This window comes from Bufo gargarizans, chromosome 6 (assembly GCF_014858855.1).
Source record: "Bufo gargarizans isolate SCDJY-AF-19 chromosome 6, ASM1485885v1, whole genome shotgun sequence".
Lineage (NCBI taxonomy): Eukaryota > Metazoa > Chordata > Amphibia > Anura > Bufonidae > Bufo > Bufo gargarizans.
The window spans coordinates 290,206,175-290,350,353 of NC_058085.1; the positions used below are offsets into that span (position 1 = coordinate 290,206,175).

Consider the following 144,179-nt stretch of genomic DNA (forward strand, 5'->3'; position numbering starts at 1 on the left):
ACAGAAATCTTCAGCGACCAGTAGAACTAAACAGTGAAGACAGACTCTCCTTTAATGCTCAGAGCTTTGCTAAGAAGACTCTTTACACTCCATTTACTAACACAAACATCTTTCCCTCATAATATATATTACCAAAATGTTTAACATCCCTGTCCCTACAATATATTAAGATAAACTAAAAATAACAGTTATACTTTAATGTTTTCTGCCACTTTAAGTGGTAAAATACACTTGTTGGTTCAGGCTCACAACTGATGGGTTATATTACTATATTCTTGCCCCCCAAGATAGCTTCGGCTGTCACCCAAACCTGCTGTGCTGCTGTCCGTCTCTGTAAGCTACCCTCTTCCGCAGTCCACCACACCTATATGTGGACTTCCCTGCGGCTTCCCATTGACTAAACTATATTCTTGATCTTGACCCATCTATGTAAATCTTGAAGATAAAATCGGGAGTCATGCAAAAAAAGGACTTTCAAAAACAGTTTGCTTCTGCCATTATTAATCTGTCAGACAGCTCAATAAACATTTCTCATATCATAGAGAGAACTGTGCAGTCCCTGCCCTGCATTAGACTATAATATGCAGGAAAGGATAGGCGGACTAATCTGTGTCCCTCTTTTCTGCCTAAGACCACCAGGGATGCAGATATTAACCTCTTTACTCATTTGTTGCAAGGGTATTTTCAAGTTCAGATTGGTTCCATCCCCTTTAATTCTGTCTCTTTTATATTACCTTTAATATGCTGTGTAATGATATTCCTTGTAATGCAGTGGTTTAGGGATAGTTAGATCATACCCATGTGCCATTGTGCTGAGGCCACACTCCTGGTGGTTATCTCAGAGACGTGTGCTGCACACTGGAGGAGGGGCTGAAAGGTATAACTCTGGATTGCACAGACAATTAAGGGGGCATTCCACTTGAATCTTCATTCTAGTTAGGATGAATTGATCTATCTCCATCTATTTTACACCCTGGGGTATGTGTAGGCTAGTGATGATTATTTACTTTTTACTACACTGTATGTGATTTGTCTGTTTTACCTTATATTTAATCACACTTAGTAAATATATTTATTCACTTAGCCTGCACAAGATTATTCATTTTCAAATCTTTTGAACTCCCGTTTTAAAACAACTCCCCCTAGTCCACTATGGATAAACATAAACTCCTTTTCTTCCTAGGTCACCAGGCTTATACACATGATCCTATTAAGCACTCCATACCACTAGGGATACAGTCTTTAACATTCCCTGCTGTAGACGACCAGGGTTGCTGACATTAACCCCATCTCTGCCCTAGATCATTAGCACTGCTGTCATTGATACCTTCACTGCTCTAAACCAGAAATATTACTAAAGACCTCTTCACTACACCAGATTACCAGGGAGGTGGCTACTGATCCTTTCCCTCAGTCACCAAGGATGTTGTACAGACACAATAAATGATCTAGAATAAAATTATTTGTCTGGACTTTACATAGTACTGTGTATCAAGCTGCTCCATGGATACTTATTTGTATTCTATATGGCAAGATTTATTTAATATTATTTTGGATCACTCAAAATAATGAACGGCGCCCAATTTCCTTACTGCCAAAGTCACTTTTTGCATTGCTTTAGAGGGAACATTGGTTCTTAGATCCAGAGTAAATTCCATTTTACACACCATAGAACCCATTATATTTCTGTAAATAGGCCTGCCAGTGCTTTCTGTTATTCGATAAGGTGTCAGATAACACCTTTAAGAACGGATTTTTCATCTTAGCTGCCAGCAGCTTTTCTTCCAGTGGCACTGCTCTCCAAATAAACTCTAGTGCCTCTGGGGAGTGGTAGCAAAACTAAGGTCCAGATTTATCAAATTGATTTTGTCTTTATTTTGGAGTTAATTGTGACTTTTTTGTCATTCTACTTATCAGACAAAATTATGAATAGTTTGCGACAGGCCAAAGATGTTTTTCGCTCATGCTATGTCAATTTCAGAAATGCAGTGTTCCTGTGAAGTACCATATGTTGGTTTTTGCCCTTATTTATCACAGGGAAAGTTCCCAAAAAATTGTCCCTATTGCACTCCACTCCAGATTGGCAGGTAAAAATCAGTTAGGATGCAATAGTTTGCCTGTGCTAAATTTAGTGGTGCGTGCCACTTTCATAAATTTGATGCACAGACTATTATCTGTACACAAATAGACAACTATGAAAACTTCAAGTTGTCTCTTGTTGATAAATGTTCAGACCACTCACATACTGTTACACTCCTTTTGAAAATGCACAATACAAAACCTGTGAACTGCTATACACAAATCCACGCACTAGGCACTAGAGATGGAGACATCCTCCCTTATAAACAGTACCCATATTGGCATACGATATCATACAACACAGCACAATTCATATCGAATCTGACTTCTGAGAAAAAATATTTCTACTGCAGAATGAAATTTCAGACATAGAGATATTTTGGCTTTCTAGAGGTTGTATGGAACCATAATATAGTCATGCACTTAAGCTCTTCAAAGTGAAAGGGTAAAGTGAGCTCCAGTCTAGGTATGCACCGTTAACATGTCTGGTGCCCTCTGATCCTCCCAGGTTACCTCCATTCAGAGGTTTTATAAATACTGGGGCTACTACAAGAGGCATTATAAAAATAGGGGACATGATAACTACTGGGGACACTATAGGTGGTCTTATTACTACTGTGGGCTTTATATGGGTGCTCTATAGAGGGGACTTATTACTGCTGGGGGCACTATAGGTGGGCCTTATTTATAGTGGGGGCACTCTTGCAGAGCGTTATCCCTATTGAGGGTATTGTAAGTGCAGGGGCTGAAAGGGAACTTAACGTGACACTAGAAGAAATACTAAAAGTGACCTCATTTTGTACTTGGGTCCAAATTGATGGACAGCAGGGAAAGCAATACCATATTGTGGCACATTATACCACCCCAACAGAGCCAAATACCACAGCCCATCACAAAATACTTGCCACCAACACAAAATACATCCCCACCAGCACAAAATATATCCCCAAAAACTTCCACTGGCCGGACATGAGGAGTGCCCTGGTGGCCCCCTGGGAAATTTCCCTGTAAGGTCTAAGGCCAATCCGCCCCTGTGTAAGTGGCTCTATTAACATTGAGGGCAATCTGGAAGCACTATTGCTATGGGGACTCTATGTTTGGCACTATTACTTATGCAGTATAGTGTTTGTGGACATTGGGGAGCACAGTGGGCTCAGTATTGGGAGTAGCAGCAGAATGACAATTTTGGGACACCAGGAAGGGAAGTATTATAGAAAGTGAGGAGCCTAAGGTGTCTGCAGAGATCGGATTTGGCTAAAAGAAGTAGTCAAGGCGGTCTGGTTCAAATGGAGAACATGAGGAAAGAGAATGTCTAAATCAGAGAAGACATCCCTAGATGTAAGAGGTATGTGGTGCTATATTACCCTGTATGTTTTGTAGAGCTGTATGTAATGTTTTCCAATATGTATTTAAATGTAGGTCTGGAAGGGAGGGCATGGATTGAGAATTTGGCACAGAAGGGGGCGAGAGGCCCCTGTTTATAATCCTGCACAAACCCATTTATGCAAACAACCTGACAGATGATACAGGCTATTCATTTTCTACACATATTCAACAGATTTGTAACATACAGCAAACATAATGTAGCAGTGCTCAGCAAACAAAGCCCACCAGTCCCTACACAGCACACTTTAGGGGGACTAAATTACTTATTCCAATTTAACAGCTGAATGAACAAATGTAATACACTACTGCCTTGGTATTCAGGGTGGCATTTACTATATGCTGTATGATTACTATTAGATGGTGTTACAGATCCGGTGACAATAGACCTTTCAATTACCTTCTCTGATGAGGATAATGTAACGTGATTCAGATTACTCACAGGAAGAGTGGATACTGGGAAAACTCTTTCTGCCCTCGGACACAAGGCTGGCATCTCCAGTGCAGTGCATTTCTTCATTTGATACCCCATCAGGAAAACACCGATAAAAAAAATCAGGACGGGGCCTAAAAAAGGTCAACAAAATAATATGTGACATCAAGCAGTCTTCCTGAAAACATAGATCCTCACAGTGCCATAAAGCTTGTTCTATAGTACCATGCCTTAACAGTCGGGCAAACTATGCAGAAGATGCAGATGCAAGCAGTACAGACTACATTTACTGCTAGGATGGCACGATGTCCGAAAAAGTTATAGGCTTCCAGTGTTAAATAATTCCTATCTACGTGCCAAGATAGCCTCTCTTGCATAGTACCTGGCCACTTTATACAGGCAACCTTCTTTTTTGTCCCTGTCATTTTGCCATAGGGCAGTTATAATTAATAAATAACAGGTATATGTCGCACAAGAGTGACTACGGAACAACGCAAGGTGCACCCACTAACAGATAACACCCAATCTGAAAGAGGAGAAAATAAATAGTGGGACACTCTCTATGGCAATGAGAACAGTGGATTATAGAGGTATATATAAAATGTATTACTATACTAAAATATAAATAAATAGATAAGTTGTCACAGCTGATTAAATAGTAGCAGCAATAGTGGTGGCATTAAGGCGTACTATAATAAGACAACAATACAAATAAAAATTATAGCAAAAAATGTAAAATATTATTCCATCAGTAGAATCAAAGTTGTGCTGGTGTCTTGCACCAAAAATGTATAAAATGCTCTAGGTATACTCAGATAATTTCCAGTTTTAAATTGTATCAACTGATCTCCGATCTAAAGTGCAAGTCAGCGCTAGTTATATTCAGAGCGGCGTCCCGCTCCTAAACTGAAATCTGTAATCCAATTGTGGGCGTTAACCACTGATGAAGGGGTCAATTTCCTAAACCCCGAAACGCGTTTGCTACGAACCCCCACGATTGGATTACAGACACACAACTTTTGATCGATTTAGGAGGAGCAGGATTTATTATTCTATCGATCTGATAATGCCAGCCGCACGAGGTCTCTGCTGTACAAGGGAAAATCTGCACTTCCAGCGAACCCATGTGGACTTCCGATGTTGGCGTGGGATCTTCTGAAGACCAACAGCCCTCGAGACCGGAGCACCGATACACACAGGAGGTAGGGTAGGCGATTCCACCGGGTAGGCGATTCCATTGAAGTCCTCCGGGTAAGATCGATGTGTCTTGCATCAGTAAGCGATCGCTTTTCTAAAAAAACAGCGGGACGCCGCTCTGAATATAACTAGCGCTGACTTGCACTTTAGATCGGAGATCAGTTGATACAATTTAAAACTGGAAATTATCTGAGTATACCTAGAGCATTTTATACATTTTTGGTGCAAGACACCAGCACAACTTTGATTCTACTGATGGAATAATATTTTACATTTTTTGCTATAATTTTTATTTGTATTGTTGTCTTATTATAGTACGCCTTAATGCCACCACTATTGCTGCTACTATTTAATCAGCTGTGACAACTTAGGCTACTTTCACACTAGCGTTCGGGTGTCCGCTTGTGAGCTCCGTTTGAAGGGGCTCACAAGTGGACCCGAACGCTTCCGTCCAGCACTAATGCATTCTGAGTGGACGCGGATCCGCTCAGAATGCATCAGTCTGGCAGCGTTCAGCCTCCGCTCAGCAGCGTTCAGGTGTCCGCCTGGCCGTGCGGAGGCGTGCGGATCCGTCCAGACTTACAATGTAAGTCAATAGGGACGGACCCGTTTGAAGATGACACACTATGGCTCAACCTTCAAACGGATCCGTCCCCCATTGACTTTACATTGAAAGTCTGGACGGATCCGTCTGAGGCTATTTTCACACTTAGAAATATTTTAACAATATAATGCAGACGGATCTGTACTGAACGGAGCCACCGTCTGCATTATATGAGCGGATCCGTCTGAGACGGATCCGCTCTGAACGCAAGTGTGAAAGTAGCCTTATCTATTTATTTATATTTTAGTATAGTAAAACATTTTATATATACCATTATAATCCACTGTTCTCATTGCTATCGAGAGTGCCCCACTGTTATCCACTATTCAGTTATAATTAATAATTATCAAAATCTAGGTCCACGTCAATAACTGGTCAATAATGCTAGAATGCCGAGATGATTGTGATTTTCATCCATATCGGGACCAGTTGTCATAAGAGAAATGGTGGGATGAGTTGTCAAAGCGGACATTTTTGTAAATGGTGGACAGGAACCTTAGTTGGGCTTTTTAAAACTTCATAGGCTCCATTAGCAGCACTAATCACAGGGGGGTGTAGGCAAGGGAGAGAGCCAGAGCCCCTTTAAAGGGATTAGATAGGGTTTCAAAAACAGGTCTGTTTTAGTAACTACTTACATTCCCCATGTAATAGCAATTCTGGAACATCTATTCTTATGACTATGATTTTCCATTCCTTTATTATTCATGCGAGAAGTTATGAATACAGTACTAGCAGTTTGGTCCAGATGGGTGTTACCAGTTGGGTTTGTGTCCCTGCACAGTCTAACACTGGAAGCACTGATTGGATAATGTCAGACTGTGCAGTGACCCCCCTCCCCCCAACTGGTAACATCCATCTGGATATTCATTGTAGAATTAATTCATAACTTCTAACAGGAATAATAGAGGAATTACACAACAGAGTCACAAAATAAATGCACCAGATTTGTTATTAAATGGGGAATGCAAGTAGTTACTAAAACAGACATGTCAGGAGGGGGGACAGTGTCACCCCTGTCTACAGGTTATGTGTTTTAGAACAGTTCAACCCTATTAAATTTAAAGGGTCACTGTCTTTCAGAAAACTCTTGATATGTTATAGGGACATAGAAAAAGTTTTAATGGGTGGAGGTCTGAGAGCCCCCCATCTCTAGAACAGGGGAGAGAAGCGCTTGGTTAGCACATTCTCTCTCCTTGCTGCAGGACAGGAAGAGAGACCGACTAGAAAGTCTATGGGCCCGCCTCGCTCCCGTTTTCTGTAGTGAAGAGAGGGCACTCTAAGTGAGCGTTTCTCTCTCCTCATTCTAGAGATCGTGGGGGTCTCAGCGCTCAGACCCCCACCAATCAAAATTTTTGATACGTCCCTATAACAGATCCAAAGTTTTCTGAAAGCACCAGTGACCCTTTATAGAAGTGCACAACCCGACACAACCCTTGTACAGAAAGAAGAAAGCCGCCATGTTTTGCACAACCCCTTAAATAAAGGAATACTTCCCAATCAATTCTAAATATAAGGTCCCTGTTGTTACTTTTACTCTTAGTAAACAGAGTTTCATGTGAGTTTCTAAGAAAACCAATATAAAATAATGAAGACATTATGCAGAGATGTGGGAAGCATTTCATATGCACATTCATTACACAGAGATCAGAACACTCTCACTTCCAGAAAATGATTGTTTTATGATCATGCAGGAGCAGGCATTCTCCGGCAAACATCATTTGCATTGGACTGTATGACAAATGGTACCGAATGACAGAGACGTCTCTATTGCAAACATTTATAATCTTTTTCATTGCACCTACCTTCCCACTATGAGTTTGATAGTATTAGTGCAAACTCCATTCAGTGCCAATGCCAGGGAGACAGCTGAATGAGAAATGACAGCAAAGAAGTTACAGACAGAGGTTTAAGGGGTATTCCGGTTACCGTAAATATAACTTATGTTTTAGACTAATTCATCATCAATAATTACCTAATCTAATGTAAATTTCACATATTTACCGTTCAGTAGTTCTAAAAGTAGTTTTCTTTCTCTGCTACCCACTGTGTTTCCGCATAAATTACCATGGCATCGACCTGTAGTTCTGAGCCTTGTTAGGTCGAGCATGCTCAGTGTGCTGCTATCAGTTCTCTAGCTAAATGTCTTATGAAACAAAGGGAGTGTCAGTGTGCTGCTGATTCCCTAGTAGAGGGGGCGTGACCGGACTGTATATCAGGCAGCCAATCAACACTCATGAACAAGCACAAAGTCACAGCAGGAAAGCTAGGGAGTGTGGGAATTGTAGTTCTGTGAGGGAAGATCAGGCACCATGATACTCTGTGTGTTACAGGCTCACATAGGAGCTAGAAAAATGGATTGCAAGGTAAATTGAAGCTCTGGTAACATGTATAGGTATGGGTTCTGGTTGGGTCACAGCTTGCACTCTTAATGCAGTTTTTAAACAAATTATGTTACTCTACCAGAATACCCCTTTAATTCTGCCAAAGATTACTCCAGACATTGCTGGAGCCCTAAACCTAAATCACAGACATACAGAGGGTCTCCAGGAAGAGGTGTTTCAAATTATTTTTTTATCATACAGTCTAGTATTAGTGAACAGGATGTATAAAAATCCCAATTTTTTAAGTTTATATAGTAGTAAACAACATAACCTAATCGTCTTGTTTTAACTTATTTTTTCTTACTGAGATCAATGTGAGAAACACAATTTAAGAGGAAACTTAATAAAAAAAAAAAAAAAAAAAATAAAAAAAACTGTTTCACATTGCTAAAAAAATATATATAGCTGCTAGAAATCTGGATGGCAGTGAATGCAGCTGAAAGTGAAAGTAAAAAAAGGTTTCACTTCTTTCACTCCCGACTCGATTTCTAACAGCTATATCTCCCAACGTAGTGGACATAATGCTGTAATTCTGGTATTGTTTGAAAGTTTGGAGCGGCTATTAATCCCAAGATATGAGCAGCTAAAGCAGCCCTCCCCTCTTCTTAAAGAGGACCTTTCATCACTCCTGACATGCCTGTTTTAATAGCTTTATGCATTCCCCATGTAATAACAATTCTGGAGCATCTATTCTTATGGCTCTATGTTAATTCTACTAGCTAGAAGTTATGAATTAATTGCTAGCAGTCTGCAGTAAGGGTACATAGGGTTGTTAATCAGTTGGGAGTATGTACCTGCACAGTCTGAAAATGGGAGCACTGATTGAATAGAGGGAGGCTGTGCAGGTACCCCCCCCCCCCCCCCAACTGGTTACCACCCCTCTGTACCCTTACTGAAGACTGTTAGGAATTCATTCATAACTTCTAGTAGAAATAATAAAGGAATGGTACAACAGTACAACATAGAGCCATAAGCCTGGTTTGCTTTGGGCACTTGGAACAGCAAATCCCGCCCAGCGGGAGCTGTTTGCCTGCAGAATAAAAGCACTTACAAAGTGCACATCAGTATGTTTGGAATGCATTTGCAATCTTCTGTGGGACAATGCTGTTAGTTATATTGGTGGAAAATGAGGTGAAAGACTCCCTTTAAGAAAGGCTAAAAAGTAGTGTTGATCGAGCACCAAAGTGCTTGGGTGCTCGAGTAGAACAACTCAGGATGCTCGGGTGCTCTACAGACCACCCGAGCACAATGGAAGTCAATGGGAGAACCAGAGTCTTAAACCAGGCACCCTCTGCTCTGAAGAGGGGAAGGTGTCTGGTTTACAGGAAAAGGTCAGAAATTGATGGAAACACCACTGAAATGGTTTGGGAACAGCATGGGGAGGATGTCTGGTTGCATCTTGGACTCCCAGGTTGCTGCTGGGAACGATGTTGTCCGAGTAGTATGCCACTTTTACAGACCGACAATAATAAGCACAAAACCAAATTTAAAATCGATTTTAGAGGTCAAATTGTTTTACTTGTATATCAAGTGAAAGGGCTGCCAAAAATTACAAGGAACGGGCACTCCAATACACCCTGTATTACACATAAAGGAGGGCATCCTGCACACCCGTGAAAAATTATGATTGATGGCCTGCTGGTGACTCTCAAAAACTATTGCAGCAAGGGTCTGCTGATCTGACCATCTAAAACATTAGGGGCGAGGGCCTGCTGCTGATGTGACTATCTTAAACATTAGGGGTTTGGGTCTGCTGCTGAGCTGACCATCTAAAAACATTAGGGGTGAGTGCCTGCTGCTGATCTGACCATCTAAAACATTAGGAGCGAGGGCAGCCTAATAAGCATGTTGATATGATGGAAGAGGACGAGGACGAGAAAAGGAAGGAAATTGAATCATATACCCTTTTTAGTGGTGGAAGGGGTGCATGGGAATACTGTGTATTCAATACATCATAAAAGCCACATTTAGCGTGCCTTTATGTTCATCCGCTTTCCTCTGGTGGAGTACAGAAGTCAGGGGCAATCCAGGCCTTGTTTATTTTTATAAGAGTCAACCGGTCATCATTTTCAGTTGACAGGCGGATGCGCTTATTAGTTATTATGCCCCCAGCAGCACTAAATACCTGCTCTGATAAAACGCAGGCGGGCCAGCGCCTCCAAGGCATAGAGCGCCAGTTCGTGCCACGAGTTCAGCTTGGACACCCAATAGTTGTAAGGCACTGAGGACATGACACGGTCTGCTACGTACTCCTTCACCATCTTCCAAAATGTTTCCCTCCCTGTGACACTAGGCCACGCATCAGGTTGAGGGTGCTGGTAGGGAGTCATAAAACTGTCCCAGGCCTTGTAGAGTGTTGCCCTGCCTCTGTTGGAACTGCTGTGTGTTTCCCTTGTATCCCCTCCTCCCAGAGGAACTTCATACTCTGCAGCCAGCATTGTCAGCTGGAAAATTTTGGAGCAAGTTTTCCACAAGGACCTTTTGGTATTGCACAATTTTGCTAGTCCTCTCCACCACAGGAATGAGAGATGAGAAGTTCTCTTTGTGACGGGGGTAATCGGTGTTGGCCAAAATGCATACAACGCGAGGGTCATGGGAAAGGCAGCATAACATACAGTCAGCCATGTGTGCCAGAGTCCCAACAGACAAGACTTTGCTGTCCTCATCAGGAGGATGACTCTCAATCTCCCCATCCTCTTCCTCCTTCTACCCATCCACGCTTAACAGATGGAATAAAACTTCCATGGGTACTAATATATGAAAAATGCCCAACCAGCGAGGGTAAATAAATAAAGCTCGCTAGCTACCACGGTTATGGATATGTATAGAAGAGGAGGTAGCGTATATTAAGACTTAACGTTTAATAAGTTTACAAGTAAAATAAATGGACAAACACATAAATCAAAAAAGTGTGCACACCAAAAACGTGTCACAAACAACACACACATAAATCGTCACAGTAGGCAACCACAAGACTATGGCTAAACCCATGTGAACAGGGTAACACTGTATTCCACCGCAGGTATAAATTCCACAGAAATATAATATAAACGGGAACAGTCTTACCAGTGGGTGACGCTCATCTGGGTATGGTGGCGCAATCCCCAGAGTCCGTGTTACCTGGTAGAGCAGCGTCCAAGCGAGGATCACTATCCCTACACACCCCTGCCAGGCCTATAGAGCCCTATAGCCCGGCTAAAGGTTGCACGACCGGGGGCTGATCCTACAGTGATGGATTACCAAAATTACCCTAACTAGGGGTACACAGTAAATACATTTATGGTCATGCGCAAGATCCCTACGCGTTTCGTCAATTAATTAGAGTCCCAGACTCATCAGGGGATCAGGGGACAGCATGGGAGGGAGTGTATCCTCATCAGCTGATGTCACATACAGACAATCCCCATGCTAATGGGTAAGATGTTGCAGCAATAACCTAGAACTTAAAAGGGGGACCTAGTGAGGGCTCCTGAGCAGCGTGTCGCTAAAGTGAAACAGGCCCTGTTCCCAGATAATGGGGGTCCCTTGGTCCTGGTCAAAGCAGAAAAAGGGGGGGCAACGTATGGCGCTTCCCTGTGCACGTGTGGCGGCAGTCGGCTTGTATCGCCGTCCACACTTTAAATGTGCGTCCTAATGCGCGCTAGCCCCGCCCCCCTGGGGCGTGGAAACATGTGACATCACCATCACATGATCGGCCTAACCAGGGGGGGGCGTGTAAGGGGGCGCGGCTAGCCCTGACGTGCTGATGATGCCGTGTTGGGAACGGCTACAGGGCACGTCACAGAGAAGGGGCGGTTACTCCAGCAGGAGTGTGCACAGCCCAACGGGCAGAAGAGAGGACTCTAGAGGCTGGATAATACCTACGAGCGGTAGCAAATCCAAAGATAGGTTGAGGTTAGAGGTCTGTTGTACACAGAGTATATATAAGAATAGATGAAAACTGACAGAATCGCCGATCTGACAGCGGTACACAAGTACATCAAGAGTATATAGGCAAAGAGGAGGCATTAGTTTAATTCATCCGCAGAATGAATGATTATGTATAAAGCCAGTATAACAAAAACGTATTGATCAAGTACTGTGTTGTATGGTGAGCATGGAGGGGGGGGGAGAGAAGGAATATATATATATATATATCGATCAGATAAAGCATCCAAAACTCAGCTGTTCATTGAGTCCATTTGGGCTGGGGGTATTTAGTTTGTATATCCACCAGGTCTCCCTCTGCAGGATGCGTTTATCCCAGTCCCCTCCCCTAGGGGGTCTGGTGATTACTTCAATGCCCTTAAATTTAAGGACACTTCTCTGGCCTTGGTGGCACTCGTTTACATGTCTTGCCACTGATGTGTCCCTTTTGTTGCGGATATCGTTCAAGTGTTCCCCAATACGGCGGCGAAACTCTCTCTTTGTTTTGCCGACGTATTGGGTACCACACTCACATATAATTTGGTACACCAATCCAGACGTACGGCAATTGATGAAACCATTTATGTGATGATTGTACCTATTGTCACGATCAGAAAACAGCTTACCAGTTTGTATAGCGTTGCAGAAGCTACAACTGCCACACCTATAGCAGCCCTTCACAGGACCACCCAGCCAAGTCTTCTGGCTAGGAGCCCCTACGAAGTGGCTATGCACCAAGCGGTCTCTCAAGTTCCTACCCCTCCTGTAAGTAATGGATGGGTAGGGCATGAGTACGTCCCCCAAATCCGGGTCCATTAGGAGGGTCTCCCAGTGTTTCGCTATAGTGCTTCGGACCTGACCAGCTGCCGTGTCAAATGTACCAATCACTCTCATGGTGTTAGCGGTTTTTCTCTCTGGGTGATTGGTACCATGGAGCAAGTCAATGCGTTCTCGAGCCCGTGCTTTCTGGAAGGCAATGCGCAGAACCTTATCAGGGTAGCCCCGTTCACGGAACCTACTGCGTAGGTCGCCTGCCTGTTTGATAAATTCTGTATCGTTTGAACAATTACGTCTAAGGCGCAGATATTGCCCAGTGGGGATGCCTCTTTTAAGGGGACCTGGATGGTTGCTCTCCCACTTTAACAAAGAGTTGGTGGATGTCGGCTTACGGTAAACGCAGGTCTCTAGTTGCCCCGACACACCTTTATGGATTGTGATGTCCAAAAATGGCAGATGGTCCCTTTCAATAACTGACGTAAACCGCAGATTTATCTGGTTATCATTAAGGCCAGCCACAAATTCCTTGAATGACCGTTCAGGTCCGCTCCAGATGACAAAAATGTCATCTATGAAGCGTGACCACATTACCACGTTATTGAGGCCGATCATGGGTGGGTCACTGAACACCATGGTTTCCTCCCACCAACCCAGGAGCAGATTTGCGTACGATGGCGCACAGGAACTGCCCATCGCAGTACCCCTGAGCTGGTGGAAGTACGTGCCATTAAAAAGAAAACAGTTGCGTGTTAATACGAACTGAAGGAGTTCAATGATGAGGTCGTTATGCCTCAAGAACTGTTGGCCCCTTGCTCTCAAAAAATGACTGATGGCTCCATGTGTCTCACTATCCTGAAAGATGGGAGTAATTATGAATCTATCCCTCTGGATCCCACTACGCAATATAGATCAGAGCTCTATGAGATTCTGCTGAAAGCAAAACTTGACCATCTTATTAGCCAGAATGAGTTTGATTTTTTATATCCTCTATTTCCGGTGATGGCTACATTTTACTGCCTACCCAAGATACACAAGGGGGGGTCAACCTTGAAAGGGCGCCCCATTGTGTCTGGGGTAGGTAGTTTATCACAAAACTGTGGAATCTATATAGATCAACTGCTAAGACCATTTGTCGAAAGTCTCCCTTCCTACATCAGGGACACCAGTGACCTTCTGACTAAACTTGAGGGTATCTCAATAGAGGACAATTGGTTCCTCGCATCAATTGATGTCGAGGCCCTATACTCCTCAATACCCCATGAAGCAGGCATTTCAGCCATCAGTCATTTTTTGAGAGCAAGGGGCCAACAGTTCTTGAGGCATAACGACCTCATCATTGAACTCCTTCAGTTCGTATTAACACGCAACTGTTTTCTTTTTAATGGCACGTACTTCCACCAGCTCAGGGGTACTGCGATGGGCAGTTCCTGTGCGCCATCGTACGCAAATCTGCTCCTGGGTTGGTGGGAGGAAACCATGGTGTTCAGTGACCCACCCATGATCGGCCTCAATAACGTGGTAATGTGGTCACGCTTCATAGATGACATTTTTGTCATCTGGAGCGGACCTGAACGGTCATTCAAGGAATTTGTGGCTGGCCTTAATGATAACCAGATAAATCTGCGGTTTACGTCAGTTATTGAAAGGGACCATCTGCCATTTTTGGACATCACAATCCATAAAGGTGTGTCGGGGCAACTAGAGACCTGCGTTTACCGTAAGCCGACATCCACCAACTCTTTGTTAAAGTGGGAGAGCAACCATCCAGGTCCCCTTAAAAGAGGCATCCCCACTGGGCAATATCTGCGCCTTAGACGTAATTGTTCAAACGATACAGAATTTATCAAACAGGCAGGCGACCTACGCAGTAGGTTCCGTGAACGGGGCTACCCTGATAAGGTTCTGCGCATTGCCTTCCAGAAAGCACGGGCTCGAGAACGCATTGACTTGCTCCATGGTACCAATCACCCAGAGAGAAAAACCGCTAACACCATGAGAGTGATTGGTACATTTGACACGGCAGCTGGTCAGGTCCGAAGCACTATAGCGAAACACTGGGAGACCCTCCTAATGGACCCGGATTTGGGGGACGTACTCATGCCCTACCCATCCATTACTTACAGGAGGGGTAGGAACTTGAGAGACCGCTTGGTGCATAGCCACTTCGTAGGGGCTCCTAGCCAGAAGACTTGGCTGGGTGGTCCTGTGAAGGGCTGCTATAGGTGTGGCAGTTGTAGCTTCTGCAACGCTATACAAACTGGTAAGCTGTTTTCTGATCGTGACAATAGGTACAATCATCACATAAATGGTTTCATCAATTGCCGTACGTCTGGATTGGTGTACCAAATTATATGTGAGTGTGGTACCCAATACGTCGGCAAAACAAAGAGAGAGTTTCGCCGCCGTATTGGGGAACACTTGAACGATATCCGCAACAAAAGGGACACATCAGTGGCAAGACATGTAAACGAGTGCCACCAAGGCCAGAGAAGTGTCCTTAAATTTAAGGGCATTGAAGTAATCACCAGACCCCCTAGGGGAGGGGACTGGGATAAACGCATCCTGCAGAGGGAGACCTGGTGGATATACAAACTAAATACCCCCAGCCCAAATGGACTCAATGAACAGCTGAGTTTTGGATGCTTTATCTGATCGATATATATATATATATATATATTCCTTCTCTCCCCCCCCCTCCATGCTCACCATACAACACAGTACTTGATCAATACGTTTTTGTTATACTGGCTTTATACATAATCATTCATTCTGCGGATGAATTAAACTAATGCCTCCTCTTTGCCTATATACTCTTGATGTACTTGTGTACCGCTGTCAGATCGGCGATTCTGTCAGTTTTCATCTATTCTTATATATACTCTGTGTACAACAGACCTCTAACCTCAACCTATCTTTGGATTTGCTACCGCTCGTAGGTATTATCCAGCCTCTAGAGTCCTCTCTTCTGCCCGTTGGGCTGTGCACACTCCTGCTGGAGTAACCGCCCCTTCTCTGTGACGTGCCCTGTAGCCGTTCCCAACACGGCATCATCAGCACGTCAGGGCTAGCCGCGCCCCCTTACACGCCCCCCCCTGGTTAGGCCGATCATGTGATGGTGATGTCACATGTTTCCACGCCCCAGGGGGGCGGGGCTAGCGCGCATTAGGACGCACATTTAAAGTGTGGACGGCGATACAAGCCGACTGCCGCCACACGTGCACAGGGAAGCGCCATACGTTGCCCCCCCTTTTTCTGCTTTGACCAGGACCAAGGGACCCCCATTATCTGGGAACAGGGCCTGTTTCACTTTAGCGACACGCTGCTCAGGAGCCCTCACTAGGTCCCCCTTTTAAGTTCTAGGTTATTGCTGCAACATCTTACCCATTAGCATGGGGATTGTCTGTATGTGACATCAGCTGATGAGGATACACTCCCTCCCATGCTGTCCCCTGATCCCCTGATGAGTCTGGGACTCTAATTAATTGACGAAACGCGTAGGGATCTTGCGCATGACCATAAATGTATTTACTGTGTACCCCTAGTTAGGGTAATTTTGGTAATCCATCACTGTAGGATCAGCCCCCGGTCGTGCAACCTTTAGCCGGGCTATAGGGCTCTATAGGCCTGGCAGGGGTGTGTAGGGATAGTGATCCTCGCTTGGACGCTGCTCTACCAGGTAACACGGACTCTGGGGATTGCGCCACCATACCCAGATGAGCGTCACCCACTGGTAAGACTGTTCCCGTTTATATTATATTTCTGTGGAATTTATACCTGCGGTGGAATACAGTGTTACCCTGTTCACATGGGTTTAGCCATAGTCTTGTGGTTGCCTACTGTGACGATTTATGTGTGTGTTGTTTGTGACACGTTTTTGGTGTGCACACTTTTTTGATTTATGTGTTTGTCCATTTATTTTACTTGTAAACTTATTAAACGTTAAGTCTTAATATACGCTACCTCCTCTTCCATGGGTACTACCCTCTGTAGTGGAGGCAACCGTCTCCTTCTCCTCCTCCTCCTCATCATCCAATTTGCGCTGAGAGGATGAACTAAGGGTGGTCTGGCTATCACCCTGTGTACTGTCTTCCCCCGTATCCACCTCTTCCACATGCAAAGCGTCCGCCTTAATTGTGAGCAGCGAGCGTTTCAGTAGACACAGAAGTGGGATGGTTACACTGATAATAGCATTATCGCCACTCACCATCTGTGTTGATTCCTCAACGTTGCGTAAAACCTCACAGAGGTCAGACATCAATGCCCACTTGTCACTTGCGAAGAGGGGAAGCTGACTGGAAAGGTGACGACCATGTTGCAGTTGGTATTCCACTACTGCCCTCTGCTGCTCACAAAGCCTGGTCAACATGTGAAACGTCGAGATCCAGCGCGTGCTCACGTTGCACAACAGTTGGTGAGCTGGCAATTGCAGCGCTGCAAGACCAGCGGAAGCGGTCGATGACTTGCAGAAATGGGCACACAAGCGCCGCACCTTCATCAAGAGTTCAGGCAAATTGGGGTAGGTTTTGAGAAACCCCTGAACCACTAGGTTGAAAAAGTGGGCTTGCCGAGCTCCAAAGCCGCCACCGAGTTACGGACATTATCAGACATGCCTGGTTCTAGGTTGAGTGGTGAGAGCCACAGCTCAGTCTTGTCCCTTTTACCCTGCCACAGCTCTGAGGTGGTGTGCTCTTTGTCACCTAAGCAGATAAGTTTAAGCATGGCCTGTTGCCGCTTCCCCACTGCAGTGCTACATTGCTTCCAGCTACTGAATGATGTCTGACTGGTGCTTTAAGATGACAATTGAGAGGTGGAAGTGGAGGCGGAGGAGGAGAAGGGGTGGTTGCAGCCACTAATGTAAGTGGTGGCGGAAACCCTGATGTAAATCGAGCCTGCAATCCTTGGCGTCGGTAGCACCTGTGCCATCCCAGGGTATGACTCGCTCCCGGCCTCCACAACATTCACCCAGTGTGCAGTCAGGGAAATGTAGCATCCCTGGCAAAAAGCACTTGTCCATGTGTGAGTCGTTAAGTGGACCTTCCCAATAACTGCGTTGGTCAGGGCACGGGTATTGTTATGGGACACATGCTGGAGTAAGACTTGGACTGCACACCGCGAAAAATATTGGCGGCTGGGGACAGAGTAACGCGGGACAGCCACCGCCATCAGGCTGCGGGAAGCCTCTGTCCACAAGCCTAAATGTTACTGTAGGGATTTGAACTTACAACCTTCTACATTAAGGGCAAGAACCTTAACCACTGGGCTATAGAGCTCAATGCTAAAAAAGCCTAAATGGCAACATTTCTAGGGCCAGCAATTTGGAAAGGTGCGCATTTAGTGCTATGGCCTTTGGGTGGGTGGTTGGGTATTTGCGCTTCAGTTCAAAGGCCTGGGGTATAGACATCTGTACGCTGTGCTGGGACACAGAAGTGGATGTGCTAGATGATGATGCTTGCAAAGGTCCAGGTGCAGGGAGGGAGACATCCGGGCCTGTGTCTTGGATAGGGGATTGGCCAGCACGTAAAACAGAGGAAGAGGAGGTAGTGGTATGACCCGCGGACACTGATTGTGGACCCAGGCATTCAGCCTACCTATTAGGGTGCTTTGATGCCATGGGGCAGATCATGCTGGTGGTGGTGAGGTTGCTAGTGTTCACGCCCCTGCTCATTTTGGTACGGCACAGGTTGCAAATGACAATTATTTTATTCTCCGCACTTTCCTACAAAAAAGTGACAGAGTGCGGAACACCTACCCCTTAGCAAGAAAGATTGCCACAAAGGGGTGTATCAGGGAACAGTTGTGGGCCTGCTTGGTGTGGCCTGCCTTCTCCCTTTTGCCACCCCACTGCCTCTTCCAGCTTGTTGTGGTGCTGCGGATCCCTCCCCCTCTGTACTGCTGTCCTCGCTCAGCTTGCCACCTTCCCAGGTTGGGTCAGTGACTTCAGCGTCCAGCACCTCCTCCACTTCCTCACTCTGCTCATCCTCCTGACTTGCTGACCTAACAACAACCTCAGTTATTGACAACTGTGTCTCATCATTATCATGAACCTCTTGAGACACTAATTGCGGTTGACTTATTGGCAACTGTGTCTCATCATCATCATCCACCTCGTGAAACACTAATTGCCGTTCCCCACTGTCATCTTCTTGTGACTGTGGATGCTCAAGAGTTTGGGAATCAGGGCACAATATCTCCTCATGTCCCTCTTCAAGTGGACAGGGTGATGCTTAACTTACTGGAAGCATTATCTGCTGCAATCCAACCGACCACCTGGTCGCACTGGTGTGACTTCGAGAGTGGTGTCCTGCGCCACCCTGCAAACTGGGACATGACCTAGGTATCATGGATGAGTGTGTTTCTTGTGCTCTGGCAGCAGGCACAGTTTCAACGCGGCCAGGGCCACGGCCTCTGTTTGCACTATCAGCTGCACGGCCACTTCCCCATCCCTTACTGCTCGCCTTGCGCATATTAAATGGTATATATGCTTGCAAGTATGTTACACCTACAGTAGTGCAGGTTTTGTAAGTGTATGCGCAAATAAAGTACACAATGTCACAGATATTTTTAGGATGCGCACACGTTAAACAGGAGATGTAGCACAGATAATGTAGCTGTCACCAGTGGATAATAAAAAAATGACACTGAATTAATGTCACTGATATTTAGGATGCGCAAAAGTTATACAGGAGGTATAGCGCAAGTAATGTCGCTGTCACCAGCGGCTAATAAAAAATGACACTAAATTATTGTCACTGATATTTAGGATGAGCAAACATTATACAGAAGATGTAGCTCTGGTAATGTCGCTGTCACCAGCGGCCAAACAATTGCGCTGAATGTCACAGATATTTAGGCTGCGCAAATGTAAAATAAAAGATGTAGCAGAGGTTGTGTCAGAAGCGGCACTAACAATTCCACGCAATTTAGCGCAGGTTGTGCTAATAATTATATTGCTGCCAGATACAACAATAGTCCTTAAAAGAACTTTTGGGTCTCTAACTAGTTTTTTCACTAAAATATTACTATTTCACTCCCTACACTATCTCTCCCTTCTTCAGCACAGCTCTCCCTGACTAAGACTGAGCCGAACACATGTCATTGGGTGCTATATAGCACCCGAAGATGCGTTTCGGCCAGCCAATCACTGTAATGCCAGTAGCCAACATGGCTATGGCATTACAGTGAGTGCCAGTACCTCCGCACAGGTTTATTGGCTGCCGAGCATCGCGATGCTCGAGAAAAATAAGTGTTCGGCAGAGCATGCTCGCCCAACACTATTAAAAAGTTAAATCTATATGTAATGTAATTTAGAGCCCTAGCAATGCACTGAACTCCTGGTTTTCCAACTCTTCAGATGACCCCTGCCGAGACAATTGCACTTATACATGAAATTACATCGGCTTTAAATGTTGCTTACCCAAACAAGCTTCTTTAATCTCGGTTCTGTCCGTTCGCTGGATAATTTTCACCACAAAAATGACAGCCAGTGGTGTCAGGAATGAAATGGCCTGCACAAAGTGGAACAAGTGTAAAGTTCACAGGGCAACAAATAAAAACAATAATTAAATGGGCAAAGATTTATTTAAGCCCCGTTCACACTAGCATCATGACTTCAATTTAAAATGGAACCATGACCTTTATTGCAGATCTGTTTTCTGATGAATCCTATGGGAGCCCACTGACATTAATGATGTCCATTTGGTAGTTTTGATCATTTTAAGGGAAAGTAATTGGGACAGGCTGCACTATTCTTTCCATCTTACATATTGGGAAACTGGTTGAAAACCCTGATAAATCCGCAGAGTATGAACAGAGCCTTACTCATACGGACAAATTAAAACAAAAAACTTTATAAAGGTGGTCCAGGGCTTAATTCATGTTTTTTGGGTGTTGATAAAAAGTTTTGCAGCTTACCAATTAAATGTTAAGGAAAAAACTGAAGACAACCCTTTTATGTTAGTGAACTTCTTTCCCCCAGAGTGATAATGTCCCCTTTTGAGCCTCAAGATAGTAATCTTAAAAAAGCATAAGAAACTTATAGTTACCCCCTAATCCATACACAAATTCAGGGCATTAATGCCCTGCCCCTGGGAATGCCCAAAACCCGACCAAGAATGCCCACTTATGGGTGATGCTAAAATAAGCCCCTCTAATTTTTTTACTCAGGACAGCCCAAATTTACCAGGATTGTCTCTGAAAATTACTGACAATCACTACAAATTTGGTATCATAATAAAACTATGCATACACTATGGTGCTCACCTGTTGCAATGCTCTACTGGAAGCAGCTGCCCACATTCTCATGCTTCTCTGCTCCTCCAAGGACTCTTTCTTGCCTGTTTCACTGTGAGGCAGCTACTCATCCCATTGCTCTGTCCTGTATCCACCTGCCGAACAGGCCTCATGTTCCTAACATCACAGCATCACTCTCTGCTGGCCCCTGACTTATCTTTATGGGGAAGGAGAGCGGTATTGGTTCCTATATCCCTTGTCCTTCTCAACAATACCTATACCATGCAAGTGGGGGTAGGGGACACTCTCCTGAAAATAACCTGGTGTAAGTGCACCATTTGCCCTGCGTTTAAAGCAGTCCTGCTTTCTATAATTCCTCCCCCCTGCCAGGGGGAAGAGGGATCAGGGAACTCCCACGATTTACAGTATAGGATGTGTGTAAATACCCAAGATGGGAAATTATGATGGGCTGAACTCACCACTAGAGGGAGCTGAAGAACAATTTATAGACTTAAATGCAGTCATGTGTAAATCTGTCTTCATTAAAGGGGTTGTGTCACTTCATTTATTATGGAGAAAAAGTCAATACAAGGTACTTACTAATGTATTGTGATTGTCCATATTACTTACTTTGCTGGCCTGATTTATTTTTCCATCACATTATTCACTGCTTGTATCCATGGTTACGACCACCCTGCAATCCATCAGTGATGGCCATGCTTAACCCCTTCCCGACCGCAATCTGTATATATACGTGATAGCTGCACATACCCCGTGCAGCTACCACGTATATATACGTTCTGGCAGCTCTTTAATCCAAGCGCTGCAAAGCGCTTGGATTAAAGCTTCTGCCCCTGCCCTGCTGCTGTCACGGACAGCATACAGTGCAGTAATGCCGGCAAGGGACCAATCAGAGTGGCCCCTTGCCGGCAATCGATCCGATTGGTTAGTCTGTGCAGACTAACCAATCGGATCGCGGCAGTGTTAAAATGCCGGTTTCAGGCTCTGATCTGCGCTCTGCAGATCAGAGCCTGAAATCAGTGTCCTTGCAGCACCCCATCTGTGCAGCCCCCCGCCCCCGATCTGTGCCTGCAGACACTTACCCCCCTGCCCCGATCTGTGCAGGCCCATCTGTGCCCCCTCCGTCTGTTCCTAGTGCTGCGGCACTGCCCCCTCCTTGAGTCCGCCCCCTGCTGCCTTGTCATACCTCCCTCCCCCCCCTCCCCCTTCCAGCGCTGACCCCCGTCTGCCCCCCTGCTGTTTGATGGCGGCGGCTCCATTCCTGAGCCGCCGCCATCATCAGAGTGTCAGCTCTATGCTGACACTCTGCTGTAAATTCTGTGACCCCATAGATGCTGCGGCAGCGGCATCTATGGGGTTAATAGAGGGAGGGGGCTCCCTCTCTCCACCATCGGGGCTGCTGCGCTGCGATGGCAGCCCCGATGGTTGCCCTGGCAACCGGACGCTTTGCAAAAGCGTCCGCTGTTGCCACCTACAGGGCATCTGAATGTATTACACTTTGCAATGCAAGAGCATTGCAAAGTATAGTACAGCCATCAGCCCCACTGGATCTTCATGATCCAAGAGGGACTTGATAAAAAAATGTGAAAAAAAAATAAAAGTAAAAATTATTAAATAAAAATGTAAAATTAAAAAAAATAACATTTTCCTATAAAAAATTAAAAATGAAAAAACTACACATATTAGGTATCACCGCGTCCGTAACGACCGTCTCTATAAAGATATCACATGATAGACCCCGTCCGATTAACACCATAAAAAATAAAAAATAAAAACTGTGTAAAAAAAATGCAATTTTTGTCACCTTACATCACAAAAGTGCAACAGCAAGCGATCAAAAAGGCGTTTGACCGCCAAAATAGTATCAATCAAACAGTCACCTCGTCCCGCAAAAAATGATACCCTATTTAAGACAATCGCCCAAAAAATAAAAAAGCTATGGCTCTCAGACTATAGAGACACTAAAACATCATTTTTTTGGTTTCAGAAATGCTATTATTGTGTAAAACTTAAATAAATAAGAAAAAGTATACATATTAGGTATTGCCACGTCCGTAACGATCTTCTCTATAAAACTATCACATGACCTAACTCCTCAGATGAACGCTGTAAAAATAAATAAATGAAAACTGTTCCAAAACAGCCAATTTTTGGGTCACCTTGCCCCATAAAGTGTAATAATGAATGATCAAAAAATCCTATGTACCCAAAAATGATACCAATATAAACCTCCACACTTTCTGCAAAAAACGAGCCCCTGCACAAGACGATGGGCAGAAAAATAAAAAACATATGGCGTTCAGAAAACCAATCCAGCACAATCTGCCTTCCAAAAACTGTATGGCATTCCTTTCCTTCTGCGCCCTGCCGTTTGCCCGTACAGCAGTTTACGACCACATGTGGGGTGTTTATGTAAACCGCGGAATCAGGGTAATAAATATTGAGTTTTGTTTGGCTGTTAACTCTAAATGTATTAAAGAAAAAAAAATGATAAAATGGAAAATCTGCCCAAAAAGTGCAATTTAGAAATTTCATCTCCATTTTCCTTTAATTCTTGTGGAACGCCTAAAGGGTTAACAAAGTTTGTAAAATCAGTTTTGCGTAACATGAGGGGTGCAGTTTCTACAATGGGGTCATTTATGGGGGGTTTCCACTATGTAAGCCCTACAAAGTGACTTCAGACCTGAACTGGTCCTTAAAAAGTGGGTTTTGGAAATTTTCTTAAAAATTGTAAGAATTGCTTCTAAACTTCTAAGCCTTGTAACGTCCTAAAATAATAAAATTACATTTCAAAAATGATGCCAACATAAAGTAGACATATGGGGAATGTTAAGTAATGAATATTTTATTAGGTATCACTTTCTGTTTTAGAAGCAGAGAAATTGAAATTTGGAAAATTGTGAATTTTTCCAAATTTTTGGTAAATTTGGGATTTTTTCATAAATAAAGGTGAAATATATTGACTCAAATATATGACTATCATGAAGTACAATGTGTCACGAGAAAACAATCTCAGAATGGTGTGGATAAGTAAAAGTGTTCCAAAGCTATTACCACATAAAGTGACGCATGTCAGATTTGTAAATTTTGACCTGGACACTGGGGCATCAATGACCCTTGGTCATGAAAGGGTTAAACACTATAAAAAAAAGCACCAGCCTATGTGCGCACCCATGTTTCTGGCTACCAGAGAGGCTGGCACTTTTTCCTACTTTGTGCAAGCATGACCACTGCTGCTGGATTGCAGAGTGGTCGTAACTATGAAAACAAGCAGTGTATAATTTGAGGGAAAAAATGAATCCAGCCAGCAAAGGAAGAAATATGGACAATCACATTACATTAGTAAGTGCCTTGTATTAACTTTCTCTACATGATGAATACCACTTGCCGAAGTGAGACACCCCTTTAACTTCCCCTAAAGTGGATGCAGACAGAAAGAATATAACAAAACAAAACCGAAATTTGTACAAAAACTTTTAAGATTCTTTAATTTTATTAGTGTCTAACTTACAAACATCAGCCGTGTAGGTATGTTGTCTGATTGTACCAGGGGATTTTTATACAGCCAGATCTCTTCTGGTTGGATAACACGCTGGAAAGGATCCAAAAACTCTGTAAACCTAATAAGAAGAACACTGGTTTAGTTTACAATTACCAAAAATGTCATAGTTAACACATATACACATTAGAAATTAGTCTACATTGTCACTCATATTATTTGGTTCATTGTTTAAACTGTTGAGTGCACATATTTTACATTGTACTCTATCTTTGTTTTGTCATAAATCTTTTTATTACGAGTCAAAGGTTTTACAGCAGAATAGCAGTAAACAAGCAAGTACCGCCATACAATCAGATGTATTTTACAGTTAAGAATATTCATTGTAGCCTTTGAATTTTTTTTTGTAGACAACTGCCATGAGGTCAGGTGAACATCATGCAAATGACTCAAACAAAAAGTAAAGGTTGTTAAGTCAGGGAAAGATGAGAAAGGGTATAAGAGGGTAAGAGAGGGAGGGCAGGGGGAACTAGCTAAATCAACCAAACACTCATTGAGTCAGTAAGATATATTCAAACTGTCAATATATAGATGCCAGGCCGAACTGGATGGACAAATGTCTTTTTTCGGCCTTATGTACTATGTTACTATGTTACTAATAGCTGGATACCATGCACATCCACTGTAAATGTGATAAAAGAAAAACATTAAGAAGAAAGGACAATAAACAAGCATTCCGAGAAACACAGGTCATATCTTGCTGAGATTCTGCAGGGTTCCCATAATACACGAAAGGCAGAGTGTTTCCTGTTAGCCCAACTAGCCAGTTCCTCAAGTCTATAAACCTTATCAACTCTACCATGTAAACAGATACAAACATGTAAATAGATAGAGTGGAGGGGTCTAACCATTTAAGAGGCACTAGAAGCTTAGCAGTTTGAATTAGCTGAGGGATCAAGTTCGTCCATGATGGTTGCCACTTTGTATCTGACAGCCATTGGAGAACAGATTCCAGGGTGAAGGTAACCTTGGTGTTATAGATCTTCTGGATAGCATTTTCAATCCCCCTCCAAAAATCCCTAATTTTGGGACAGAAACAAAATATATGGCCCATAGATCCTCTCTCTACTTTACATCTCCAGCAGACATCTTCAGTGGTTACACCCAATTTCTTAAGGACTATTGGAGTTTTCTACCACCACGTTATTATTTTATAAGAATTCTCCTGAATTCAAATACATCTTGAAAATCCACGAGAATGTTAATGGATGGTCTCAATTTCAGGTTCTGAAAAATATCGTAACAGATCAGATTCCTACCCTCTAATATTTGCTGGTGTGGCACTAACGTTGTCTGAAATAAAATGTTCATAAAACAATGATATTAATTTAGATGGGACCTGAGGCCCTGTGAGTCGTGGTTCAAACCAGGTAGGGCCAGGGGGGATCAGGGTACCTTTTGTAAAACACTTCAAACAAGTAGCAGAGATTGGCCTTTTGTATGAAATCTGAGGAGGATGAATCACTGGGATATATAAAAGGAAAAATCTTGGCGAGAATAAACCCGTTTCCAAAAATATCCTACTTTTAGGGTCCATTCACACGTCCGTTGTTTCTCTTGAGTTTTTGTCTTTATGTGTATGGAATGTGCCACTTCATTGTGTTGGTAACATTCTTTGGCACCTGGTGGCTTCTGTGTCACATGGTCTGTTGTGGGTGCGGCTCACAGCTTTATCCTACCTCACAGTGCATTGGTGATACCACTATGGAGGCATGGGAGAGCCTGGCTGTGAGTTGGTTTCTAGCACTGTTCAGACTCTGTTCACACACCATGGATAGTTGAGTGGTAGGACCCCATGCTTGCTGAGACACCGTGACGTGGTGCATGAGGGGCTCCGATATGTTCCTGACTGGAAGATATTGGCAAAGTTCTCAGCTTTTAACATCGGCTTGAGGAATTGGCTAGTATTGTCAGTTGCGTATCATTTTGGTGCATTTTTTGTAGTGATTTGTGTATCTCATATATTAGTTTCACCTTTTAACCACCTCCGGACCGCCTAACGCAGATCTGCTATCCGGAGGTGGCAGCTGAGCGCTCAGCGACGCATATACGCGTCATCTCGCGAGACGCGAGATTTCCTGTGAACGCGCGCACACAGGCGCGCTCGCTCACAGGAACGGAAGGTAAGCGAGTGGATCTCCAGCCTGCCAGCGGCGATCGCTCGCTGGCAGGCTGGAGATGTGATTTTTTTTAACCCCTAACAGGTATATTAGACGCTGTTTTGATAACAGCGTCTAAAATACCTGCTACCTGGTCCTCTGGTGGTCCCTTTTGTTTGGATCGACCACCAGAGGACACAGGTAGCTGTGCAAAGTAGCACCAAACACCACTACACTACACTACACCCCCACCTGTCACTTATTAACCCCTTATGAACCCCTGATCACTTCATATACACTCCCTGATCACCCCCCCGTCATTGATCACCCCCCTATCATTGATCACCCCCCTGTAAAGCTCCATTCAGACGTCCGTATGATTTTTACGGATCCACGGATACATGGATCGGATCCGCAAAACAGATACGGATGTCTGAATGGAGCCTTACAGGGGGGTGATCAATGACAAGGGGGTGATCACCCATATAGACTTCCTTATCACTCCCCTGTCATTGATCACCCCCCTGTCATTGATCACCCCCCTGTAAGGCTCCATTCAGACGTCCGTATGATTTTTACGGATCCACGGATACATGGATCGGATCCGCAAAACGCATACGGACGTCTGAATGGAGCCTTACAGGGGGGTGATCACCCATATAGACACCCTGATCACCCCCTGTCATTGATCACCCCCCTGTAAGGCTCCATTCAGACGTCCGTATGATTTTTACGGATCCACGGATACATGGATCGGATCCGCAAAACACATACGGACGTCTGAATGGAGCCTTACAGGGGGGTGATCAATGACAGAGGGGTGATCACCCATATAGACTCCCTGATCACCCCAGTCATTGATCACCCCCCTGTAAGGCTCCATTCAGACGTCCGTATGATTTTTACGGATCCACGGATACATGGATCGGATCCGCAAAACGCATACGGACGTCTGAATGGAGCCTTACAGGGGGGTGATCACCCATATAGACACCCTGATCACCCCCTGTCATTGATCACCCCCCTGTAAGGCTCCATTCAGACGTCTGTATGATTTTTACGGATCCACGGATACATGGATCGGATCCGCAAAACACATACGGACGTCTGAATGGAGCCTTACTGGGGGGTGATCAATGACAGGGAGGTGATCACCCATATAGATTCCCTGATCAGCCCCCTGTCATTGATCACCCCCCTGTCATTGATCATCCCCCTGTAAGGCTCCATTCAGACGTCCGTATGTGTTTTGCGGATCCGATCCATGTATCCGTGGATCCGTAAAAATCATACGGACGTTTGAATGGAGCCTGACAGGGGGGTGATCAATGACAGGGGGGGTGATCAGGGAGTCTATATGGGTGATCACCCCCCTGTAAGGCTCCATTCACACATTTATTTGGCCCAAGTTAGCGGAATTTTTATTTTTTCTTACAAAATCTCATATTCCACTAACTTGTGTCAAAAAATAAAATCTCACATGAACTCACCATACCCCTCACGGAATCCAAATGCGTAAAAATTTTTAGACATTTATATTCCAGACTTCTCACGCTTTAGGGCCCCTAAAATGCCAGGGCAGTATAAATACCCCACAAATGACCCCATTTTGGAAAGAAGACACCCCAAGGTATTCGCTGAGGGGAATATTGAGTCCATGAAAGATTTAAATTTTTGTCCCAAGTTAGTGGAAAGGGAGACTTTGTGTAATGCAAGGCACCAACAAACAGACCAGTGATGAAAGCAAAAAGGTGTTTATTCACCAGAAACATAAACGTCCAGGACACTTGCTGGTAACAAGGAATAATAACAAAAAACCAGGCAAGGAGATTCCAGGAATAGTCCCAACCAGTGCTGAATGATGCTGTGCACTTGGCAGTCGAGTCACTCCAGATCTTGGGTCCGCTGTAAAGGACAAAGTTCCTGGCAGTCTTCAGTCACTAGAAGTTGTGACCTATACCTGGTTGAGGGAAAATAACAGTGGGCACTGATCACCCTGAGAGACCTCCTTTTAAATGCCTGCTGACCAATCCCAGGGTGCCAAGTGTCCACTACCATAGGTGAACAAATTGCCCTGCACCTGAGTACAAGGCCTAAGGCAATCACAAGTTGATTAACCCATGGCTGGCTCCCTAATCCACTTTGCTCTTGTGAGTCAGTATAATATGCGCCACTGGTCGACGAAGTGCATAAGAAGCGCGTACTCGCGACCGTGTATCCCTTTGCGAACCTGCCCTCGTGCGTACGCACGGACGCATGATTGACTCAGCGCGAGTATGCGAGCGCGTGGACCCAGATGCGGAAACGGAAGTCGCAGGAGACACGGGAGACAACCCTGGCCGCGGCGTCTTGTCACTCGCCTGGCCACTCTGTCCCCGGGACTCCGACGGTCCTCCCCTCCGATGTCCACGCGAACGCATCTCCGCACTGGCTCGCAAAGGGGTCAGCGCTGGTGCATCAGAGACACGCATAACCTGTCCCGCAACTCCACGAGGACCCCTCTTGGTTCCCCTGGAGTGCAAAGCAGGTGAGGATCTTACATTACCCCCCCTCGAGGAGGCGGCTCTGAAGACTCCAAGCAAGCTTTCCCCGGATTATCCCGGTGAAAGGCTGCCACCAACTCATCCGCATGCACCTGGCGAGCAGGTATCCAACATCTCTCCTCCGGACCAAAACCCTTCCAGTCCACCAAGTATTGAAGAGACCTTTGGACAAAACGAGAGTCCAAAATTCTGTTCACTTCGAACTCCGGTACCCCTTGGACCTCCAGCGGGGATGGGGTCTAAATGAAGGGAGCGGAGTCGGCTGCCGATTTGAGAAGTGAAACATGAAAGGTGTTCACTCCTCGGATCGACGGTGGAAGAGCAACCTTGTACGTAACTCGGTTGATCTTTTGTGTCACTGGGTATGGGCCAATGAATCGAGGACCCAACTTGGAAGATGGCTGACGCAGCGGAATGTTCCGGGTGGAGACCCACACCTGATCTCCCACCTTAAACTTTTGCTCTACGGTGCGATGACGATCAGCAAATGTCTTCTGTTGCGCCACCGCACTGCGGAGATTCCGCTGGGCCGACGACCAAATGGGACGTCTATCCTTGAACCACTGATCCACCACCGGTGAGTCAGTGGAGGGTCCGGCCAAAGAAGAGAGTCTTGGATCCCTGCCCCCCACACACCTGAACGGAGACATCTTAGTGGAAGCATGCTCAGAGTTATTATAAGCCACCTCCGCAAAGGGTAGATACGCTGCCCATTCCTCCTGGCAGTCTGACACGAAGCACCGGAGATATTGCTCCAGGGTCTGGTTAGTCCTTTCCGTCTGACCGTTGGTCTCTGGGTGAAAACCAGAAGAAAAAGACAAATTAATACCCAATCGGGAGCAGAAAGAACGCCAGAAGCGGGAGATGAATTGCACTCCTCTGTCTGAAACAATGTCATCCGGCGCTCCGTGTAATCGAAAGACATGATTCAAGAACAGATCTGCCAATTCTCTGGCCGAGGGCAATCCAGGGAGTGGGATAAAATGGGCCATTTTACTAAAACGGTCCACCACTACCCAGATTACCGTACTTCCAGAGGACCTTGGCAAATCTGTGATGAAATCCATGGAAATGTGAGTCCATGGAGCCAGGGGAATAGGCAGTGGGAGTAAAGTCTCAGAAGGGGCAGACCGGGACGGTTTACATCTGGCGCAAACAGTACATGCCTGGATATAGGCCTTAACATCCACGGACATGTTGGGCCACCACACGTGACGTTTAACAAGGGCAAGTGTTTTTTTAACACCCAAATGCCCGGCAGACTTTGAGTCATGAAGCTGTCGGATGACCTCCAATCGAAGGTTAATGGGTACGAACCATCGACCCTCGGGTTTGTCAGGTGGACTCTCTGCCTGTGAGGGCTCAAGAAGAGAGGACAAGTCCTCCATTACTTCTGCGGTCCCCAGGGCAGCAAGAAAACATTTAGTTGGGAGAATGGTTTCTGGCTCAGAGTCCAGGACGAAAGCAGCCTCAGGGAAGCAGCGGGACAGGGCATCTGCCTTCACGTTTTTAGAACCTGGTTTATAAGTGAGGCGGAAATTGAAGCGGGTAAAAAAAACAATGCCCACCTGGCTTGTCGGGAGTTGAGTCTTTTGGCACTCTCTAGATACTCCAAATTTTTGTGGTCAGTGTAAACCGTGATGGGATGTTCTGCACCCTCTAGCCAATGTCTCCACTCTTGAAAAGCCAATCTTACTCCCAGAAGCTCTCTATTGCCGATATCATAATTACACTCGGCTGGAGAGAGCTTCCGAGAGAAGAAGGCACAGGGATGTAACCTCTCGGGGTCCCCAGAATACTGTGAGAGAACTGCCCCTACACCGACCTCTGAGGCATCGACCTCGAGAACAAAAGGTCTGGAGGTGTCTGGATGAGTAAGAATTGGTGCCGTGCAAAAGGCCTGTTTCAGCGTCTCAAAGGCTCTGACTGCCTCTCTCGTCCACTTAGAAGGATTAGCTCCCTTCTTAGTGAGGTTGGTGAGAGGTACTACTATCGCAGAAAAATTCTTAATAAACTTGCGGTAGAAGTTGGCAAAGCCTAAGAAACGCTGCAACCCCTTAAGATCCTTAGGTTGAGGCCAATCCAAGACAGCAGAAAGCTTGGATGGGTCCATAGCCAATCCCTTTTCTGAGATAATGTACCCCAGGAAAGGCAACTCCTTCACCTCAAACAGACACTTCTCAAGTTTGGCATAGAGGCGGTTCTCCCTCAGCTTCTGGAAAACCTGACACACGTGTCTCCGATGAGAGACCAGATCCGAAGAATAGATTAGTATGTCATCTAAATAGACAACAACACATCTATCCAAGAAATCTCTGAGAACATCGTTGATGAACTCCTGGAAGACCGCGGGAGCATTACAGAGACCGAAAGGCATCTCTAATGCGAACTAAATTATAAGCACCCCTTAAATCGAGTTTGGTGAAGACTCGGGCCCCTGCCACCTGAGAAAACAGATCATTAATCAGAGGCAGTGGATACCGATTCTTCACTGTAATCCGATTAAGGGCACGATAATCGATGCAAGGTCTCAAGCCTCCATCCTTCTTCTCCACAAAGAAGAATCCAGCTCCAGCAGGGGAAGTGGATGGACGAATGAAATTCTTCTCAAGGTTCTCTTTAATATACTCCCGCTGAGTCTGAACCTCAGGCCCAGTGAGATTATAAAGATGCCCTCGTGGTGGCATGGTGCCTGGCAACAGGTCTATAGGACAATCATATGACCTGTGGGGAGGTAATACATCAGCCCCCTGAGGACTGAACACATCTCGGAAATTATGATACTGCTGTGGTAAAGTACTTAATACTTCCATGGAGGCTAGTGACAGGTCGGGACGAATGCACTTAGTAAGGCATTCCGTACTCCACTGACAGATAAGACCCGAGCGCCAGTCCACTACTGGATTATGGAGCCTTAACCAAGGGAGACCCAAAATCACGGGAGTGGATGGCATGTCAAGGACAAAAAGGCTTAAGGTCTCCCGATGATCAGCCCCCACCGTTACCTGTATTCCCGGAGTCATCCACACTGCACGACCATCTTGAAGAGGGGAACCATCAATCGCGGTCACTGACATGGTGGTTTTCGGCTGGATCAACGGGATGCCAAGTCGACGAACCAAGGTTGAGTCCACAAAATTCCCAGCGGCCCCAGAATCGATTAGTGCTGAAAACTCATGGACCTTGTCTTGCCACCGTAAGGATATGGATACCATCACCCGGCTTGGAGGAGGGATAATAGCACCTAGGGGGTTCTCCTCTATGCCCCCTAGGTTCATTCGTTTCCCGCCGGCAGGAGGGGACAGGTTTTAACGAGGTGTCCAGACTTTCCGCAAAATAGGCACAGGCCTTTCTGTTGGCGACGAGCTCGTTCTGCCTGTGTGAGATGGGAGGATCCAACCTCCATTGGCTCTTCGGCCGATTTTAGAGGCCCTGGATGTGGTCGAGAGGATGAAAACCGAGACGACCGTTCCACTCGCCTCTCATGGATTCGCCTGTCGGCATCGATTGCCTGAGAGATAGCCATTTCCAACGAGAAGGGGGTAGGCAAGGCCAAAAGAAGATCCCGGACCGCATCCGAAAGTCCCAAACGGAAGCGATGGCGTAGGGCTGCGTCGCCCCAGGTGGTGAAAGCTGCCCATCGCCTGAATTCTGCAGCGTATTCTTCAGCTGGGCGGCGGCCTTGTTGAATATGCTCAAGATTGGTCTCTCCGGGTCATCGTAAATCACAGCCATAGCCTCGAAGAAGGCATCCACTGACGAAAAAGCTGTATGGTCTTGAGGCAAGTTAAATGCCCAACGTTGGGGGTCTCCACGTAGCAGTGACATTACAATCCCAATTCTCTGCCTGAGAGTGCCAGAAGCCATCGGTCGTAACTGGAAATAAAGGAGACAGGAGTCCCTGAAGTTTAAGAACTCCTGTCGCTCTCCTGTGAAGGGGTCAGGCAGAGGGATCTTAGGTTCTGTTTGATGCCTTGCGATAGTGACGGGTAGTGCTGAGGCTCCCTGGATAAGCTGCTGAACCTCCTCCATCACAGTTGTCAGTTGCTCTTGGATTTGCGCTGCAGCGGCTGCTGGTATATTTGGGCGTCGTTGGAACAGCAGGTTAACGGCTCCCGTTAATTCATTCAGCTGCTGCTGGATCTTGTCCATGGCAACTGTTAGTTGGGTCCACTGTTCTGTAATGCAAGGCACCAACAAACAGACCAGTGATGAAAGCAAAAAGGTGTTTATTCACCAGAAACATAAACGTCCAGGACACTTGCTGGTAACAAGGAATAATAACAAAAAACCAGGCAAGGAGATTCCAGGAATAGTCCCAACCAGTGCTGAATGATGCTGTGCACTTGGCAGTCGAGTCACTCCAGATCTTGGGTCCGCTGTAAAGGACAAAGTTCCTGGCAGTCTTCAGTCACTAGAAGTTGTGATCTATACCTGGTTGAGGGAAAATAACAGTGGGCACTGATCACCCTGAGAGACCTCCTTTTAAATGCCTGCTGACCAATCCCAGGGTGCCAAGTGTCCACTACCATAGGTGAACAAATTGCCCTGCACCTGAGTACAAGGCCTAAGGCAATCACAAGTTGATTAACCCATGGCTGGCTCCCTAATCCACTTTGCTCTTGTGAGTCAGTATAATATGCGCCACTGGTCGACGAAGTGCATAAGAAGCGCGTACTCGCGACCGTGTATCCCTTTGCGAACCTGCCCTCGTGCGTACGCACGGACGCATGATTGACTCAGCGCGAGTATGCGAGCGCGTGGACCCAGATGCGGAAACGGAAGTCGCAGGAGACACGGGAGACAACCCTGGCCGCGGCGTCTTGTCACTCGCCTGGCCACTCTGTCCCCGGGACTCCGACGGTCCTCCCCTCCGATGTCCACGCGAACGCATCTCCGCACTGGCTCGCAAAGGGGTCAGCGCTGGTGCATCAGAGACACGCATAACCTGTCCCGCAACTCCACGAGGACCCCTCTTGGTTCCCCTGGAGTGCAAAGCAGGTGAGGATCTTACACTTTGTGAGAAAAAACAAAAAAAATATCAATTTCCGCTAACTTATGCCAAAAAAGAAAATTCTATGAACTCGCCAGGCCCCTCATTGAATACCTTGGGGTGTCTTCTTTCCAAAGTGGGGTCACATGTGGGGTATTTATACTGCCCTGGCTTTTTAGGGGCCCTAAAGCATGAGAAGAAGTCTGGGATCCAAATGTCTAAAAATGCCCTCCTAAAAGGAATTTGGGCCCCTTTGCGCATCTAGGCTGCAAAAAAGTGTCACACATCTGGTATCACCGTACTCAGGAGAAGTTGGGGAATGTGTTTTGGGGTGTAATTTTACATATACCCATGCTGGGTGAGATAAATATCTTGGTCAAATGCCAACTTTGTATAAAAAAATGGGAAAAGTTGTCTTTTGCCAAGATATTTCTCTCACCCAGCATGGGTATATGTAAAATGACACCCCAAAACACATTCCCCAACTTCTCCTGAGTACGGCGATACCACATGTCTGACACTTTTCTGCAGCCTAGGTGGGCAAAGGGGCACACATTCGAAAGTGCACCTTTTGGATTTCACCGGTAATTTTTTACAGATTTTGATTGCAAACTTCTTCTCACACATCTGGGCCCCTAGAATGCCAGAGCAGTATAACTACCCCACAAGTGACCCCATTTTGGAAAGAAGACACCCCAAGGTATTTTGTCATGGGCATAGTGAGTTCATGGAAGTTTTTATTTTTTGTCACAAGTTAGTGGAATATGAGACTTTGTAAGAAAAAAATAAAAATAAAATAAATAATCATTTTCTGCTAACTTGTGACAACAAAAAATAAAAAGTTCTATGAACTCACTATGCCCAACAGTGAATACCTTAGGGTGTCTACTTTCCGAAATGGGGTCATTTGTGGGGTGTTTGTACTGTCTGGGCATTGTAGAACCTCAGGAAACATGACAGGTGCTCAGAAAGTCAGAGCTGCTTCAAAAAGCGGAAATTCACATTTTTGTACCATAGTTTGTAAATGCTTTTACCCAAACCATTTTTTTTTATCAAAGACATGTAGAACAATAAATTTAGTGAAAAATTTATATATGGATGTCGTTTTTTTTGCAAAATTTTACAACTGAAAGCGAAAAATTTCATTTTTTTGCAAAAAAATCATTAAATTTCGATTAATCACAAAAAAAGTAAAAATGTCAGCAGCAATGAAATACCACCAAATGAAAGCTCTATTAGTGAGAAGAAAAGGAGGTAAAATTCATTTGGGTGGTAAGTTGCATGACCGAGCAATAAACGGTTAAAGTAGTGTAGTGCAGAAGTGCAAAAAGTGGCCTGGTCATTAAGGGGGTTTCAGCTAGCGGGGTTGAAGTGGTTAAGTTGCATTAGGCCTAGTTCACACAAACGTTTTTTTTTGCAAGTGTACGGGCCTTTTTTTGTGTTCCGTATACGGAACCATTCATTTCAATGGTTCCGCAAAAAAAACGGAATGTACTCCTAATGCATTCCGTTTCCGCATTTCCGTTTTCCGTTCTGTTGAAAGATAGAACATGTCCTATTATTGACCGCAAATCACGTTCCGTGGCTCCATTCAAGTCAATGGGAAATGCATCCGTATGTCTTCAGTATCCGTTCCGTTTTTTCTGAACCATCTATTGAAAATGTTATGCCCAGCCCAATTTTTTCTATGTAATTACTGTATACTGTACATGGCATACGGAAAAACGGAACGGAAAAACGGAATGGAAACGGAAACACAACAGAAATCAAAAATGGAACAACGGATCCGTGAAAAATGGACCGCAAAAAAATATAAAAGCCATACATTCATGTGAACTAGGCCTTACTGAAATAAATGAACTTTTGCACAATATTCTAATTTTTTGAGTTTCACCTGTATAAGGAATACAAGCATACATACAGAATGGTGCAAATTAACCTACAATGTGTAACAATCTCTCCCAAGCCATTGTCCTCATTTTATAAACAGCCAAATGGGAAACACAACAAGCTTTACACAAAAGGAATCAGCAGAAATTAGAACAATGTTCTGGTCTGATACAAATCCTGTTTACATCCCAAAACAAATACTTCTTGCCTTGTCTCATGGTAACAGGATATATACAGGTTGAGTGGCAGCAGTGGAAGACAGAATAGAACCAAAGTGCAAAAGGAAATGTGCTAATGAGATAATACAGGAGTGTTGCCCTGTCTGTAATAAGATGTGACATACCAGTAGAAAATCTGAGATGGTAGTAGCAGATACATCTGGCCCCTCTGACAGAGGCTGAAACCATTACAGTGATATCTTTGAACACTGGCTCCAAAACTGTTTTGCTGCATTGTGTTCTGTAAAGAATTGTTACAGTAGATCTATATTTTGTTATAATGCAGTGCAATATGTATCCATTTCATATACTATAAGGCAGTGGTGTTAATAGAGAAGTAAGGGCCCCATAGCAAGGATCAAACCAGGCCCCCCACACAGGACAGAAGGGTTTCTGCCTCACGCGTTTGCTAAAAGTTGTTCCTTTAGAGGGTAGAGTCCTGACCAAGTTTTCACCTCCAATAGAAGAGGAGATAATCCCAACTAAGACTGGGCCCCCTCTTGCCCTAGGCCCCATAGCAGTTGCCTGGTCTGCCGCTATGGTAGTTACGCCCCTGCTATAAGGGCATGGTCATATTTGCATTTGAGGACTTAGGACTTTAGGACTCCATTGCAGATTCCACCAAAAAGAGTGGACAAAAAAGTCCTTCATGCAGTGCCTTTTTTTCCCCGGCCAAAAGCGGACAACCAAATGGATACTAAACGGACCCCATTATTGTCAATGTGGTCTGTTCGGATATGTTGGTTTCAATTATGCTCTGGATCAGGTAATTCTGTTATTTTCATTGTTCTGCTCTTCTGAAGGAGCAGAAAAATGTAAATACCTAGCAGTGATGTGAAAGTAGCCTTATAAAAATGCACACGTATTCATAAAATATGCAGAGCCTAATGTGGGATCTAAATACAAATTGGCTTATTGAGAAAAAACGACATCCAACAGATGTGTAATGTGTATGGAGGCTGCTCTGCAAAATCATTACATTTCACTTTTTAATTTATCAGAGTTTGTGAACAATTCTTTTTGCCTCTATCACAGCAGGAAGTCACAGCAAGATCTAATTAGCCAATGAACCACTCAACTGTATCAATTGTATGTAAGCAGTAGATTTTCTCTGTCTGTCTCTACCGCTAAGGTAAATAACTTTGGTTATTATTTTGTATGCTACACAACCATTCCCTACAGATTGAAGTTACTGATGTTGATGTTTTGATTTTGTAGGAGGTGGGAAAGTTCCAACTTTCTATGAAAATTCACATAGTCCTCTACATACTAATGCTGCATTCTATGATGTTATTTTTAATAAACCTCTTCAACCCCAAAAAATTATTAGGAGATTAAATGTTCAACATTATATACTTTGTTTACTGTGAAAGGGGACATGAAAGGAGTATACAGATTACATAGCACCCCATAACAAAACCTAGGTATTAGCCATTGAAAGAGATTTTTTTAGTTATTGATCAAAGTATCTTATAGGGTAGTATCTTTACAGTGTGATCGAGGTGCCAGTATCCCGCTGACTATGCAGCATATAGCAGATTTATCAACAGGGCGCATCTCCTGCTGATTAACCTCTTTCATCACAATTCTAACTTACAGCTGGTGGCTGCTAAAAAAAACGGGAACAAGTACTTTATAAACATGGCACTCATTCTGAACACCATATTTCTTAATGTGCACTACTGGCTCAAAACATTGATAAATATGTCCTAAACCACTGTAAGATTTTTTGGGGATTCCATTATAGATGATAAAGCTGGCTCCCTGCAGCCACCAGCAGAGGGAGCTCTGTGTGTATAAAGTTATACAGTCATCATTGAGTTCAAGAGAAGTTGTAAAAATGCCTTGCATTTAGCTCACCCTAGTGGTGGTGACAGGGAATGCCATAAATCTATGTCTGGAAGAAAAAGAAAAAGTACCTTCACACCAATGGCCCCATAGCAGTGATGTGGTCTTCTTTGATCGCGAATATGCCAGTGTGTGAAATTATTTAAAATATGACTCCTATTGTATTATACTATATCCTGAGCCAGATTAGAGGGAGGGGGAGCACCTAAGGCCCACGCCAATGGGCCTCCACCACTGGCAGGAAAGAAGAAGCCTCCATCAAAATGGCTATGCTCCTTTTCAAAGATGGAAGACAACCTGGTGCTTATGTCGTTGTCAGGGTGCAGTAGGGCACTCTTACAGAAGGTCTTGCCACTATGGCGTTTATCGGTATTCTCTCATAGGACACTTCAGGCTTGCAGCCTACAAGAGGCCCAAAACAGCACAGGCTGGTATGATACACTGATGTCATACCGCTAGACTGCACCATTCCACCCAACATGCAGAGTAGAGGAAGAAGAGCACTGGGCAATCTATGAAGCCGCATTTAAAAACCTGAAATGAACAAAGCAGTGGAGCATAGAAAGAAAAAGAGACCCCAGCTCTCCAGCCTGAAATTATATACATTGAGGAGAAACTGGGAGAAGGGGTGACTAACACCATACACGCAGGCTGCATATTATGTAATAAGTCACTTTGTGTTGCCCTTACAGTAGTTATGTCACCTTAGTGTCCCCTTCATAGTAGAATGCCACTTAGTGCCCTGACACAATAGTTAGGCCTTGATTAGTACTGTCCCCTTAGTGCCCCCATCACAATCATGTTGCCCCCTTAGTGTTATTACAATAAAATAAAGTAATTTTCACCTAGCCCTGTTCCTCCAATGAACAGAGCACCTAAGGCTCTCCCCTTCAGTAGGCACAATGTGGTGACATCATTGTACTTGCTGAACAGGTAAGGGGGATGATCCCTGTTCTGTGCACTCTCCTGAACATCTCCGCAGGCGCAATGACATCACTACATCACACCTGCTGGGGAGAACACAGGCTAGAGAACGGTGAAGCGGGGAACTGACGGCTGCATTACCATTGCATTTAACTATATCTGCGTTATCAGAACGCAGATACAGTTGAAATCAGGACATGCCAAAACCCTCCTGGAACTGTAGGACAGCTACAAAAATCAGAGACTATTTCGGTTGAGCCGTATTTGTAATTATAATGTTTCAGGGACCCTTTGGACCCGGGATATTCAAATAATATAATTCAAATAGCCTAGTTTCCTAGACTAATAGACTCCCGTTTTTAGGTCAATTTAAAACGTAACATTTATTTTATTTATTAGGAATAATATAGAAAGCGGGAGAACAAGGAAAATGTTTAAAATTCCTAGGTGCGGCGGGACTCTAGTGGCAGAGATAGGGGTTACTTCACCCATATATTCTGCCTCCTAACATTCGTCCATCCTTCCTTTTACTTTTTCATTTGGCGGCACACTTTGTACACCTAGATGGATCAGTGCTAGAGGCAGGGGCGTAGCTATAGGGGGTGCAGAGGTAGCAGTCGCTACCGGGCCCAAGAGCCTGAGGGGGCCCAAAGACCCTTGTGCCACATAAGAAGACACCAGTATTATAGAAAGTGCATGCTGGCCAAGTTACACCTCTGACTGGAGGGAAGGGGTTAGGTCAAGAATTTGGCATGGGGGGGTGGCATTTAAATTTTTTCCTCAGGCAGCACGAAGCCTATGTGCTCCCCTGCCCCTTGCCACAAAGCACTGAGGGAAGGGGGGCCCAAGCTGAAATCTTGCACCAGGGCCCATCAGCCTTTAGCTACGCCCCTGCCTAGAGGATCACCTATTCTGTCGCATTAGGTCAATTGCTTTCCATATCTCTATTTCTTTAGCGCGACTCTCCGCCACTTTTTGTCAGGGCGCAGATGAGTCTGCAGTCACTCTTTGCCATGACACTTGGTCCTGCCTGCACCTAAACTAAAAACTAAGACGAGAGCTCCCCCTATTTGTAATTATCACCTGACATCTATGTCTTTGCAGGCATACTTAAAGAGGACCTTTCACCAGAATTAAACTTCTAAACTAACTATACAGGCATGTAGAGCGGCGCCCAGGGACCCCCCTGCACTTACTGTTATACCTGGGCGCCGCTCCGTTCTCCCGTAATTGCCTCCGGTATCTTTACAGTTAGGCTCCACCCAGGGGAACCTGCCGGCGCCTCCTTCTCCCATGCTGTAGCGCTGGCCAATCACAGCGCTCAGCTCATAGCCTGAGAGAGAAAAAAGTTTAATTCTGGTGAAAGGTCCTCTTTAAAGAGGACCTTTTTACTTTTTTTTTTAAATTCAAGATAAATACTGATGCTGCCCGTTTTGTTTTTTTAAATATTGCTCCTGTGCCCCGCTGTGTCCCCCCCCCCCCCCCCGCAGTTTTCACGCTCAGTATGCTAATACTGAGCATCGGTACAGGGAGGAGGCGACACCAGGGTTTCTCAATGGGCATCTCCTTCTCCTTGGCTGTGCCACGATGAAATCACTGCGGAGAGCGTTACAGCCAAGGGGAAAAGAAAACGCCTGGCTGGGATGGGGGGGTACAGCGGGGCGCAGGTGCGATATAAAAAAAAAAAAAAAAGGCAGAATGGCAGCATCAGCAGGCAAAGGTATTTATCTTGAATTAAAAAAAGAAAACGTGAAAGGTCCTCTTTAAAGACCCTTTTACACGGGCTGAGAATTTGGACAATTATCAGGGATGAGTGTTCGTACTAATGCTCCTAGCCAATTTTGCCAGGTGATCTGCTTGTTTATGTGGCACATAAAATAGTAGTTTGCAGCACATTGCCCTGTCTAAACCGGGATATGCTGTCAAACAGTGAATCTGTATGGGGATAAATTGTTACAAAAATGATTTATTGTCCCCATTCAGTGGTGATAATCACATCTGCTCAATGATTAGGCAATTATCAGGAGAGACTGATTTGTTCCCCATAATTGCCTTGTGTTGCCTTGCGTGCATTGGCCCATGTAAAATTTGTATGCAGATTAACCTATAGATTTTGTGCTATGATAAAAAAAGAAGGGGATGCGGGGCATCAGATTGTTTGTTCAAGGTCTCCACAACCCTTAATGTGGCCCTGATTATATCACAAAGAGTCTGATCTCCATTAACCATCATGAATTGTCCATAGACATGTTTAATGTTTTCCATTTTGATTATCCGCATAATGTCCCTTATTCTGCAATGTGGATCCAAATAATATGGGTATTATGTCATGAGGATACAATACTTTACTAAGTATACAAGGAAATGGATAACACAGACACACAAATAAATATATAGAGGTCATTGTGTGGCATTGTGAATGGTGCAATCTATATACAGTCAGGTCCAAAAATATGGGGACATTGACACAATTCTAACATTTTTGGCTCTATACACCACCACAATGGATGTGAAATAAAACGAACAAGATGTGCTTTAACTGCAGACTGTCAGCTTTAATTTGAGGGTAATTACATCCAAATCAAGTAAACGGTGTAGGAATTACAACAGTTTGCATATGTGCCTCCCACTTGTTAAGGGACCGAAAGTAATGGGACAATTGGCTTTTCAGCTGTTCCATGGCCAGGTGTGTGTTATTCCCTCATTATCCCAATTACAATGAGCAGATAAAAGGTCCAGAGTTCATTTCAAGTGTGCTGTTTGCATTTGGAATCTGTTGCTGTCAACTCTAGATGACACCCAAAGAGCTGTCACTATCAGTGAAGCAAGCCATCATTAGGCTGAAAAAACAAAACAAACCCATCAGAGAGATAGCAAAAACATTAGGCTTGGCCAAAACAACAGTTTGAAACACTCGGACTGGCGAGCTCAGCAACACCAAAAGACCACAGAAAACAACTATAGTAGATGACCGAAGAATGCTTTCCCTGGTGAAGAAAACACCCTTCACAACAGTTGGCCAGATCAAGAACACTCTCCAGGAGAGAGGTGTATGTGTGTCAAAGTCAACAATGAAGAGAAGACTTCACCAGAGTGAATACAGAGGGTTCACCACAAGATGTAAACCAATCGGTGAGCCTCAAAAACAGGAAGGCCAGATTAGATTTTGCCAAACGACATCTAAAAAAGCCTTCACAGTTCTGGAACAACATCCTATGGACAGGTGAGACCAAGATCAACTTGTACCAGAGTGATGGGAAGAGAAGAGTATGGAGAAGGAAAGGTACTGCTCATGATCCTAAGCATATCACCTCATCAGTGAAGCATGGTGGTGGTAGTGTCATGGCGTGGGCATGTATGGCTGCCAATGGAACTGGTTCTCTTGTATTTATTGATGATGTGACTGCTGACAAAAGCAGCAGGATGAATTCTGAACTTTTTCAGGCAATATTATCTGCTCATATTCAGCCAAATGCTTCAGAACTCATTGGACGGCGCTTCACAGTGCAGATGGACAATGACCCGAACCATACTGCAAAAGCAACCAAATAGTTTTTTAAGGGAAATAAGTGGAATGTTATGCAATGGCCAAGTCAATCACCTGACCTGAATCCGATTGAGCATGCATTTCACTTGCTGAAGACAAAACTAAAGGGAAAATGCCCCAAGAACAAGCAGGAACTGAAGACAGTAGCAGTAGAGGCCTGGCAGAGCATCACCAGAGATGAAACCCAGCGTCTCGTGATGTCTATGCGTTCCAGACTTCAGGCTGTAATTGACTGCAAAGGATTTGCAACCAAGTATTAAAAAGTGAAAGTTTAATTTATGATTATTATTCTGTCCCATTACTTTTGGTCCTTTAACAAGTGGGAGGCACATATGCGAACTGTTGTAATTCCTACACCGTTCACCTGATTTGGATGTAAATACCATCACATTAAAGCTGCCAGTCTGCAGTTAAAGCACATATTGTTCGTTTCATTTCAAATCCATTGTGGTGGTGTATAGAACCAAAAATGTTAGAATTGTGTTGATGTCCTAATATTTATGGACCTGGCTGTATCTATGGTCAGTGTTACCTTTCAATTGTAATCCTGCCTGTAATGGCAATTAGTTGACTACTGAAAAATGATCTTTACAGAAAGGAAGTGTCTACAGTAAAGCTTAGTTCCCAGTGTGAAAAATGTAACATTTTTTTTTTTTTTTATATGTCTAACATAAAAACCTGATTTAAACAGTAGATCCCTTTCTGATGACAAGTTCTGTTTAATATTCTTTGAATAACGCTTTGTGGCCTTTAAATTATTATCTAGTGTAATAGCCATTAAGATCTGACATTTAGAACACATTAATGAGGAATATTTGCTTGTACGGAGAATACTCTTAAGTTTAATCAGTATCTAGTGGACATACTGCAGGAATCAAAATGACATTCACCTGGAAAATAACAGAAAGGTTACAATGAGGTAATAAAAAGGTAAATATTCCCTGTACCAATACTGTGTATTACTTAGAGGTTACTTATTTTTTCTCTGTTGATACAAATACTGTTCACTCTTCCAGACCTAAGAGATGTGTAGATTAAATTAAAAAAATGAACACCTGTCAGACCAGCCAGTTTCAGTAATATCAGTGCCAATCAATATGCCTCTATGTAATGGCTGACACCCTGCTGCAATGGCCGGGATCAAAGATAACTCAGATCCCAGCCATTTAACCCCTTAGGGTGGGTTCGCATTGGCGTTACTGAATTCCGTTACAGGATTTCTTATAACAGCGTTATAACAGAATATAACGGAATTCTAGGATGGAATGCAAAACGGAAGCCTTTAACCCCTTAAGGACCAGGCTCATTTTCACCTTAAGGACCAGGCCATTTTTTACAAATCTGACCAGTGTCACTTTAAGTGCTGATAACTTTAAAACGCTTTTACTTATACAGGCCATTCTGAGATTGTTTTTTCGTCACATATTGTACTTCATGACACTGGTAAAATAAAGTCATAAAAATTAATTTTTTTGCATAATAAAATACCTAATTTACCAAAAATTTGGAAAAATAAGCAAATTTCAAAGTTTCAGTTTCTCTACTTCTGTAATACATAGTAATACCCCCAAAAATTGTGATGACTTAACATTCCCCATATGTCTACTTCATGTTTGAATTATTTTGGGAATGATATTTTATTTTTTGGGGATGTTACAAGGCTTAGAAGTTTAGAAGCAAATCTTGAAATTTTTCAGAAATGTACAAAAACCCAATTTTTAGGGACCACTACAGCTCTGAAGTCACTTTGCGAGGCTTACATAATAGAAACCGCCCAAAAATGACCCCATTCTATAAACTACACCCCTCAAGGTATTCAAAACTGATTTTACAAACTTCGTTAACCCTTTAGGTGTTGCACAAGAGTTATTGGCAATTGGGGATGAAATTTGAGAATTTCATTTTTTTGCCTAATTTTCCATTTAAACCCATTTTTTCCACTAACAAAGCAAGGGTTAACAGCCAAACAAGACTGTATCTTTATTGCCCTGACTCTGCTGTTTACAGAAACACCCCATATGTGGCCATAAACTACTGTACGGCCACACAGCGGGGCGTAGAGTGAAAGGTACGCCGTATGGTTTTTGGAAGCCAGATTTTGCTGGACAGTTTTTTTGACACCATGTCCCATTTGAAGCCCCCTGATGCACCCCTAGAGTAGAAACTCCATAAAAGTGACCCCCATCTAAGAAACTACACCCCTCAAGGTATTCAAAACTGATTTTACAAACTTCGTCAACCCTTTAGGTGTTGCACAAGAGTTATTGGCAATTGGGGATGAAATTTGAGAATTTCATTTTTTTGCCTAATTTTCCATTTTAACCCATTTTTTCCACTAACAAAGCAAGGGTTAACAGCCAAACAAGACTGTATCTTTATTGCCCTGACTCTGCCGTTTACAGAAGCACCCCATATGTGGCCGTAAACGGCCACACAGCGGGGCGTAGAGTGAAAGGTACGCCGTATGGTTTTTGGAAGCCAGATTTTGCTGGACAGTTTTTTTGACACCATGTCCCATTTGAAGCCCCCCTGATGCGCCCCTAGAGTAGAAACTCCATAAAAGTGACTCCATCTAAGAAACTACACCCCTCAAGGTATTCAAAACTGATTTTACAAACTTTGTTAACCCTTTAGGTGTTGCACAAGATTTAATGGAAAATAGAGATACAATTCACTTTTTTGGCAGATTTTCCATTTTAATATTTTTTTTCCAGTTACAAAGCAAGGGTTAACAGCCAAACATTATTTATGGGCCTGATTCTGTAGTTTACAGAAACACCCCATATGTGGTTGTAAACCGCTGTACGGGCACACGGCAGGGCGCAGAAGGAAAGGAATGCCATACGGTTTTTGGAAGGCAGATTTTGCTGGACTGGTTTTTTGACACAATGTCCCATTTGAAGCCCCCCTGATGCACCCCTAGAGTAGACACTCCAAAAAAGTGACCCCTTTTTAGAAAGTACGGAATAGGGTGGCAGTTTTGTTGGTACTTGTTCAGGGTATATATGATTTTTGGTTGCTCTATATTACACTTTTTGTGCGGCAAGGTAACAAGAAATATCTTTTTTGGCACGTTTTTTTTTTTTTATTTACAACATTTATCTGACAGGTTAGATCACATGGTAATTTTATAGAGCAGGTTGTCACGGATGCAGCGATACCTAATATGTATACAATTTTTTTTATTTATGTACGTTTTATACAATAACTTCATTTTTAAAACCAAAAAATTGTTTAGTGTCTCCATAGTCTGAGAGCCATAGTTTTTTCAGTTTTTGGGCGATTATCTTGAGTAGGGTCTAATTTTTTGCGGGATGAGATGACAGCTTGATTGGCACTATTTTGGGGTGCATATGACTTTTTGATCGCTTGCTATTACACTTTTTGTGACGTAAGATGGCAAAAAATTGCATTTTTTTTTTTTTTTTACGGTGGTCACCTGAGGGGTTAGGTCATGTGATATTTATATAGAGCCGGTCGATACGGACGCGGCAATACCTAATATGTATACTTTATTTTTATTTATGTAAGTTTTACACAATGATTTTATTTTTGAAACAAAAAAATGATGTTTTAGTGTTTCCATAGTCTAAGAGCCATAGTGTTTTCAGTTTTTGGGCAATTATCTTGAGTAGGGTCTCATTTTTTGCGGGATGAGATGACGGTTTGATTGGTACTATTTTGGCGTACATGCGACTTTTTTGATCACTTTTATTAGCTTTTTTGGGAAGTAAGGTGGGCAAAATTTCAATTTTCTCATAGTTTTTATTTTTTTATTTTTATGGCGTTCACTGTGCGGGGAAAGTAACATGACCGTTTTATAGATCAGGTCGTTACAGACGCGGCAATACCTAATATGTGTAGTTTATTTTATTTTTTTAATTTTTATTCAGTGATAAATGTTTTTTTTTTATCTTAACCTTTTTCACTTATTTTTTAAATTTTTTGACCCAGACCCACTTGGTTCTTGAAGATCCAGTGGGTCTGATGTCTGTAAAATACAGTACAGAACCTATATAGGTTTCTGTACTGTATTTTACTTACACTAAACAGATCTATGCTTTCAGCACAGATCTGTTCAGCACCATGGACAGCAGGACGCCTGAGCAGGTGTCCTGTTGCCATGGGAACCTTTCCCGTCTGCCACAACTTCGCAGACGGGGAAGGGTGAGGACGGGGCTGTCGGGGGGCTGTCTGGGGGCTCTCTCCCTCTCCCATCGGGGGGCTGCAAAGGCACAGCAGCCCCCCGATCGGAGAGGGAGGGAGCTCCCTCTTACTGTTAACCTTTTCGATACAGCGGTTCGTACGGACCGCTGTATGGAAAGGGTTAAACGGCTGACATCGCATCAACAATGTCAGCCGTTTATACCAGGGTGCCAGCAATATACCCACTGTACACCAACGATTACGCAATGGGAGGCGGGGCGCCTGCGACACCCCCCCTGCACCACCCGCCGCCATCAAATCGTGCAGGGGTACAGGGGGGTGCACAATATTGATTTTAGGCACTCTAAAGTTTCTGATCCCCGCGGTCAGGGACCGCGGGGATCAGAAACTGCAAAAAGCGCAGCAAACCGCAGGTCTGAATTGACCTGCGGTTTGCTGCGATCGCCGACACGGGGGGGTCACATGACCCCCCCTGGCGTTTTAACAGGATGCCAGCTGAATGATTTCAGCCGGCATCCTGGTCAAATTAACCCCTGCGGCGCCGGAATGCCGATTTTAAAGTTAGGACGTACCGGTACGTCCTTGGTCCTTAAGGACTCGGGAAATAGGGCGTACTGGTACGTCCTATGTCCTTAAGGGGTTAAGATCCATTCCATTTTGCTCCATCCTAATACATGTCTATGGGGACACACAACGGTTCCATTCGGTTCCATTACACATGACGGAAAATATAGACCTCTTAAAAGAACCTATAACGGAATTCAATAATGCCAATGCGAACCCGCCCTCAAATATCATGGTCATTGGTCCCCACAATGCAATTGCAGGCCGACAGTGAGTCATCATTGGAACCAGGGGATTGATGAAGGACCATGAGTCGGCCCTGTTGGTACACCTTTTAAGTCCTATTCGAGGTAGGGCCTAATAAAGTGGCTGTCAGCATCATGTTCTAGTTCATTACTGCAGTTAAAAAAAATATATATTTAATTCAATAAAACATTTAAAAATATAAAAAAAACAAATCCACAAAAAAAAGGTAAAAATCAATGCCAGAGTGGCAGTTCTTTGGTCATCACAAGTCATACGTTCTCCAGAACAGCACCATTGAAAACTACAGTTCATCCTGCAAAAAATAAGCCCTTAAACTGTTGCAATAATGGAAAAATTATTGCTTCCAGAATACAGTGACACCAACACAAATTATCTTTTGTAAGAAAGTGTCTACTGTGCAAAAGTAGCACAAAAAACTATATAAATGTGGTATTGTTGGAATCATAAAAGCCTGCAGAATAAAGATAGCATGGTATTCATACCACTAGATAAACAGGACAATATTTAAATAATTATAATAATAATAAAAACACTGACAATTATGTATTTTCTTCTTCTAAGAATGCATTAATAAAATTTAGTCAATCAGTTATATGCAACCAAAAATGAGTCTTCACACAAAAAACAAGCTGCATCATAGGAAAAAAAAAATAAGTATGCGACAATGAAAAGGCTAAAGGCTAAAACAGCTTGCATTTTTCTTAGGTCCCTTGCAGACGAGCGAGTATTCCGCAGGTGCAAAGTGTGATGCGACCGCATTGCGCCCGCTCGGAATCCGGACCCATTCATTTTAATGGGTCAGTGTACTTGAGCGTTGGTTGTCACGCATCACTTGTGTGTTGTGTGAAAATTGCAGCACGTTCTATATTCTGCGATTGGCCCCATAGAAGTGAATGGGGCTGCGTGAAAATTGCATCGCATCCGCAAGCAAGTGTGGATGCGATGCGTTTTTCACTGATGGTTGCTAAGATGTTGTTTGTAAACCTTGAGTTTTTTATCACACGTGTGTAAAATGCATTAAATCGCATTGCACCCGCGTGATAAAAACTTTACATCTGAACGCAATCGCAGACAAAACTGAGTAAACTTGCTTGCGAAATCGCGCATTTTTCACTGAACGCATTCGCAGCGCATCCGGACCTAATCCGCTCACGCTCGTCTGCAAGGGGCCTCAGGGTTCGTGCACACAAACATATATTTTGCCCGTGTCCTTTCCATAATTTTTTTTTGCACCCGTATGCGGAAGCATTCACCTCAATAGGGCCGCAAAAATATAAATAATTCTGTGTGCATTCCGTGTCCGTATGTCTGTTCCACAAAAAAGATAGAACATGTCGTATCATTGTCCACATTATGGACAAGTATAGGACTAATATTATCAGCCGGCTGTTCCATTCCTTCAAAATGTGGAATGCACATGGCCAGTATCAGTTTGCGGACCACAAAAAAATAACAGTCTAGTGCATGAGCCCTTAGGGAGAGTTCACATCACCATTTCATTTTTCATTCTTCTGATCTGTCAGAAGAACAGAAAAAAACAAAAACAAACAGGATACTGTGAAAAATGGCTCCTGTGCATCAGTTATGCACCTTTTGCATTGTTTAAGTCGTTTCCATCTGAGATCTGCTTTTTTAGACGAAAAAAAAATGTACTGCATGCAGGACTTTTTCTTCCATCTAAAAAAATATGTTCTTCAGATGGATCAGAAGAACAGAAAATGAAATGGTGATGTGAACTCTCCCTTAAGGGTCTGGCCACATGTGTCTGGCTAAGTGCAACATGTGTCGTGTGACTTTATTGATATTATGAATGGATGACGTATATCTGGACTTCTCCAAAGCATTTGACACTGTACCGCATAAAAGGTTAGTATATAAAATGAGAATGCTCGGACTGGGAGAAAACGTCTGTATGTGGGTAAGTAACTGGCTCAATGATAGAAAACAGAGGGTGGTTATTAACGGTACACACTCAGATTGGGTCACTGTCACTAGTGAGGTACCTCAGGGGTCAGTATTGGGCCCTAGTCTCTTCAATATATTTATTAAAGTCAGGCCGGACAGGAGTGCAGCGGTGGGGGAGGACGCGCATGAAGTGGCTTGGCGGCGAGGGACAGGTGAGGAAAGGGTTAAAATGTGTGGGGGGCGGTATCGGGTGGAGGCGCGAGTAGCCGGGGCAGCGGGGGGTGCGGCCGGAGCGGAGAAGGAGGAAGTGGGCGGAGCGGAGCGCAGTGTGGCCAGGGGACTGAAACGGACGGCATGATGTCGGCGCCTGTCCTGTCTGTAGAGGAGATGCTGGAGCGGTTGCGGCGTGAAGCGGAGGTGCGGGGGACTGGCTGGCTGCAGGAGCAGGTTGGTGCCTGTATAGTTTCACCTGCTCCTGATGCTAGCCCCATTGTTCGGGCTGCCCGGCCACGGCGGAGCGTTCCACCGGCGCGCCTAAGCCCTGAAATCACCCCCCGGGCCCAGCGCCGAGTAGGGAGCCCCCCTGTGGACCCTCAGCGGCGGAGAGCGGCCGCTCAGCCTTCCGTGAGTCGCTCTCGCCGCGGGAGGAATCCCGTTACGCGGCGGGGCCCTGAGAGGAGCGGGACGCCCCTTCCCCCGATCCCTGCGGCAGTGCTGATGGATTCCGGACCGGGAACGGCGGACCGGCCCAGTCCCTCCTTCAGCGGGCGGCCCGCTCGGCTTCTGGATGACATCCGGGTTCCTCGGGCTGTGCTGGGTGGAGACGGATGCCAGCGCAGGTCCAGAGAAGATGTGAGCAGCGTGGAAGAGGATCCCCTTGCCGTGGTGGCGCCGTGGTCTCGTCCCGGGGTCCGTCCAGCGTGGTGCAGAGGATTTCAACCATCTGCTTGTCAGACGGCAGAAGTAGTGGAGTGAGAGCCTATTTGCATGTGGACTGACAAAAAGGTGAATCAGATGAAAATCAGGGCTGCCAGTAAATAATAATCCATTTTCCTCACAGTGTTTATGCTATGTTCACATGTCAGATTTGACACTTTTTGGCACAGATTCAAGGCGTAAAGCAACATCTAATCCAACATTCTTTTTACAATGGAACTCTATGGTGACGGATGCCACTGTATGGCATCCGTTAACGTATATGGTTTCTTGTGTATGTTAAAGGGGTTATCCCACCTTCTGCTTTACATGTTGTGGCTACTCTGTCCTCTTCAAGAAACTGCTCAGTCATGGGGCATTGTCCTTTCTATTGATTGACAGCGGGATCAGCGCTCTGCTGATCTACTGACTCTGCCTCTGTCACGGCCTATGGTGTGCTTAGTGACATTTTCCTCCACTTGGTTGCACGTGACTACATTTGGTGTTGTGTGCATGTGGTGGCAGTGTCTCGGCCTTCTGGCTGATCCCCAGGACATGGTTGCCACGCATGCCGTTGCCCGCGGTAACAGGTGGAGTGTGATCTTTATGTGTGGAATTCTCCTTTAAGTGGCCGTCTTCTCTTGCCTTGTGTTTGGAAGGGTTAACTCCCTTCCTAGTATGACCACAAGGGTGGCCCTCACTGGCAGGTGTCCCCTTGTATGTAATTCCCCTTTAAGTGGTTTTCCTTCCCTGGTGTGAGAAGGGTTAATTCCCTAGTGTGTGAGCACTGGGTGTGTCTGTGTGGGTGTGGCTACATGGGTTATTTAGCCTCAGTTGAGACCTGATGTCTGAGGGGTACTCCAGGCATGCTGCTGGAGTCATCCTCCTGGTCTTTTACCACCTGCCAGTGAGGGCCACCCTTGTGGTCATACTAGGAAGGGAGTTAACTCTTCCAAACACAAGGCAAAGGAAAACGGTCACTTAAAGGGAAATTACACACATAAAGATCACACTCCACCTGTTACCGTGGGCAACAGCATGCGTGGTAACCATGTCCTGGGGATCAGCCAGAAGGCCGAGACACTGCCACCACATGCACACAACACCAAACGTAGTCACGGGCAACCAAGTGGAGGAAAATGTCACTAAGCACACCATAGGCCGTGACAGCCTCCTTTCTTTGCGTGCGCGCTCCCGTGTGAGCCGGAATTCATTCCAGCAGCCGCAGCCGCCTCTGCGCTCCTACTCTCCTATCCGTTCTTTGCAAAAAAAAACAGGACGGAGGAGAGGAATTGATCGCTCATGCGTGAAAATGCGCAAGCCAGTGAGTCAGGTCTGACTGCGTACAATAAAAAAACAGGAGGATAGCGTGCAAGCGCAGCCACTGCGCTGGCATCACTGGGGTTGGCGTAACAAATAACAATCATAAGTAAATAAGGCTGGAAAAGAAGGTCAAATATAGAGGCAAGGTGGAGGAATCGCTAACAACATGTATTTGGTAAGTTGCTGGTGGCGGCATAAACAACACAATTAAGCATACTTCAAAACATGGGATAACCCCTTTAAAAGGTATGACAAAAACGAGATGTGAACACAGCCTTTGTATAATAGGTAGCTACTTATTTCGGGCAGATTTTGCACAGAAAAGTCCCTTGTGTGGATTTGTAGCAATGCAAACTGCAAAGCAGCAGCAAATCCCCTTAAAAAATCCAGGGATCAGCTGTTTCAAACCATCCAACTAATTTTAATATAGAGTAAAGACTAGAAGAGTGAACATAAAATGCAGCTTTTAAATGATCCTTCCATTTATCAAAGATAAAGGTTGATTCAAAACCTATATTACCCATATGAATAAGTAATTGCCCCACTAAACCTAATAACTGGTTGTCACCCCTGGCAGTAGCAACTGCGATCGAACATTTGTAATAACGTGTCTAGTCTTTTACATCGTGGAGGAATTTTGACCCCTCTTTTTTGAATTGTTGCAATTTGGCTATATAGGAGAGTTTTCGAGCATGATCTACATGTTTAAATGGAATTCAAGTCAGGACTACAAAACCTTAAAGGGAACTTGCCACCATGAAAGTGCAGTGTAATCTGCAGGCAGCATGTTATAGAGCAGGAGGAGCTGAGCAGACTGATATATAGTTTTATGGGGAAAGATTCAGTAAAACTTGTATTTTATACATTTATATTCCTGTTCATTCCTGGCTGCGAAGTCCAGGAGGCGGTCCTATCAGTGATGGACAGCTCTCTTTGTATACACAGTCATAGAGGGCAGGCTGTCAATCACTGATAGGACCGCCTCCTGGACAGCCCAGAATGAGCAGGAATATAAATGTATAAAATACAAGTTTTAATGAATATTTTCCCATAAAACTATATATGAATCTGCTCAGCTCCTTCTGCTCTATAATATGCCGCCTGCAGCTCACACACCATGCTCAACGTGGCAGGTTTCCCTTAAAGATGTTGTCCAGGATTTTTTTTTTAAATGGCGGCTTTCTTCAAAAAACAGCACCACCCCCATCCACAAGTTGTGTGTGGCATTGCAGCTCTGCCCTATTGACTCCAATGGAGCGGAGATGCAATATCAGGAACGACCCATGGACAGAGTCATGCTGTTTGTAGTAGAAAACAGCCATGTTCTTCTAATCCTGGACAATAATGGCGGCGCATCTGATGCTAGCTAACACCAATGAAAAATATTCTACATTTTTGAAACCAGCACCTGGATCTGAATACTTGTGTAATTACAAATAATAAAAAAACTTTGTATAGTCACAGATTTATTCACTGAAATCTATCTGCATAGCGCCACCTGCTGTTTGCTCTTTTTCTAATTTCTCTGTCCTGCTCACCGAGATGGAAGCACATGCTCAGTTCTATCCTTCAACTGCGACCAGCTACAGCAGAAAGGACATGCCCTCTGTGGAAGTGTACGACCCCCTAAGCTGCCAGCTTGCAATAAATCTAGCAGAGCAATTGAAGCAATGAATGGGGAGATCTCTGGATCCATGTGAGGTACAATGAAATGCTATTCTTGTCATCAAAATGAGGGAAACTAGGGCACAACCTCAACAGGGGGTCAATTGAGCATCGTTGATATCCATCCTATGATGGAACGGGCACTGCGCCGCGCTTCTGTAAAAAACCCTTAATGCATATGTGAATAGAGCCCAAAAATTATTAATAAAATAAAAAACACAGTCAACCTCTAATTTATACAGGCTGCCCTGAGAGCATATGTGATTTGGCCCAGGACTGTAAGAGGTCAGCAATTTCACTCTAATCCCCTATGCACAAATTTACCTGTGGCCATGTCTTGATCGCGTATTGCGGTGTAATATAAATCATCTTATTACAGCCTTGTCAGATTTCCTCTATCCAGCTTCAGCCTTCAGTCTCCGTTTTTTACAAAACCCTTTAGAAACACATGTTAGTCTTGTTACAAGTGAAGCGTAGACTGGAACATGGCTTGGTGTGATACAAGCACTGAAAGGGAATTATAAATAGCTGGGAATATTCAGATGACAGGTCCAGAATGAAATATATCTCCGACTAAAGGCTTAAGAAGGTAATAAATGACAGTTCCTTGAAATTGTCACTATGGACATATTCATCCGTGATGTAATTAATGGACTTTAAATAAGGGAGGCAACGTAAAACCCATTAATACTGCATGTCACGGTAATTATAATTAAAGCTGGCAAGGGATTTTTATTGTATATTCATTCTATAAAAAGGGAGGAACAATACTAATGCAGCTATATACCGGAAGTCCAGGTGTAGCTTGCGTTATTTTGACACCAGTGGCACAAGGAGGGTCACTTTAATGCGATTTGTATTACTGTTTCCAGTAATAAAATACAAGCACTGCTTCCATGTGCTTTCCACATCCTTATGTCCATTCCGCAAAAGATGGAACATGTCCTATACCAGCGATGGCGAACCTTTTAGAGACCAAGTGCCCAAAGTGTAACCCAAAACCCACATATTTATCGCAAAGTGCCAACACGGTAGTTTAACCTGAATACTACAGTCCAGTATAGTATTATATCTTCCATGTACTTTATCATTAGCTATAATAACCTGCCTACAGTCAATGCGCTGCCTGCGCTGAATAATGGCAGGAAAAGTCCAAGGCATATTGGTACACCATAGACTTTTTCCAGGGTGCGGGTCTACAGATAGGGCTCTGAGTGCCGCCTTTGGCACCCGTGCCATAGATTCGCCACCACTTTCCTATACTTTTACGCATTGAAGTCTATGGGTCCACAAAACAATGCGGATGGCACACAAACCGCTTCTGTATTTTGCAGAGCTGTGGTTTTTGGATCGCAAAATCATTACAGACATGTACGTGAGGCGTAAGCCTGTCAAAATAACAGTGTCTACAGTACATCCGTAGTATGCCTTCAAGTTCAAGCAAACCATCAAATATCTGTTAGATATCACAACTATTGTTGAGCGAACTTCTGTTTTCAAGTTCAGCATACATAAGTTATGGTCCGTGGTAGCGGAATCCATAACGTAATTCTTAGATAACCCGAACCTTGTACGCCGAACCTGCTCCTGGTTCACCTTTGCCCTCCATATCCTCTGCTGGTATGCATGGCCAGAAACATACACAATATTTAAAAATACATAAAAATAAATTCATTTCAATGGGAGATTCGGCACTGATTCTGCCCCAGGATAGGGCATGTTGCTTCTTTTTTTAGATGTGTAAAGAAGAAGCCAGTGCTGCTTCCCATTGAAATGAATGGGAGGCTGTTTTGATCAGTGCCAAAAAACTCAGTGTGAACTGGTCCTTACATTGCTGGAGTTCATAGGTGTTCATTAAATGGTACTGCTATAGAATGTAACATAAAATCTGAGATTTATATCACATGCTGGGTCTGTGGACAATCCCTATAGAAATTGTAATATAACTCAAACTAGTGAAACATTCAGAGGCTTATATTTCTTGTTAATATTTAGATTTTAGTGGGAAATGGACATATTTTTCTTCTTCTATATCAGTAAACTATTGCAGCTTTCAAAATTGTATTGATATATACAGACTATGCTTTACTAGATCTAGAAAAGAGCTCAATGGCAGACTGCCAAAATAATGCAAAGAGAAAGGAGCTTCCCTATCTACAACACTATTCGTATGATTCATGTTTTCAGAAGGTTAAGAGAAGCCTTGTCTATACACAGGCCTTTTGAATAACAAGAACAATTAATAGTGAAGCATTCAGAATTGGAAAATATCAGAAAAGTCACTGTATTCTAACTTTTCTTTAAATGGGTTTTCCAGGCTCCTGACATTGATGACGATGTGGAATATAGAGCAGCATTTGCAGAAAAAGCCTATGCCGACAGGTAACCAGCATGGAACTCAATCCCTTTGGCTTTTCCTGCTCAGTTACTGGAAAGTTCCCGATTGTAAAAGAGAACAACTCTAATATTGCTGATAATGCAATCCCATTATATTTCAGTATAGATTCACCAAAAGTAAACCTGCTGTGACAAATTAGATCTTGATAAAAGTGGCTATACTTACACCAAGAGGCTGTAAAAGTGTGTCAGAAAATGACAGCTTACGCTAAGCATCACTTATTTATGAGAACCGGGCCACTAAAACATTGAAATTTATTCAGATTCGGCAGTTTTCAGTAGTCCCTTCTTACTAGTCATACAAAGTAAAAGAGCAGACATATGGATTTTTTCTCTTCGACTAAAATGCATTTTTGACATTAAGGGTACAAAAGAATTCTGAAAATATAGTGGGGAAATAAATCCTTAAAGAGTCACTGTACTTTTACACAATTGAATTTAATTTAAAGATAATGGTGTAACTAGCAAATTTCTAAATCACTTCATTTAGGAAATCTGCCTGTATCCACCTGGAAAAAAAAAAGGGTCCACGTAATTTGCAGTCCACTGCCTGTTGTCAGACAAGATCCATCCCTAGCAACAGAGAGAAGACGGCTCACAGGAAATGGGGGCATGTCCGATCTAGAGATCCTGAGCCTGATAAAACTGCTTCTACATTGTTTCTGAACATCACAAGAACCTCCTGCCTTTCTGTAAATGTTATCTCTCCCTCCTTATCTGTTCTGTGAGCTCCAGAGTTGAAAATAAACATAATGGTAGGGAAGGAAAGGATGTCACAGCAGTACAGTGCTGGCAAATTCCATAGAAGGGACGCCCTCTGCTTGTGAGAGAAATGTATCTAGATGTGCAGCTGAAACAGGGAATGATATGGCTGAAAAAGACATTATGGAACCCAAAATAAGACCTATTCCTTCACAGTTATGATTGTACAAAGAAACACAGCCATTATGCAATTTTTTTTATTTTTTTTATCAGGTATACTTTAAATGTCCATTTTTTTTTTATGCTTTAGGGAAACTAGTTGTTTGGCCATATGACTCATATTGTTCACTTTACATTCACGTTCTTACCACAGATAAAAGTGAACTTCTTTAATCTGCTGGGATCTGCCTCGTTTACTAAGGCTGGGTTTGTAAATTTTGACCCAAAGCAGATGCATATCAGAATGTCAATTTGGACCAACCATAGAAATGACAGCAGTTTTACAGGAAAAAAAATATTCTGATCATAGCAAAAATAGAACATGGTGTGGGGCAACTACTCCACTCCTGGAGGCCACATTCAGCACAAAACTTCATGATCTCTCCATCTTTTATGTCACCAATGATTTGCTTTGACCTTTGGCATAAAATGAACTATGATATTCAACTTAATAGAACAAGACCAAAAATAACCAGAATAATGTACAATGGACCACCCAGCACACATGCAACACAATCCCATTATCTGTTCATAAATCAATAGGACAAGTATCAACCAATATATTGGGAGACAAGGAAAGGGAGAGTTACCATGTACTTACCCCGACCATTAAAAGACCAATCAATGCAAACAGCAAGGGAAAGGAAAGTGGGGTTGTTGGTGCACCAACATTCCTGGAAGTGTCACTTTCCTTGTTTCTTGCAGCTTCCTCTTCCCACAAAACTTAGAGTAAGTAAAATCTGCCATCCACACAGATTACATTTTTTTTAAGTTTCTTTTTTTACTTTGAAGTATAAACTTAAAAAATTGAACAAAACCAATTAAAATTGTTTCCAGAATTGTTGGAAAACTGACCGAAAGCCAGGGGTTTAGGGAGGGGAGGGGGGGGGTCTGTATTAAGAAAACACTCACATCTTAAATGCCCCAGTCCTCCCTCGCTGTCACTCCAATTCCTACCATTCATTGTTCAAGTGACCATCTGAGCTAATCACTGGCTTCAGTGTTTACATGAACAATGGCTGGTACATGACCAATAAAGGCCCAGCAGGGATCATAGCTGTGGTTCAGGAATGATGGAACATTTAAAAAAAGGTGATTTTTTTTTTTGCTTTGCTTCATTTAATATAACCCTTTTCTCTCTGGCATTTTTTCTAAATTCTTGGAAGAGCCCTCTTTTTTGTAAAGGATCAATGACCTTTTAGAAAACTTTAGCTATGTCATAGAAACTTATCAAAAGTTTTGATCAGTAGGGGTCTAAGTTGCGAGGCCCCCACGGTTTGCTATAGCAAAAAAAGAAAGCACTTACATGTTACGCTAGTTCTTGCATATCACCCTCTCCCCCATTGCCACAGGAGAGGAAGCGAGACAGACTCAATAGAAAGTCTATGGACCCATCTTGATTCTTTCCCCTGCCATGCGGAGAGAGAATACAATATACAAACTCTCTTCTTGCTCTGGTGATCGATTAGGATCTTAGCACTCACCAATCAAAAGTTTTGATGTGTCTATGGCACATTAAATGATTTCCAAAAACTCTGTGACGATATCTACCAAAAAAGTTAAAAACTTTGAGAAAATCTGAGGAATTGAGGTGGAAAAATCCGTGCAACTAATCTGTTAAAGCTAGACAGGATCCATGTGGACAGTTTTATGGTAGTTTTATACATGCTGGTAGATTTTCCTTCACATCAATGACTGCGATGTAACATTCAGGCAAGGCTTCTACTTATGAATTAAATAGACCTGATTTTCTTTTGGAGAACCAAGTGTGCTGTGCGGAGACCTTAGCTGCACTAAGACATTTTATCAATCACATCCTCTCGATATCAAACTGTCATCGTGGCCAGATTTACAGCTTATACAGTTGTCAGGCCACTCCCAGGAGAAGTCGATGAAGGACCTTGAAAATTGCAAGGAAAGTCAGGATACTGGAACAAACAGATGAGATGAAAAAAGCTCCAGCAGTAATGAGCTTCTAAAGCCACGATGATTGGTGGCAAATGTGGATGTAAAATCCCAATGTTCTTTTTATTAATACACAATTGCTTGTAATATCTTTTAAAGTCCTCTCATGCTTCTTTGAAATTGCCAAGAAGTTTTGAAATGTGTCACCTAATTTGCGGAATACAGGCTGCATATTAATTATGTTTCCCTGTTGTTTACACTCTTGATTGCTCGTGGATTTAAGGAATAATACTAATTAGCAGAGAAGACTTGATTATGTTATTGACCAGATTTTTATTCGACAAGACATTCCTTAAATAATTCTTTCAGTACTGTAGTATTAAGACTTTTTTTATGCTGTACACTAGGTGACTGCTTTATTAGTTAATGTGCACCTGTTCACTCATATTAAAATCAAAAAAATCATGGTAGCAACACAATATCCTACATAACAGCATGATCAAGAGGTTTATGAGCGAATCTATGGCCGGGAAATTTGCTGGCTTTTCTCCAAATTGTCTTATAGACAGAAAACAGTCTCCAAACCTTCAAAGTTTAGCCTCTCATTCAGGCCCAACATCAAAATTGTGAAGCTATGTGGTGTGACTGACAGACCACTGAATGATTGCAGGTGCCAAATGAGTGGTTCAGCATGTTTTCAAAAACGGTACATAAAAATTATCTAACGATCACCAGTTCTTCTGACAAGAACACCTTAAATGGGTTGTGCAAGAATCGGGGAGTTTTTAGCAAACTTCCCCCACTTTACTGGACCTGTAAAGGGAAGATTCTTGGTGCTGGCTCCCAGCTCCTTCTCCTGGCCTGCGATGCTCCGCTGGTGTCCCTAGTAAGACATCACCGGAGCCAATCACTGGCTGCAGCGGAGATCATATCCCCTTGCATCATGCGACCAGTTGTCATGATATAAGGGGAGCTGGTCATTGCCATGGCAGCAGCAATGTCAAACCAGATGTTTACTTCGAGGGAGCCCAGTGGAGCATCACAGGCTCGGAGGAGAAGGAGCAGGGAGCCAGGGTAATGAAGCAGTTAAGTAATCTTCCATTAACAGGTCAGGTAAAGTGGTTGGGTTGCCTGTAAAGTTGAGTGTTTGTATGGTTGCAAGGCAGGTCATGTAGAGTGCAATGGCGTATGGTGTTGGAGTCAGAAAACCTGGCCAGATCTACCAGAACAAACATCTCTTTTACTTAGGCTACAGTCACACGACCGTATGTGTTTTGCGGTCTGCAAATTGCGTATCCGCGAAAAAAAAAAAACATATGACATCCGTTTGGCATCTGTATTATTTTTTTTGGGCGGATTGTAAGAAGAAAGTGGGTTACTTTTAATACAAACCGGATTCCCAAAAAGTTGGGACACTAAACAAATTGTGAATAAAAACTAAATGCAATGATGTGGAGATGGCAAATGTCAATATTTTATTTGTAATAGAACGTAGATGACAGATCAAACGTTTAATCTGAGTAAATGTATCATTTTAAAGGAAAAATACGTTGATTCAATTTTTCACGGTGTCAACAAATCCCCAAAAAGTTGGGACAATTAGCAATAAGAGGCTGGAAAAAATAAATTTAAGCATAACGAAGAGCTGGAAGACCAATTAACACTAATTAGGTCAATTGGCAACATGATTGGATATAAAAAGAGCTTCTCAGAGTGGCAGTGTCTCTCAGAAGCCAAGATGGGTAGAGGATCACTAATTCCCACAATGCTGCGCAGAAAGATAGTGGAGCAATATCAGAAAGGTGTTACCCTGCGAAAAATTGCAAAGACTTTGCATCTATCATCATCAACTGTGCATAACATCATCCGAAGATTCCGAGAATCTGGAACAATCTCTGTGCGTAAGGGTCAAGGCCGTAAAACCATACTAGATGCCCGTGATCTCCGGGCCCTTAAACGACACTGCACCACAAACAGGAATGCTACTGTAAAGGAAATCACAGAATGGGCTCAGGAATACTTCCAGAAACCATTGTCAGTGAACACAATCCACCGTGCCATCCGCCGTTGCCAGCTGAAACTCTACAGTGCAAAGAAGAAGCCATTTCTAAGCAAGATCCACAAGCTCAGGCGTTTTCACTGGGCCAGGGATCATTTAAAATGGAGTGTGGCAAAATGGAAGACTGTTCTGTGGTCAGACGAGTCACGATTCAAAGTTCTTTTTGGAAATCTGGGACGCCATGTCATCCGGACCAAAGAGGACAAGGACAACCCAAGGACAACGCTCAGTTCAGAAGCCTGCATCTCTGATGGTATGGGGTTGCATGAGTGCGTGTGGCATGGGCAGCTTGCATGTCTGGAAAGGCACCATCAATGCAGAAAAATATATTCAGGTTCTAGAACAACATATGCTCCCATCCAGACGTCATCTCTTTCAGGGAAGACCCTGCATTTTTCAACAAGATAATGCCAGACCACATTCTGCATCAATCACAACATCATGGCTGCGTAGGAGAAAGATCCAGGTACTGAAATGGCCAGTCTGCAGTCCAGATCTTTCACCTATAGAGAACATTTGGTGCATCATAAAGAGAAAGGTGCAACAAAGAAGGCCCAAGACGATTGAACAGTTAGAGGCCTGTATTAGACAAGAATGGGAGAGCATTCCTATTTCTAAACTTGAGAAACTGGTCTCCTCGGTCCCCAGACGTCTGTTGAGTATTGTAAGAAGAAGGGGAGATGCCACACAGTGGTGAAAATGGCCTTGTCCGAACTTTTTGGTATTTGTTGACACCATGAAATTCTGATTAAACATATTATTTTTCCCTTAAAATGGTACATTTTCTCAGTTTAAACTTTTGTTCCGTGATTTATGTTCTATTCTGAATAAGATATTAGAAGTTGGCACCTCCACATCATTGCATTCAGTTTTTATTCACGATTTGTATAGTGTCCCAACTTTTTTGGAAACCGGTTTGTAATACATAAAACGCCCTGCATCCTAGCCACAAAAAAAAAAAAAGAAACAGATACGGAAACAAAATACATTTGTGTGAATGTAGCCTTAAGTGCAAAATGGGAGTTGTAGTACATCCAATTATAGCATAAACTGTGCAGTTCTCTGCCAGATAATGATGTATGGATTTAAAGGGGATGTCGGGGTTCAGGGCTGAACCTGGACAGAAGATCCCCTTCACTCCTTTAGCCTGTAGGATAGGAACATAGGAGCATTTCCTTGCTCCAATGCTCCCCTTGCCCTGCATCGCAAAGGCCACGCCTGCTTGTTATGAGCTGGTGACACATCGGGCTTCACAACACTATGCTAGGTGGAGCCAGGGTTTTGAAGACACTTCTGGCTGACAGGATGTGCCTAGTTGTGAAAGGGACCCTAACAAAGTCCCTCACAGCATTAAAGTTTTAGCAGCTTTGGGTAATAGGTTACCTTACTAACTCCCTTCCTCAACCATGCAAATTTTAGTTCTCCAATTCTCTCCCTTATCTTTCTCCTTCTTTTGGTCATGCAGAGATCGGTGAGTCTATATCTTTCTGGGCCTACAAAGAGGGAACATGAGGCAACAGCTCTCCATGGAACCAGCCATCACCTAGCCTCCTACAAGGGCTGAGCCAGGATTGTTAACCCTGGCTGTGACATCCATACATGTCTACACTGGGTACAAGTGTACACTGGGTTCAGATATCCCCTGCTCTGAGAGGAACTGCATAAGCCACTAGGAATGTGCTGATTAACTGAGATAAAAATCATAAAAAATAAAAAAATAAAAAAATGTATCATTTATCCATCTATTTCAAAGAAAGCATCATGCCTGAAACATAGCCATGCCTTTTTGTAAAAATCCAGTCCTCTAATCCTGTGAAAGGCCTTTCTTATTTTTATGTTTTTGGTGCCCCATGGGCAGGACCACTCTGTGTGGTGCACCATCATTCCACCAGTAACAGTGCCAGCGCCTCCCTCTCTTGTTTGATTGGCAGTCCATTTCAGTAGCAATGATGCAGGGGAGGTAAATACACCAAACTTACCAGCCCTGCCCATGCTGCACTAGTCACATCATTTATATAACTGTACTGGCCTTTATAGAATTTGTACGGTTAGATACATTTTGCTGCATTATTTTACAAATGTTGTCCTAGATTAGACAAAAATGTTTTGTTTTTGTATTTTAAAAACAGCATCACTCTTCTTCATGGGCAAGTCTGGTATTGCAGCTAAGGCTGTGTTCACACTTCAGTTATTCGGTCAATTATTTCCATCAGTTATTGTGATCCAAAACTAGGTGCCGGTCAAAAACACAGAACAGGTGCAGATCTTTACATTATATCTTATCCCTGAGTAGGCTTTGGCAGTACCAAACACATCCTATAGACAAATAGCACTTTTTAGGAGTAAAAAGCAGTCCATTTTCCAGTGGCGTGCCTAAGGGTGTTTGGCACCCGGGGCGGGTCCTTTCTCTGGCACCCCCCCCCCCCCCCCAATACTTGACCACATACCTCTTACATCCAGGGACATCTCCTGTCATGTAGACCTTCTCTTTCCTCTTCTCCTCCGTTAGACCACCATGACAAATTCTTTCAGCCGCATCTCGTCTCTACAGAGTTTGAAATACAGACAGTAGATTTCTCAATTTTTCCATCAACCTCCCCAATGCCCCAGGTACTATACTGCTGAAAAAATAGTGACATAATTGGGGTAAGTTATCAAACTGGTGGAAAGTAGAACTGAATTTCCAAAAGAGCGGTCAAATATGAAAGGTGGACTCTGATTGGCTGCTATGGGCAACTAAGCCAGTTCTACTTTACACCAGTTTGATAAATTACCCTAAATGTCCCTATAGTGTCCACAGCAGTTCTAATGTCCCCTAGAGTGCCCCCAGTAATAATACTACCCTATACTGTGCTCCAGGTAATAATCCCTGTATAGTGTCCCCATAAATAATAGAATTGCCCCTACAGTGCCTCCCCAATAGCAATTTCCCCCACACAGTAGTTTCCCCTACACTGCTCCCATACAGTAATTTCCACCACACTGCCCCAGTACAGTAGTATCCCCCAAAACTGCCCCCACACAGTATTATCCCCCACACTGCCCCCATACAGTAGTGTCCCCTACACTGCAGTGTCCCCCACACTGCCCCCATACAGTAGTTTCCCCCACACTGCCCCCCACAGGAATTTCCCCCATATAGTAGTATCCCCCACACTGCCCCCATACAGTAGTATCCCTCACACTGCCCCCACACAGTAGTGTCCCCCACACTGCCCCCATACAGTAGTGTACCCCATGCAGTAGTTTCCCCCACATTGCCCATATTGTAATTTCCCCCACATAGTAATCCCTCCCATAATTATTGCCCCCACATAGTAATCCCTCCCATAATAATTTGCCCCCACACAGTATCCCACGGTCCCACCATATTCCCCCCCCCACATGTCCTCCTGTGTGCAGCCCCTTCATGTCCCACAAAGTTGGCACATAAAATAAATAAAGAAAAAAACTAAGAAAAAAAACCTAAAAGCTAAATACTTACCTGCGCTTGCTCGCAGAGTCCTGGTACTGTGCTGCTGAGTCCCAGAACAGGCGTGCGCGATGACGTCATCACACGTGCCTGTGCAGAGATTTCACTACCGCATAGGCCTCAGGCCTACTAGGCCTGAAGCCTATGGCGGTGATCGGCGGCAGGGCAGGGAACTGTGTGCCCCGCCGCAGTATGTGGGTGTCAGCGCTTCAGCAATGAGCGCTTCCTTATATATTGATGGAAGCGCTCATTGCTTCTGGGCCTGGCAGTGACACCCCCGTGAGAACCTTTTACAACAAAATTGGCCACAGCACTCTGTTCATAGAATGGCAGGGGTGGGTGCACGTCCGGGTAGCGTTCTAAGGCCCCCGTGAGAACCGGCACCCCCCCCCCCCCCCAGGCACGCCACTGCCATTTTCTAATCCCTGACAACCCCTTTTTTATCAAGAACTCTAGGTCTACAAAAAACTACCACCCCCATTGCACCAATTACCGCAAAAAGTTTTGACTATGGGCTTGGCACAATGTGTTTTCAATGGAGTCGCAAAAGATGCGGACAGCACACACAGGTGCCTGTGCTCACCAGACCGCCGCAACCATTTCAAACATCTGATTGGGTAGTGCTGGGAGTTGGACCCCCACCAATCTGATAAGGAGGGCAGGTAAATCGGCATTACACACTCGAAAACCCCTTTAAGATAATAAAAGATTTGTTCCCACTTGGCGGGATTAAACCCTACAGTGCCACCAGTGCAGTGAGGTGTCTGACAATAGGGAGGTAAAACATGCTGCATCATATACAGTGTTTCACAGCCCCCTTACTTTAAGGCTGAAATACTTTAATTCGGTAAAATAATAATATTTTAGAACTAGCTGAATTATTGCCAGATTCGTTTTTCATATGTATACTTGGGAACAAGAGAAATTGCTTTGCAGAAGTTTTATCTTTTTATTTTTTTTGCTTGGGGAAAAAAAATGGTGATTTATTCAGTGTTTAATTTTTCAAAGCACTAAAGCATTGTTGGAAATGTGTGTTTTTCCAAGGAAATATGGCATGTTAATGACATTAATGCAAGCATACATTATTTCAAGACTATAAACTTCATTGGAAAAAGGAAGAGCAGATTACATTTACATGCAGTTTGGAGTACACACTGCGCTGTATTTATGGGTTATTATAATGAGGTGCATGGCAGAGACTTAAAAAGGTGATAATCACAGAGAGAGGTGCGGGTGACAGGGACATAAACCACGGGAATGAAGCACCCGCAGTTTATGGACCATTCTCACATTCTCTATACTAATTTCATTTTTCTTTCCCATGGCTGGGTGATCTTATGTCCTAAAGTGTCAGATTGTCATCACTGTCGTTCTTAAAGAGGTCCTGCAGCCCTTCCTGACATATCTGTTTTAGCAACCACTTGCATTTCCTAAGTAATAATAATTCTTAATAATAATTCCTTTATTATTCCTGCTAGAAGTTATGAATGAATTGCAAACAGTTTGCAATGAAGGTCTAGATGGGTGTTACCAGTTGGATGTGTGTTCATGCACAGTCTGATATTATCAAATCAGTGCTGCCTGTGTTAGACTCTCACAACCCCAACCAGTTACACCCATCTGGACCTTTATTGAAAACTGATTAATTGAGTAATTAATAAGGTCTAGCAAAAACAATAAAGGCATGGCATAACGTCATAAGAATCGATGTTCTAGAATTGTTATTACATGGGGAATGCAGGAAGTTATTAAACAGACATGTCAGGACACTGAAAACTAAGTAACCAATAATGGGGAGAAGAGTTGTAGTACCCCAGAGCATACACTACCATTCCTACCACCTGCTACTGTCTCTTATGCCTAACTAATGTGTAACACCATTATGCCTTTTGTTTCCAGGTCTATTCAGAAAGTGCTATGTAACTGTTATGTATTGTATTTCATGCACTGTGCCTGGTTTACCAGCAGGTGGCAGTGTGTCTGGCAGCAAGTTATAGGTAGAATGGAACTAACCATTCCATTCTCTCCCCCTCCTTGGAGGAGTGGGCTTCAAGGGGAGGGGTGTCTTGCCTGTTGAGAGTTAGTTGAGTTTGAGTTTTAGTCCTAGCCAGAGGCTAGAGAAGTAGTGCAGCGCAGTCCTGGCCTAGAAGCCCGACAGGGAGCACAGAAGGCAATCTGCAGCCAGAGTCAAGTCGGCCGTAATCCAGGGGTTGTAGATAGTGGAGAAAAGTAGACGAAACCCACAAGTCGGCGCTGCCAGCGGTATAGATGCAGAAGCAGTGCTGTTAGGAAGTTCTTCTTTATTGTAATAATAAAAATAATAATAGACATTTTCCATTACAATAAAGAAGAACTTCCTAAGAACACTGTTTCTGCATCTACACTGCTGGCAGCGCCGACTTGTGGGTTTCGTCTACTTTTCCCCACTATCTACAGACCACCCTGATACTCGCCCGTTCGAGCCAGGAAGAGTCCCGGCCAAAAGCACAGCAGCATCTATTGCTGGTCAGGATTTAAAACCAACTTTCACACTAGTGGTTTAGTTTTTCAGTATTGAGTTCAGTCATAGGGGCTTGACACCGGAAATAAAAAAGATTCCGTTTTGTCCCCATTCATTGTCAATGGGGACAAAACTGAACTGAACAGAACGGAGTGCTCCAAAATGCATTCTGTTACATTTAGTTGCGTTCCCAGATCGAAGAGCAAACCGCAACATGTTGTAATTTGCTTTCCATCCTGGGATGCGGCGCAAGACGGATCGGCATGACCCTCAATGCAAGTAAATGTGGACGGATCCGTTTTCTCTGCCACAATCTGCCACAATAGAAAACGGAACCGTCTGAATCCAGACCCATTCATTTCAAAGGGTCTGTGTACATGAGCGTTGGTTTTCACGCATCACTTGTGCGTTGCGTGAAAATCTCAGCATGTTCTACATTCTGCGATTTTCATGCAACGTTGGCCCCATAGAAGTGAATGGTGCTGTGAGAAAATTGCATCCGCAAGCAAGTGCGGATGCAATGCGCTTTTCACGGATGGCTGCTAAGAGATGTTGTTTGTATACCTTCAGTTTTTTATCACAAACGTGAAAAACGCATTAAATCGCATTGCACCCGCGCGATAAAAACTGAACGCAAATCGCATACAAAACTGAATGAACTTGATTGCATAATTTTTAACTGAACGCATCCGCAACGCATCCGGACCTAAACCGCTCGTCTGCAAGGGGGCTAAGAGTTGCAACTGAGACCTGACAATCTATCAAAGTGTGGTCAGAAGCCCGCTTAGCATTAAGCCTACTATCAGTGGCATGTAGCCTAGATGGAAGAGGCCCCCTACAAGATACCAGACAAGATGAAAAGTTCAGCACAGCGGTAATAGAGAAAATAACCCAGTTCACCTGCCAGTGTACCCTAAAACCTGCTGGAGCCAAGAGCTGCTGTGGTTCTATATGAGCGGCTACCCGTTTATGTCAGTATTGAGTAAATCAACTCAACTTGCAACAGTGTCTGGACCTTACTCATTTCAGTACCTATTAATTATGAACTTTCTGTGTAGCCGCTACGTGGCCTGACCTTGGAGGGCCAGATCCAGGTAGGAGCACCATGACACCCCTCATAGCCATTTCACCGCTCGGCATCCTAACCCTGGAACTAGTGGAGCCCCTGGTGACTGGCTCACTGCGCGCCGCAAAGTCATCTTGGAGGATCCCTACCTGGCTCAGCTTGACCGATAAGTTGTCCCCTTATTTCTGTAAAGGAGTAAACAGTCAATCAAGCAGAGTAGGATGGGTAGAATCTGATTTGGGGGGGCTGCCCAGACAACTTTTCACCGCATTTCCATCTGGTTTCTAAAGACGTGCTACAATTTAGGAAAAATATAGCTGTCTATAGTGAGGGAGCCTGTCAGGATTTTACATGAATAGGGCTAAGCTGAAATACACTTCACAGCTACCTCTAAATAAATTATGAACAGTCCAAGCGTTCCTAAAAGCTGCACCCCCTCTAACCAGCTAATCAGCTGAGGTGTCAAGAGTCGGACCCCCAGCAATCTGATATTGATGATCTATCCTTCTATATACACTACATTTATAAGCATCTTTTTTTTTTAATATTTTTTTTTTTTTTATTTTAGCGGCTTCTCACATGCACAGTTTACTTTTTGTGATTTCTGTATTGACAATTTTTTTTAAAAAAATTATTGAACAGCTTATCTAGAAAATCATGGACAGCCTACAATTTTTACATAAAACCATATTGAATCAAATTGTAAATGATACTTATTTACAGCCCTGAATACACCAGGATTTACTGTGACCGTAAAATGATGATAGTTTACTATGAAGATAAACTGGAAAAGCTTCTCCGGCAAATGCATCATTTTTTGTTTTGTTTTTCTTTGACAGCTGAAGAGCCCTATTTTTTTGGACTGCCAGGATTTATGGATGGTTGGTAACACTGATGATACAGAAAAAAGGTTAAATGTTTAGTCCACAACTAAATAGAAAATAGAGCCATCATTCCAATTTTTCATCCCTGCTGATCCCAAAGAACTCTTATACTATGCATTTTTTATAAGCGTCTTCTAATAGAGTTGGACTGTGAATAACGCAATGCGGAAACTATACCCCCTGTGGGGCACATTAAAAATGTATGCTGTAGGGCACATAAAACATTGTCCAGAATAATCCAGTGTTACACTTAAAGTGCTACTAACCACATACAATATAAGGTGTCCTATAATACAGCAAATCATTGACATTGTACTGCAGATTCATGTGAAACAGCACTAATTGTTGCATGAAGAGCAATAAAAAACAAAACATAATAAAACGTCATATCCTTTAGCTTACACATAGAAAACTCTGCAGGTTCCAATCACTTTTGATGCTAAAAGCGCTTTATAATGTGATGAAAAAATAATGAATCAAGCCCACAAAGGAGGCAATATGGACAATCACAATACATTAGTAACTGGCTTGCATTAACTTTCTGTACATGATTAATGCCATTTACTGAAGTGAGACAACCCCTTTAGAAAGGACCTGTAATATTCCTAGGTCCCTTTCCATGTCAGTGTTACCCAGTGTTTTACCATTTAGTATGTACAGGTGACTTGCATTATTCCTTCCCAGTGTTAAACCTCATCTGCCACTTATCTGCCCAAGTCTCCAATCTATCCAGATCCATCTGTAGCTGTATATTGTCCTCTTCAGTGTTAATTCCTTTACACAGTTTAGTGTTATCTGCAAAAATTTATATTTTACTGTGCAAGCCTTCTACAAGATCATTAATAAATATATTGAAGAGAATAGGGCCCAATACTGACCCATGCGGTACTCCACTAGTGACAGTGACCTAATCTGAGTGTGTACCATTAATAACCACCCTCTGTTTTCTATTACTGAGCCAGTTACTTACCCACATACAGACATTTTCTCCCAGTCCAAGCATTCTCATTTTATATACTAACCTTTCATGTGGTACAGTGTCAAATGCTTTGGAGAAGTCCAGGTACGGTATATGACATCTATTGATTCGCCGCTGTCAAGTTTGACATGACTGATTCCTCATGAAGCCATCCTGATATGGCGTTATTTGCTTATTTTCATTGAGGTGCTCCAAGATAGCATCTCTTAGAAAACCTTCAAACAGTTTACCCACGACAAATGTTAAAGTTACTGGTCTATAGTTTTTCAGGCTCTGTCTTTTGCACCACATTTGCTATGCGCCAATCCTGTGGAACACTCCCTGTCAGTATAGAGTCTTTAAATATCAGAAATAAGGGTCTGGCTATGACATTACTTAATTCTCTTAGGATACGGGGGTGTATGCCATCTGGTCCTGGCGATTTGTCAATTTTAATCTTTTTAAAACGCTGGGTCTTCCTGGGTCAGACAGGGCACTTTTAATGGGGAATTAACTTACATTCTGCATTTCATCTGACAGTTTCTTTTCCTCAGTGAATACAGTGGAGAAAAAAAATATTTAATAGCTTTGCTTTCTCCTCATCGCTCTCTGCAACTCCCCCCTCATTACTCTGTAGATGGCTAACACCTTCATATTTATACATTTTACCATTTATATAATTGTATAACATTTTAGAGTTAGTTTTTGATCTCTTTGGCAATTAATCTCTCGGTCTCTAGTTTGGCTGCTTTCATTCGTTTTTTTTACTAATTAAATTTTTTTCCTTATAGTTTTTCAGTGCTTCCTCGCTACCCTCCTGTTTTAGTGATTTAAATGCTTTCTTTTTGTCATTTATTGCTCTTTACAGTTCTATTTATCCACATTGTTTTTTTCTTGTTTTGTTGTTTAAGAATTATGGAGGCCACTGTTCTCTTTGGAATTTGCAGTGAAGCAGAAATTATTTTTGCACCCTTCTATAGATCTGTGCCTCCACACAATCCTGTCTCTGAGCTCTATAGGCATTTTTTCCTCCTCATGGCTTGGTTTTTGCTCTGAGTCAATATCTTGGTGACAGACTCCCCTTAAGAGCTTACTGCATACAGTTTACACATTGATCTCAATAAAAGAAGTGTGAAGTATGCTCCCTCTAGTGGTGTCTGCGGAAAGCCAACATTATATCCTTTAATTGTGTCTCTGAAGTTGATTTGATGCATTCAGTTTACAGTAAACCACTGGCTCCGAAATGGTTAAGTGACTCTGAAATGGATGAGCCTGGCTTGCATATGTCTATTTCATCTTATAGTAGCTCTCAAATGGCAAACCAATGCATCTGAATCAATCAAAAGCAATAACTATATGGTTTTTGGACAGCAGATATTCTAAAATGCACCAAGTATCACCCATCCTCAATGCACTTGCTTGTCATTCCAAATGCCACCGCGACAAATCACATTTTTGGGCTCAGCATTTCAAGTGAGGAGAAAGCGTCTTCTCTCAACTCTTGTCATAAAAGATGTATGCTTCAGAGTTCTGCTGTACCAGTTTATGAATTGCAGCTTTTATGGATTTACTCAACAGAAATTCCAGGTGGGATATCTACATTAAATGAGGGACATTGAACTTGGGAAAAATGTCTTTTACCTCTGGACTGGTATGGTAATAAAAAGGAAATCAATCTAAACGAGAGTGATATTTTTCTCCAAAGAAAAGAAACTATAAAACAAACATCTAATTGGTGTCTCTAAATGAGTGCGAGAATTCTCCACTGATTCCCCTAATGTGAGAAGAAACTGACACACATCGTACTTTTTCTAAAGGAAAGAAAAAGAATAGTGGTAGGCAATAAGATTACTCAATACCTACTAAGCACTTCAGGGCTTAATAATAAAAGGGCGAATATGAAACTAGGTGGCTTAACCCTTCCTAGCTCAGCCTATAAAGCAGCTCTAATGATAAGTAGGCCTCATGCATTTGGCGGTATTAGATGTACCTGGGGTCTCCCAGTATACCTCTAATTTCATTCAAAGCAATTTGCACTTAGGTATTCTCCGGTAAGAGTATGGCTTCTAGAGGAGAATGTCTGTACACACAGGGGCAAATTTATTATGCAAATTTTGCTAGTTTTCTGGTGCAAATTTGGGCACATGCTGGTTTTGCACAGAATTTGGGACTTTTTTCAGTTTTGCACCTCTGTTACCACTAGTGTTAAGCGCGAATATTCGTATCGTAAATTTTAACGAATTCACGAATATGCTAATTGCAAATTTATTGTGAATATCGGCACTTAGCAACATTCCGAGCAACCAATAGGAAGTGTTGATCGCGAATATTCTAAATCGCTAATTTTTATTGCGAATATATTACATTGACGATTTTCACAACCAAGTAAATAATAAATAGAGATCACGAATTCTGTATTTTGCGAATTTATGGCGAATATACGGCCAAAAATTCACAAAATATCGCAAATTCGAATACTGCCTATGCCGCTCATCACTAGTTACCACTTTTCAAAAAAATAAAAAATAGACAGAGCTTATTGAGAGGAGGGAGGGGGTCTCCCAAAGGGGTCCGTCCATCTCAAACATTGATGGCATATCGCTATGATATGACATCGACATGAGATAGGTGCGGGCGCTTTCCATTCCTCTCTATGAGAGTTCCAAAAATAGCAGAGCAGACAGGCATTTTTCCCAGGGGTGAGACCCTCACCTATCTCCAGAACAGGCTCCTTAAAGTGAAAGAGAGCACACAGCACAAGCGTGGCCACCCTCCCTTCACCACTATGGGAGTTTTAAAACTAGCTGAGCACTGGCTCTGCTATTTCCAGCAGTCCCATAGTAGCGAATGAAGAGCGCACCATGCACGCATGGCCACCTCTCTATTCACCGCTATGGGACTGCTGGAAATGGCTGATAAATGGAGAGTGGCCGTGCTTATGCGGTGCACTCTCCTTTACTTCGGGGGGCCTTTCTGGAGATAAGATTGGATCCAACTTATTTGACATTCATAGCATATCCTAGCCATATGTCATCGAAGTATGAAATGAGAATACCCCTTTAAGCAAGAAGCTACAATCTGCACAAGCTCATAGGTTGTATAGGTTTACTCCTCTTTATACATGCTTCTGAAGGTTGGCCTCTGGCAGGCCATGCTGAAATATTTTCTTGCGTTGCAACAATCCTTTTTCAAGCCCCACATCTGTTCTTGCAGTGCTCTGTCTCCTTTTGAGTGGCGCCCCATCCCCTCAAGGTCCTTTAAACAGGGACTGCATCTAATGATGTATAGAGGGCTGCTTTTTCGGAGTAGCCAGCCCTCCATACAGTGTCTAGAAGATCTAGCAAATCTTCGAGGAGTCATAGGGGTCTCTCCTTTTTCCAGGAGACTGCTGGAGAGGGATGCACACCCCCAACTGATAACATCCATCTGGACCTTCATTGCAAACAGGGAGAGTTAAAGGGGGTTTCTCACTTCAGTAAATGGCATTTATAATGTAGAGAAAGTTAATACAAGGCACTTTCTAATGTATTATTATCCATATTGCCTCCTTTCCTGGCTTGAAGTGAGACAAACCCTTTAACAACTATGCTTTTATGACACATAGTGTCACGCTTCGGTGTGGGAGGGAAACACCATACCGAGAATAAGAGGGGGGGGGGGGTAGGTAATCAGGCCTTAAAACTAAGGAAGTAAGATGGACACCTCCTAGTAAAACCCTAACCAAAATCCTGACTGGCTACCAGTATGACCAGACCCCAGAGGTAGGTGTGTTCATACACAGGAATACCTAGAGTCCTATCTAGCCCTATAAGACCCTGTTATTAATGGCAGGGACAAGACTACCTGTTCCTTCAAAAGGAAGGACGAACAGGAGTCTCCTTCAGGCCTAATACAAACAACTGGGAAATGCAACACACAGAACCCAAACAAAATACAAAAAGGGAAAGGAAAGACTTAACATCAAAGGAGCAATGGAAGCACCAGGAACTCTGACGGGATCTACACACCAGCTATCCACAACTGAAACTGAAGATATAAACCACACAGCATAGTGGGAGAAGCAACAATAAATAAGGAAGGTTAAATGACCACATTAGCAATACCTGAGGCAAGGGATGTGGCCATTACCAGAAATAACACAGATGCCTATTGATCCACAAGGAAAACTTATCAGATCAAACCACGTGTTGCCAGTATTACCGATCTCCTGCCATCTGTCGCGGGAACGTCCGTGACACATAGGCTGTGAGAAGATGTGGCAGATTTATTAGGAAACCTATGCTTATTCAATTTGGAACATCTTACTCCATTGCACTTCTGATTAATACATTTCCAATGGATTCTGTATGGCATAAAACTTATGTGGTTCTATACTAGGTAGCCTTATGGTCTCTGTATACACAATTCTTCTTTATTCAAGTCCTTAGGCCACGATGGAAATATATCATTTGTGAACATTATTGACCCAGCAGTCATCAAAAGAATCATAGCCCAGGTTTCTTCTCAAAAATAAATCATGTTGACTTATGAAATACATCTCTTGAAGGAAAGAAAACATTACATATTTGTGTTAAAAAAGGCACAAGTCGAAGAAAAAGTTAAAAATACAAGTTGCATTTAATGCTTCATGTAGTAAAACGTATTTGTATTTCTGTAGTTATTGAAGTTTTAAAAATTAGGACGGTCAGGCCAATTAGGCTATGGTCATTTTTCAAAGATGAAAAATGCAACAAAATGTACATGCATTGCATTGGTTGAAGTCTGCAAGATCAAGGGCATATTGGGGATTTTAAAATGTGTGGTAAACTGCCGTTTTGCTTATTATCAATCTGCTTTCAGCTACAGTCAATTTGCAAACCATGCAGGTCTGTATGTTGACACGGTTTCGGTCTTCCCATGGCAGGGGTGCACCTAGCCTTTCTGCTGCCTGAGGCGAAAACTGAAACGCTGCCCCTCCTTCCCCAGTGCCAATTTCTTACCCTAACCCCTTCTCTTCAGCCCATGGCCCTTCGGCTGCCCGTTACTTGCCCCTACCTGGTGCTGCCTGAGGCAATCGCCTCCCCTGGCCTCGTTGGTGGTGCACCCCTGTACCATGGTTGTGACTCAGCCACAACATGAAAACCCAGCCTTATGCCCCTGGCACCTGTGTAGTGTACAGCCGCAGAGGATGTGGATGCAGCTGTGTACTGTCTGTATACCATAATACGCCATATTCAGACCCCAAAGTCATACTTTGCCCTTCTTGTGCACAGGAAATATGGAAAAAGCTGAGTACCATATTTTTCGCCCCATAAGACGCACTTCCCCCCCACCCTCAAAAGTGGGGGAAAAATGCCCCTGCATCTTATGGGGCGATGTATTAGTGAGGAGGGAGGAGAGACTGTAGTCGTCGGGGAGAGCGGCGGGGCCGTGCAGGCACTGTACTCTGGCCCCGCAGCTCAGTATGTACGTATTATACGTAGTGTTAATCATCAGATCTAAACTGAATAATGATGCGCTCCCCCTGCTCCCCATGTACTTACCGGTACACGTCACGCTCCTGTAGTAAGCACTAGCAGCTAGCAAGCATGCCCGGGCGGCCATAACTCACGGAGGTCACTTGCCTGCTCCGCCTACTTTATGAATGAAGCAGGCGGAGCAGGCATGTGACCTCAGTGAATTACGGCCGCCCGGCCTGCCTGCTAGTGCTTATTACAGGAGCGTGACATGTACCGGTAAGTACGGTACACATGGGGAGCAGGGGGAGCGCATCATTATTCAGTTTAGATCTGATGATTAACACTACGTATAATAAGTACATACTGAGCGGCGGAGCCAGAGTACAGTGCCTGCACGGCCCCGCCGCTCTCCCCGCCTACTACAGTCCCTCCCTAGGAATCTGTGAATGGGATAATGATGGTGAGGGGGGGGGGTCTGTAGATGGCATTATGATGGAGGGGGGGGATCTGTGGATGGGACTGTTATGGGGGGGGATCTGTGGATGACACATATAGCAGTGTCATCCACAGATCCACCACCCCATAACAGTGCCATCCACAGATCCCCCCACCATCATAATGCCATCCACAGACCCCCCCCCCATCATAATGCCATCCACAGATCCCCCCACCATCATAATGCCATCCACAGACCCCCCCATCATAATGCCATCCACAGCTCCCCCCATAACAGTGTCATCCACAAATCCCCACCCCATAACAGTGCCATTTACAAATCCCCCACCCCATAACAGTGCATCATCCACAGATCCCCCATAATAGTGTCATGCACAGACCGCCATTAGTTCAAACCCACCAAAAGCTCACCTTTTGGTTAAAAATATTATTTTTCTTATTTTCCTCCTCAAAAACCTAAGTGCGTCTTATGGGCTGGTGAGTCTTATAGGGCGAAAAATACGGTATGTTCACCTGGGGACTGACCATATGTGTAAACTGGAGAAAGACGGTCACTCCATGAAGCATGTAGCCCTAGGATAAAGTCCGGAGTGCATGTTGGGCCACATAATATGTCGGATAGAACATCGCCGCCTCTGCCTTTTAATTGGATATTTGGTTTCTGTAACATAATGTTCTACTTCAATGAAAACTTAAAAATGAAAATGAATTTGGTGATATTAGTAATGACTTTCATGGGGAATGAAATCACAAATTAAATTACCTCATTGAAGGCTGAATGAAGATTGCTAGAATTAAATACCGTATAATATAATCAGTTTCAAACAAAGGCACATAAAATACTTCATAGCAGTGACCAACCACACTGTACCGATATAGCTAATGGAAATCTAGTCTACAGTTGTTACGGCAGTCGGTGTGGAACCACAGTTGTGACACAAGTCGGGCTGCAGGGGAGGCGCGGTAGCTTGCTTGAGACCAGGAGGGGACAGGAGTGGTGGCAGATGAGGGTGGTTGTAGTCTTTCACGATGGCTAAACACTCTCCTTTTAGCGCTCTCTGGGTCGTGCATGCAGTGAAAGGAAGCGCACTCTTTCTTCCCTCAGCGCACACCCTGGTATTAGGGCTCCTGTCTGATAGTGGCTGGGGTGCGCTCGAGGTTAAATGTGTGTGCTGAATCAATGCAAGGCAGGAGGCCAGGTGTAGGGCCAGTGGAAAATAGAGTCCATGACCGTGCCGTTTGGTTGCAATAGATAAAGTATCTCTTAACTGAATAGATAATAGGAGTAGAAGTTCATATGGCAGCAATAGGCACAGTTCTGCAGTAAGCTACAGAGCATAGGCTTCTCCCAATAGTTAATACACCTAGAAAAAGGGTCAAGATTGTTCCTCACCAGCAGGTGGAGTTAAATGATAAACACCGAAAAATAAATATCAAGCACACTGCATACACAGGTTTATATGAAAATGGATTTTCCCATGAGGATGCTGACGCGAAACACGTGTTGGGGTGTTTTTGGAGGAGCACACTGTATACTATTGTGTATTATTTGCAGTGCCATATTTTGGTTTATACTTCTATTCACTGCTGCTACATGCTTAGGCTACATGGACAGTAATATAAGTTGTGGCTCCTCCATGTGGCTGATCTGTCCATATCATATACAGTATGTTTGTACATTTTTACTTATATTTAATAAAATGTTGATTGATTTTCATATAAAACCTGTGTATGCAGTGTGCTTGATTTTTATTTTTCGGTGTTTATTATTTTGCTCCCAATAGTTGTGTATAGGCAGTAGCAATGATGCTAGCAATTCTTTCTGAGTCTCACTTTAAGTTCACTCTGCAATCTTCCGAAATAACCACAGGCAGGCTCGGACTGGTCCACAGGGGTACAGGAGAATTCCCCTAGTCTCCCACCCCCTGCACAAGTGTCACATAACACAGTAGACTTGCTGCACTACATACATATATTCAATGTACAGCACCTCAACCAGCCTGTGTTCATATAAAACACTTGATAGATTATTATAGAAACTCCCCAGTGTATTATTATAGACACTGATCAGAGCTGAGATGACTTCTAGGTATAGAGAAAAGCTGCTAGTGTCCTCTTCTCCCCAGGACCTACCTTCTCAAAGTTACTGCAGGGACCCCCATATTCCATCATTTGGTAGCATCCTGCTGCTGTGTGAGCAGGTAATATTAGAATGTATTCGTACGATGGGCCACCAAAATACATTTTACTGGTGGGCCCTAGGCCCACAGGCAAGCAATTATATTCTTATTAACTCTTTCTGCAGTTCCCAGTTACAGGGTGCAGATCTTAGATCTGGATGGCCAGTCCATCGAAGCAACATACCTTTTCCACAAACGGTAAAGTGTTATTGTTGGTTCTAGACTATCTGTCAATGTCTGTTCTCTTTTCCTCAGGAGTATTTCAGTTAAGTTGTTCCATTGTACCTTTTGAGTCTCAGGAATGGTGTTTACTGGATGAGCACATTTATTATAATTTATGTCAGGAGACTGGCGTAGATTTCACCAGAAATCTACATCAGCATCCTTGCTGGCATAGATTCCCATTTTGTTGCACAGACCTAAACAGATGAGCCACAATTACTAAGAGGCATGTGATCTTAAAGGATTTTTCCGAGATTATGATATTGATGACCTACGTATTCTCAGGATAGGTCATCAATATCAGATCAATGGGGGTCTCGGATGTCGGACCCCACCTCCTCTGTTTGAGGAGGCAGCAGCACGTCGGTGAGCACCGTGGCCATCTCTTAGCTTACCAAGCACAGTGTTAACCATTGTATGGCAGCTGTGCTTGGTATTGCAGCTCAGCCCCATTCACTTGAACAGGACTGGGCTGCACCGAGGCCATGTGACTGATAAATGATGTCAGATGCCTAGAAAGAGGCCATGGGCTAACTGGAGCACTGAGGCCCTTCAAACAGCTGATCAGTGCTAGGAGTCAGACTCTCACCAATGTGATATTGATAACCAATCCTGAGAAACGGTGATCAATATGAAGATCTCAGAGAATCCCTTTAATAATTATGATGCATCTGACACTAGTGGGAGATAGATTAAGAACAGTGTGTAACATGTTGGTTTTAATAAATGTCCACAGAATGTCTGGCACCTTAGCCCAAAATGTTGTAGGTGTAATAAAAAAGGGTTATGGGTTTTTGATAAATATGATGTTTGTGCTCAATGTCTTTGTAAGTGAAAACTACCATACAACTGGTGGCAGTACCATCTAGCACCCTCTACAGCCTTTAACTTGTCCATTCCTAGGTTTCCAATTTTTACTTGTTCTACAAATTATGGCATAACGCTTAGGTATTCTTCCCTCAGGTACCAAAACCTCAATGATAAAGACTTATATGCACCCTACTCTAGAATGCATGTATAACCCATAATATACAGATAATACATAAAATTGAGATAGGGAGAGAATGGGGAGGGAGGAAAAGAAGGAGGAAACCACCTGGAAGACCAAACAGGGGACCGTATACAAGGCTCAAGTAGAAATGTGGGTAATTTGTACTAGAGGGGATCAGATTGGTCCTATATTACATCTATCCCACTCTTATCATCAGATATAAATTCAGAATGGGTGTTTTCCGACCCTATAAAAGGTAATCCCAAATTAGCTCCAATTAAATAAATAAAGATGTCAAAATAATAATCACTTACGTAAAGAATAGATTTAAATAAAGCAACCAAATGATAAATTGTTATTAAGACCCTGTGGACCCACTGTCCTCAACCTGTAGATGCACTGGGTCTCTTTATGGAGAATCCCTTTATCCCAGTCTCCACCCCTAGGTGATGGACGTACTGAAACTTTATTAAATCTAGAGTCCCCATTATAGAACTCTAGGACATGGCGTGCAATAGGAGTGTCCCGCCTATGCAGTACGTCTCCCAGGTGATCCCCAATCCTCCGTCTGAACTCTCGTTTTGTTTTTCCGATGTAGTTCAGAAGGACAGTTGCATGTGCATAAATACACTATTCCACGCGTCCTACAGTTTGCAAAGTCTCTCATCCTGTATTCATGACCCATGGAAATACTCACAAATGTTTTAGAGCACAAGATGTAGAGACACGCTATGCATCCACTACTCCTGTAGGTGCCCACAGGTCTCCAGTCTAACCATGTCCCTTTTGTTTCTGGTCTCTGATAAGGACTATGGACTAGTCGATCATGTAATGATCTTTCTTCCCTTTCTAAACGTAATTGAGGGGGGGGGGGGGCAGGGCATCTCTCAAATCAACATCAGTTAGGAGGATACCCCAATATTTCCTCAAAACCGTGTGGACTTTCCTAGCTTGATTATCATATGTATCTATGATCCTGATTGATTTTTGTCTTTCACTAGTTCTATCCCTAGGTTTTAAAAGGGCAGTCCTGTCCATTTCAATGGAGTGCCTAAAAGCCGACCTCAGAACCTCATTTGGATACCCCCTATTCAAAACCGTCTCCCTCAGGTCCAAATCCAGACTTCTAAAGGTCTCTGTGTCTGTACAATTCCTACGCAGTCTTAGGTATTGGCCCTTAGGAATACCTCTCTTCAGGGGTAAAGGGTGATGGCTTTCCCACCTTAATAAACAGTTTGTTGCCGTGAGTTTCCTATAAACCTCAGCGTGTAATCTCCCCTTCTGTTTGTAAATCATCACATCTAAAAATGGAAGTTTCTGTTCGTCCCCCTCCCATGTGAACGAGAGTCCTATCGGGTTGTCATTCAAATGTGCAACAAAGGTCTTAAAATCCTCCCTTTCCCCATCCCACAAAACGAAGACATCATCGATAAACCTATACCAAAATAGGATTTTTGCCCAAATTGAGCCATCTTAGTCTACTTTCACACTCTGTTCAGGGCTCTCACAAGCGGTCCAAAATGGATCAGTTTGCATTCTGAGTGGAAAAGGATACGCTCAGAATGCATCAGTTTGCATTAGTTCAGTCTCCATTCCGCTTTGGAGACGGACACAAAAACGCTTGCAGCGTTTTGGTGTCTGTCTGATGAAACTGAGCCAAACTGATCCGTCCTGGCACACAATGTAAGTCAACGGGGATGGATTCGTTTTCACTGACACAATCTGGCACAATCGAAAACGGATCTGTCCTCCATTGACTTTCAGTGGTGTTCAAGACGGATCAGTTTTGGCTATGTTAATGATAATACAAACGGATCCGTTCTGAACGGATGCAGAGGGTTGTATTATCTGAACGTCCATGATGGATCAGCACAAAACGCGAGTGTGAAAGTAGCCTTAGCCTGTTTATAGTGCGTTCCCTGCTGGAATGCAACTGAGCAGGAAATGGGAGACCGGAAGTTAGGGATAGTGCATAAAAAAGGCGGTAGATTCGAACCAGTGGCGCTTCTACCTAGTGACATCCTCTGCATGTTTTGGTCCCCTGAGGAACCGACCATTTTGACGGGGAAACACGTCGGGACACGGTAGGAAAGAGTGAGGGTTTAGCCACCGAGAGAAGAGGTTGCCCCTTCCGAGGTTGGTGCTCTGCCTGTAGGCAGGGAGAGTATCAGGAACATTAGAGGCTGAGCTGGTGTCCATCTCCTGAGGCAACATTATATCCTATGACTGCCGCATCATCTGCACCTGAGACTGACCCCTTCTTCTCTATTACTGGAAGGTCGTAAGTAAGAGTGGCCTACATCATACAGTGTGGTGGCCCCAACTACTATGTTATATCCTGAAATGTGGATTTTTGGGAATTTTTTTATTTTACTTTGGTTTGTGACTTTAAGTTTTTTTTTAGTGTTTTTTTTTATAATAGTTAGTAAAAGTTACGTTTTAGGAGGGATTGGCTTTATGTTGGTGAATTTATTTTTAAATGTGCCTTCACAGTGGTGTAGCTACTGTATAAGATGGACAGGGGAACCAGTTTCAGGCTACTTTCACACCTGCGGCAGAGATTCCAGCAGGCTGTTCCTGCAAAGAGCAGCCTGCCAGAATTCTCCGGATCCGGCACTGCCAGATGCAACCGCAATGCCTGCCAGCCCCATTTGGTCCAGACGGAAATTGGCTGGACACAAACAGCTGCATGCTGAGGTTTGTGTCTGGCCGATTCTCACTGTTTTTGCTGGATCAGGCAGCTGGATCTCCTTGCCGCAGATGTGAAAGTAGCTTCACACAGTTCTGGTTCCTTAGGGATCCAAAGGCCTCTCTATAACACAAGACACCATGGTACATGGATGGTGGGGGTCCGATTACAGATTCTGCATTGGGACCCATGAGTTACTAATTACCTCTCTCTGTTTCTACAATCAGGTTATATTTTAAAGATCTAAATCAAGCCCACCAGACTATGTCATCTACAAACACATGATAAAGTGTTATCTCCTGTGACAATTCTCATATATCTCTACCAGGTCACCACAATTGCAATCTTTAACTTAAATCCATCTCTTATACTACACTGCACTTCTGCTCAGAGCAGAACATATTTGTTTTGGTTACAGGATAACTAGATGGATTTCAGGAAAAGTATGATCAATCTGTGGAGGCGAGTTTGTCATGCACAAGAAACGGATCGCTAGCAGCTCCTAATAAAACGGAACAAAAGGCTAAAATGAATGTGTCACATTTCTTCTCTTACCGACAAGGGAAACGCAATTAAATATGAATATCAATTCACCTCCAAGATAAGGTAGCCGGCAATGCTCCAGGCTCTGCGAGGAATCAGAATCAACTCATGACTAAGAGCAGATTTTGGTAATCTACATAATGAACAACAATGTCTGTGTATTTCCAGTTATATATGGATCTTGCCTGTAGTATCCCAATCATAAAGTGTCACCACCAGACATCTGAGAAGCTCTGTCAGACGTTCTTTAGAACCTCCTGCTTGAGGTTCCTTTTGTTTTGCTTTCGTTTTCTCATCTCGTTAGCCTCTCTCAGCTGTCATGTAGTTGCACTGATTGCATCCCTTTAAATCCCTTTCCATACTGCATCACCTTGCGGTTTATACAACTTCCTGGAGTGTGTGCATGCTGGATGCTACTACTGAGTCTTCTACAGATAAGTTTTGTTCATTCATTTGTGTTTTCCTGTTTGCTGGATCCCAGGTGACCCTGACTCCCTCTGTATCAAGTGTAGGGAGCCGGTGGTCGTGTCCCCTCACTATTATAGGGTGTTCAGGTGTTATACAGTCGAGGAACGAGGATATGCGATCATCTACCATTGAGATTTTTGGATAGGCTGAGCAGTTAGGGAGAGAGCCAGGTCTGTTGCAGGGCTTTCCCTTTGGTTCCTTAGTTTTGGATCCAGTCAGTCGGGTCTTCATTTTGTGTCTTCTAGTTTTCTGTACACCTTCCGTGACATAAAGGTCTCCAATAAAAAGGACATTTGTCTTTGTTACAGTAAAGTTCTAAAAAAAATACATTGACTGGCACTTGCTCATTTTTATATACTCTGCCTTGGGGACTGGTAAAGAACTATTTCTGGAAGGGCTAAAGGACTAAGTTGGGACAGTTGCATATGCAGCATTGCTCATCCTGGTCATTTTGGCTCATAAGTATAATGTTAGTACTTCACTGCAAAAGCCTGAAACGGTTGCATTATGGCTCAGTTTTGTACAGAGCCATAATAAAGCAACTACAGATATCTGTAGGCCCATACTGTACCTCTGTATGCCCTTTGATCTCATATGGGGTGTGAGACATTGACAGGAAAATGTGATCTTCTCATATGTGTCCAGGAAGTATACATCTCTTCCAGGGAAAGCTGGATGAGATATAAGGAATCCAGGACAGCTGAGTATCCCTAGCAAAGAGTAGTTTGCTAAGGGCTTTGGTAGGTCCTGTTTTCCGGGCCTGGATTTTTATGGAATGATGGTCAGGTTGGTAGTGAGGCCTATCATTCCTTTTCTGGTCAGTACAAATTTTCTTTCTTACACACTCCAACTAATTACTGAGCTATTATTGTGTAAGGTGTGCACTTGAGAAGATACTCTCAAAGTGGACATTTACTCATGGTGTGAGGCACCACATGTTAATTTTGTTTGAGTGGCTGGTAATAAGCCACTTCTATAGTCAGGTAAACTTATAGGTTTAGTTAGTGCTCAGCTCAGCAGCGGTTAAGTTGGGTTTTGTGCCAAAATGTAAAGGATATAGGTTTATTTTGTGCAACAAAATATAGAACTGGCTAAGCCCTGTTTGAAATAGACTTCTGTGTCACTGTCTCTGACTGAATTTGACCCCATTTTGCCTACTGCTACAGAGCTAATTCCCACAAAGAGTTTTTTCTGTTGAATTTCATACAGCACACACGCCCTTTGCAGCTCCATGTGCCAATGTAAAGCCTTCGTGCTATGTGCTTGAGTCCTCAATTCTGAGTGACAACTGTTTGGGGCATTATAGGTGGCAGTCTTCACTGCGGATTTCATTTTTTGGGGGGAGTTTAAGGGTACAGCCACATGGTCAGGTTTTTGCACGCAGTTTTGGAAGCCAAAAAAAAAGAACTCATATTTGCTCTTTGTACTTTATCTTTTGTGATCCACTCCTAATTTTGGCTTCCAAAACTGTATTAAAAAAACAGACCATGTGATCATACCCCAATATTAATGCAGGGTTGGACTGGCCTACCAGAGTACCAGAGGATCCTCCAATGGGTCCAGTCTCTAGAACCATAGTGGGCCCCAAAGGTCCAGGAGACAAAGCCCACTTGGAGCTACCATTGAAGCGAATCTCTTACCTCTAGGGTCTATTTCTTTGATTCAAAACTTTTTAGACTTTATTAATAATATAGGGGTCTGGCCTGCTGTTTGAAGAGGCCATGGCACTCACTAAGCTGCAATACCAAGCACTGCCATTAAACAATGTACGGTGTCGTGCTTGGTAACCTGTGAGGAGGCAGCAGTGCTCACTGAAATGCCCCACAGATCTGATATTGATGATCTATCCTGAGGATAGGCCATCAATGTCAACCCATTCATGACATCTGCCATACATGCTCAGAGGATGTCTGCACTTTAAAGATGGTGCCCACTGTTTTACACAGCAGACACCTGAGGCTAATGTCTGTGATCAGTAATAATTATGGATGAGCGAATCGACTTCGGATGAAATATCCGAAGTCGATACGCTTAAAACTTCGTTCTAATACTGTACGGAGCAGGAGCTCTGTACAGTATTAGAATGTATTGGCTCAGATGAGCCGAAGTTACTTCATAAATTAATTTGTACTGTTTAAAAAACATTTCATGAACTCGGGTTCGGTTCTAAGTGGTACCTTTTTTTTTACAGTACAAATTTATGAAGTTATTTTGCGATGTTTCATCTGAAGCCGATTCGCTCATCCCTAGTAATAATGCATATCGCAGACATTTAAACCCTCAGATGTCGTCTATTGTGACTACAACATCTTAGGTGGCTTTCCCATGAAGCGCTGTGATCCTGGGGCCCCTGCTGAGATCGGGGAAGCCGTTTATTGGTGGTACTAGGCTGGAGACTGTGTGAGGCTACCAGGCCTATCACAAGTATATTCCTATGTAGGCCTGCAGGTGGCAGTACTCAATAGGAATTTACTGAATTTCCTTTTATACTACTGTATTAGCCTACTTTCACACTCGCGTTTGGTGCAGATCCGCCATGGATCTGCACAGATGGATCCGTTCAGATAATACAACTGTCTGCATCCGTTCAGAACGGATCAGTTTGTATTATCTTTAACATAGCTAAGACGGATCCGTCTTGAACACCATTAAAGTCAATAGAGGACGGATCAGTTTTCTTTTGTGCCAGATTGTCATAGAAAACAGATCCGTCCCCATTGACTTACATTGTGTTCAGAACGGATCCGTTTGGCTCAGTTTCGTCAGACGGACACCAGAACGCTGCAAGCAGCGTTTTGGTGTCCGCCTCCAAAGCGGAATAGAGACGGAACTGAGGCAAACTGATGCATTCTGAGCAGATCCTTTTCAATTCAGAATGCTTTAGGGAAAAACTGATCCGTTTTGGACCGCTTGTCAGAGCACATGACGAATCTCACAAACGAAAAGCCAAAACGCCAGTGTGAAAGTAGCCTTAAATTACAGTAGTATATGCGAGAAGCAATGTAATGATTGTTCACTCAGGTCCTTTAGGGGAGCTTAAAAACAGTAAAAAAGTTAAAAAAATATATAAATAATCATTTGCACTGCAACATCCCAAAAGGCCTGAAATATTAAAATATAAATGTATTTATCCAGTACCTTGAAAGGTGAAAAAAAAATGGAATAAAAAGTGATCAAAAAGACATACACACCCCAAAATGGCATCTCTGAAAAGACAGAATGCCCTGCAAAAATTGAACCCTCATATAGCTCAGTTGGATTAACAAAAAAAAAAAAAAAAAAAAAAAGCTATGGGAGGTCAGAATATGGTAAAAAAAAGAAAAAATATTTTTCCAACTTTTTTTTTTTTTAAGATTTAAAAGAAAAGCTTTACAAATGTTGTACTGCTATAATCATACTGACCTATAAAATGAAGGTAACTAATCAGTTTTACCGCAAAGGGTATGCTGTAAAAATGAAACCCATAAACCTATGGCGGAAATGCGTTTTTTTTCCAAATCTACTCCATTTATAATTTTTTTTCCAGCTTCTCAGTACATTATATGCTATATTAAATCATGCTATTACAAAGTACAACTTGTCCTGCAAAAAACAAGCCCTCATACAGCTATGTGAATTGTAAAAAAAAAAAAAAGTTATTGCTGTGGAAAGACAGGGAGTGAAAAACAAAATTGCATGAAGGGGTTCAACTATTGGAAAATCCCTTAATTCATTATCCCAAAAAATCTGAAAAGTCATAAGAATATGAACAGTGTTACAAGTCACTTCTAGATAGGTAGGGTTTAAGAAAACTAAAAAGATAGAACTATTTAAATTAAGTTCTCATCAGCAAGCAATACTGCATGTATGGCTGCAGTCTATGGGGAGCCCTTATAATAGCTATTTAAACCTGGCAACATAAAATGTGAAATACTCCAATGTATAAAAAAAAAAAAAAAATTAAATGGAGACACTAAATATATAATTGAACATTTGATCTCCCAACATCAAGCAACTAGTATTACGGATTTAAAATTCTGATTCCTTGCATCCAGGGGGAACTGTCCTATGTCACACAAACCTAATTACACATTCGCTGGATTTGTGTATTAGGCTACAGCAGAGCACATTATGCATAGTCAAAGGATTATCTGACCCACTCTCATCCTTCAACCCAGAGAAATGATTTACTGAAAGCCATAGCAGCCCAGGCGACCACAATATCCTTACAAAACCCTTGATTTTAAAACAAGATGCTTGAATATCTTCAAGGAAAACAGTGGCACATTAAAGCAGTCTGTAAAGCAACCACTTCTGCCCACAGATACAGTGCCTTGAAAAAGTATTTATACCCCTTGAACTTTTCCACATTTTTTTTACATTAGACCCACAGACAAATGGATTTTATGTGATAGACCAACACAAAGTAGCAAGTATGTGTGAAGTGAAAAGAAAATGATACGTTTTTATTTTTTTTATTTTCATAAATGAAAATCTAGAAAGTGTGGGGTGCATTTATATTCAGCGCCCCTCAGTCAATACTTTGTAGGACCACCTTTTTCTGTAATTATAGCTATAATTCTTTTGGGGTATGTCTCTACCAGCTTTGCACATCTAGAAGCTGAAATGTTTACCTATTCTTCTTTGCAAAATAGCTTGCGCTGTGTCAAATTGGATGGAGAGCGTTTGTGAAAGCAAGTTTTGCCACAGATTCTCAGTGGGATTTAGGTCTGGACTTTGACAGGGCCATTCTAACACATTAATATACACTGACACCTGGATTTAACTAAGCAAATGGGTATGAGCCTCCTATTGGATAATTACTGCATGGGCCATTATCGTTCAGCTGGCAACAAGTTATTTAACCCAAAACTGGTGCAATGAGTTGCTTCTTATTTCTTAAACAACCATGTCAAAAGACACATCTTGTGGTCATGGAAAAGATGTTAGTCTGTTTGAGAAGGGTCAAATCATTGGCATGCTTCAAGCAGAGAAAACATCTAAGGAGATTGCAGAAACTACTAAAAATTGGGTTAAGAACTGTCCAACAATTATTAAAAACTGGAAGGATAGTGGGGACCCATCGTATTCGAGGAAGAAATATGGCGGGCAAAAAAATCCTGAATGACCGTGATCGGCAATCACTTAAACGTTTGGTGAATTAAATCAAAGAAAATCAACAGTAGAACTCAGGGCTATGTTTAATAGTGAAAGTAAGAGCATTTCCACACGCAGAATGTGAAGGTAACTCAAGGAATTGGGACTGAACAGCTGTGTAGCCGTAAGAAAACCAGTAATCAGTGAGGCTAACCAGAAAAGAAGGCTTTAATTTGCTAGGGAGCATAAAGATTGGACTCTGGAGCAATGGGAGAAGGTCATGTGGTCTGATGAGTCCAGATTTACCCTGTTCCAGAGTGATGGGCGCATCAGGGTAAAAAGAGAGGCAGATGAAGTGATTCACCCATCATGCCTAGTGCCTACTGTAAAAGCCTGTGGGGGCAGTACTATGATCTGGGGTTGCCGCAGTTGGTCAGGTCTAGGTTCAGCAACAGTATGTGCTCCAAGAATGAGGTCAGCTGACTACCTGAACATACTGAATGACCAGGTTATTCCATCAATGGATTTTTTTTCTTCCCTGATGGCACGGGCTTATTCCAAGATGACAATGCCAGGATTCATCGGGCTCAAATTGTGAAAGAGTGGTTCAGGGAGCATGATACATCATTTTCACACATGGATTGGCCACCACAGTGTCAAGACCTTAACCCCATAGAGAATCTTTGGGATGTGCTGGAGAAGGCTTTGTGCAGCGGTCAGACTTTACTATCATCAATGCAAGATCTTGGTGAAAAATGAATGCAAAACTGGATGGAAATAAATCTTGTGACATTGCAGAAGCTTATCGAAACAATGCCACAGCGAATGTGTGCCATAATCAAAGCTAAAGGCGGTCCAACTAAATATTTTTGGTGTCAACTTTTTTTTTGGGACGGGCAGGGTACTTTAATCTATTCTAAACCATTCCATCGTAGCTCTGACTGTATGTTTAGGGTCATTGTGAACCTCCTCCCCAGTCTCAAGTCTTTTGCAGCCTCTAACAGGTTTTCCTCCAGGATTGCCCTGTATTTAGCTCCATACATCTTCCTATTAACTCTGACCAGCTTCCCTATCCCTGCTGAATAAAAGCATCCCCACAGTAGGATGCTGCCACCACCATGATTCACAGTGGGCATGGTGTGTTCAGGTTTTCCACCACATAGCATTTCGCATTTTGGCCAAAAAGTTTAACTTTTGTCTCATCTGACCAGAGCAACATCTTCCACATGTTTGCTGTGTCTTCTACATGGCTTGTGGAAAATTCATACCCTATAGGCAGGATGGAGAGGCCTGGAAGACAGATAGTAGGCGGTGGCCTGCAGAGGAGCCAAGGATCCCAGTGGCCTGCTTCAAGAAGGCAGAGGAGGAGCAGCAGTTTCAGACCACTGAAACAACCGCATACTGGTTAGTGCAGCGGTGCTTGTGCCCACCCGGATGAGCAGGCCACCAACATAATGGCTGCCTGGTTAATTCCAGGTCCTCCTGATCGTAAGACGCTCTTTGTAGCTGTGGCTAATAGTTGAAAGTCCTGAACAGAGGGTTCTCTATTAACTAAAATTTCTCTAATTAGGGATTTAAAATTGGGGTTTCTAGATACATATACTAAAGTACTCTTGAGGGTTTAACTTCTCTAAACCCATACGTGTACTTTTTGCTGTACATTGGTAACAATGGTTGAGTTGAAATCACAATATTCTGTATCATAATGTCTTATTTTGTCTAAGAAGATCTGAAAACTATTTCAGATCTTTCAATGTATATTATGAACGTTTCTAGTCAAGGCTTGGCAAGCCGGGAATGAAGAACAATACGATTCCACTATCAGTTGCTGCATATGCTACAGTTTCTGCCTTTATTGATTGGATCCATAGAATACAGCGATGTCCATTTCGTCCAATGAGTCTACCTTCCAGAAATCAATGGCAAAAATCACATAAGGAATGATCGAACCTACTGAAACAATGAGCCGTGAATTCGGACATTAATCTAAGGGACAAGAAGCACTTCAATTCCAAATAACCTGATTATGTGAAACTAGGTGAGGAAGCCCGTTATAAAGTGTGCACTATTAAACCAAAATGCTGCAATATCTGAAATAATAAAAAAAAAATAATACTATAATGACATCCTAAATTACTTTAGGCGGTGATGAAATGGAATTTTTCTGAATAACAATATTAATTTGACTCTGAATTGCCCTAAACCATGGCACTGTGAATGCATATAACACGAATTAAGACTCATAATGCTGTAAAAAGAAACAGAAGGGGCCATAGCCGGATAGTAGATTCCTGTCCATTGCTTCATGCATGGTCTCCTCCACTGTTCTAAACGATAATGCCCAGTTTGTTGTGCCCAGCTGGCATTTATCTTGCTTTGTTCCATGTACTCAAATATCTGTTGTTTTCCAAACTCCAATTATGTATCAGCACTCAGCAATCCTAACCATATCCATTAAAGGGAATCTGTCGCTACAATCTTAGACTATTACCTGCAGTAATACAATACTACTCATGTATGTCCAGATCACAATTTTTTTGTTTCCTACTGCCCCCATTCCCCTGCTGTCAGTGCTCATAGATGCACTGAAATACATTGTCGGGACTGCTGTGTCATGTAGACAACCCCTGTGCATAAACCTTTTAACTTTTTAATAAAAAATGTCCTCCACTTAAAAAATAATGTAATCTGTTACTTAAGACATTGGGTAGGACAGCATACTAAGCGATGTGTACGCCCATGTCTTTCGCTTGTTCAAAGATGCATGACTTGAGGTTGAGAAAACATTCAATATCTCAGAGCCTAATCATGTTTTGTCTCTGCTCTCACACTGACTGTCAAAAAGTGTAAAACACATTTATTACAGAAGACCTCCCACAAACATTTTTATTCTCTGACCTGTTAGAACGGTACATGATGTAAACTGGAGGGAAGGTAATCTTCTTACCTGGCACTGTATTTGTGAGTTATAACCTTCCTTCTGGTCCTCAGCTGTGTCATGTGACCAGCCAGGTGTAGATTTGCACCAAACCAATAGGCTTTTTTTTTGTCAACTGAATAAGGCTACATTAACACAACAGTGAAAGAAAATGGCCATAAAACACGGACACACTGTCAGTTTTTCATGGCCATTTTTCAACCAGTTTTGCATCACTTTTTAAGGATTTAAAAGGATTTTCCACATGGAATTTTGCTGCATTTTTTCACCAAATCTGCACCAAATATGCACGTGTTACTTGCACATTTTGTCACAGATTTTGGGATGAATTTTCCCAAGATCGTATTCTTTGCATTGCAAAGGTTGAAATATGTGAGTTATAACCTTCCTTCTGATCCTCAGCTGTGTCATGTGACCAGCCAGGTGTAGATTTGCACCAAACCAATAGGCTTTTTTTCTGTCAACTGAATAAGGGTCTATTCACACGTCCGTTTTTTCGTTCCTGATCTGTTCCGTTTTTTGCTGAACAGATCTGGACCAGATCTGGACCCAGTCATTTTCAATGGGTCCTGAAAAAAATCAGACATTGTGCTGTCCGTTTTTTTTCAGGACCCATTGAAAATGAATGGGTCCAGATCTGGTCCAGATCTGTTCAGCAAAAAACGGAACAGATCAGGAAAGAAAAAACGGACGTGTGAATAGACCCTAAGGCTACATTCACACAACAGTGAAAGAAAATGGCAATAAAAAACAGACACACTGTCAGTTTTTCATGGCCATTTTTCAACCATTTTTAAGGATTTATACGGATTTTCCACATCGATTTTTTCACCAAATATGCACCAAAATAGGTATGTGTTACTTGCATATTTTGTCACAGATTTTGAGATGGATTTGCCACAGATCTTATGATTTGCATTGCAAAGGGTATAATCTGCACTTATAATAACCACAAAGAATCAGCAGGTTTGAAAAAGATTATTAATTTTGCTAAGACTGTATTAGGCCTCATGCAAAATACAGTATTTTTGGTCTGCATCTGATCAGCATTTTTTGCAAGACGGATGTGGACACATTTACTTCAAAGGAGCTACAGAAGATGTGGATATCCCATTTGCCCATTTCGCGGCCGTGCCAAAAAAAAAAAAAAAAAAAAAAAAAAGAACATGTCCTATTTAGAGTTGAGCGAACACCTGGATGTTCGGGTTCGAGAAGTTCGGCCGAACTTCCCGGAAATGTTCGGGTTCGGGATCCGAACCCGATCCGAACTTCGTCCCGAACCCGAACCCCATTGAAGTCAATGGGGACCCGAACTTTTCGGTACTAAATAGGCTGTAAAACAGCCCAGGAAAGGGCTAGAGGGCTGCAAAAGGCAGCAACATGTAGGTAAATCCCCTACAAACAAATGTGGATAGGGAAATGAATTAAAATAAAAATTAAATAAATAAAAATTAACCAAAATCAATTGGAGAGAGGTCCCATAGCAGAGAATCTGGCTTCACGTCACCCACCACTGTAAGAGTCCATTTTCATAAATTTAGGCCCAGCACCCAGGCAGAGGAGAGAGGTCCCGTAACAGACAATCTGGCTTCATGTCAGCAGAGAATCAGTCTTCATATCATAGCAGAGAATCAGGCTTCACGTCAGCCACCAATGCAACAGTCCATTGTCAGATATTTAGGCCCAGCACCCAGGAAGGAGGAGAGAGGTCCCGTAACAGACAATCAGGCTTCACGTCAGCCACCAGTGCAACAGTCCATTGGCATATATTTAGGCCCAGCACCCAGGCAGAGGAGAGAGGTCCCGTAACAGAGAATCTGGCTTCATGTCAGCAGAGAATCAGTCTGCATGTCATAGCAGAGAATCAGGCTTCACGTCAGCTACCACTGCAACAGTCCATTGTCATAAATTTAGGCCAAGCACCCAGGCAGAGGAGAGAGGTCCCGTAACAGACAATCTGGCTTCATGTCAGCAGAGAATCAGTCTTCATATCATAGCAGAGAATCAGGCTTCACGTCAGCCACCAATGCAACAGTCCATTGTCAGATATTTAGGCCCAGCACCCAGGCAGAGGAGAGAGGTCCCGTAACAGACAATCAGGCTTCACGTCAGCCACCAGTGCAACAGTCCATTGGCATATATTTAGGCCCAGCACCCAGGCAGAGGAGAGAGGTCCCGTAACAGAGAATGTGGCTTCATGTCAGCAGAGAATTAGTCTGCATGTCATAGCAGAGAATCAGGCTTCACGTCACCCAACATTGGAACAGTCCATTGGCATATATTTAGGCCCCGGCACCCAGACAGAGGAGAGGTTCATTCAAATTTGGGTAGCCTCGCAATATAATGGTAAAATGAAAATAAAAATAGGATTGAATGAGGAAGTGCCCTGGAGTACAATAATATATGGTTAAGGGGAGGTAGTTAATGTCTAATCTGGACAAGGGACGGACAGGTCCTGTGGGATCCATGCCTGGTTCATTTTTATGAACGTCAGCTTGTCCACATTGGCTGTAGACAGGCGGCTGCGTTTGTCTGTAATGACACCCCCTGCCGTGCTGAATACACGTTCAGACAAAACGCTGGCCGCCAGGCAGGCCAGCACCTCCAAGGCATAAAAGGCTAGCTCTGGCCACGTGGACAATTTAGAGACCCAGTAGTTGAATGGGGCCGAACCATCAGTCAGTACGTGGAGGGGTGTGCACACGTACTATTCCACCATGTTAGTGAAATGTTGCCTCCTGCTAACACGTTGAGTATCAGGTGGTGGTGCAGTTAGCTGTGGCGTGTTGACAAAACTTTTCCACATCTCTGCCATGCTAACCCTGCCCTCAGAGGAGCTGGCCGTGACACAGCTGCCTTGGCGACCTCTTGCTCGTCCTCTGCCTTGGCCTTGGGCTTCCACTTGTTCCCCTGTGACATTTGGGAATTCTCTCAGTAGCGCGTCTACCAACGTGCGCTTGTACTCGCGCATCTTCCTATCACGCTCCAGTGCAGGAAGTAAGGTGGGCACATTGTCTTTGTAGCGTGGATCCAGCAGGGTGGCAACCCAGTAGTCCGCACACGTTAAAATGTGGGCAACTCTGCTGTCGTTGCGCAGGAACTGCAGCATGTAGTCGCTCATGTGTGCCAGGCTGCCCAGGGGTAAGGACAAGCTGTCCTCTGTGGGAGGCGTATCGTCATCGTCCTGCCTTTCCCCCCAGCCACGCACCAGTAATGGACCTGAGCTGCGTTGGGTGCCACCCCGCTGTGACCATGCTTCATCCTCATCCTCCTCCACCTCCTCCTCATCCTCGTCCTCCTCGTCCTCCAGTAGTGGGCCCTGGCTGGCCACATTTGTACCTGGCCTCTGCTGTTGCCAAAAACCTCCCTCTGAGTCACTTCGAAGAGACTGGCCTGAAAGTGCTAAAAATTACCCCTCTTCCTCCTCCTCCTCCTGGGCCACCTCCTCTTCCATCATCGCCCTAAGTGTTTTCTCAAGGAGACATAGAAGTGGTATTGTAACGCTGATAATGGCGTCATCGCCACTGGCCATGTTGGTGGAGTACTCGAAACAGCGCAACAGGGCACACAGGTCTTGCATGGAGGCCCAGTCATTGGTGGTGAAGTGGTGCTGTTCTGTAGTGCGACTGACCCGTGCGTGCTGCAGCTGAAACTCCACTATGGCCTGCTGCTGCTCGCACAGTCTGTCCAGCATGTGCAAGGTGGAGTTCCACCTGGTGGGCACGTCGCATATGAGGCGGTGAGCGGGAAGGCCGAAGTTACGCTGTAGCGCAGACAGGCGAGCAGCAGCAGGATGTGAACGCCGGAAGCGCGAACAGACGGCCCGCACTTTATGCAGCAGCTCTGACATGTCGGGGTAGTCGTGAATGAACTTCTGCACCACCAAATTCAGCACATGCGCCAAGCAAGGGATGTGCGTCAAACTGGCTAGTCCCAGAGCTGCAACGAGATTTCGCCCATTATCACACACCACCAGGCCGGGCTTGAGGCTCACCGGCAGCAACCACTCGTCGGTCTGTTGTTCTATACCCTGCCACAACTCCTGTGCGGTGTGGGGCCTGTCCCCCAAACATATGAGTTTCAGAATGGCCTGCTGACGTGTACCCCGGGCTGTGCTGAAGTTGGTGGTGAAGGTGTGTGGCTGACTAGATGAGCAGGTGGAAGAAGAGGAGGAGGAAGTCGAGTAGGAGGAGGTGGCAACAGGAGGCAAAGAATGTTGCCCTGTGATCCTTGGCGGCGGAAGGACGTGCGCCAAACAGTTCTCCGCCTGGGGCCCAGCTGCCACTACATTTACCCAGTGTGCAGTTAGGGAGATATAGCGTCCCTGGCCGTGCTTACTGGTCCACGTATCTGTGGTTAGGTGGACCTTGCCACAGATGGCGTTGCGCAGTGCACACTTGATTTTATCGGATATTTGGTTGTGCAGGGAAGGCACGGCTCTCTTGGAGAAGTAGTGCCGGCTGGGAACAACATACTGTGGGACAGTAAGCGACATGAGCTGTTTGAAGCTGTCTGTGTCCACCAGCCTAAATGACAGCATTTCATAGGCCAGTAGTTTAGAAATGCTGGCATTCAGGGCCAGGGATCGAGGGTGGCTAGGTGGGAATTTACGCTTTCTCTCAAATGTTTGTGAGATGGAGAGCTGAACGCTGCCGTGTGACATGGTTGAGATGCTTGGTGACGGAGGTGGTGGTGGTGTTGGTGGTACATCCCCTGTTTGCTGGGCGGCAGGTGCCAACGTTCCTCCAGAGGCGGAGGAAGAGGCCGAGGCGGCAGCAGCAGAAGAGGCCGAGGCGGCAGCAGCAGAAGAGGTAGCAGGGGGAGCCTGAGTGACTTCCTTGGTTTTAAGGTGTTTACTCCACTGCAGTTCATGCTTTGCATGCAGGTGCCTGGTCATGCAGGTTGTGCTCAGGTTCAGAACGTTAATGCCTCGCTTCAGGCTCTGATGGCATAGCGTGCAAACCACTCGGGTCTTGTCGTCAGCACATTGTTTGAAGAAGTGCCATGCCAGGGAACTCCTTGAAGCTGCCTTTGGGGTGCTCGGTCCCAGATGGCGGCGGTCAGTAGCAGGCGGAGTCTCTTGGCGGCGGGTGTTCTGCTTTTGCCCACTGCTCCCTCTTTTGCTACGCTGTTGGCTCGGTCTCACCACTGCCTCTTCCTCCGAACTGTGAAAGTCAGTGGCACGACCTTCATTCCATGTGGGGTCTAGGACCTCATCGTCCCCTGCATCGTCTTCCACCCAGTCTTGATCCCTGACCTCCTGTTCAGTCTGCACACTGCAAAAAGACGCAGCAGTTGGCACCTGTGTTTCGTCATCATCAGAGACATGCTGAGGTGGTATTCCCATGTCCTCATCATCAGGAAACATAAGTGGTTGTGCGTCAGTGCATTCTATGTCTTTCACCGCTGGGGAAGGGCTAGGTGGATGCCCTTGGGAAACCCTGCCAGCAGAGTCTTCAAACAGCATAAGAGACTGCTGCATAACTTGAGGCTGAGACAGTTTCCCTGGTATGCATGGGGGTGATGTGACAGACTGATGGGGTTGGTTTTCAGGTGCCATCTGTGCACTTTCTGCAGAAGACTGGGTGGGAGATAATGTGAACGTGCTGGATCCACTGTCGGCCACCCAATTGACTAATGCCTGTACCTGCTCAGGCCTTACCATCCTTAGAACGGCATTGGGCCCCACCATATATCGCTGTAAATTCTGGCGGCTACTGGGACCTGAGGTAGTTGGTACACTAGGACGTGTGGATGTGGCAGAACGGCCACGTCCTCTCCCAGCACCAGAGGGTCCACTAACACCACCACGACCATGTCCACGTCCGCGTCCCCTACTAGATGTTTTCCTCATTGTTATCGTTCACCACAACAACAAAAATATTATTTGGCCCAATGTATTGTATTCAAATTCAGCTGAATATAAATTTGAGGCCTAGTATTTAGGCGCTGGGTGACCGGTATGGATTTACTGACAGAATTAGACTTGGAAATGCACAGTAGCGTGTGTGTGAAGTTATTCTGAATGACCCTATGTGCACCTTGAATATTATATACCCTTTTAGGGATAGATTTCAAATAGCTCTGATATAGCAGAAACCACTAAATTATGAAATTGCTAAATTGGGAATTGTATTTCAACCCAGAACAAAAAATGTGCTTTGACGGACACTAAATAACTTGCCCAGCCAGAACAGTACAGCGGTAACGACAGATTTAGCAGGATATAAATTTGAGGCCTAGTATTTAGGCGCTGGGTGACCGGTATGGATTTACTGACAGAATTAGACTGGGATATGGCCAAAAAATAACCACACTATTGCTGGTTAAATGCACTTGGTGTGACAGCTTGACCAACCACACTACTGAGGGTTAAATGCACTTGGTGACGGGCGCAGCTTGCCCCTGATGTAGTATATGGCCAAAAAATGAACAGACTATTGCTGGTTAAATGGACTTGGTGTGACAGCTTGACCAACCACACTACTGAGGGTTAAATGCACTTGGTATCGGGCGCAGCTTGCCCCTGATGTAGTATATGGCCAAAAAATAAACAGACTATTGCTGGTTAAATGCACTTGGTGTGACAGCTTCACCCTGATGTAGGCTTTAGCCAAAAAACAACCACACCATTGAGGGTTAAATGCACTTGGTGACAGGCGCAGCTTGCCCCTGATGTAGTATATGGCCAAAAAATGAACAGACTATTGCTGGTTAAATGCACTTGGTGTGACAGCTTCACCCTGATGTAGGCTTTAGCCAAAAAACAACCACACCACACAACCACATGAGGGTTAAATGCACTTGGTCGCAGCTTGTGCTGGCGCACCACAAGACACAAAATGGCCGCCGATCACCCCAGAAAAAAAACTGACAAACGGTCTGGGCAGCCTAAAAACAGTGAGCAATTGAATTTCAGCAGCTCAATGATGCACAGCTGCAGATCGATCGATTAATCAAGTCCTTTGGAGGAGTTAATCTGCCTAATCTCGCCCTACTGTCGCAGCCGCAACCTCTCCCTACGCTAATCAGAGCAGAGTGACGGGCGGCGCTATGTGACTCCAGCTTAAATAGAGGCTGGGTCACATGGTGCTCTGGCCAATCACAGCCATGCCAATAGTAGGCATGGCTGTGACGGCCTCTTGGGGCAAGTAGTATGACGCTTGTTGATTGGCTGCTTTGCAGCCTTTCAAAAAGCGCCAAGAAAGCGTCACAAAAGCGCCAAGAAAGCAACGAACACCGAACCCGAACCCGGACCCGGACTTTTACGAAAATGTCCGGGTTCGGGTCCGTGTCACGGACACCCCAAAATTCGGTACGAACCCGAACTATACAGTTCGAGTTCGCTCATCCCTAGTCCTATTCTTATCCGCATTACGGACAAGAATAGGCATTTCTAACATAGGGCGGGACATGCAGAAGGGGCAAGCATGGAATGCACATAACCAGTATCTTTGTTTTGCGGATCCGCGATTTGCGGAACAGAAAATGGCTGTGTGCATGCGGCTTTAAGCTGTGGATTTTCTGCATAATAATCTTCGCTGAAAAAACAGGCATAATATGCATCATGTGTCTACGCTATTAGGCTATGTAAATGTAAGAACTCTAGATATTGTCCCTGAACACCAGGTAAGTATGTTTCAAGGGCTCATGCACAAAACCGTGCACAAGACCTAAGGGCTCAAGACCGTTGCCTGTTTTACGGTCTACTGTGTGTATTCCGCGGAACGAAACGTCCGGCCCATAATAGAATTGTCCCATCCTTGTCCATAATGCGGACAAGAATGGGACACGTTCTATATTTTTGCGAATGTCATGCAGCGGACATAAGGAGATGAACAGCAAACACTGTGCTGTCCGCATCTTTTGTGGTCCCTTTGAAGTGAATGGGTCCGCATCCGAGCCGCAAAAAATGCAGATCTGATGCGGACAAAAAATATGTTTGTGTGCATGAGGCCTTACCCAAATGGATCTTGAAGCGAGTTCCAGAGCTAAAACTTACCTTAAGGCTCATGCACACGAACAGGTGCTGGCCGGGCCCTTATTGCGGCCTGCAAACAGCGGGTCCACAATATACAGGCACCGGACGTTTGTGCACTGCATCACAGATGCGGACCCATTCACTTGAATGCATCTGCAATCCGGAAGAACTTGTTCTATATTTTTGCGGTGCGGACGGATCATGGGCCCATTCAAGTTGAATGGATCTGCATCCGTCTGCGCCAGCCACATGGATGATGCCCGTGCATTGGGGGGGCGGCACACGCTGTGTGCACGAGCCCTTATTCTATGACAACTTCCATAGCCTGAAAAGTAATAGCAGTTGTCAAAGATCTTGGAGCCAAAAGCAAATGAAAGTTGCATACAGCAACACCGCAATGACTCAGCGCCGCCTTCACAACTTAATGCAGATTTTATTATACTCAGAGACAGAATGCATTAAAAGCTACAAAACAATATCCTACCAAAAAGGCGCTGATACAGGCTTATCTGCCTCCACATCAGCAGCAGCCACAGTAGAAAGGAGAGCACATACTTGTCCTGTGCTTTTAACACAATGGGGGTCATTTACTAAGATCCCTACACCAGTTTTTGGCATAAAAAAAGTCAAAAGACCCATTTTGCTATTATTTTAAATGCCTGTCCAACTTTATTTTACCACACAAGCATTTTTACACTCTCCTCGCCCATTGGAAGTAGCGAGAGAGTGGCGGGGGCTGGGACTTTGGGACTGGAAATAGGTGCAAAAGAGAAGTGGACACTACTCACGTCAGGGACTGAAGTAGTCTTTACTCCAGGAGCACGGACATCTGGTGGTGAAACCAATTTATGATGAGGCCTATACCCCCTCATAAATTAGGTGCTTCCTCTGGCAGCGCAGGTGCTTGCTATCAAAGACTGGCGTAAAAAGCTGGTCTTTAATAAGTGACCCCCCCCCCCCCCCCCTCCGATCTGTGAGCACCAGTTGGACAGTGTCAGACCGTGTAGGGACACTCTCCAGTGACAAGTAATGCTCAGCTGTTAATTTAATCTAACATTTCCAGGTGTAATAACAGAGGAATAGTACACATATTCTATAACCAGAGCCGACACGTCCTCTTTTAGGACTTTTCCTGTCACTTCTATGGCATAGCAAATTGCAGAATTGTCATAACAGCTCTGATTTATTATACAGAACCAGTGCCATATAAAAATCCCTCATTTTGGGCAAGGTTTAGCTGTCACTTCCTTTTCATCAGTGCAGTGTAGCTATATATTTTTAATGAGACTATGATGCAGCTTGAAATCAATCCCGTCTCATCAAAAGCTCTGCCACTATCTCTATGCTGTACACTGCAGCTCTGCCTCTATCTCTATGCTGTACACTGCAGCTCTGCCTCTATCTCTATGCTGTACACTGCAGCTCTGCCTCTCCCTATGCACTCAGCTCTGCTTGTTCAGATTGCCTGCTCTGTGCACAAAGTCAACTGGAGCCCTGCAGAAGGTCATAACGTTCGAAGCTGATTTCCATTTTAGTAAGGGTTATTTAAAACTACCACAAAACAACCACATGAAAATATCCTGAGGCAAAAAAGCTTCAAGAAGCAGGAGCCTGGAGCTGCACTATAAAGATAAAGGTAAAAAAGTAACACAATCACGTGCAGCTACTTTTCGCAAACTGCAAATTTAAAGGGAACCTGTCACCTGGATTTTGTGTATAGAGCTGAGGACATGGGGTGCTAGATGGCCGCTAGCCCATCCGCAATACCCAGTCCCCATAGCTCTGTGTGCTTTTATTGTGTAAAAAAAAAAGGATTTGATACATATGCAAATTAACCAGAGATGAGTCCTGTCCCAGACTCATCTCTAGTACAGGACACATCTCAGGGACAGGACACATCTCAGGTTAATTTGCATATGTATCAAATCGTTTTTTTAATCCAATAAAAGCACACAGAGCTATGGGGACTGGGTATTGCGGATGTGCTAGCGGCCATCTAGCACCCCATGACCTCAGCTCTGTACACAAAATCCAGGTGACAGGTTCCCTTTAAAGCAGATGTCATACGCTGGGGTAGAGCACAATGCTGCAAGAAGGGATAAAATATCAGTGGATTAATTATTACAATATTATGAAAAATAAACAGGAGAAGCGATAAATCTGGCATAGGATCTGCAATTATAGGAAAGCTTGGCTGCTTTCTTTTTTGCATGTGGTCTTGCAGCTCAACTCTACATTACCAGACACAACCATACGCAGGCGAGTTGCTGATTCTGGAGAAAGAGCCATGTTTTTATAAGGGCTATTTTAGACAATCGCATGAATGAGTCTGCAGCCGTTCTGCAATTTTACGGAACGGGTGCAGACGTTCTGCAATTTTACGGAACGGGTGCAGACCCATTCATTTCAATGGGGCTGCAAAAGATGCGGACAAGACATCCTATGCTGTCCACATCCTTTGCTCCATTCTGCGACCCCGCAAAAATATAGAGCATGTCCTATTCTTTGCCTCAATTGCGTACAACAATAGGCATTTTCTATTATAGTGCTGGCCATGTGCGGTATGCAAAATGCGGAACGCACACGGGCCAGTATTTGTAATTTGCGGACTGCAAAACACTACGGCCGTCTAAATAAGCCCTAACCCTGACACCTTAAAGGGGTCGGTCACTTTCTGGCTACTGTTGATCAATGAGTTTGTAGGATAACTATATGGATATGCTAATATAGTCTTTGGTGATATTCAGTGTGTTATTATGCAGACATATCTGTAAGGAATAAATCAAGGCAACTGGACTTACTGTAGATTTCTTGAAAACGTTTCACTCGTTCTTCCTATGAGATTTCTCAATTCTGAGCGACTGTACAAGAATTCTCTGGGAATAAATATGTAACTGAATCAACATCTGGTAATTATACCCAGCATGGGGTCAGAGGTCATTATACCCAGCATGGGGTCAGAGGTCATTATACTCAGTATAATTACCAGATGTTGATTCAGTTACATATTTATTCCCAGAGAATTCTTGTACAGTCGCTCAGAATTGAGAAATCTCGTAGGAAGAACGAGTGAAACGTTTTCAAGAAATCTACAGTACGTCCAGTTGCCTTGATTTATTCCTTACAGATATACCATGACCTGGATAAATGAGAACCTTCACAGACCTATTATGCAGACAGTACAGAAGATTTGCCCAAGAAGGGGACATGGCTTATGAAATATCGCAAACAGTACAGAATATCAACAAAGGCTATATTTGTCACGGACGTTCCCGAAACAAGTGGCAGGAGATCGGTGAGACTGGCAACACGTGGCTTGATCTGACATGTTTTCCATTTGGATCAAATGACGTCTGTGTTATTTCTGGTGCTTGCCAGACCTTCTTTCCCCAGGTGTGGCTATTGGGGTCATTTAACCTTCTCTAGTTATAGTTGCTTCTCCCACAATGCTGTGTGGTTTATAGCTTCTGTTTGGACCTTTGGATAAATTGTGGTTGGATCTCGGCTGAGTTCCTGGTGCTTCCATTGTTCCTTTGAAGTTAAAGGGAACCTGTCACCTCCCAAAACCATCCCAAGCCGCCAGCAGTACCTGCGTGTAGCCAGCAGCGTGTTTCTGATGATGCCTTTCTTCCTAAAGGCAAATGCAGCAAAAGTACTGAAAACGTTGTTTTATTTCCTGCCCGGCGCGCTTCTCCACACATGCTTGAAGTAACAGAGGCAGCGGCCTCCTTGTTATAAGTCACGGTAACCGCGCTCCTTCCCTGCCCCTTCGCTGTGACTGACAGCGCTTATGCAGAGAGTTAGGCTGCCTTTGCCAAATAGCCGGCTGTCAGTCACAGCGAAGGGGCAGGGAACCGTGACTTTAAGCATGTGTGGAGAAGCGCGCCGGTAGGGGATAAAACAACGTTTTCAGTACTTTTGCTGCATCTGCCTTTAGGAAGAAAGGCATCATCAGAAACACGCTGCTGGCTACATGCAGGTAGTGCTGGCGGCTTGGGATGGTTTTGGGAGGTGACAGGTTCCCTTTAACTTTAAAGGAACAATGGAAGCACCAGGAACTCAGCCGAGATCCAACCACAATTAATCCAAAGGTCCAAACAGAAGCTATAAACCACACAGCATTGTGGCGGCTTGGGATGGTTTTGGGAGGTGACAGGTTCCCTTTAAGTCTTGTTATTTGTATTTGGCCTGAAGAATACTCCTGCCATTAGTACCAGGGTCCTATAGGGCTAGATAGGACTCTAGTCTAGGTATTCCTGCTTATGAACTCACCTACCTTTGGGGTCTGTTCATACTGGAAGTCAGTCAGCATTTTGGTTAGGGTTTTCACTAGGAGGTGTCCATTTTCCTTCCCTAGTTCTCAGGCATGATTCCCTGTGTTCCCCCTTCCCTCGGTGTGGTGTTTCCCTCCTACACAGAAGCATGACAATATTATTATGCCATATAGTCATCTTACATATACACTGGTAAACAGTAGCCAGAAAGTGGCCAACCCCTAACCCTTAGGCCTCTTTCACATGGGCGTTACGGATTAGCTCAGAATGCGTTGCGTGTGCATTACGGGAAAACCACGCGAGTAGGCACAGAATGTCTGAAAAAAATGAATGTGGTACCCAGACCCGAACCCGGACTTCTTCACTAGGTGTTCTATTCATTTTATTATTTTCCCTTATAGCATGGTTATAAGGGAAAATAATAGCATTCTTAATACAGAATGCATAGTAAAATGTGGATTGAGGGGTTAAAAAAAATTAAAAATTAACTCACCTGTTCCAATTGATCGCGCAGCCGGCATGCCTTCTTTCTTCTTCTTTCAGGAAGAGGAAAAGGACCTTTGATGACGTAATAGAAATCTTCTATCTTCATTCAGCAGGACCTGCGCTGATGTCACTGAGCTCACCACGTAGTGAGAACAATTACGTCATCAAAGGTCCTTTTGCAGGTCCTGAAAGAAGAAAGAAGACGATGCCAGCTGCACGAACAAGAGGATGAGCTGAGTTAATTTTTTATAACCCCTCAAGCAACATTTTACTAAGCATTTTGTATTCAGAATGCTATTATTTTCCCTTATAACCATGTTATAAGGGAAAATAATAAAATGAATAGAACACCGATCCCAAACCCGAACTTCAGTGAAAAAGTCTGGGTTCAGGTCTGGGTACCACATTCAGTTTTCCATTGCGTGCAAAACGCATTGCACTCGCGCGGAAAAAACTTAACATCGGAACGCAATCGCAGTCAAAACTGACTGCAATTGCTCGCCTACTCGCGCGGGTTTCCGGGATGCACGTGTGAAAGAGGCCTTAGGCCTCTTTGAAACTAGCGTGGCGGATTAGGTCCAGATGTGTTCAGTGAAACTCGCACCATTTTGCAAGCAAGTTCAGTCAGTTTTGTCTGTGATTGCGTTCAGTTATTCAGTTTTTTCCACGCGGGTGCAATGCGTTTTGATGTGTTTTTCACGCGGGTGATAAAAAACTGAAAGTCTACAAACATCTCCTAGCAACCATCAGTAAAAAACACATCACACCCGCACTTGCTTCCAGATCACAATGCGTTTTCACTGAAGTCCCATTCACTTCTATGGGGCCAGGGCTGCGCCCAAAACGCAGAATATAGAGCATGCTGCGTTTTTCACACAACGCAGAACTAATGCGTGAAAAAAACCTCATGTATACAGACCCATTGAAATGAATGGGTCAAGGTTTAGTGCGGGTGCTATGTGTTCATGTCACCCATTGCGGAAAACTCGCTCGTGTGAAAGGGGCCTTAGACTCCCAGCACTGTACATGTACGGCGCTGGGAGGGTCTTTGAATATGGCGTCTACTCGCAAGCGCAGCTGGCACCATCGCTGACAGGTCTCGGATGTTTCAAACAGCAGAGGCCTACGGCTAAGGCTACTTTCACACGAGCGTTTGGTTATCTGCAACCAACAATAATGCCGATTGATGGCATTTAACCCTCTAAATAGGGAAAAACCCAGAAGTGTATGCTTCCAGGTGAGGACCGGCTCCCTTGTGCAGCGGAAGAGGAAGCCTGTCCTTTGTTCTAATACGCTGAATCTCTCTGAAAAACTGCAGTTCCTATGGAGGCCTGCAGGTGGCGGGCCAACATAGGATAACTGCAAATTGAGCTTTTACTGTAGTTAGATGAAACTAGAGTATAAGCTAAAATAAATGTAACTACTGACAAATGTAGCCTTCTAGAGGGTCTTAAAAAAAAAAAAAAAAAAATTTAAAATATATAAAAATGTTAATCACCTCTCCCCATTCCCTAGATTTAAAAAAATAGATACATAACAAAAAAAATAATAATCATGGCAATCGCCGTGTCTGAAAATGCTCATACTATTAAAATATAAACATATTTATTCCATACAGTGAATGGCATAACAGAAAAAGTTAAAATGGCCGATTCGCCATTTTTTCATCGCTTTAATTACCCCAAAAAATTTAATTAAATATTATCAAAAAGTTACACACACTCCAAAAATCAATAAAAACTTCAGATCGTCCTGCAAAAAATGAGCCCCCACAGAGCTTGGTTAACATACAGTAACTTTAAAAATGTGATGGGGTCAGAATATTATTTTTTTCAAAGTTTATAATTTTTTGTTGTTGTATAAAAACACATCAAACCCTATACATATGTGATATTGTTATAATCGTACTTACCCAGATTATAAAGGGCACTAATCAGTTTTGCCACATAGAGAACACCGTAGGGAGAAAACCCGTAAAACTGTTGTAGAATTGCAGTTTTTTTTCTAATTCCACCTGCTTCCCACTACATTATATGCCCCATATTAAATGGTGGCAATAGAAAGTACAACTTGCCCTGTAAAAAAAAAACAAGCCCTCATACAGCTATATGGATGGAAAAGTGGGAAGGAAAATGAAACCATAAAAACTAAAAAAAACTCCAGTATCCAAGGGGTGAAAGCCTCAACCCCCTTTAATAGTGTGTGCCAGCTATAGAACTCCCATCATTGTCTCCGCCACAGTTGATTGCTACATTGTTGCACACATCTTTAATCATAAAAGTAGTCATATTTTTATATATATATATATATATATATATATATATATAGAGAAAGTCCAATGGGAGCACCAACCTGAGAATGGGTGCAAAGTCCAAAAAGGGGGTGACGGCAATCCCCAATAGTATAAAAGAGAAAAAAGAGGACTGCACTCCAAATTGTGATGAAAATCCAAGCTGTTTTATTCACCCATAGTATGGCAAATCTTGCGACGTTTCAGCTCATACAAGCGTTCCTCGAGGAACACACGCATTAAATTAGCAATATGGTCGCATAAAAAGGATGGAGTTGTTAGGCCCAAGTTGAGTGAGTTCACCATGGGGTCTCTCAACCTATTCCATAAGAGCAACTTTGTACCAATTATCAATGAACCGGCAGTGGATGCCTATATCGCTGCGGTCAGACGGGGTATCTCTGAACTCAGGTCATCCTCACAAGGTGACGTGGACTTCAGACATCCCAATCTGACCACCACTGAGGCTGAGGCTCTTAGGTCCCTCAGATCCGATCCCACTCTCACTTTGAAGCCTGCCGATAAGGGGGGTGCGATCGTATTGATGGACACTGAGAAGTATGTAGGTGAGATCATGCGACAGTTGGGAGACTCGCATGTATACAGGGTCCTCGACTCGGATCCCAAATTTATGGTCATTGACATTATAGGTAGATGCCTGAGGGAAGCCTTGGCTGCAGGCATTATCGATGGGGGTCTTTGTGACTATATTGAGGTAGCGCATCCGGTCACTCCGGTGATCTATGTGCTGCCCAAGATTCACAAGACCCTCATTGATCCCCCGGGACGCCCGATTGTCTCGGGGAGTGATTCTATTTTCAGTGGCATTGCCATTTTTCTGGACAAAGTCCTACGAGATTTTTCGACTGGTGGGTCTTCCTACATACAAGACACATCAGATTTTCTCGTTAAGCTTCATGACATTGATTTGACACAGGTGCCCTCAGTATTACTGGCATCGTTCGATGTCACGTCTTTATACACCTCGATAGTGCACGAGAGGGGCATCCAGGCAGTTGAAAAAATGCTAAGGACATCTACATATACCCCACAGGCCTGTGAATTCATTGTGGATTTGCTCAAGATTGTATTGCAGTATAATTATTTCTTGTTTAGAGATACATTTTATTTGCAACAGCGTGGTGTGGCAATGGGGTCCCACGTGGCCCCCACCTACGCGAATATTTTTATGCGGTGCTATGAGGAGGATGTCGTCTATCTATCCCACCACTTCAGACATGTGCTGAGGTGGTGACGATACATTGACGACATCTTCCTCATATGGACAGGTTCTGAGGCGGAATTGGTCGATTTTCATGGCTTTCTTAACAGCCATGATCTGGATCTGCAATTTACCCTTATTCACTCCATGACTGAGATCCAGTTTTTAGACACCAAAGTGGTGCTTAAGGAAGGAGTGTTACATACCGAATTGTACACGAAACCCACTGATGTAAATACATTGCTTTGTTTTAATAGTTCCCATCCGAGGAAAATGATACAATCATTGCCCTTCTCCCAGTTCCTCAGGGCCAAGCGTATAGTGTCTGATGAGACCAAATTAGAAGAGACCTTGGGCTCTATGGCCCTGCAATTTCAGGATAGGGGTTATCCCAAGCGGTTGCTAAAGGAGCATATTAACAGAGTGCACAATTTGGAAAGGGCTGACCTATTAACACCACGAAAAGCTATCCGCAAGGCGGCCAGGATTCCATTTATCTCTGTGTATGGTGATCATAGTCCTTCTGTTAATAGGATCCTGAAAAAACATTGGGGCCTATTAGGCACTTGTTTTAGTGACATCTCTGAATTCCAACATCCACCTCTTCTCTCCTACCGTAGATCCAGGAATCTGAAGGATCAGTTAGTGAAGGCGGATATTGGCTCGAAGGGATCCTTGAAACAGACCACGTTGGCGCAATTGGGTTTGGGTTGCTATCCCTGCCTCAATTGCGTCAACTGCAAGTATATTCGTAAGGGGAAGAGTTTTATACATCCTGGGACTGGTGAATCTTTTCAAATTTCATTTCACCTAATCTGTGACTCCAGCTACGTTGTCTATATACTATCGTGTCCATGCAATTTATTATATGTAGGGGAGACGACAACAGAGCTTTAGACTCGCCTTAATAACCATCACTTGAGCATTAGAAAAAAAAGGATAGACTTACCGGTATCCAAACATTTCACGGAAGCCAAACATAGGGAAGGCGACCTGAGATGCTGGATAGTGGATCATATTCCCCAACCCAGGCGAGGTGGGGATAGATCTAGGATCTTGAGATATAGAGAGCTTAGCTGGATTCACAGGTTGGGCAGCCTGAAACCCTATGGCTTAAATGTAGATTACAATTTTGGGGATGTTCTGTAGGGTGGTTTGCCGCTTATGTCAGGTCGAGTGTCATTAGGCCCCTCATGTATACACTAAGAGAGTTAAATAACTCAAAAAAATATATTTTTCTTGCTTTAGTAATTGATTCTTTTTTTTCTCCACACAGATCATCCACACTTTACTATTGGAGGATTGGCAGATGCGGTCGGGGTGATCGCAGCATACCACATAGGAGAGGGCTATGTTGGACGTTTTTTGTCCTTTATGGTTATTTTTTTATTATTCTTCAAATGCCTGTATTACATTTTTTTGAATTGCCGCATATTTACTTTAGCACCATGGGAAGCCTGAGCGACAAGACACCTAGCTGCTGTCCGCACTCTGTGACATCCGTATGCCCAGAAGAGGAGATCCCTCTTGGGTATGAGGGCACTCAGTAACCATAGTGTTGTTCTTGCAGGGACTGCGGATACCGATGGGAGACATACTGGTTTCCAGATTGTCCCTTTCTTTCTGAGTTGCCCATACCCTTCAATAAGTGGTTGGGATGTGATACACTGAGTGTGTTGACGTAGCGGTCTGTTTCCATCAAGCAAGATGGCGCTGGTAATAGACTCTGCTCACTGAGCATGCGCATGGGGTAAGACTCAGGAAGATGACGCTGCGGCCCGACCTGATGACATCGGAAGTCTCCGGCCTGCATATCCCAGACTGGTGCTGCGCTACGTCTGCGCACTGAATGGCAAGCAACGCCGAACAGCGGCATGACAGGCTCTACCTCGCCTCTCTGGTATGCTTTTCTGATCGCCCGCCCTCTCTGCTATTCTCTCCTGCTAAACACACTACACTATAGTGCACTGATCGGTTAGATCGATTTTGTAATTGACTGATATGGTTATGTGGCCATAGGCACACTGTCTATACACATGTATGTCACATGTATTTTTCACATGTACGTTTCATTGCATTTATATTTTGTTTATTTTCCTTTTCTTGATGTACACACTGTTTTTATTGGATGATCAAGATTTGTAACACACCCACTGCTTGAAAAAGGTTCTAGTGCAGAGCCGAAACGTTGCACCACCTGGGTGAATAAAGGTTCACTTGTACTTTTCTCTGGAGTGCCGCCCATTTTTCTGGACTAATATTATATATATATATATATATATATATATATATATATATATATATATATAGAGAGAGAGATAGAGAGAGAGAGAGAGAGAGAGAGAAAAGAAAAAAGGCAGCACTCCAATTTGTGATGAAAAATGTGGACGGTTTATTCACCCATCTAGCAGCAACGTTTCAGCTCTCTCTTTGGAGCCTTTGTCCAGCTGAATAACATGTGCATATCCGCATACATAATTAGTGCAAGTAATTAACAAAGTTCCAAATTAATCTAGAACAATAAAGTGCAAGTGCATAAATAATATAGCCATGTAGAGAGTATAATTCATCTATCTTCATAATTCAAACCCACATAGCTGTGAACATGATCATATAAATTCCATAACGTGATCGATAGAGCTGAAACGTTGCTGCTAGATGGGTGAAAAAACCATCCACATTTTTCATCACAAATTGGAGTGCTGCCTTTTTTCTTTGCTCTATACACTTGGGATCTTGGTCTCAGGTCCCTAGGAGGATTTGCACCCGCACTTATTGTGTGCTGCTTTATATATATATATATATATATATATATATATACACACATATATAAACACACACATACACACACTACATTTCGAGTTTAGATTTTGCCAAGACAAAAAGTGACAGTTGTCTGTGGGGGCCTCCACTTGCCGCACCAACAGTTCTGTTCCTTGTGTCTCATGCTTTATTGCCTTGAGGACCAGTCAAACACCTTCTTTCAAGCAAGCAACTTTTAGTACACTTAAAGGGAACCTGTCACCAGTTTTATGGTGTCCTAACTAAGGGGAACATAAATAAGTGACTGATTCGCTTAGCAAAACGCTGGGTCACTTTCTTTAATTGACCCAGTCAATCTGCCAACATCTTGTATTGAAAAGCTCCAGCTGATAATGATGAGTCATGAATATTCATGAGCTCCTGACTCTCCCCACCCACCTGCTGCTGATTGACAGTTATTTTCCATAGGAATCAGTAGCAGGTAGGCAGGGGAGTGGCTATAGCTCTGAATTAAATATACGCTGGACTCGATGACATCACGCTGGAGTAGAATCAGCTCATTAGCATGTGGCATCTTTGTGTGTATATTATGAGGTAACCATCGGTCACACCAGTAAGTGAATACGTCTAAGGCACTTTTTAGTAGTTAATGATTGTATATAATTAGTTAGATTATAATCAAATATCCACATGACAGGTTCCCTTTAACTAGGGATGAGCGAACTTCAGTTTTTGAAGTATATGGTGAATTGCATTATGGATTCTGTTACCATGGAACATAAAGCAATTCAATGACGGATTGCCTTTAGAGGCATTCTGTCATAACAGAAGTCTATGGCCACCATTACGGATCTGTTTGGTTTCCCTTATGAAGACACTCCAGCTGTTCTGAAACCTCAACTCCCAGAATCCTCCTTTCATTTCTTTGGGAGTTGCAAGTACAGCTGAGTAAATGTGCATGCTGGGAGCTGTAGTTTGACTGGCAGCTGGAGTGATGGAGATTGCTGATGCCTGATTTATGTAGCGCAGTTTCAGGGAGGTCAGAACTGCTGACAGGCCTCTATTAGGTACAATCATCCATGTCCTAACTGCCTCTATTTCAAACAGTTAGATTCAGGCCATTGATATGGGTGTACATTTTGGCTGTTTTAAGGTAATGCTTGTTCCCTGTTATTTGAGCACCATATGTAGGAAATGAATTGACAAGGGGCTACCAAAAAGCTTGGTCTTTCCCTGCATTCATTGTCCCAATTAAAGGGGTTGTCCGGGTTCAGAGCTGAACCAGGACATACCCTTATTTTCACCCCGGCAGCCCCCCTGAGGCTAGTATCAGAGCATCTCATGCTCCTATGCGCTGGGCATGGGATCTTTTATCATAACACACTGCCGGGAGGAAACTTCCGCCCAGCAGTGTGTTCGGTGACGTCACCGGCTCTGATGGGCGAGCTTTTGCGCTGCCCTAGCCGTTTTACTGGCTAGGGCAGCGCTAAATCCCGCCCATCAGTGACGGTGACGTCACCAGGCTTCCTGGCAGTCCCATGGAGAGCCCGGGTACATCACTGGATCTCCAAAAAATGCCTTTGCCCTGCGCGATTTAGCACAGGGCAAAGGAGAGCATCAGAGCATGAACTGCTCCGATGCTCAAGTCAGGGGGGCTGCCGGGGTGAAAATGGAGGCGGTTCAGCTCTGGACCCGGACAACCCCTTTAACATACAGAAAAATGCTATTTACTACTAGCAGGTGGTAAGTCAATGCTTCAATCTGCCACTAGTCACTTGGCATGGCACATCATTTCCTTAGGAGCAAGGTAACTCAATTAACTCAAGGGCTCATGCACACAAACTTAATTTTTTCTCCAAGTCCGTTCCATTTTTTTTTTTTGCAACCTGTATACGGAACCATTCACTTCAATGGGGCCGCAAACAAATGGAAATGAGCCTGTGTACCTTTTGTGTTCGTATGGCCGTTGCGCAAAAAATAAATAAAAAAATGTTCTATTATTGTCCGCATTACGGACAAGGGCCAGCTGTTCCGTTCCGCAAAATGCGGATTGCACACGGCCGGTATTCATTTTGGACCGCAAAACAACAACAGTCGTGGGCATGAGCCCTGAAAGTGAAGGGAGATTTTCAATCTAGGCAGACATATAGTAAAGAATATACAACATTCCTACTGTAACAAAGCACAAGTAGAAGATGAGGCTTATCACGTCATCATGCCAGGCTGACACACACAAGAGGTAAGAGGTTTATGGAAGGCTTAACATGTAGCACCTAGAGCTTGAAGCAAGTTGCAGACAGCCCTGCCATCCATATTCCCCAGACAGAAAACTGTAAAGGGTAATTTAACTCATTAGATGTTGTGGATCTATAGTGGCTTTCATCATAGGTATTATACATCTTCTATTACCCGATCAGATCAGATGCACTGATCTGAGGGTATAGGTATAGCACAAGTCATTTGCTAAAGTGTCTGGCTTTAATCATAGATACTATACATCTTGCATTACCCATTCACATCAGATGCAAATATCTGAGCCTGTATGCTAAAACAAATTGAGAACATAAATCAAAGGGTTGACAAAAATCACACATTTATTGCAAGCAATGAGGAAGTTCAGGACTCAAGCGACCATCAATGAACCCTCATACCCACAATCATTGCATGGATGGTAATGCACTAAAATATTTGGATGTAATCAATGGAAATCCTAGGAGTCATTAGGAGAACTTCTTGGACATGTTTCAAAATTGTGACAATCTGGTGAAGCACTGATGAGGCAGCAAACATATTGTGGTTTTCAAAAAGGGATAGATAAGCTGTCACTAGGTTTCCATTCATGAAGGAGTTAATATAAAACGATATCCTGCATGGTCTATTACTGTAAATCGTTACATATCTGTATCCAACAGAATATGATCAATTGTAAATATTTATGAAATGTGCAACAACTCCATTCAGAAGATGAGATACAATGAACTTGTTGACAAGCTGCCATACAATACCGATATCCACAGTGCAACACTACAGGCAGAAGAAGGCTGCAAGCCCAGTACTTACACAAAGACCCCGAACAGCAATGCCCGGACCCCCAGCTCTTCCAGCAGTGCCCTCATCATCCACCGGCATCAGAGGCACTGGCAGCAGAACCCTGCACAGGCACAAGGCTCACCCAGGGGGTCTGCACAGAACTGGCAGAGTTGAAGTGAAGGATCCAGGATATATGTGACTGCAGAGCTGCTAGGAGCTCAACCTGCACAGGTCTCCTCTGATGTTTCCAGGTCTGATCAGGGAGCAGGAGGAGACAGCTGGGATATCCGGGGAGATGACTCCAGAGAGAGTTGTGAAGAGGAGGTCAGCTCTGAGAGATCCTACATCTTCTGAGACAGAGCTGCAGTGTGATCCAGACTGTGCCCCATCATCTGCAACCACCTATCACCACCAGGTCTGTGTGTGACTCTTCTACTACCCAGGTTGTTCCAGGCACACACATGCTAGGAATCCCCCACTGCACAGGATCACCTCAAGTATACCATGACTTCAGCAGAGCCTCCTCTGCACACAGCCACTGCCTCCCACAATGCTGAGAAGATGGCTTTGATGACTACAGTGAGGTTTCATTCCTAACTGTTGTGTGTCTTTAACAGCTACTTAAACACCCAGCTCAGATGAAAGGTACAGCAGATGTAAAGCAAGACATGCAGCATATATTCCTCCGATAATATTTTGCAGGCACAGATACCTTGCTGGGCAAATTAGGTTCAGATGGTCATAAAATGAGATGTGTTCTTGCATTTTGCTCTTTACATTTTTTTGTTGCAGGGTGAAGCTGCCAGTATCTCCTAGTATAAGATGGAACTCATTAAAATGGTATACCTTTTGCAAAAACAGTAAACTATTCTTTTCATGGGCTAAGGACATAGATATTAAAGCTAAAAATAACTGAGGGGGTGACTAATGAAGGTTTCAGATGGTGTGCGGTCCACGTGATGGATGCGTTTCCCACGACTGCGGCCAGTGTTGCCAACCTGAATTTATCTCTTCTCTGGGAAACTTATCCAAAAATCAGGAAGAGCTAATGTTGTGTAAGGCCAAACTGGAAAATGCATAATGCATAATGCATGATAAAGATCACAAGTGATACATGTCTCTAGCTCAGTATACTGATATAAGGGCTCGTTCACACGAATGTGTGAAGCCCGTGCCCGTGCTGTGGACCGCAAATTGCGGTCCGCAATGCACGGGCACCATCCGTGGGGCAGGCGCATGGGGATCGCAGACCCATTCACTTGAATGGGTCTGTGATCCTTCCGTTCTGCAAAAAGATAGAGCAGGTTCTAACTTTTTGCGGTGCGGAAGCACGGAACAGAACCCCAGAAAGCTTTCCGTAGTGTTCCGGTCCGGTCCGCATCCGTGATGCGGAACGGCTACAGAACGGTGCCAGTGTTTTGCGGATCTGCAAATGCGGTCCGCAATATGGCAACGGGCTTCACACGTTCGTGGCTCATGAACACGAACGTGTGCTGGCCGTGCCACACAAACAGCAGGTCCGCAATATATAGGCACCGGTCGTTTCACAGATGCGGAATCCAGAAGATACGGTGCGTGGCTAGCACCGCAAAAAAAAATTATATAACATGCTCTATTTTTTGCGGTGCAGACAGATTGCGGACCCATTCAAGTTGAATAGGTCTTAATCTGTCAGTGCGGTCCACATGGACAGTGCAAGTGCATTGGGGATCCAGTGGATACATTCGTGTGCATGAGCCCAGAGTGTAACCTCATTTGCAGCTTTTACTGTGAAATAATAATAATTACATTCACAATGACCTGCTCAAGTACGAGAGGTAGGACACACACCTATCTCGAGTATGTGCCCCCAAAAGAGAAGGAAAGCACACTATGCATGTGTGGCATATTCTCTATACATTTCTATGGGAGTTCCGAAAATAGCTGAGCAAGAGTGCTCAGCTATTTTCGGAGGTCCCATAGAACTGAATCGAGAGCGTAAACATTTTTTTAACTTGCCTTAATCCACTTGCTCGCGCAGCCGGCATCTCTTCTGTCTCTTTCTTTGCTGATTGCAGTCAAAGGACCTGTGGTGACGTCACTCCGGTCATCACATGATCCATCACCATGGTAAAAGATCATGTGATGGATCATGTGATGACCGGAGTGACGTCACCACAGGTCCTTTGACGGCAATCAGCAAAGAAAGAGACAGAAGAGATGCCGGCTGCGCGAGCAAGTGGATTAAGGTGAGTTAAATTTTTTTTATTTTTTTTTAACCCCTCCAGCGCTATTGTACTATGCATTCTGTATTCAGAATGCTATTATTTTCCCTTATAACCATGTTATAAGGGAAAATAATACAATCTACAGAACACCGATCCCAAGCCCGAACTTCTGTGAAGAAGTTCGGGTTTGGGTACCAAACATGCAGATTTTTCTCACGGGCGTGCAAAACATGTTCCTGTGTGAAACCAGCCTAAGGGTATAGTATCTTAACAGATTTTAACATTTCCACACCAAAACTGCACCAAAAATGGTATGGCACGATTCTTGGTGCTGCAGATCCCACCATTGAATTGAAAAGGCAGAAATCTGCACAGAAGTTCTGCACCAGAATTGATATGCTGCAGATTAAAAAATCGGCAGGGCAGGTCAATTTCCACACAGAACGATACAACAAAGAGTACATGAGATTTGTGAAATCTCATACACTTTGTTTGTACTCTATGACGCTGTGGTTTTTCTGCATGAGGATCTGCACAGAAATGTAATCTATGTAATCAGCCTTAGGCTAGGGCTACATGGCGACATGTGTTGCATGACAAAAAGGGTACAACTACATTGTGACATGTGTCGCACAATAGTTTTTGTAATAATAGTCAATGGTGTCGCACTGCGACATGCGACATACTGCGACAGTCGCACAGGAATCCAACTTGGATGGATTTTTGCGACTGTCATGTCACAGTGCGTCACCATTGACTATCTTTATAAAAAATATCACACGAGTTCTAGTGACACATGTTGCCGTGTAGTCCTAACCTTAAAGTGACAGAATGCAATGCCATATTAGCAGGCATTAATTGGGAGAGGGACCCATTCTAAAATTTGCTATTGTTTGCATCTGACACAATTTCTGTGTATGACCCTGGGCAGTGGGGCTGCTGGTGATTAAATTCCTGAAAAGTGTTGGTACTCAATAAAAGATAACTTTATTTGGTGCATTTTGATTTACCTTACTAGGACAAACCGGTCTCTTCTTCAGGCTATTTACACCTTATGAGATATAAATATCCAGAGGAAGAGGCCAGTTTGAACTCCCAATGTAGAGGTCAAAAAGACATGCTTTCCATGGATCTAATCACCAGCAGCACCACCAGAGTCCTTCCCTTTTCTCTGCCCTATTGATTACTATACGCTTAGTGGTATGATGGTGCAGTATGCATACTATCACCAGTGATAGTCAGTTCGCAGTGTTCGCCAGCAAACACATGCAGGCTGCCATCTTTAGTAAGGTAAACTCACCCATCCGGCGATGCACAGGTAAGCCCTTACCTGTACCTGTGCCGGGAGCCGGTCTGAAATCAAATGCAGTAACCGGGAGCAGGCAGTTCCGAGAACAGCCCAATGAAGGCCCCCGGCCTTCAAATGCGGTCACCGGGAGCAGGCAGTTCTGAGAACAGCCGCCGGGGGCCTTCATTGGGCTGTTCTCGGAACTGCCTGCTCCCGGTTACTGCATTTGATTTCAGACCGGCTCCCGGCACAGGCACAGGTAAGGGCTTACCTGTGCATCGCCGGACGGGTGAGTCTACCTTACTAAAGATGGCAGCCCGCATGTGTTCGCTGGCGAACACTGCGAACTGACCATCATTGACTATCACTGCCTATTCAATGACTTGGTCAAAATGCTGTAGAGGTGAAGGAATCGTGCTTATCAGAAGTCTTTTAACCAATCTATCAGCAGTCGGGTTCACACTAAGGTTGAGTGAATCAATTGTGAACAAACCTGATTCATACAGAATTTCCTAAAAACTAGAGTAAATGGCTAGTATGCTACTCTGGGCTTCTTGGCAATATACTGTATATGTGTTGTCTAGGGGTTATTCTTTCTAATTATGGAGAGCGCCTAGTATGCGTAGTAAGTGTGTGGAGTATTGTAGGCCAGGTAAGGCCCCAATGCCCCCTTCCCTGGGTTTCTGGGAAAGATATTCAAATTAGCTTTCCTAAGCCTATCTTATGCCAGCAGATGTAAGATGTGCTGATTTTCATATCTTCCCCAGAAACTCAGAAACTCAGAGGAACATTGACTGGCTTACGACATCCTTCATGCGTACTCTGCACCTTCCATAAGAAGAAATAGTACCCCAACCAAGGCCTCTCAGTCAGCCAAGCAAAGTTTTTTTTGCTTAGCTTCATTAAAAGATATGCCAATCATTTATGTCAATATGAAATTTATCCTGAATATTAAGAAAAAAATAGATTCTTACCCAAATATTTTGCAATTCAAGAGAAAGAGTCATGTGTGGAAAAGTGTGCAATACAGCTTTCTTTCAAAAAAAGATGAACAACTATATCATTGCCTTCCATTCATTGCTCAGCCTTTTAAACAGGCTTACATAGCATAGCATAGGTAGAAAAATAGCGAAGCCAGCCTCGCATCTGCAACTTATCAGAAAAGAGCAGATAGTATCAACTTTTCTATTTGAGAGGCCTTGGGGAAGACCCACTGCTAAGTACTATTTCTGTTATGGAGATCAGTTAATATATGATAACTATTGTAGGCTAGGCAAAGCTCCTCTTCATTTATGGGAAACATATAACAAACAACACATATACAGTGTATGTGTGTGTGTGTATATATATATATAATTTATTATTATTTTTTTGTGGGGAGTAACCCAGAGTAGCATACTCACATTCTCCCTCCTAATGTTCTCATATCTGAACCAATTTTTTTCAGCAAGCCTGAAACAAAACAAATCTTAAAAAGGTTTGCTCACCTTTAGTTCACACTTTAATTTATAAAGCTTTTGTGGCCTTACTACAAGCTACCAGTAGAGTAACTTTCTTATATACTTGGAAGTCTAAAATAAATGGACATACAATTTATATTTTATATGTTTTTTTCACAATTGCAAATCATCTACTGGATTGTGACATAAAAGCTACAGACTTCAAGAATGCTGAAGTAAGGGGTATGGTTATGGTTGTCAGGACATTCACCCTAAGGCACAATATACAAAACTAGAATAATAATGTCACTACCTGCTGATGGTAACAGAACCAAATTAAATTGGGCAGTCATTTTATATATGTTATGTGTAATAACCTACAGAATGAGCAAGGTCTCTAAAGAGATAAAGTAAAGCAGTGAAATAAACGATAATTGAAAGTACTAAAGTGGAACTATGAGCGGAGTAAGCAGCATACTTCACGTCAGGTATTTAGCTCAAGCAGAATCCTATCTAATTAATAGTTTGGACAATTCGAATAAAACACAAGTGTGTTGGGTTCAGTATGTGCAGGCAACTGGTCCTTGGCAAAATTTAGTTCAGATTTTGCTCAAATTATGGACTAGCAAAGAGAAAATATAGGGCATGGGTGGTGCCCAGTGATAATGCCACTTGTGATGTGTGAACAGTTGTCACCATCAAATTCACATTCACACACAATGTGAGCTCTTCGGATCTCAGCATGTACAGTTACTCAGAACACACTGAATCAGAAATACTGATTCATTTTGTAGGCACAGAACATGCAGTGAAGTCTACTGAGAGTGTCCCAAACATGGATCCATGAGTATTGCATCAGTCATCCATCAATATCGCATACATATTTCAAAGTGTCTGCCTTATATGCTTCCTGTTCTTCCATAGAAGACAACCCATCTGTATTACCGGTCCTTAATATAGTTATAGTGTTGTACTTATGCTATTCTGATGATAAATAGGTTCTGTATGACCTATATTTATGGACATAAAGATCTTTATTTTACATTTAGCATTAACTTGTGTGATACTAGGAGTAAGGTACATTGTTGAGGTTATTGTAAGTGTAAGACCTTAGGATAAGTGCATATCTGTGGTGAAGGTTTTAGTAGGAGCCTCCGTAGCAGAATTTGGCAAAAAATGCCCAAAATGCTGCTATATGCAATGGTATTTCTTCCTGAAAAATGCAGGTTTTCACATCGGACCCCATTATAGTGAATGGGATTCATTGGCAGTGGTACCCTAACTTACTGCGCCCTATGCCAGATGCAGAACTTCCAGTAATCTGTTCCTATGCTGGAAGAGAACACTGGAATCATATTGCTGATGTCTACCTAACCTTATTTAGATGACAGCTCCATAGGGGACCTGTTAAGGGTAAACACAGACAGCACTGCGCAAGAACAGTGTATGGGCCCCTTGTTCTCCAATAGCTTATTAGACAAGTGGATTACCTTATAGATTCTCTCTCATAATCAACAAGTAATTATGAGCCATTAAATTTATTTGCTCAGTGCCGTACATGCAAGTAATACACAGCAGTAAGCTTCTGGCAGTTTTACGGTGGCAGTGGGCCTCCTTGCCTACTGGGTTCTTGTGTGTTTGCACAGGTTGGGCATATGGTGGTATGTCTACCCTCTTGGCCTCCCTTTGTATTGTGACAATAACTCAACTGAAGACGGTACAGAATATTTCCCAAACATTTTTGTATGTACTCAAGTATGTGATTACCATATGCAAGTTCATGTATGTGGGTAGCGTGCATGGGTTGCAGTACATTGCATCTGGTGCTACATTTGTACAGCCAGTATACTAGGTTCTGTCCTGCACATTATATTAATTATGCACTTTACTTTTTGAGAAAGCCTATTTGGCCAAACTTAGTCAAGAAGGTTTTCAACCGCCAACCTAAGGGATTCTGTCCACTTCCTCAGGATTATAAAGCTCTCAGTGATGCAATTCTCTGACCCGTCCTGAGTTTACATACTAGCTATGCTGTATATTTTAAGATCAATCATAGATATAATATATATATATATATATATTAGCTGAAAAACCTAGCTTCGCATGGGTATATTTCATCTATTTCTTTTAATGTTTGTGTCTTAAAAGATATCGACAGTATCCACTATAACAGTGACATCTACAGTACCCCGCCCCATTAAAAGTCACCTCCACAGCCCCCCACCCCTTAACACTGACCCCCCCCCACAGTGCCCCGTCTCTTTAAAATGGGATCTCCACAGCAGCCCACCCCCTTTAACTTAGACCTTAACAGCAGCCTGCCCCTTTACCCGTGAGTTCCACAGGGGCCTCTACAGCATCCGCCCCTTAATACTGACCATAGGTTATAGTCCCCTTAACTGTGACCACCACCATACCCATCCCCCTTGAGACCTCCAGAGCGACTGCCCCTTTAACAGTGACTGCCACAGTACCCCTCTCCCTTAACAGTGACCTCCAATGTACCCCATTCCCTTAACAGTGACCTCACAGTACCCCACTGCCCCTTTTAATAATGGCCTTCACAGTCCCCTCCTCCTTTAACAGTGACCTCCACAGTGCCCATACCTTTAACAGTGACCTCAACAGCGGCCTACCCCCTTAACAGTAACATCCACAGCACACTCCCCTTTAACAGTGACCTTCACAGTGGTTACCCCTTTATTAGTGACCTCCACAGTACCCAATCTCCTTAAGTGATTTCCACAATATCCCGCCCCCTTAACAGTGATCTCTACAGCACCCCGCCACTTAACAATGATGACATCCATAGTGGACCGTCCCCTTAACTGTGACCTTCACCGTTCCCTGCCCCCTTAACAGAGACCTCCACAGCATCCTGCCCCCTTGACAGTGACCTCCACAGCAGCGCGCCCCTTTATTTGTGACCTCCACAGTACCCTGTCTCCTTAACAGTGATTTCAATAACACCCCACCCCCTTAACAGTGGCCTCTACAGCAATCTGCACCTTAACACTGACCTCCATAGCGGATCTTCCCCTTAACTCTGACCTCCACAGCAGCCTGTAGACAGTCCAGCTTTCAGACTCCCTGTCCTCTGTCCGGTGCAGGGCCTGTACGGACACAGGGATGTCCTTTTGAACAGCTCACTCTCAGACAGCAGCACATTGCTATCTGAGTGTGAGCTGCAGGGAGAAAATCACCCTCCCTCCCACCCTTGCAGCTGGCAGAAGTTGATTTTTACCTTCATTTTTTCAATCCTCATTGGCTGCTGAGTGGGAGGGGTGAGGCCTAACCAGAGGGTGTGGTTAGGACCAGGGATGGGGTTATTAAGTCCATATTTTGAGGGTTGCCTGAATGGCCACCCTACCTGCCCCTGAACTGTGACCTCCACAGCACTCCGCTCCCTTAACAGTGTCACTCACAGCACCCTGACTTTTTAAAGCTGACCTACAGCAGTGAAGAAAAATGGTTGTTATGGAAACCTGGTTTAAAACTGTGTGTATGTGGAAACTAAGGGCCTGCAAGCTTCTATTGGCTGATAAGTGACATGTCACCAGGGTTCTATTGGCTAATGCATTTTTTTGGGGAATATCTCAGGAATGGTACAAGCTAGAGAGCTGAGACCCAGTCTAAAAACTTCCCGGACACCTGATGTACCCACATGCTAAATTTTGTAATTGTAAATGTGACGGTGTGGATTCCTTTAGCGGACATGCATACAGTTGCAAGAAAAAGTATGTGAACCCTTTGGATTGATATGGATTTCTGCACAAATTGGTCGAAAATGTGATCTGATCTTCATCTAAGTTACAACAATAGACAATCACAGTCTGCTTAAACTAATAACACACAAAGAATGAAATGTTACCATGTTTTTATTGAACACACCATGTAAACATTCACAGTGCAGGTGGAAAAAGTAAGTGAACCCTTGGCTTTAATAACTAGAGAACCTCCTTTGGCAGCAATAACTTAAACCAAACGTTTCCTGTAGTTGCAGATCAGACGTGCACAACAACGTGCACAACGGTCAGGAGTAATTCTTGACCATTCCTCTTTACAGAACTGTTTCAGTTCAGCAATATTCTTGGGATGTCTGGTGTGAATCGCTTTTTTGAGGTCATGCCACAGCATCTCAATCGGGTTGAGGTCAGGACTCTGACTGGGTCACTCCAGTTTAAGCCATTCTGTTGTTGATTTACTTCTATGCTTTGGGTTGTTGTCCTGTTGCAACACCCATCTTCTGTTGAGCTTCAGCTGGTGGACAGATGGCTTTAAGTTCTCCTGCAAAATGTCTTGATAAACTTGGGAATTCATTTTTCCTTTGATGATAGCAATTCGTCCAGGCCCTGACGCAGCAGAGCAGCCCCGAACCATGATGACCCACCACCATATTTCACAGTTGGGATGAGGTTTTAATGTTGGTGTGCTGTGCCTCTTTTTCTCCACACATAGTGTTGTGTGTTTCTTCCAAACAACTAAACTTTGGTTTCATCTGTCCACGGAATATTTTGCCAGTACTGCTGTGGAACATGCAGGTGCTCTTGTGCAATGTTTTTTTTGGACAGCAGTGGCTTCCTCTGTGGTATTCTCTCATGAAATCCATTCTTGTTTAGTGTTTTATGTATCGTAGATTTGCTAACAGGGATGTTGGCATATGCCAGAGACTTTTGTAAGTCTTTAGCTGACACTCTAGGATTCTTCTTCACCTCATTGAGCAGTATGCGCTGTGCTCTTGCAGTCATCTTTGCAGGACGGCCACTCCTAGGGAGAGTATGTCACCACTAGACATCTGAGAAGCTCTGACAGATGCCTTTTTAGAACCTCCTCCTTGAGCTTCCTTTGTTGTGCTTTCAGTTCCTCATCTCGTTAGCCTCTCTCAGCTGTCATGTAGTTGTACTGATTGCATCCCTTTAAATTCCTCCCATAGTGCATCAGTTTGCGGTTTATATTACTTCCTGGAGTGTGTGTGCATGCTGATCCTACTTCCCAGTCTTCTAAAAGATAAGTGTTGTGCATTCATTTGTGTTTTTCTGTTTGCTGGATCCCAGGTGACCCTGACTCCCTCCGTATCTAGTGTAGGGAGCCGGTGGTCGTGTCCCCTCACTATTATAGGGTGTTCAGGTGTTATACAGTCGAGGTACGAGGATATGCGATCATCTACCATTGAGATTTTCGCATAGGCTGAGCAGCCAGGGAGAGTGCCATGTCAGGGAGAGTTCCTTAGTTTTGGATCCAGTGAGTCGTATATTCATTTTGTGTTGTCTTGTTTCCTGTACACCTTCCGTGACATTATAAACCGCCAAAACCGTCTTAAGCATGAATCCGGTTTCAACCTTGATTGACCGCATGCAGGGTCTTTCACTGGAGGTAGAAGATCTCCGGAAAACTGTCTCTCAGTTTGAGGTGACCATTTCTGCTTACGTTTATGGAGTTTGTTCTGAGCCTAAGATCTTGCTTCCGGATACGTTCTCCGGGGGTAGTGAGAATTTTGTTCGTTTTAGAGAGGCTTGCAAACTCCATTTTCGTCTACTTCCCCATTCCTCTGGTGATGAGGAACGGAGGGTGGGGATCATTATATCGCTGCTCAGGGATAACGCTCAGTCCTGGGCCTTTTCGCTGCCGGTGGGGGCACCGCCCCTCCGTTTAGTGGATGAATTCTTTTTAGCCCTGGGTCAGATATATGATGATCCGGATAGTATTGCTTTGGCTGAGTCTAGACTACGTCTGTTATGCCAGGGTAAACAATCCGCAGAGATATACTGCTCAGAATTTCGGAGATGGGCAGCTGATACTGGTTGGAATGATGCTGCACTCCGAAGTCAATTTTGCCATGGTCTTTCAGAGGGATTGAAAGATGCATTTGCCTTTCATGAAAGGCCGACCTCCTTGGACTCTGCCATGTCTCGGGCCGTTCGTATTGACAGGCGTCTTAGAGAGAGAGGAGAGATCACTCCTTCCTGTCATACTCAATCCCAGGACAGTGCAGCGGTCTCTTTCTGTGCGCAGGGGTCTCAGTCGCTGTCAACCCCTTCTGAGCAGGAGCCCATGCAGCTGGGGTTGATTGCCTCTGACAATAGAAGAGTCAGCCCGCATGGGAAGGTTTGTTTTTGTTGTGGAGGTATAAATCATTTGGCAAATGTTTGTCCCTCTAGGAGATTTAGGCAGTTTTTTGGGAGTAATAAAGAAACAAAAAGGAAAAAATCCTTTAAAAATGTTCCATCTGTTACCATTGGCAGGGTTGAGGCGGAAATTGAAGGTTTTCCGTTTGCTTGTAGTTCCCGTTTTGTCCTGCCTGCCAGGGTGGTGCTAGAGAGCAAGAAAATTTTTTGTGAGATTTTTGTAGATAGTGGAGCAGCTGTCAATCTCATTGATAATCAATTTGCGATAACTCATGGTTTCCAGGTATGCACTTTGGGAAAGGATATTCCTGTTTTTGCTATTGATTCCGCTCCACTTTCTCAGAAATCATTAAAGGGCATAGTTCACAATATCCGTTTAATTGTGAGTGATGCTCATGTTGAGGATGTGTCATGTTTCGTCCTTAGCGGATTGCCTACTCCTCTAGTGTTGGGGCTACCCTGGCCCACTAAACATAACCCCACCATTGATTGGCCAGCGAGGCAAATAAATGGTTGGAGTGACTTTTGCAGAGAGAATTGCCTCACGACATCTGTTTCTGAGGTTTCTACTAAGACTGTACCATCTTTTCTCTCTGAATTTTTGGATGTCGTCTCTGAGAGTGGAGTTCAGGATTTGCCCCCACACAGGGAGTACGATTGCCCTATTAATCTCATCCCAGGCGCCAAGCTGCCTAAATCTCGTTTATACAATCTCTCCCAACCTGAAAGGGTCGCTATGCGTACTTATATCTCTGAGAGTCTGAGAAAAGGACACATACGACCCTCAAAGTCACCTGTTGCCGCTGGTTTTTTCTTTGTTAAGAAAAAAGATGGTTCTTTAAGACCTTGTCTGGATTTCAGGGAGCTGAACAGTATCACAATTCATGACCCTTATCTGCTTCCTCTGATCCCGGACCTGTTTAACCAGATTGTTGGGGCTAAAGTTTTTTCCAAATTAGATCTAAGAGGGGCATACAACCTGGTCAGGGTCAGAGAAGGAGACGAATGGAAGACGGCCTTCAATACCCCTGAGGGCCATTTTGAGAATTTGGTTATGCCTTTTGGTTTGATGAATGCTCCAGACGTTTTTCAGCATTTCGTGAACAGCATTTTTTATCATTTATGGGGAAATTTGTATTAGTGTATTTGGATGACATTTAGATTTTTTCTCCTGATTTCAAAACTCATAAGGAACACTTACGTCAGGTCTTGCTCATCCTGCGGGAGAATAAATTATACGCGAAACTGGAAAAATGTGTGTTTGCGGTTCCAGAAATTCAATTTCTGGAGTTTCTTCTCTCCGCTTCTGGTTTTTGCATGGACCCCGAGAAGGTCTGCGCTGTGCTTGAGTGGGAGCTTCCTGAGAATCAGAAGGCGCTGATGCGTTTTTTGGGCTTTGCCAATTATTGCAGGAAGTTTATTTTGAATTATTCCTCTGTTGTTAAACCACTCACTGATATGACCAGAAAGGGGGTAGATTTTTCTTCCTGGTCGGTAGAGGCGCGTAAGGCCTTTTCTAATATCAAGGAGAGTTTTGCTTCCGCTCCCATCTTGGTACAACCTGATATTTCTCTACCCTTCATAGTTGAGGTTGATGCTTCTGAGGTGGTTGTGGGTGCGGTCTTGTCTCAGGGTTCCTCTCCTGCCAAATGGGGACCGTGTGCCTTTTTCTCGAAGAAACTCTCCTCCGCAGAGAGAAATGTGGGAGATAGGGAGTTGTTGGCCATCAAGTTGGCTTTTGAGGAATGGCGCCATTGGCTAGAGGGAGCCAGACACCCTATTACCGTGTTTACTGACCATAAAAATCTAGCCTACTTGGAGTCAGCCAAGCGTCTGAACCCGAGACAGGCCAGATGGTCTTTGTTCTTTTCAAGGTTTAATTTTATTGTCACGTTCCGCCCTGGGGTTAAGAATGTGAAGGCAGATGCCCTGTCACGTTGTTTTCCGGGAAGTGGAAATTTTGAAGACCCGGGTCCCATTTTGGCTGAAGGTGTGGTGGTCTCTGCTGTTTATCCTGAATTGGAGGCAGAGGTGCAGGTAGCCCAGTCAGAGGCTCCTGATCTTTGTCCTTCTGGGAGGTTGTTTGTGCCTCTCGCTTTAAGACACAAGATTTTTAAGGAACACCACGATACGGTCCTTGCTGGGCACCCGGGGGCAAGAGCCACACTGGATCTCATCGCTCAGAGATTCTGGTGGCCGGCGCTTCGTAAGTCGGTTGAGGGTTTTGTGGCAGCCTGCGAGACTTGCGCTCGTGCCAAAGTCCCTCATTCACGGCCATCAGGTCCTCTCCTTCCCTTACCCATTCCTTCCTGTCCTTGGACACATCTGTCCATGGACTTCATAACGGACCTGCCTCGTTCCTCGGGGAAGACTGTGATTCTGGTGGTGGTGGACCGTTTTAGCAAAATGGTGCATTTCATCCCTTTTCCTGGCTTGCCCAATGCTAAGACGCTGGCGCAGGCATTTATTGATCACATTGTCAAATTGCATGGTATTCCTTCAGACATAGTCTCTGATAGGGGCACACAGTTTGTTTCCAGATTCTGGAAGGCTTTCTGTTCTCGTTTGGGGGTTCGGTTGTCATTCTCTTCTGTTTCCACCCGCAGTCGAATGGCCAGACAGAGCGCGTCAATCAGAATCTGGAGACATATCTGCGCTGTTTTGTGGCGGAGAATCAGGAGGATTGGTGTTCTTTTTTGTCCCTTGCTGAGTTTGCTTTAAATAACCGTCGTCAGGAGTCCTCTGATAAGTCACCATTTTTTGGTGCATATGGGTTTCATCCGCAGTTTGGGACATTCTCGGGAGAGGGGTCTTCTGGTTTACCTGATGAGGACAGATTCTCCTCGTCTTTGTCATCTATTTGGCAAAAGATTCAGGATAATCTAAAGAGCATGAGTGAGAGATATAAGCGTGTGGCGGATAAGAGACGTGTGCCTGGTCCGGACCTGAATGTTGGTGATCTGGTGTGGTTGTCTACTAAGAATATCAAATTGAAGGTTCCCTCCTGGAAGTTGGGTCCTAAGTTTATTGGGCCTTACAAAATCTTGTCTGTCATCAATCCTGTTGTCTACCGTCTTGATCTTCCTCAGACTTGGAAGATCCATAATGTTTGGAGTTATGTCCTAATAAAGTCCTTATTAAAACCTTATGTCCAACCCATTGTACCCTCGTCTTTGCCTCCTCCTCCGATTATGGTTGATGGTAATCTTGAATTTCAGGTCTCTAGGATTGTGGATTCTCGTGTTGTCCGCGGTTCTCTCCAGTACCTCGTTCATTGGGAGGGTTATGGTCCTGAGGAGAGGATGTGGGTCCCAGTGATGGACATTAAGGCCACTCGTCTCATCAGGGCTTTCCATAGGTCCCATCCTGAGAAGGTGGGCTCTGAGTGTCCGGAGTCCACTCGTAGAAGGAGGGGTACTGTCACCACCAGACATCTGAGAAGCTCTGACAGATGCCTTTCAGAACCTCCTCCTTGAGCTTCCTTTGTTTTGCTTTCAGTTCCTCATCTCGTTAGCCTCTCTCAGCTGTCATGTAGTTGTACTGATTGCATCCCTTTAAATTCCTCCCCATAGTGCATCAGTTTGCGGTTTATATTACTTCCTGGAGTGTGTGTGCATGCTGATCCTACTTCCCAGTCTTCTACAAGATAAGTGTTGTGCATTCATTTGTGTTTTTCTGTTTGCTGGATCCCAGGTGACCCTGACTCCCTCCGTATCTAGTGTAGGGAGCCGGTGGTCGTATCCCCTCACTATTATAGGGTGTTCAGGTGTTATACAATCGAGGTACGAGGATATGCGATCATCCATAATTGGGATTTTCGCATAGGCTGAGCAGTCAGGGAGAGTGCCAGGTCTGATGCAGGGGTCTCCCTTTTTGTTCCTTAGTTTTGGATCCAGTGAGTCGTATATTCATTTTGTGTTGTCTTGTTTCCTGTACACCTTCCGTGACAGATTAGCAGCAGTAATTTGTCTTACTGTGGACTGATGAACAGCAAGGCTTTTGGGGATACTTTTATAACCCTTTCCAGCTTTATGCAAGTCAACAATTCTTAATCGTAGGTCTTCTGAGAGCTCTTTTGTGCGAGGCATCTTTCATATCAGATAATGCTTCTTGTGAAAAGCAAACCCAGAACTGGTGTGTGTTTTTTTTTATAGGGCAGCTGTAACCAACACCTCCAATCTCATCTCATTGGTTGGACTCCAGTTGGCTGACACCTCACTCCAATTAGCTCTGGGAAATGTCATTAGTCTAGGGGTTCACATACTTTTTCCACCTGCACTGTTTACATTGTGTGTTCAATAAAAACATGGTAACATTTTAATTATTTGTGTGTTATTAGTTTAAGCAGACTGTGATTGTCTATTGTTGTGACTTAGATGAAGATCAGATCACATTTTATGACTGATTTTTGCAGAAATCTATATCATTCCATAGGGTTCACATACTTTTTCTTGCAACTGTACACACACACACACACACACTATATATTAGATATAAACACACTATATATTTGTTACTCCATACTTAGATTTTCATGATTTATAGGAAGCCAGTGAAAACATCCTAAAGCACTCACACGAGCATGTTCGGTCCTGGATGGTTGCATTTCCCGCACCAAACTCTTCTCCCTCTGACTTGAACTCACAGCATCATAATAATTTATGATGCTGTAAGTTCCTTCTTGACTGTGGGTCTGCTATACTGTACTCATGGCATTATGTGAGTACAATGCACCTGTGGTCAGGTAGGTGATCTGTAGGTGTAACCCGCTGTTGGTATCTGCTGCTAGGTAGCCATACCAAGAGCAGTGCTTGTGGAAATTATTCAAAAGTGGGACTGAATTGTTCCCTAATAAACATTTAATTGAGAAATACATTTTTTTATTTATTTTTTATTTAAGGGAAGATTTACCAAAAATGGTGCAAAGGAAAAAGGGATTAGTTGCCCATTGCAACCAGATTCCACCTTTATTTTTCAGATCTCCTTTGGAAAATGAAAGGAGGAACCTGATTAGTTGCTATAGGCAACTAAACCAGTTTTCTTTTGTACCAGTTTGATAAATAAGGGCCTATGCATATTTCCAATCTTTTTGCAGCCTGATTTCTGCTGTGAAGTACAGGTATTCACAGGATTATAGAATTATATTTGCTTATTATATAAAATTAGCACTGTGACGAGACCAATCTCGCCACATTGCATTGGAGAAGCCTGGTTGCCCACCTGCTTCCTTTAGACTATGGCCCCATGTTGAAACGCTTGATTTTCCCCTGCAAAGACATGAAAGTTGGGTAATTTGGTAATTGCCCTATTTGCACAGTGATACCCCAGATAGCTATGCCATTGAGCCCTTTCGGATAACGAAAGACTATGTGAAAGAATTTGGCTACATGGCTATTCTACTGTATTCGTGTAGTCTGAGTGCCATTCACCTAATAATATGCGCTCAGACCTGAGCTATCTGGGAATAGGTTAAATGTCTATGTTTTATGCAATAGCTGCACAGTTAAATATTCTTATGTCTTTTATTGTCTTTTCCTACCATGTGGCTAATGGAGTTTTGCCTCTGCCCTTGGAGATTAATTGGATTACTTCTCAATTGTCTCCAGGACAGATGACATTGTCTAAAACTGTGTATTCTCCTGCCTGTGATAATTACATTAACCCATTGTGTAAGGTAATTGTATCACAGGCAGAGGGGAGGATTTTGTGCGGGAGTGTCTGAGTGTATAGTACGGGGTTACTGGTTGTTTTACAAAACCCTGTGGGTGGTACTAATGTGTAAGAATGTGTATATAAGAACAATAAACACACAGCTCTGGCTGACCACTGCTTGACCCTCAACATGGCGCCTTGTCTCATTCTGGGTGGGATTTATTGTATGCTGTTTCAGTTCGACACAGTTCGACTGTGTAAACCTTTCATATGGTTTTTCCTATTCGGCTGTATGCAGCATTCATATGGTTTCCAGTTCGGGAGATTGGCGTCTTTAGTAGCTGCCTTTGCATCTGGAAAGGGAATATCTCTCAAACGGCTTTTACCCCCTTTCATGCCTGGGGTGCCGTTACAAGCACTTCATGAGTTTGCAGACTTTCCACAGCATGGCATTTGCTATGCCCCTATTGTAAGGTTTAATTGTGCTGTATCGCAATGCAGTGATGAACTTTATGTTTGAGATGAAAAATTATTCTATTGTTCTAACAAAAGATAATAAATCCTTTATGATGTCCATAAAATCAAACTTTGGATCTTTGGAGCAGCACAAGTAGAATTCCTGAGACGGGTTTTTAAAGCTCATATGGGGAAATGCTTCTTGTCATCTCCACAAATAGATGTCTTCAAAAACGTACTCACTATAATGTTCTACATAACTATATGACAAAAACAGGAATAGGTAATAAAGGATGGCACATAAAAACTGTAATTGTAAGTAAATTACAGTGTACGAATTTGCATAAGATAATCTAGTGCAATATCACTGGAGATGGTATCATAGGATTTCGAGGTACAAGGGGCCCAAGCTCCTACAGAAACTAGATGTTCCGCAGAGCTTGGACAGCTATAACATTTTCTCGTTTAAACTTTTTAGGTCTTGGATCCAGTATGTTCACTGCTATATTTTTTGTTGGAATGCTTCCCAGGTTAGTGGAGCACAGTTAGATGCATTGATTATATGACGCGTAGTCACAAAGGGCCTTAGAAATTCTCCTGTTGCCCATTGAAGCAAAAAATTGACAGTCTCTAGGGAACCTCAACTTGCTTGTCCTTGCACTTTTGATTTGCCAGAGGAACACAGAATTTTTAGGACAGTCTGTATTGTGCAGGCTGCAAGTTGAGAGCAAGCAACAAAGTGTCTTTTCCTTAGGCTCGTAAGCTATGATGGGAATGATCCTTTCAGAAACATTCTATAATGCAATTTATTATAGTCCTTACTAGCTTCAAAGATAAATCCATTCACCGACCTAGTAACAATTTGTTTTCGCCTATGATTAGCATTTCCGTTATTTGAACATGGACCTATAGGAATGCTCTTACATCAAACAAATAGGACTTCTCCCTCACAGTCGTATCATTCCTGATACCAACTGCCAGGTATGAAAGTAGATGTTCTATTCATTATGCTGCCAGCTAAATCCAAGAATTATGTGTTGGAGTAAAGGTGGTGGAGTAGCTTATCTAATGTAGTTCATGCGAGCTCCATCCTGTTGCCATGGCTTCCTAGTAGCTATAACTTAAAGCAACTGATTCAATCTAACAGTGCTACAGGATAAACATTTTTATAAGTTAAGATTAATTTAGGTTGTTTTCATTCATAAGTATTTAGTGGTGGTTTTCTGTAATTTCAAATTTTTTGTAATTTTTTTTTTTTGGATCAATGCTTTTTGACACGTATTTGTGGTAAAAATGCTAGCTCCAGATGTTAGACAAAGGTCCATGTGCAATGTAGGGCACACAGTTGTATTTTTTTTGTACTGGCACGTTTTATAATTAGGTGGTATTTTTTGTCATTTTTGCTTCTTTTCATAAATGCAGCATGCTGTAGCTGGGCTAGATTTATCAAGACTGGCGTTCCCATACGCCATTCTTGATTCCTTCTGCAACGGGTTGACATGTGCCTAATTTATTATGAGGCAGATAGATGCCTTTTAATAAATTAGGTGCATCTCTGGATCTCCATGCAACCTAAACTTAAATCTACCCCAACTAGGAGCTGATGTAGAGTTAAGATATAACACTAGTTTCTCAAAACGTCGCAAATTATGGATTATTAAAGCATAAATAAATCTCCCCAATTTGTGCAAAAAAAGAAAACAACCCAAATAACCCAAAAACATAGGTGGCAAAAAAAAAACCTGCTTGTGCTTTTTTATGGATAAAAAAAATGCCGGAGCCAAATTCATGTGTGTGAGGACATTATTTTTATTTTATTTTTTTTGCATTCTGTGACAAATATCGCTATATACTGTACAGTAGATTAGGCAGCTGCTTATTTGAAGTGTAGCTGTTGACCCTTAATATAGCATATTTTTATGTTTGTTTGAGACAATTCAATCCTACCATGTTTGTATATTCTCAAGAAGGCATTCCTGTTTATTAGGAGGTAGCAGTAGGAAAGGCCAAACCCCCCCACCGGTTCTCTATAAAACGCTCTACGAGATCAGATAGCATCATATAGAGAATATGGTTAGTTCCCTTTGAGGGTCAAAGAGTTCAGCTTCCCTACTATCTGCCGCCAACAATCATTTCAAAATTTAAAAAGGCTATTTGGTTCTGACAACCCCTTTCTTTGTGAATGCTCTGCTGATATATTGATAAAGGGGCGTCCTATTGCTGTGAGCCCAGCCTAATTAGCTCGTAACATCAACCATTGGACCATCCGTGAATTGCATGTAAGAGCCAGATTCTTCAGAAAAATGTCTCTTTCCTGCAGCTCTGGCTAATAGAGGGATGTCCTAAGCTCTATCTCTTCTATACCCCATGTCCTAATAGGTATATATACAGGAGGTGTTCAAAGCATACAGTCTGAACAACAATCAAACCTATCACTGGTTTCACAGGTAGATAATTGCACTTGTGATAAGAGACCCCTGAGTTTGCACCGCAAAGACATAAGAAATGGTTAACACAGAGTCACACTTATCACAGACAGAATGTCATCATTTTCTTATTATGTACAGATAGCAGACAGCTACCAGATGTACTGAGGCATGGATTATTTTAATAAACACTGCCATCTTTTTGTAATTGCCCTTATAAGTTCTGGTTTCAGGTGATTTAGCATGATTATGACAGTGACATCAATCTAGGAAATTGAACACGACTGTCAAATGATAAAGAAGTCTTTTATTCATGTTAAGTTGGAATGTTATTTAAAGAGAAATACGGTGCTCGCATACTAAGAAGTTAAAATGGTTGTGCCACAGTACTGTATTAAGGTTATCCCCTACTCACAGTGCCCGGGTTTGGGGTGGCCCCAATGATAAGCTGGGTCTCCCAGACACAGTTGCTGTTGCTGCTCTCCAGAGAGGATGATAAGGCGTGGTGCACCCCAGTGTGAAATACGTTCAGAGAGGGTTTTCTGTAAACCAGTGTGCGTCTTTACTGGAGAAACTGTCATGGACATACCGAGACACACAGATGTCCCGGTGACAGTGAGTGGCAGGAGATCTGTGAGACTGGCAACACTTGGTTTGATCTGACAGGTTTTCCTTGTGGATCAATAGGTGTCTGTGTTGTTTTTGGTAATAGCCACACCCCTTTCCTCCAGGTGTTGCTTATGTGGTCATTTAACATTCCTTATTTATAGTTACTTCTCCGACAATGCTGTGCGGTTTATAGCTTCTGTGCCTGTGAAAAGGCCTGAGCTATCTTTCCCTCTCTCTCAGAAGGCTGGTACCATGGCCAAAGGGTTGATGGCGCAGCTTTTGAGGCAGAGTATCACATCTCAGCGTCTATTTCTGGTCACTTCTGCACTCTCTCCTACTAAACACTCGTCCCTATCTGCAAACAATTAGGGGCTCTGACTGCTCTGCTTTTATACAGTTTCCAACTGAACGCAAACCATCTAGTGGGAGGGGTGGAGTGGAGAATCACATCCTAACAGAAGCAATGTTGCAGTTCCAGTCTGCCATAGACTTCTATTGACCCATAATAGACTAATAATAGAATTAACTCATAAACAGGCACTGGCGTCACGAATTTAAAGGGATCTTGCCACCGGCACATTAAAAACCTGCAACATCCAGGGCACCTCACTTACCATCAGGCCTGGTCCCTATACACAGAGAGTGCCCCAGAGGACCCCTGTGCCAGCCTCTCCATCACTGCTGTATGTCTGCCCAGGGTATATAAAAGACTGTTAGTACTATAACCACCCTCGGTTAGTAACTACCCCTGTGACCTCACCATTCGCCTCACCCTGCAGGGCTGCGTACTGCAAACTTTATCAGTATGCTTGAGCGAATCAACCTTCAGATTAAAGATCCAAAGTCGATTTGTTCAAAAACGCTGTTAATGCCATATCCGTACAGCATTAAAATGTATTGGTTCTGTGTAGCCAAACTTTATTGGGCCGAAGTCGCGTGAGACTTCGATGAATTACTACGGTATTCCTAGCTGCATATTTAAAAACATTTTAAAATAGGAATTTAATGTGGGCTTTGGCACCGAAGTACCAGCCAGTACCAAAGCCCACTTCGGATTCAGATAGAAATACCGTGGTAATTCACCGAAGTCTTGTGCGACTTCAGGCGAGACAAAGTTTGGCTACACAGAGCCAATACATTTTAATGCTGTACGGAGACAGCATTAACACCAAAGTTTTTTTTAACAAATCGACTTTGAATCTATGGTAGTTTCTAGAAAGCACAAAAAAATTACTTGGATAACCCCTTTAAGACTCTTTGATTGTAAAAGGATATTTCTTTCTGTATAAAAGATCTCTGCTTGCGGTCATTGAATCAGAACCCTACAGCAAGCAGAGATTTTGATATTAGCATGTAATTATTAAGTGGACGAATTATTATAGAAAATAAAGAGTTATCATTAGCTGATATAGTTAAACTCTTACAAGGCTCAATGTTGTAAATACAGCCAGTTTTCAGTCAAAACCTCAAAACTGTATTGCATTTAATTTTGGAACAGGGCAGCAGCAAAACACGTTAAGATGAAACATCATTTTCATCTTCATTTTCATTTGAAAATTTCGACTTTGATTTTTGCAGGTGCTTTGTTTTGAAGTAATTTGATCATCTGAATGGTCACTAATTAGTTTTAGGTACATGTAGTATGCAAAACATGAAATAAAATGATGAAAGTTAAGATTAAAGTATTGGTTATTCAGGTCATGGTTTTTCTACCGAGCACAGAGAAGAACACAGAGAAAAGTTTTGACATAGCCTCTTGTTCTTTCCCAATCAATAAAATAATATAATGCATGGCTGATCTCTCCACACAGGTACAAGCACGTCAGGCTTATGACATACCTAAAATAAAACAATATTCATACTGCAATATTCTGATCCAGCTGCTGACAGCATTACTATTAGGTTCACAGGAGAAAAGAATTGTTCATAAGAAACCACGGTGATGGAAATGTATATAAAAGTGGACACTGTTTTGTTAATGATTTCTTTAATACATTTTTACCTTACATGGCCATAATATTTCAAATGCAGCCAGAAAAAAAAGACAAAAAAAACAAACATGCAATTTATAAACCTACGGTAATTCAAGAGGAAGAGGTACTGTAGAAAAAAACTGAATTAAAGGGGTTTTCCGAGATTTTGATACTGATGACTAGTGTGTTGAGTGAATCAAAGCATCCAAAGTGGAATTTGATCTAAAGTTTAGGAAAAAAAATTCTCACGCTTCATGTTAATGAATTTTTTTTTTTAAATGGCAGCTGCACGTGTTACAAAGTAAAAGTAATAAGCCCGGGAACACGAGATGACCAATAATGCCGTGCAGCCAGCCAATCCACAGATAGCCGTCCCCTGTGATGTCACAGCCCTATAAAAGCCTCTGAGCTGAACATAGGGAGAAATGTGAAAAGCGTGAAAACTGTTTAAAAAAGAATATTGGATAGGGAGAGTGCAAGGGAGAGTGCAGGGACAGTGTAGTAAGATCATAGAGAGAGTTTTTTTGAGATTGTAGGGGAGCATAGGGAAACAGTGGGGAGACTGCAGGTTGAATGCAATTGCCACATGCTTCTTATTCAACTGTTGTGAAATTCATAGTTAATCTGCTATTTTATACATAAACTTACTGTGTGGTCTAATATATTGCCACTTTTATCTTGTTCAACTGACATATGCAGTTTTAACTATGGTCAAGGACAATATATGTTGTTCACAGCCTACTGGGTAAATGCCATTCCAGGCGAGTGTCATGGTCTTACCTTCTTGCTGTTCTCCTTCGTTTGACATGTGCTGGCGGCCATCTTGGTTTCTGGGTTTCTTGTAGCCTCCCACCCTGTGGCTTCTCCTTCCCACTGGGAGGAGCTGGATGCCTAGCTCATATATATAGGAGGTCTGTGGCTTCAGTTCCTTGCTTGGTCCTCCTGTGTTCACATGCTTCTAAGACTGCTGCTGCTTCTGGTTCCTGATCCTGGCTTCGTCTGACTACCCTGCTGGTTCCTGATCCTGGCTTCGTCTGACTACCCTGCTGGTTCCTGATCCAGGCTTCGTCTGACTACCCTTCTGGTTCCTGACCTCTGGCTTCGCAAGACCCTGCTTCGGTTTAGCCATCCGTTTGGACTTTGCCTTACAGCTTTATTTTCAATAAAGCCTTCTTATTTCCACTTATCTCTTGTTGTACGTCTGGTTCATGGTTCCATGACATTAGGACCAAGCCATGAATTCTGACGGTACAGGGCCATCCTCGCTACCTACGCTGGTTGCCAGACTTGATCAGCAGGATCACCTGTTGGGTCGGTTCGCTGTGGCGTTGCAAACCCTGCTTGAACGCACGGCTCATTTAGCTTCCGTTGCCGATGGGTCGGTTGTCGCTCCTGGGCCCGCTCCTACTGCCGCTCCGGTTGTTGCGCCAGAGTCTACCCCGACACCTGTTGCTGCGCCTGCGGTGTTTCGGGGTATGACCGGTTCTGCCCCCCTTCCACAGCGCTTTGGGGGAGAGCCAACTCAGTGCTGAGGTTTCCTTAACCAGGTGGGCATTTATTTTGAGTTGCTGCCACATGCCTTTCCTACTGAGAGATCAAAGGTGGGCTTCTTGATCTCGCTGCTCTCGGACAAGGCCTTGGCCTGGGCCAGCCCTTTATGGGAGAACAACAATCCGGTGGTTGCCGAGTTTTCCGGTTTTGTTGCTTCTCTTCGGAAGGTATTCGATGTGCCGGCTCGTGCTGCCTCTGCTGCGAAGCTCCTTATGTCCATCAGACAGGGTTCACGATCCGTAGCTGAATACGCCATTGAGTTTCGTACCCTGGCAGCAGAGGTGGGCTGGAATAATGAGGCTCTGGTCGCTGCTTTCTCTCATGGTCTCTCGGATGCCTTGAAGGATGAGGTTGCAGCTAAGGACCTACCAGTGGAGCTCGAGTCTCTTATTTCTTTCCTGATTTTGATTGACACCAGACTCAGGGAGAGACCTTCCTTTAAAGAGAGCCTGCGGAGGTCTTCTAACAGATTGGCGCCTACGTTTGCTGTCCCACCCGTGCCTCCCTCTCCTCCCACGCCTCCTGGGGATGACTTGTCTGGGGGTGAACCCATGCAGCTGGGGTTTGCTCGCCTGTCCGAGGGGGAGAGGGTACTCCGGAGACGCGAGGGCCGATGCATGTACTGTGGTCTCGGTGGGCATTTTCGGTTGGCATGCCCGAACCGTCCGGGAAACGCTCGCACCTGAGATCCTGTCGGGGGCAGATCTTGGGTGGAGTCTCCTCGTCCCCGGTTTCCCGTGTTGACAAACCACTGATTACTGTTGTCCTCTCCTGGGTCGGGGGCTCGGTGACGACCCAGGCGTTGGTGGACTCTGGTGCTGGTGGTTTGTTCATTGATAGTGTGTTCGCTGCCGCCAATTCCATTCCTCTGCAGCCTCGAGGTTCCCCACTGGCTCTTGAGGCGATAGACGGCAGACCCCTTCTGCCGCCACACGTGACTCAGGAGACCCTTCCAGTGGGGATGGCCATTGGTGCCGTTCACAGAGAGTCGGTCTGTCTCCAGGTTATTTAGTCTCCACACTACTCGGTGGTCTTGGGGTACCCCTGGCTCCAGAAGCATAATCCGACTTTCGATTGGAGATCGGCCGAGATCCTCTCGTGGTCACCGCAGTGTGGGGCTAGTTGCATCCATGGGCCTGTCAAGTTGCTGTGTACTTCCTCGGACTCTCTGTTGCCTCCTGAATACGAGGAGTACCGGGATGTATTCGATAAGGTGCGTGTGGTTGCCCTACCTCCGCACCGCCCATACGATTGTGCCATAGAGTTACAATCTGGTGCCGTTCCTCCTCGTGGCAAAGTCTATCCACTGTCGGTAGCGGAGAATGAGGCCATGGAGGAGTACGTGAGGGAAGCGCTTTCACGCGGACACATTCGCAAATCCTCGTCCCCGGCAGGGGCTGGATTTTTCTTTGTGAAAAAGAAGGGCGGTGAGTTGAGGCCTTGCATCGATTACAGGGGTCTCAATCGCATCACGATCAAGAACGCTTACCCGATACCCTTGATTTCCGAGCTGTTCGATCGCCTCAAAGGGGCCACGGTCTTTACCAAACTCGACCTGAGGGCGGCATATAACCTGGTAAGGATCAAGGCGGGCGATGAGTGGAAGACCGCGTTTAACACCAGGACCGGTCATTATGAATCCTTGGTTATGCCCTTTGGGTTGTGCAATGCGCCCGCAGTCTTCCAGGAATTCATCAACGATGTTTTCCGTGACCTGTTGCAGCAGTGTGTGGTGGTCTATTTGGATGACATCTTGGTATATTCTGAATCCATGGAGGCCCACATTCTGGATGTCAGACGAGTGTTGCAACGGTTACGAGAGAACAAGCTGTTCGGTAAGCTTGAGAAATGCGAATTTCACCGATCCCAGGTAACCTTCTTAGGTTACATCATTTCCGCTGAGGGGTTCTCCATGGATCCTGAGAAGGTTTCGGCTGTCTTACAGTGGCCCCAGCCCAGTGGTCTCCGTGCCCTGCAGCGCTTTTTGGGCTTCGCCAATTATTATCGGAAGTTCATCAGGGACTTTTCCATGCTAGCCAAGCCTCTCACGGATCTGACCAGGAAGGGCAGTAATCCCCAGGTCTGGCCGCTCGAGGCCATCCGAGCTTTTGAGTCTCTAAAGTCCGCCTTTGTGTCGGCTCCGATTCTGTCGCATCCCAACCCTGGGTTGCCTTTTGTCCTCGAGGTGGACGCGTCTGAGACGGGAGTAGGTGCCCTTCTGTCTCAGCATAGAACACCAGAGGGTCCTCTGCTTCCTTGTGGGTTTTACTCCCGGAAACTGTCTTCCGCGGAGTGCAACTATCAGATTGGTGACAGGGAGCTATTGGCCATCGTGCAGGCCCTTAAAGAATGGAGGCACTTGCTCGAGGGCTCGGTGGTTCCGGTTCTCATCCTGACGGACCACAAGAATCTGACCTACCTCTCTGAGGCCAAGAGATTGACACCACGTCAGGCCAGATGGGCTCTGTTCTTGTCACGTTTTAATTACGTGGTCTCCTACCTACCCGGTTCCAAGAACATCAGAGCGGATGCCTTATCACGGCAGTACTCCGAGCTGGCCGGGGAGGAGTCGATTCCGACTTCGGTCATACCTCCGAATCAGATCCTGGCCGCCATTCGCACCAGCCTGACCTCTCCCCTGGGTGAGTAGATTTTGGCGGCTCAATCTGGTGCTCCCTCTGGGAGACCCAACGGCAGATGTTTTGTGCCTGAGGAGTTGCGCACTCGGTTGTTGCGAACCTATCATAACTCCAAGGCCGCGGGGCATCCTGGAAAGAATCAGCTGTCCTGGGCTGTTTCACGTCTGTTCTGGTGGCCTTCTCTACGTTCCGACATCGCCGCATACGTAGCGGCATGCTCCGTTTGTGCCCAGAGTAAGTCCCCTCGGCACCTTCCGTTGGGCCTTTTGCAACCCATAGCCACCGGGGAGCGTCCATGGTCACACCTGGGGATGGATTTCATTGTGGACCTCCCTGCATCCCGAGGCCATACGGTCATTCTCATGATTGTGGATCGGTTTTCCAAAATGTGCCACTGTGTTCCTCTCAAGAAGTTACCCTCTGCACAAGAGTTGGCCTCGATTTTTGCCAGGGAGGTCTTCCGGTTGCACGGTTTGCCCAAGGAGATTGTGTCGGATCGGGGGAGTCAGTTTGTGTCCAGGTTCTGGCGCGCCTTTTGCTCCCAGTTGGGGATTCATCTCTCTTTCTCCTCGGCCTACCACCCTCAGTCCAATGGGGCCGCAGAACGATCCAATCAGGCCTTGGAGCAATTCCTTCGTTGCTATGTCTCCGATCACCAAGACAATTGGGTTGACCTCCTGCCTTGGGCTGAGTTTGCCAGGAACACGGCGGTGAACTCTTCCTCTGGGACGTCTCCCTCCATGGCCAATTATGGGTTCCAACCTGCCGTGTTACCGGAGGTATTCTCTCCCCAGGATATTCCTGCTGTGGAGGATCACCTTTCCGTCCTACGTGCTTCTTGGGTACAGATCCAGAGGTCCCTTGAGGTCTCTGCGCAGCGCCAGAGACTCCAGGCTGATCGCAGACGAGCGCCCGCTCCTTCCTACCAGGTCGGAGACCGCGTATGGTTGTCCACCCGCAACCTCAACCTTCGAGTGCCCACTCCCAAGCTGGCGCCTCGCTTTGTTGGTCCCTTCCGAGTGCTTCGCAGGGTAAACCCGGTAGCCTATGCCCTTGCGCTTCCTCCTGGCATGCGGATCTCCAACGTGTTTCATGTCTCCCTGTTGAAGCCACTGGTGTGTAATCGTTTCACTTCCTCGGTTCCTCGGCCTCGTCCGGTCCAAGTGGGCAATTGTGAGGAGTATGAGGTGAGCAATATCCTGGACTCACGCCTGGTCCGCGGTCGGGTGCAGTTTTTGGTCCATTGGCGTGGTTATGGTCCAGAGGAGCATTCCTGGGTTCCCTCCGCAGATGTCCATGCTCCTGCCTTGCTCCGAGCCTTCCACGCACGCTTCCCTCAGAAACCGTTCTTTACTCCGCGGAGGAGGGGCCCTTGAGGGGGAGGTACTGTCATGGTCTTACCTTCTTGCTGTTCTCCTTCGTTTGACATGTGCTGGCGGCCATCTTGGTTTCTGGGTTTCTTGTAGCCTCCCACCCTGCGGCTTCTCCTTCCCACTGGGAGGAGCTGGATGCCTAGCTCATATATATAGGAGGTCTGTGGCTTCAGTTCCTTGCTTGGTCCTCCTGTGTTCACATGCTTCTAAGACTGCTGCTGCTTCTGGTTCCTGATCCTGGCTTCGTCTGACTACCCTGCTGGTTCCTGATCCTGGCTTCGTCTGACTACCCTGCTGGTTCCTGATCCAGGCTTCGTCTGACTACCCTTCTGGTTCCTGACCTCTGGCTTCGCAAGACCCTGCTTCGGTTTAGCCATCCGTTTGGACTTTGCCTTACAGCTTTATTTTCAATAAAGCCTTCTTATTTCCACTTATCTCTTGTTGTACGTCTGGTTCATGGTTCCATGACAGCGAGGCACACCAGCAACTTGGCCAGGTGATGGCAATGCTGCCTCTGTGTTGTAATCATGGAATTTCTGCGCCAATGTCCTCCTCTGTCTCCTCATCCTCCACATTGTCCTCACCCTCAACTGTAGACACAGTTCACAGTGGTCCTCCAGCATATATCCTATGCAAAACTAGGCATTATCACGTGATTTTTCACCTCGTCAGCCTTTTTGACCTGATCCATATCAGGGAGGAACTGCTCGGAGTCATCAATAAAGAAACCAAATACTGACTGTCTCCTCAACAACTGGAGATGGGAACCATGGTTACTGATAACGGGAAGAACATTTTGTCTGCGCTGCGCAGGGAGGGCTGACCCATGCGCCCTGCATGGCGCACGTCTTCATTCTCGTCACCTGGTTCCTCAGGTCTTCCTCTGAACTGCAAGAGCTGTTAAAAATGTCCAGGAAACTGTGCATGCATTTCAGCCACTCTTACCATGTAAAACACACCCTCCTTGAGCTGCAAAGGCAAAATGCTCTTTCCCAACATTGCCTATGTGATGTTTCCACACTCCATATGTACGAGCAGAGGAAGGCGGTCAACAATTTCTTAATGCAGCAGATGGACAGGTCTACTCCCTGGTGTAACTTCCACATTAGCCAGTGGCAGCTTTTGCGTGACACGTGCCATTTGCTCAGGCACTTTGAGGAGGCCACTCTATTTGTCAGAAATACGGGATGAATAATGTAATTCCACTCCTTCAAGTGCTAGAGGGGATGCTGACAAATCTTTTTGGCGAGGGGCAGTGTCGGACTGGAGTACCTAGCGCCCACCAATGTAACTGATTCTGGGGGCCCATCTTAGGGCTCTTGCACACAAACTTTTTATTTTTCCGTGTCCGTACCATTTTTTTTTCGTGGCCTGTATGTGAAACCATTCACTTCAATGGGGCTGCAAAAAATGGAAATTACTTCATGTGTGTGGTGAAACCCACCTCGCCGCTGGGTGCTGGAGAAGCCTGGTTGGCAGCCTCTTGCCCCAGGATTATGGGCCCTCTCATCAGCCCATGCTAAACTTAAACCCCATGGCGATTTGACTGTGTTTGTGGCATCCCAGCGCTGTTCGGATATATTGAGAACTCAGATCCAAGCCATCTGGGGATAAGTTGAATGTGGGGGTTCTGTTCAGTTTGATAGGAGTTATGTATTTTCGTGTAGTTTTGCTGTTGTGAATAGAGGTATTTTCTGTACCTTGTTGGCTTACCACACCCAGTTAAGCCAATTATCTCACACAGCCTAAGGGCTGTTTCACATGAGCGTATGCCGTGCGTGACATCCGCTGCGTGAATGACAGCCAAGACCCAATGCGGACTGCAGAAGCACGGAGCATTAACATGATTTATAATGCTCCGTGCCTCTCTGTGACCTCTTTACTACGAAATCACAGCGAGATAAAGTTGTCACTGTGACTTCGTAAAGAGATCACAGAGAGGCACGGAGCATTATAAATCATGTTAATGCTCCGTGCTTCTGCAGTCCGCATCGGGTCTTGGCTGTCATTCACGGAGCGGATGTCACGCACAGCATCCGCTCGTGTGAAACAGCCCTAACTCTGTAAAAACTGGTTTTGGGCAGAAAAGCCATGTTTCCTTTGCTCACAAAGGACTTTTAATAACTTTTGGACCCCTGGTCTAATTCATGCCATTTTTGATATGTTAAATATGTATGTTTTATGCAATAGCTTCACAGTTAAATATTCTTATGTCTTTTATTGTCTTTTACTACCATGTGGCTAATGAAGTTTTGCCTCTGCCCTTGGAGATAAATTGGATTACTTCCCAATTGTCTCCAGGACAGAAGACATTGTGTAAAACTGTGTATTCTCCTGCCTGTGATAATTACATTAACCCATTGTGTAAGGTAATTGTGTCACAGGCAGAGGGGAGGATTTTATGTGGGAGTGTCTGAGTGTATTGTACATGTTTACTGATTGTTTTACAAAACCCTGTGGGTGGTACTAATGTGTATATAAGAACAATAAACACACAGCTCTGGCTGTCCACTGCTTTAGGGCTCTTTCACACTTGCGTTGTCCGTATCCGGCGTGTACTCCATTTGCCGGAATTACACGCTGGATCCGGAAAAACACAAGTGAACTGAAAGCATTTGAAGACGGATCCGTCTTCAAAATGCGTTCAGTGTTACTATGGCATCCAGGACGCTATTAAAGTCCTGGTTGCCATAGTAGTAGTGGGGAGCGGGGGAGCAGTATACTTACAGTCCGTGCGGCTCCCGGGGCGCTCCAGAATGACGTCAGAGCGCCCCATGCGCATGGATGACGTGCCATGCGATCACGTCATCCATGCGCATGGGGCGTCCTGACGTCACTCTGGAGCACCTGGGGAGCCGCACGGACAGTAAGTATACTGCTCCACCGCTCCCCACTACAATTTACCATGGCTTGCCAGGACTTTAGCGTCTTGGCAGCCATGGTAACCATTCAGAAAAAGCTAAACGTCGGATCCGGCAATGCGCCGAAATTACGTTTAGCTTAAGGCCGGATCCGGATTAATGCCTTTCAATGGGCATTAATTCCGGATCCGGCCTTGCGGCAAGTGTTCAGGATTTTTGGCCAGAGCAAAAAGCGCAGCATGCTGCGGTATTTTCTCCGGCCAAAAAACGTTCCGGTCCGGAACTGAAGACATCCTGATGCATCCTGAACGGATTTCTCTCCATTCAGAATGCATTAGGATAAAACTGATCAGGATTATTCCGGCATAGAGCCCCGACGACGGAACTCTATGCCGGAAGAAAAGAACGCAGGTGTGAAAGAGCCCTTACCCTCAACACATAGCTTGGTCTTGTTCTTGGGATGATTGTATGCTGTCCAGTCCGACTGCTAGGAGTGTAAACCTTTCATATGTTTTTTCCTATTTGACTGTATGCAGCATTCATATGGTTTCCAGTTTGGGAGATTGACGTCTTTAGTAGCTGCCTGTGCATCTGGAAAGGGAATATTGCATAAATGGCCCGGGGTGCCGTTACAATGTGCATTCTGTGTCTGTATGTCCGCATGGCCGTTACGCAAAATTATAGAACATGTCCTATTATTGTCAGCATTACAGACAAGGATAGGACTGTTATATTAGAGGCCGCCTGTTCTATTACGCATAATGTGGAATGCACACACCCAGTATCTATGTTTTGAAGATCCGCAATTTGCGGAGTGCAAAACATCCAACAATCGAGTTCATGAGCCCTTACAGTGATAACAGAAATATTAAAGATGAAGTATGATGGTAGACACTCACAGCAAAATGCACAAACCTACATGTGGCAGAATTTA

At 44.1% G+C, this 144,179-nt stretch overlaps 1 protein-coding gene across 1 annotated transcript; it reads right to left on the bottom strand.

The window, feature by feature from the left end:
* Window positions 1–3,896: 3,896 nt before the first annotated feature.
* Window positions 3,897–113,103, bottom strand: PLPP4 (phospholipid phosphatase 4). Its single transcript, XM_044299653.1, has 5 exons — window positions 112,677–113,103; window positions 24,522–24,630; window positions 20,175–20,265; window positions 7,499–7,562; window positions 3,897–4,029 (listed from the first exon to the last, which is right to left on the bottom strand). Exons 1-5 carry the CDS (start codon window positions 112,733–112,735, stop codon window positions 3,897–3,899), a joined length of 456 nt encoding a protein of 151 aa, XP_044155588.1. The 5' UTR covers window positions 112,736–113,103.
* Window positions 113,104–144,179: the final 31,076 nt, after the last annotated feature.

Coding starts and splice junctions, on each gene's coding strand:
- PLPP4 (XM_044299653.1), bottom strand. CDS start 112,735: ATGATGAGGGCACTGCTGGAAGAGCTGGGGGTCCGGGCATTGCTGTTC. Junction 20,266..24,521: donor TACCTACACGGCTGATGTTT/GTAAGTTAGACA, acceptor CACTTTGTGCAG/GCCATTTCATTCCTGACACC. Junction 7,563..20,174: donor GATTAAAGAAGCTTGTTTGG/GTAAGCAACATT, acceptor TTTCTCATTCAG/CTGTCTCCCTGGCATTGGCA.